Source organism: Trifolium pratense, linkage group LG7 (genome assembly GCF_020283565.1).
Source record: "Trifolium pratense cultivar HEN17-A07 linkage group LG7, ARS_RC_1.1, whole genome shotgun sequence".
In the NCBI taxonomy this organism is placed as follows: Eukaryota; Viridiplantae; Streptophyta; class Magnoliopsida; order Fabales; family Fabaceae; genus Trifolium; species Trifolium pratense.
Genome location: NC_060065.1, coordinates 57,829,677 through 57,958,585, shown reverse-complemented (window position 1 = coordinate 57,958,585; position 128,909 = coordinate 57,829,677). Strand labels below are relative to the sequence as shown.

The 128,909-nt window shown below is 33.9% G+C and overlaps 16 protein-coding genes and 1 pseudogene across 24 annotated transcripts; 7 read left to right on the top strand and 10 right to left on the bottom strand.

Annotated features, from left to right (window-relative positions):
* The first annotated feature begins 7,259 nt into the window (after positions 1–7,259).
* LOC123899808 (mediator of RNA polymerase II transcription subunit 15a-like) lies at positions 7,260–18,166 on the top strand. Its single transcript, XM_045951035.1, has 12 exons — positions 7,260–7,442; positions 8,368–8,491; positions 9,053–9,164; positions 9,445–9,568; positions 9,842–11,083; positions 13,334–13,404; positions 13,913–13,987; positions 14,213–15,565; positions 15,672–16,016; positions 16,585–16,785; positions 17,120–17,208; positions 17,765–18,166. Exons 2-12 carry the CDS (start codon positions 8,382–8,384, stop codon positions 17,967–17,969), a joined length of 3,927 nt encoding a protein of 1,308 aa, XP_045806991.1. The 5' UTR covers positions 7,260–7,442; positions 8,368–8,381; the 3' UTR covers positions 17,970–18,166.
* A 3,964-nt stretch (positions 18,167–22,130) lies between these two features.
* LOC123899807 (putative uncharacterized protein DDB_G0288537) lies at positions 22,131–23,048 on the top strand. The gene has a single exon (XM_045951034.1). The coding sequence runs from the start codon at positions 22,217–22,219 to the stop codon at positions 22,862–22,864; it is 648 nt and encodes a 215-aa protein (XP_045806990.1). The 5' UTR covers positions 22,131–22,216; the 3' UTR covers positions 22,865–23,048.
* Positions 23,049–24,529: 1,481 nt separating this feature from the next.
* On the bottom strand, positions 24,530–28,838 carry LOC123899805 (signal recognition particle 54 kDa protein 2-like). The gene is made up of 9 exons (XM_045951032.1): positions 28,310–28,838; positions 28,117–28,216; positions 27,806–27,959; positions 26,640–26,790; positions 26,408–26,556; positions 25,786–25,886; positions 25,501–25,655; positions 25,292–25,406; positions 24,530–25,181 (listed from the first exon to the last, which is right to left on the bottom strand). The coding sequence occupies exons 1-9, from the start codon at positions 28,538–28,540 to the stop codon at positions 24,856–24,858; spliced, it is 1,482 nt and encodes a 493-aa protein (XP_045806988.1). The 5' UTR covers positions 28,541–28,838; the 3' UTR covers positions 24,530–24,855.
* Positions 28,839–30,855: 2,017 nt separating this feature from the next.
* On the bottom strand, positions 30,856–31,690 carry LOC123899806 (ESCRT-related protein CHMP1B-like). The gene has a single exon (XM_045951033.1). The coding sequence runs from the start codon at positions 31,596–31,598 to the stop codon at positions 31,074–31,076; it is 525 nt and encodes a 174-aa protein (XP_045806989.1). The 5' UTR covers positions 31,599–31,690; the 3' UTR covers positions 30,856–31,073.
* A 6,631-nt stretch (positions 31,691–38,321) lies between these two features.
* Positions 38,322–40,044, bottom strand: LOC123899804. Its single transcript, XM_045951030.1, has one exon. The coding sequence runs from the start codon at positions 39,590–39,592 to the stop codon at positions 38,954–38,956; it is 639 nt and encodes a 212-aa protein (XP_045806986.1). The 5' UTR covers positions 39,593–40,044; the 3' UTR covers positions 38,322–38,953.
* Positions 40,045–45,070: 5,026 nt separating this feature from the next.
* LOC123899803 lies at positions 45,071–52,182 on the top strand (annotated as a pseudogene).
* A 1,874-nt stretch (positions 52,183–54,056) lies between these two features.
* On the bottom strand, positions 54,057–56,371 carry LOC123899801 (amino acid transporter AVT6E). The gene has a single exon (XM_045951029.1). The coding sequence runs from the start codon at positions 56,098–56,100 to the stop codon at positions 54,592–54,594; it is 1,509 nt and encodes a 502-aa protein (XP_045806985.1). The 5' UTR covers positions 56,101–56,371; the 3' UTR covers positions 54,057–54,591.
* A 6,426-nt stretch (positions 56,372–62,797) lies between these two features.
* Positions 62,798–70,824, top strand: LOC123899800 (topless-related protein 1-like). Of its 4 annotated transcripts, none has more exons than XM_045951025.1 (26): positions 62,798–63,036; positions 63,431–63,524; positions 63,839–64,018; positions 64,120–64,233; positions 64,316–64,474; positions 64,926–65,103; positions 65,202–65,334; positions 65,452–65,561; positions 65,672–65,843; positions 65,958–66,067; positions 66,184–66,253; positions 66,388–66,461; positions 66,558–66,653; positions 66,735–66,830; positions 67,017–67,144; positions 67,266–67,500; positions 67,583–67,744; positions 67,814–67,894; positions 68,132–68,278; positions 68,546–68,656; positions 68,764–68,943; positions 69,221–69,349; positions 69,427–69,522; positions 69,662–69,850; positions 69,932–70,098; positions 70,274–70,824. In XM_045951025.1, the coding sequence occupies exons 1-26, from the start codon at positions 63,006–63,008 to the stop codon at positions 70,479–70,481; spliced, it is 3,450 nt and encodes a 1,149-aa protein (XP_045806981.1). In that variant the 5' UTR covers positions 62,798–63,005; the 3' UTR covers positions 70,482–70,824. The 4 variants fall into 4 exon arrangements, with proteins under 4 accessions (XP_045806981.1, XP_045806982.1, XP_045806984.1 ...); XM_045951026.1 differs by having other exon boundaries at positions 62,806–63,036; positions 70,277–70,824; XM_045951028.1 differs by having other exon boundaries at positions 62,878–63,036; positions 63,386–63,524; positions 70,277–70,824.
* Positions 70,825–71,281: 457 nt separating this feature from the next.
* Positions 71,282–73,496, bottom strand: LOC123899799 (calcineurin subunit B). Of its 2 annotated transcripts, none has more exons than XM_045951023.1 (7): positions 73,350–73,496; positions 73,121–73,197; positions 72,761–72,885; positions 72,329–72,425; positions 72,081–72,190; positions 71,689–71,763; positions 71,282–71,533 (listed from the first exon to the last, which is right to left on the bottom strand). In XM_045951023.1, exons 1-7 carry the CDS (start codon positions 73,484–73,486, stop codon positions 71,483–71,485), a joined length of 672 nt encoding a protein of 223 aa, XP_045806979.1. In that variant the 5' UTR covers positions 73,487–73,496; the 3' UTR covers positions 71,282–71,482. The 2 variants fall into 2 exon arrangements, with proteins under 2 accessions (XP_045806979.1, XP_045806980.1); XM_045951024.1 differs by having other exon boundaries at positions 73,121–73,229; positions 73,350–73,427.
* Positions 73,497–75,198: 1,702 nt separating this feature from the next.
* On the bottom strand, positions 75,199–79,690 carry LOC123899798 (NADH dehydrogenase [ubiquinone] flavoprotein 2, mitochondrial). The gene is made up of 10 exons (XM_045951022.1): positions 79,556–79,690; positions 79,419–79,451; positions 79,264–79,329; positions 78,811–78,927; positions 77,228–77,305; positions 77,025–77,130; positions 76,857–76,903; positions 76,131–76,208; positions 75,961–76,026; positions 75,199–75,556 (listed from the first exon to the last, which is right to left on the bottom strand). The coding sequence occupies exons 1-10, from the start codon at positions 79,610–79,612 to the stop codon at positions 75,449–75,451; spliced, it is 756 nt and encodes a 251-aa protein (XP_045806978.1). The 5' UTR covers positions 79,613–79,690; the 3' UTR covers positions 75,199–75,448.
* A 1,033-nt stretch (positions 79,691–80,723) lies between these two features.
* LOC123899797 (formamidopyrimidine-DNA glycosylase) lies at positions 80,724–86,307 on the top strand. Of its 3 annotated transcripts, XM_045951020.1 has the most exons (11): positions 80,879–81,212; positions 81,320–81,371; positions 82,047–82,104; positions 82,611–82,679; positions 82,761–82,886; positions 83,204–83,254; positions 84,324–84,401; positions 84,485–84,584; positions 84,652–84,738; positions 85,478–85,512; positions 85,596–86,307. In XM_045951020.1, the coding sequence occupies exons 1-11, from the start codon at positions 80,984–80,986 to the stop codon at positions 85,998–86,000; spliced, it is 1,290 nt and encodes a 429-aa protein (XP_045806976.1). In that variant the 5' UTR covers positions 80,879–80,983; the 3' UTR covers positions 86,001–86,307. The 3 variants fall into 3 exon arrangements, with proteins under 3 accessions (XP_045806974.1, XP_045806976.1, XP_045806975.1); XM_045951018.1 differs by lacking the exon at positions 84,485–84,584 and having other exon boundaries at positions 80,724–81,212; positions 84,636–84,738; XM_045951019.1 differs by lacking the exon at positions 84,652–84,738 and having other exon boundaries at positions 80,881–81,212.
* A 1,908-nt stretch (positions 86,308–88,215) lies between these two features.
* LOC123899796 (zinc finger BED domain-containing protein DAYSLEEPER-like) lies at positions 88,216–91,641 on the bottom strand. The gene is made up of 2 exons (XM_045951017.1): positions 91,526–91,641; positions 88,216–90,341 (listed from the first exon to the last, which is right to left on the bottom strand). Exon 2 carries the CDS (start codon positions 90,318–90,320, stop codon positions 88,368–88,370), a length of 1,953 nt encoding a protein of 650 aa, XP_045806973.1. The 5' UTR covers positions 90,321–90,341; positions 91,526–91,641; the 3' UTR covers positions 88,216–88,367.
* An 8,809-nt stretch (positions 91,642–100,450) lies between these two features.
* LOC123899793 (PX domain-containing protein EREX) lies at positions 100,451–105,845 on the top strand. Of its 2 annotated transcripts, none has more exons than XM_045951014.1 (9): positions 100,451–100,900; positions 100,974–101,072; positions 101,804–101,890; positions 102,019–102,127; positions 102,242–102,882; positions 103,772–103,936; positions 104,024–104,266; positions 104,549–104,764; positions 105,334–105,845. In XM_045951014.1, the coding sequence occupies exons 1-9, from the start codon at positions 100,610–100,612 to the stop codon at positions 105,583–105,585; spliced, it is 2,103 nt and encodes a 700-aa protein (XP_045806970.1). In that variant the 5' UTR covers positions 100,451–100,609; the 3' UTR covers positions 105,586–105,845. The 2 variants fall into 2 exon arrangements, with proteins under 2 accessions (XP_045806970.1, XP_045806971.1); XM_045951015.1 differs by having other exon boundaries at positions 100,472–100,900; positions 100,982–101,072.
* A 493-nt stretch (positions 105,846–106,338) lies between these two features.
* On the bottom strand, positions 106,339–111,196 carry LOC123899794 (signal recognition particle 54 kDa protein 2-like). The gene is made up of 10 exons (XM_045951016.1): positions 111,005–111,196; positions 109,969–110,290; positions 109,778–109,877; positions 109,438–109,591; positions 108,268–108,418; positions 108,036–108,184; positions 107,701–107,801; positions 107,417–107,580; positions 107,141–107,255; positions 106,339–107,017 (listed from the first exon to the last, which is right to left on the bottom strand). Exons 2-10 carry the CDS (start codon positions 110,197–110,199, stop codon positions 106,749–106,751), a joined length of 1,434 nt encoding a protein of 477 aa, XP_045806972.1. The 5' UTR covers positions 110,200–110,290; positions 111,005–111,196; the 3' UTR covers positions 106,339–106,748.
* A 1,432-nt stretch (positions 111,197–112,628) lies between these two features.
* LOC123899792 lies at positions 112,629–113,361 on the top strand. Its single transcript, XM_045951013.1, has 2 exons — positions 112,629–112,861; positions 113,006–113,361. The coding sequence occupies exons 1-2, from the start codon at positions 112,670–112,672 to the stop codon at positions 113,195–113,197; spliced, it is 384 nt and encodes a 127-aa protein (XP_045806969.1). The 5' UTR covers positions 112,629–112,669; the 3' UTR covers positions 113,198–113,361.
* Positions 113,362–113,892: 531 nt separating this feature from the next.
* Positions 113,893–121,865, bottom strand: LOC123899791 (chaperone protein DnaJ). 2 transcript variants are annotated; one of them, XM_045951011.1, is made up of 12 exons: positions 121,258–121,865; positions 121,031–121,099; positions 119,951–120,043; positions 119,581–119,702; positions 118,760–118,955; positions 118,253–118,428; positions 117,017–117,146; positions 115,574–115,734; positions 115,385–115,473; positions 115,002–115,122; positions 114,223–114,536; positions 113,893–114,048 (listed from the first exon to the last, which is right to left on the bottom strand). In XM_045951011.1, the coding sequence occupies exons 1-11, from the start codon at positions 121,534–121,536 to the stop codon at positions 114,491–114,493; spliced, it is 1,482 nt and encodes a 493-aa protein (XP_045806967.1). In that variant the 5' UTR covers positions 121,537–121,865; the 3' UTR covers positions 113,893–114,048; positions 114,223–114,490. The 2 variants fall into 2 exon arrangements, with proteins under 2 accessions (XP_045806967.1, XP_045806968.1); XM_045951012.1 differs by having other exon boundaries at positions 115,002–115,119; positions 121,258–121,825.
* A 2,779-nt stretch (positions 121,866–124,644) lies between these two features.
* On the bottom strand, positions 124,645–127,597 carry LOC123899790. Its single transcript, XM_045951010.1, has 5 exons — positions 127,154–127,597; positions 126,933–127,065; positions 125,983–126,203; positions 125,631–125,804; positions 124,645–124,975 (listed from the first exon to the last, which is right to left on the bottom strand). The coding sequence occupies exons 1-5, from the start codon at positions 127,316–127,318 to the stop codon at positions 124,889–124,891; spliced, it is 780 nt and encodes a 259-aa protein (XP_045806966.1). The 5' UTR covers positions 127,319–127,597; the 3' UTR covers positions 124,645–124,888.
* Positions 127,598–128,909: the final 1,312 nt, after the last annotated feature.

The following is a 128,909-nucleotide window of genomic DNA, read 5'->3' as shown; positions in this document are numbered from 1 at the left end:
TTTCCTCTGAAGTTCATTTTGTTCAACCTGTTCTATTGCCTAAACTTAGTGAATAAAGCGAACACATCCTCATCCATCTCATCCTCTTGACCATCAGCAGAAGATTCTTCTTCAATATCAAGAAGCTGAGTCTTAAGAGCCTTAGAAGTAGTCTTAGTTGACTGTAAAGCCACTGACTTAGACTTCTTCTTAGTTTCTGAGTCAGCATCCAGAACCATCTCATGGCTTCTGAGATTGCTTATCAGAGCTTCAAGACTCAGAGTCTTGAGATTTTGAGCTTCCTCTATTGCAGTGACCTTAGGTCTCCAAGCAATAGGAAGACTCCTCAGAATCTTCTGAACATGGTCATAAGTAGAGTAACTTCTCTTTAGAGCCTTAAGACCAGACACAAGGATTTGAAACCTTGTAAACATAGTCTCAATAGTCTCATCATGTTTCATAGTAAACAACTCATACTGTCTTATCAAGAGACTAGCCTTAGCCTTTTGAACCTTTTCATTACCATCATAGGTAGCACACATAGAATCAAAAATAGATTTTGCAGAGGACTTGTCCTCTATTCTGACATAGTCCTCATGTCTTATAGCACCAACAACAATGTCCTTAACTCTGTGATGTTTTGTGTAGGTCTTTAGGTTAGCTGGTGTGAGTAACTTTCTATTCTCCATGGACAACCTACCATGTTCATTCAAGTTTTCAAAAGTTACTCCCAACTCAACCAAATCTCACAACTCATGATCAATAGCAGTGATATTGCTATACAGTCTCTCTTTCCACCACTCAAATAATGAAGCATCACCATTGAATACAGGGGCTTTTCTATGGCCACCATGTTCATGTGATTCATTACTCAAGTAATCATGGCCAAAAGCATTTCTAGGACCACCACCACCACCAGCAGCAGTGTCCTCACCAGTTCTACTACTTCCTTCTCCAGACATGTTCTCACAAGATCTTTTACTGTCTCACTGTTAAGTGAAAGTAACAGACCAGGAGCTCTGATGCCAATTGAAGGTGTGAAAACACAAGAAGGGGGGTTGAATTGTGTTTTAGCTAAGTTAAAACTTTTTCCAGTTCTTAACTTAACTACGTTAGCAGCGGATAAATAATAACACAAATAATAACAAGAGATAGAGAGAGAGAGAGATCACACAAGCAATTTATACTGGTTCCTCTCACAAAACGAGAGTAGTCCAGTCCCCTTGCACTTCCAAGGGAGTTCACTATAATCACACAAGATTACACTTGCTCAAGCACACAAGCAAGAGACTTCTCAAAACTTCTTAAGCACACAAGCTTAAGACAACTTACTCAAGCACACAAGCTTAAGTATCTCAAGTAACAGAAAAGTATATGACAGTATACAAATGCTCTTAACAGAACCTAAAGAGAGCCAATACAAAGAGTACAGAGTATCAGACTAAAAGTGCAACAACACTTAGTAAAGGTTCAGAGCTTGTATAACACAGAGTTCAGAGCTTGTCAGCGCGAGTTCAAATCTTGATAATTCTATGTCAATTAAATTATTGTTGCAGCTGAATCTTCTAGTATATATACCACTAGAAAAGAGTCGTTGCAAAAGGAGCCGTTGGAGAAAGGAAACTTTTGTCTTCAAGCAGCCTGTCTTGATGCAGATTGTTTGTATCCAAAACAGAGAAAGAGTTTCAGCTACTTTGACTACTGCAGAGTGGACTTTCCTTATTCAGCTAACAAAACTGAAGACCCACGTTCTCAAGAGAGTACAGACAAAATGAGGGTATCTGAGCTGATCAGGCTTGAAAGGTCCTTTTCTTCATTGGTAGAAGAGTTGACTTCCAAAAGAGAATCTTCACAGATTTCAAGTATCTCTTCAGAATTGATGAAGTCTGTAGTTAGTCAAGAAGTTCTGAAGTCTTCATCCTCTGAAGGTTGCAACTTCTGAAGTTCAGCATCTTCTGAGCGCGTGATCTTCTGAACACATATCTTCTGAAGGTTCATTCAGAGCATTATTTCTGCACACTTAAAATAAATTTTTAGTCCATCCAATTGTTTATTAATACTTTGTTATCATCAAAACCTTAAGAGGTTTAGGGGCTAACTTTTTAAATCAATTTTGTTCCAAGATTTACCGTGTGTGATTCACTTGAAGCTTTTAAGCAAAAGTGAAGTAGTGTCTTGGCAAGTTGTCGCCACATCTTTCCCAACATTGTATAATCAACACAGGTTGTGTTGTGTGAGTGGAAGTGAGATGGGATCTCATGTCTAGGAGTTCCTAGGCAGAAGTTGCATGAGTAGTGTCGAGGTTATAAGGCGTAAACCAAGGGTTTGCTGGAGGTCTTAGTGTAAGGCGTAAATCCTAGGGTTTGCTGGAGGTCTTAGTAACTAGAGCTATTAGTGGATTTCCTTCCTGGATTGGTATCCCCCAGAGTAGGCAGTTGGATGAACTGGGTTAACAATTACTTGTGTCATTTATTTATTTTCTGTCAGTTTTTATATGTTATATAAGATGTGCCAACAATAGAAAACAACATTGTTCACAAAGTAGTTGTTGGGACATCTTAGGCAACATCATTCTAGTGATACCAGACTTTCAATTACTTTTGAGAGTTTACAAGAGGTGTATATATACACAAGTATAGTAACCTAATTGGAGTAAATTAAGGAACAAATATCTCCAACAATTGAGGTGATTGACTCTATAGACTTTATACAAATCCAAAATAGTAATGATAATAATTAAATACTAATTATGATTGATATCCTCCCGCAAGTTGGGCGACCTGGAAGAAAGATGCAACTTGGATAGTAGAAACTCGAACCGAGGGCGAAGAAGAGGCTTGGTGAGAATGTCAGCAAGCTGGTCGTTGGTAGAGACGAAGGAAACACGAAAACGGCCACGTTGAACGTTTTCACGGACAAAATGATAAGCTAAGGCTATGTGCTTCATTCTGGAGTGGAAGACAGGATTAGCACTCAGATGTGTAGCACCAAGATTGTCGCAGTAGATGACAGGACCAGCTGTAGGAGTGTGACCAAGTTCAGTGAACAAAGAGAGTACCCAAAGGAGTTCACTGGCCGTGTCGGCCAAGGCTTTATACTCAGCTTCAGTGGATGATCGAGCAACCGAGCGTTGCTTGCGGGAACTCCAAGAGATGGGGGTGTCGCCAAGATAGAGCAGGTAACCAGTGGTAGAGATATAATCATCTTTGTCACCCGCCCAGTCCACATCTGAGTACGCATGAAAGTTCAGGGGAGCAGTCGCGGAGATGAAAATGCCTTTGTCGCAAGAGCCGGCCAGATAGCGAAGTAGGCGCTTGAGAGCCAACCAGTGCATGGTGCTCGGGTTCTGCATGAACTGAGCAAGTTTGTTGGTCGCGAAGGAAATGTCTGGTCGAGTAAGACTCAAGTATTGGAGACTTCCAACTAGTGCTCGGTATTCAGTCGGGGAGGGCTCAAGTGTTGGTCGTGGACGTGGTCGGTTGGGCCACCAGTGAACGGAAAGGGAATTCAGTTTCGACGAACTTGACATGGCGAGAGGTGTAAATCCGTCCAGTTGAAGGATCGAGGCATAGATATGCATGTTGATCAGCTGAGTAACCTACAAAAACACACATAGTAGACTTTGGAGCAAGTTTATGGTTAGCATAAGGTTTAATCCAGGGAAAACACAAACATCCAAAACATTTTAATTTATGATAATCCGGACTAATGCGGAGGAGTTGAGAGTAAGGTGATTGGTGCCCGAGGATTGGGGTAGGGAGACGGTTAATGAGGTAGGCTGCAGTGGTCATGCCGTGAGGCTAGTAGGTGAGGGGCAGGCCAGCGTGGTGAAGGAGGGAGAGACCGGTTTCGGCAATGTGCCGATTCCGTCGTTCAGAGATGCCATTGTGTTCGGGTGTATGAGGGGGAGTGGTGTGGTGACTTATGCCATGAGTACTCAGAAAGGGACGAAGACCAATGTATTCGCCACCATTGTCAGTGTATAGGACTTTTATTTTGTGTTGGTAGAAGTTTTCAACTAGTGTTTTAAATTTGGGAAAAATAAATTGCACATCAGATTTTAGTTTCATGGGATATAGCCATATATAGCGAGTATAATGATCAACAAACAAACAATAGTAACGAAGACCATCAATAGATAAAACAGGGGAAGTCCATACATCAGAAAAAATTATTTCTAATGGATAAGTAGATGTAAGAGTAGATTCATGAAAAGGAAGTTTACGACTTTTATTAATTTGGCATGAATTACAATCTGATTGCGGAAATTTATTTGAACCTAAAGAAAAATGCTGCTGAATAAATTTAAAGATGGAAGTTGAAGGGTGTCCAAGCTTGTGATGCCAGGAAGCAGAGGATTTCACTTGGACGGTGTGGGCGGAAGGTGAGGTCGTGGGCAACAGATAAAGTCCATTCACACATGAGCCTTTATGGGTTGTTTGGCGTGTCTGCAAGTCCATGACATAAAAAGAGTTTGGTAAGAAAACAACGGCAGAGTTTGTTTGTTTGGTGAGTTGAGAGACAGAAATGATTTGTTGTTTCATGGAGGGAACATAAAGAGCATTAGACAAGGATAAATCATTAATTAAAAGTGTTCCAGAGTGAGAGATGTTTAAACCTGAACCATTCCCCATGAAGAGGGAGTCGGGGCCAGTGTATGGATGGTGAAGTGCCAGATTCGTAAGGTCGTTGGTCACATGATGTGTTGCTCCACTGTCGAGCAGAAAACCAGGCGAGGATGTGCCAGCAGTAGCGGTGTGGGCCTGGGCCTGGCCAGCGGTGTTCGGAGAAGAACGAGGAGGTGCGGGGACACTGGGGTGTTGGGTCCGAAAGAGTTGGCAGTCAGCGAGGACGTGTCCCTTGGTGTTGCATCATTGACATCGACCAAGGAATGGTTTGCGATCACCTGGGCGTTGGTTGGTCGGTGCAGGTGCTTGACTTGGTCGAGGCTTGTTGTTGGTCGACCTTGCCTGAGCGTGCAGCGCAGTAACAGGAGCAGGTGATTGGCGTTGAGCAGCAGCAAGAGAGAGTTCCTGGATGAGGAGCTTTTCGAGGAGATCATCAAAGGTGATTGGAGTGTCCCTTGCGTTGACCCCATCAATGACTGCTCGGTAACCGTCATCAAGGTCGCGCAAAACATGGTCGGTCATGTCCTCGACGGAGACAGCAGATCCGAGAGAGGCGAGGAGATCAGCAGTTTGCTTCAGAGAGTGCATGTAGGTCGTGATGGATTGAGTACCTTTCGAGGCCATCCGAAGACGTTCCTTGAGTTGTTTAAGGTGACTGCGGTAGGTTTTGGCATAGGTGTTCTTGAGAAGCTCCCAGAGGTCGTGCGAGGTCCTCATCTGGGACACCAAGGAGGCCACCTCGTCGGAAAGAGTGGTGAGGATGGCACCATAGATGAGGCGATCCTGGCGACGCCATGTTTGAAAAGCAGGGTTTGGTGATGTTACCGGAGGCGTTGCGGTGGTGGTGATCGTTGCTGTCGGCGCAGGGAACGATCCATCAGTGTATTTGAGTAGATCAAAACCATCAAGGAAGGCTTCTACCTGGAGTTACCAATTGAGGTAATTGGTAGGGAGAAGCTTGGTGACACCGCTGAGGGTGATACACGCAAAGGGTTTGGAGGGTTCATAGGGGTTAGCTATGGAGCGAGAGCCATCGGAAGCCATGGGAGGCAAAGGGTTACGGCAAAGGGAGAAAAAACGGTGTTTTCTGGTTTAACAAGGTAGGGCTGGAACGTTACCAACTGATACCATATAAGGGAATGAATAAAATTGTATATTGCATTACTTTTGAGAGTTTACAAGAGGTGTATATATACACAAGTATAGTAACCTAATTGGAGTAAATTAAGGAACAAATATCTCCAACAATTGAGGTGATTGACTCTATAGACTTTATACAAATCCAAAATAATAATGATAATAATTAAATACTAATTATGATTGATAATAGTATTCCGAGAGTATTCGACTTGTAGTTGTTTCGTGTCTTTCAAGCATTAGGTATCTAGACTATACTGTGATATGCTTTGAATATCGTTAAAACTTGTTTTTTCGATCCTACATAATGTAGTTTTGAACTATGGTAAAATTGCTGCTTCTGGAGGTCATATACAAGATGATCAAGGACATTTCGTTTTCGGTTATGCAACTTAGCTCGCTTTTGTTTAGCATGTTCTTGAAATAGCTTGGAATAGAGGCTACAAGATATTCAAGTTTACTATAACTTTAAAGCTTGATATCAAGACTCATTTGTGCTATGTTTTTGTTGATTCAATTTATGAGCTTTTCCAAGTAGAAAATAAAAGTGTAGCCACCATTAGATAATACTTTTAATTTGATATTTTCTACCATCCTTTTCACCTGCCATTTTTAGAGTAGCTTTACAAATTTTATAATTATATGAAGCTTATCAATGATCAAGATGTTTGAATTCAAGGGTTACTAAAAAAAGATGTTTCAGTACATGAGATTTTGTATGAAGACTAGATTACATTTTGTTCTCTCCTCTAAATAGTCAAACTATATATTAAATACCATTAAAATTTTCACAACTGTGATGTCATAAATTCGAATTTAAGTGAAAATATTTATTGTTCAATTTAATAATATTAATTTTTGCTTATGACTATTATAACTTAATTTTGACTTGATTGTAATTTCTCATTAAATTTAAGTTTTTCATTAAATTTTAACTATAATAACTTGAACTCGATTGATAAATATGAATATTCACCATTTTTTATTGATAAATTTTATTCATGTTTTTTTCTTCTTCATATTATCTATTTTAAGGAGCTTGAGTAGTACGTTATAGGTCCTGAGTTCGATCTCCAACTCATTATAAACAAAAATATATATATTTTATAAAAATATTTCAGCTAAAACATATACAATCTTCTTGCATTTGATTTGATTTTATTATATGCCTAATTATATTTTGATGAAAAAGATACAAAGTAAAAATTTATATAAAATCTAAGACGTTTATTTATTTATTGATTAAGAATCCGACGGTAAGGAATTTGAGTAGTACGTTATAGGTCCTGAGTTCGATCTCCAACTCATTATAAACAAAAAAAAAATATATTTTATAAAAATATTTCAGCTAAAACATATACAATCTTCTTGCATTTGATTTGATTTTATTATATGCCTAATTATATTTTGATGAAAAAGATACAAAGTAAAAATTTATATAAAATCTAAGACGTTTATTTATTTATTGATTAAGAATCCGACGGTAGATAGGTCATGTATTCATTATTATACATTATTAAAAGATTCATTCACCTTAGACAAAGTCTGATTATATTTTGAAAACCTTTATAAATATAAAGTCGGTCTTTATTTTGACATTCGAATTACACAGAACAAATCCTCAATTCATCTTCCGTTCAGACACGCAACCGTCAACTACTTTCACGCCACCGCCGGAATATTCATCTCCGCCGTCAGGTTCCATTACTCTCTCTCTCTCTCTCTCTCTCCGTTCAATTTTTTCCGATCAATAAATCTCGTCGTTCAAAATATAGCTTTGTATTTGTTTGATTCGCTTTGATTTGAATTCAAAGTCGTTGGGAGAAAGAGTTAAGATTAAGAGAGATCTTCCATGGAAAAAGTAATAGCTAACATCGTTTTTTTTGTATACAAATTTGGAGAATAATAATCGATTAACAAGAGAATCGTTAGATAGATAGAAAAAAAAAAAGCGAAAACAAAAGAAGGAATGCTTTTTATACGATATTCAATTTTTGTATTTCATGTTAAAATTTCATTACTAGTTTGTTCTTCGTTAGAGAATTGTTATTTTGGTATGCGTTTTAGGTATAAGGTTAGTTAATTAGTATTCTTAGTTAGATAAACCATTATGTGGTTTATTTAGTTTTTGCTTTGACTATTGTACAATCAATACAATCTTCTCAAGGTTTTTCTCAGGGAAATCCGAAATCAAAGCGTGTTGGTCGAACAAGTTATTACATTATTAATATACACGTTATAAACCGGAATAAACTTAATCTATAGAGATATTTACATTAAGGAAAATAGTTCAAATCATATACTGCATATGTTACAGTAATAAACTACGTCAAGCCTGTATAAAGTATGAGATGTATGCACGGTGAATAAAACGCTAGTTCTACATTACCTTCCTTTTGGGTTAATTTATCCTTGTTGCTATTTACAATTATTTATCATATCATATTACAATCTGAAGTTAGAAATCACGGTTTTATGGATAGCTGGATTTGGCTATCCGACAAGTCAGTAACTGCCATTGACTACCTTTTTAATTTGTTATTCGTAGATATTCGTCCTTTATACCTTTCTTTTAGAGTCTGATTCGACAAGAATATTCGTTTTTGGTTTTTCGTGGTTTCAGTTAATTCAAAGTCAATGGATAACAATAATTGGAGACCTAATCAAGGTGCTGAACCCAATATGGATACTAATGATTGGAGAGGTCAATTGCAGCCTGAATCACGCCAAAGAATTGTCAACAAAATGTAAGCTTTAGTTTTAATACCGTGTCACTGAGTATTTTACTATTAATGCATATCAAAAGATCAATTAAATATAAATTGTTGATTGATTGTAAGCATGTGGAGTAGTGTATGTGTACCCGTAATGTACCCAGTACGGGTACTTCACCATTTTAGGAGTACCCAAGCTTCAGAGATACTGCCATTAGTTTTGAATAAGAACTTGGGGTTTTCTGCATACTGTTTCAGTGTCGTGTATTAGACTGTCCTGTGATGTTCTTCTTATTTTCTTGGGTTTTATGCAAATGGACGCGTTTAGCACTACAGCAGTCTTAATAGGATTGAATGTTCCTCATGTTACTAAGAATTCTTTAGTAGGAGACTATCTAAGATGTTACCAAGAAAATTTCTAGTTCCTATAATCCATATCTGACACCCATTCTACTATTTTATTATGCGAACATGTCCAGATGATTTCAACGTGGTCTTCTTACATGCCAGTCATGTTCTGTTATTTGAGAAATGTCTAATGACAATAACATTAGTAACTCATTATTTAATAATTGAACCATTTTATGTTTGTAGAATGGACACATTAAAAAGGCATCTTCCTGTTTCTGGTCAAGAGGGATTGCATGAACTTCGGAAGATTGCCCAAAGGTTTGAAGAGAAGATATTTACTGCTGCGACAAGCCAGGTATATCTCTAATTAGAAGCCACATGATTATCAAATTATAGTTACCTGTGCAAACAATTACCATATATAAAAGATTGTTGAAATATTTAATCATTATTAACCTTGATACTATTTGATTTTATATTTATTGTGTTTCATTTTAATTCCTTAAACCACTTCTTTATAAGTGGAGTGTCTTTATGTACTCCATCTCTCGTATAAAAGAAGCACATTTTCATTTGAATTAACATACTCTGAAATTATAAGACTGACACTTTATTGTGGCATTTCCTAATTTCAGTCTGATTATCTACGGAAAATATCTTTGAAGATGCTTACAATGGAGACTAAATCCCAGGGCACCACCATGGCCAACAATATACCACCAAATCAAGTTGGGCCTAGCAATAAACCTCCGGATCCAGGTCAGCATTTAAGAGCATTGGCATGGTGATAGTATTCTGAGAGTATCTGTCGCTACTCTCTCCATTGTTTCATGGTCTGTCAGCATTAGCTATTGGGACTATAGTGACATCTTGCTGTGAAATACCATTAATTAAAACTTTTAAGTATTTTGCTTTCAAATTTTGTATCTGAATATTATTCTTGTGTTGTTAATGAATTGCGAATCAATTGGGTTCTGACATTACATCATTTTTTTGCATATCTGACTTAGCCAACATTGCTATTTTTAATAGGACTTGTTATGCAGTCTCAAGTTCACAATCAAGGGCAGCAAAATCCTATTGCTTTGCCCAATCAGCCCCAGTCACGCCAACAGCTTCTATCTCAAAACATTCAAAATAATTTTGCAGCTCAACCGAACCTGCCATCTGTATCTGGTCTAGCACAGACTCCCATCCCCAATGTTGGCCAGAATTCCAACATTCAAAATATGTTTAATGCTTCCCAGAGACAAATGCAAGGAAGGCAACAGGTTGTTCCCCAACAACAACAGCAGCAGCAGCAGCAGCAGCAGCAACAACAACAACAACAACAACAACAACAACAACAACCACAACAACAACAACAATCACAGAATCCACAACAATATCTCTACCAACAGCAGCTTTTCAGGCATAAGCTTCATATGCAATCTCAACAACAACAGCAGCAGCAGCAGCAACAACAGCAACAGCAGCCGCAACAGCAGCAGCAGCAGCAGAACCTTCTACAACCAAATCAGTTGCAATCTTCTCAGCAATCTGTCATGCAACAGCCTTCCATGATGCAAACATCTTCTCTATCTAGCATTCAGCACAATCAGCAATCTAATAATGGTCAACAGTCAACACAGTCCATGCTTCAGCAACATCCCCAAGTTATCAGGCAGCAGCAGCAACAACAGAATTCTATTATTCATCAGCAACAGACGCCAATGACTCAACAGTCAATTTTGCCTCAACAACAGCAGCCACAGCAACAGCTTCTGGGGCCACAGACAAATACAACCAACATGCAACATACCCAGATGCTTGGGCAACAGAATAATGTTGGTGATGTGCAGCAATCACAGAGGTTACTTGCACAACAGAATAATCTTTCAAATTTGCAAAAGCAGCAACTAATAAATCAGCAAAACAACCTATCAAATATACATCCACAGTTGGGAAATAATGTCCCTGGGTTACAGTCGCAGCAGGTCCTTGGACCTCAATCTGGTAATTCAGGCATGCAGACAAGCCAGCACTCTGCACATGTGCTACAACAATCGAAGGTTCCAATTCAGCAACAATCACAACAAGGTGCATCAAATTTGTTACCATCTCAAGCACAGCAGTCACAGCCACAAGCTCCACAGCAGCAATTGATGTCACAGATTCAATCTCAGCCTGCACAATTGCAACAGCAACTGGGTTTGCAACAACAACAACCAAATCCCTTGCAACGAGATATGCAGCTATATCAATCACAAAGACCCCTTCCAGAAACTTCATCAAGTACGTAAAGTTGGAACTTCACAATTTTGTTTCCTTTTATCATTCATCAATTTAAATTTTGGCTCAAGAGGTAGTCAAATTTTCAGGGTCCTACCTATTACATAGGATCGTTGAGGGTTAGATGCGTAGATTGTGAGATCCATCGTAGTTAAAATCCCAATTTGGTTATGCTTTCCCTCAGTGATTTAGAGTTTGATTATGCTTTCCCTCAGTGATTTAGATTATACGCGGAATCCCAATTTAGTGGAATCAGTTGATTCCACCCCTGTTAATGGTTGAATAGTAATCTACAATCTTTGAAATGTTTATGCGATTTTGCTTATGAATAAATTTAAATTTATAGAAGTATGAATAGATTTAAGTTATAGAATTTTTTTTTTGACAAAAAATTTATAGAAGTATTTAAAGTGTGATTGAAGGTTTTATTTGGCTTACTAATGCTATATATATATGGGACAACTCTGGTGAGAACACTTTGCTATAGTGAGAAATGAGAACAATTAATAATAACCGTTAGATACAAATCTACGGCCTAACTTAAAAAACATGATTATAGTCACTCTGCATATAAGCAATTTACTCTGTCTCCCTCATATCTTCTTCGCCTGTGTTCGCCGCCCACCTCTTTAACAGTCAACACATATTTGATTCCGGTTCTCAGTATTGATGTTTCGACTTCAATTACATATCCCTCTACCCCAATTTTCTCCTTTCTTTTTTTTTTCTTCTTACTTTCACATAACCAATTTTCTCTTATTTAATTTGATTGCTTTTGATTTGTAGATATTCATGATGTGATATAGAAAACCGATCAACTATGCACCGGTTATATTTTTGCAGCATAATGTGGTCTGTCAATCAATTGAACAAATCCTTCTTCTTTTTTTCCCTACCAAAAATAAATAAATTGAACAAATCCTTTTTATTGATCTCGGTGATCGAAACATCAGAACAAGTGATTGTTTAAAATCATAAATCAAGAATGAATTGAAATTGCAATAGATGAAGAAGAGACAAAGTTTAAGTGCAAATAGAGATTTGACACCAACAAATAACATAACAGATGCAAGGAGGAGACACTAAATTGCTTGTATGCGGTGTGACTAATCGTGTTTTTTAATCTAGGCCGTAGATTTATATCTAATGGTTATTATTAATTGTTGTTATTTCTCACAATAACAAAGTGTTCTCACCAGATTTATACCTAAATGGTCTAAGGCCTCTAATAAAACTAAGGTCCAAAGTTGATTTTACAAATCAGAATCATAAAACACTTAATGATTGACATTTTAGTTAATTGCAAGGGCTGGGCAGCAAATGTAATATACCTAAATGGGTCTAGGGTAGCGATATATAATAGAGAAAATCAACGCGTGGACCATTATCTCAAGGTTAAAGGTAGAACGGCACCCCCACCCAGTCTCAAGCTTTAGATCAATCAGGAAGTGTTCTAGCATATCATAGGGTTTTGCTAGATGTCGATGTCAATGTCATCAGGTTAGTTTCAATTTTGGAATATGAGATGCCCAATCCAATGATTTTATTGGGATTGGTTTGGTTGCATAATCCCAGTGATTCTATTTGCTTGGATGTAATCCATGGAAAACCTTAGCTAAATGAGTTTTCTTCTTGTATTGGGATGCCTCCTGCCTTTCTATTATGCAGAATCATAAGGTTCTCTATGTAGGATTTTGATTGTTTTGGATAACACTCTTATCCTTTCAACACAGTTCTTGACAAATGCTTGCAAAGAAAAGGAAAAGTGAAAAACAAAATTACAACATGATTTATTTTTTTATTTTTTTTTGTATTTAAATTTAGAACCTTGATTTTTGCGCCTCTCCTGTTTCTTTAAATCCTGATAATAATCTTATTTCATTTAATGAAAAATCGAGACTGGTGTCTTCATTTTCTGAATGTTTATCCTTCAATTTTTTTTGCCTTGTCTGAATTTCTGTGGTATCCCTGTTATACTGATTATGGCACTAAATCTGTGCCTCTCAGTCTATAAATCAGTGGTTTGTAGGATTACCCCCAACTTCCTAAAAGTATCTATGCTGAAACATAGGAAACCACTATATATTCACGAATGCATTTTTTCTAATTGATAGAATGAAGCTTATGCAAGTTAATTTGTGATTATCCCATCTGTTCTATATCTCTTAAAAAACAAAGGGAATAAAAAAAAACAGATTTCCACTTTTTTTAGCCGTGTATACTTATGTGTGTATCATAATATATCTTTTGTAGATTCTATGGATTCAACAGCACAGACTGGACAGCCAAGTGGGGGTGATTGGCAAGAAGAAATATATCAAAAAGTAATATGCTACTTTCTCATCTCTATTTATAGGGTAAATTGGGTTAAACCACAGAAAATTGTCAAACAAATGGCTTTTGTTCCTAGAATATCTTATATCTTAATAGTAGGAACATGGAATTCTTACTAGCTGAGGAATAAAATGGATACAAATCCATACTTTTGTTTTCTCTGTAGGGAATTTTGTACTATGTTATTTATTCTGTAGTAGTTGCTGGCATCAAGAAAGACTAGTTGTATCCATTAAATTGATTATTTGCTTTATTGCTTTGATGACTTTTAAAGTTTTCAATTCAATATTAAATGTCATGGTATCATGGATAGCCAATGCATCTTCCCAATTTCACCATGGAAATGGAACTTGCAATTTATGATGCTTCAAAAATGGAAAAAAAATTTCTACTTGCTTTGCCAATTAATACAACAGTAATTAATACAACAGTAACACATATTCCTGCATAAGAGATTCCATGGTTTCTAACGCATTGATTATGATGATTTAACAATAGATCAAAGTTATGAAAGAGAGCTACTTGCCAGAGCTTAGTGAGATGTATCAGAAAATCGCAACGAAACTTCAGCAGGTACATTTTGTTAGCCAACTTTTTAATAGCTGCTATGGACAAAGATGCCTTTTCTGTTAAAATTATCCCGCAAAACTCTGAAGGTTGCAGTGTGTGCTAGACACTATCAAGCCATCACCCTTCTTGAAAGGAAGCCCTCAATTGTTTTTTTTTTTTTGGTTACCATGATATTGCTTATAACTTATTTATATTGTGTTTAATGATGTTTCTTCTTTTTTCTATCAGCATGATTCTCTTCCCCACCAACCGAAGTCGGATCAGCTTGAAAAGCTTAAGGTATTTAAAATGATGCTAGAGCGTCTTATAACATTCCTCCAGGTTTCCAAGAGCAACATCTCACCTAGTTTAAAGGAGAAACTGGGTTCATATGAGAAGCAGATTATAAATTTCATAAATACAAATAGACCTAGGAAACTGTCTTCACTGCAACCGGGGCAGCTTCCCCCACCTCACATGCACTCAATGTCACAGACGCAGTCCCAAGTTACTCAAGTGCAATCGCATGAAAATCAAATGAATAATCAGTTGCAAACAACAAATATGCAAGGCCCTGGAGCAACAATGCTGCAGAATAATATAACGAGCATGCAGCATAGCTCTCTGTCAGGTGTATCCACAGCACAGCAGCATATGATGAATACCATTCAACCGAGTGCCAGTTTAGATTCAGGACAAGGAAATATGAGCTCTCTTCAACAGGTTCCAGTGAGCTCCCTTCAACAAAACTCTGTTACTGCTCCTCAACAATCTAATGCCAGCTCCTTATCTTCACAAGCTGGGGTAAATGTGATCCAACAAAATCTTAATCCCCTCCAGCCAGGTTCTGGTATGCTTCAACACCAGCAACTAAAACAACAGCAGGAACAACAACAACAACAGATGTTGCAGAGTCAACAATTCAAACAAGCACAATATCAACGGCAACTGATGCAGAGGCAGCAGATGCTACAGCAGCAGTTACACCAGCCAGCAAAGCAACAGCTGCCTGCCCAGTTGCAAACACATCAAATGCAACAACTTCACCAAATGAATGATGTAAATGACATGAAGATGAGGCAAGGAATTGGTGTTAAGCAAGGGGGTTTTCAACAGCATATTGCTTCCAATCAACGCTCAGGCTATCCCCATCAACAGTTGAAACAAGGTCCTTTTACTGTTTCATCGCCCCAACTCCTACAGGCCACATCTCCACAGATTCCACAACACTCATCTCCCCAGGTTGACCAACAAAATCACCTCCCATCTCTGACAAAAGTTGGCACCCCTTTGCAATCTGCTAACTCACCTTTTGTAGTCCCCACTCCTTCACCCCCCTTAGCTCCATCTCCTATGCCAGGAGATTTTGAAAAGCCCATTTCTGGTGTTTCATCGATATCAAATGCAGCAAATGTTGGACACCAACAAACAGGGGGTGCAGCCGCACCTGCTCAATCGCTTGCCATTGGAACTCCTGGAATATCTGCCTCTCCTTTACTGGCAGAGTTCACCGGTCCAGATGGTGCTCATGGGAATGCATTAGTGCCGTCTTCAGGAAAGTCAACTGTTACCGAGGAGCCTATGGACCGCCTAATTAAAGCGGTTAGTCTAGTTTATCTATATCTGGTCCAATTAGTGTCCTGACTTTTTTTTAAATTTTTTTTGTTGGAGTTGTAGATGACTAATTTATGTCTAATCACGATTCCAGGTGAGTTCATTGACCCCTGCAGCTTTAAGTGCAGCTGTCAGCGATATTAGTTCAGTTATCAGCATGAACGATAGGATAGCTGGGTCAGCTCCAGGCAATGGATCCAGAGCTGCTGTTGGTGAAGATTTGGTTGCCATGACTAATTGTCGCCTTCAGGCTAGAAATTTCATCACCCAAGATGGTGCAAATGGAACCAGGAGGATGAAACGCTGCACCAATGCTACACCCTTGAATGTTGTATCATCTGCTGGTAGTGTGAATGATAGTATCAAGCAGTTAACTGCTTTGGAGGCTTCTGATTTGGAGTCAACTGCAACATCCAATATCAAGAAGCCAAAGATCGAGGTGCTACATTATTTCTCTTAATTGTTTGTTTTATTTAATAAGTGTGATACCTTTGCTGTTATTGCCATTTTTTGGGTTTTAAGTGCAATTCTTTAATGAGCATCAATTCATGAATTACCAGTACATTCATTGTGCACATTGCTATTACACTCTCTCATTCAATCAGAAGATGTTGCTTCCCAGCTAAAAGTTTAGTGTAATTTAATTTTATGACTATAGAGATACAAACACAGAAAATTTATTAGTTCGATTTTGAAGTGTGTAGAAAAGGTTCAATTTCTTGTTCTTATTTAGAAAATGGGACATACTACCTCCATTCCAATTTATAAGAAACAAATGGCTAATTCACTAAGATCACTGAAAAACAAATAAAATCACCTAGGCCAGTAGAAGTTATAACTTATTCCATCAATACTCATAGTACAATATTAAAATGAATAAGCTTAATTCCTAAATACACCCATTCTGGGTTTCTTATAATTAAGACCAAAAAATACATTCAATTATTTGTGGATTTGCTCTGGACATATCTTGAATGCTGATAAGGAATATGTAACTTATATGGCAGGCTAATCATGCCCTTCTGGAAGAAATTAGGGAGGTTAATCAGAGACTTATTGACACAGTAGTGAGCATAAGTGATGAAGAAGTTAATCCAACTGCAGCTGCAGCTGCTGCTGAAGGAGCAGAAGGGACTATTGTCAAATGTTCTTACATTGCTGTAGCTCTCAGTCCAAGCTTGAAAGCCCTATATGCTTCAGCACAGATGGTGGGTTCTTCAAAACCTTAAACTATATAGAAATTGTTAATTTTTTTTACGGGTTAGGTGTAATTTTGGACCTTATATTTGGGAAAAAAAATTGAATTTGGTCTTTATGGAATTTTATCCGTTTTTAGTCCCCCTACAAAAAGTGTTTTCAGTTACGGTAAGAGAATGACGAGGGACGACAAACGAATAAATTTTTATAGGGATCAAGATTAATCTTTACCAATTTTATAGGAATAAAAAAACATTGGAATTTGTGTGTGTGTGTGTGTGTGTGTGTGTGTGTATATATATACCTGTTTATAACTGCCTTTATCTGTGTTTTACTGCTGTGCAGTCGCCAATTCAACCCCTGCGCCTCCTTGTTCCTACAAATTATCCCAACTGTTCCCCCATTTTCCTAGACAAGTTTCCAGTTGAATCCAGGTGAGAGAATCAGTATTTTGGTATCTAGTGTGCTATTATTTCTCTGTTGCGCATACTCAGAAATGTTATCTTGTTTTCACTTTATATCCTATTTTTTTAATTTTGTACCAAAATCAGAGCAACTTTCTTTATTGTTTTCATTGCTTCATGTGCAAAATCTTTAAAATAAAATCCAGAAATAACCTAAAAACAATTTGGCATTTTCATAATAAGAAGTGAAAAACAACTTTTCAAAACTGAATGTTTTTGTGAATCAAACAATGTTCACATCTTGCAAAACTTTCAGTGATTATGACTCTTTAATTGGCATGAAGCATTTGCTTGGTTTATCAAATTTGACCCAAAGTAAAGTAGTTAAGGCTGACCGGCGCCTCTTATTATTTCTTCTTCTGTTGTTGATTAAACAAAGGGACATAAGTGAATAACGAATTAATCTAATCACCTCCTAAATTACAATAATCACAACAATTTTTTTTTCTCCATCTGTAGTTGATCTTAAATTTCCTGAGAATTTCTGTTTCTAATAAAATGAAATGTTGTTGGATATTTCTTTCAGTATGGAGAATGAAGATCTTTCTGCCAAAGCAAAGTCAAAGTTTAGCATATCATTGCGAGGTTTATCACAACCTATGTCTCTTAAGGACATAGCAAAAACATGGGATGTCTGTGCTCGTACAGTTATTTCTGAGTATGCGCAACAGAGCGGTGGAGGGACTTTCAGCTCTAAGTATGGCTCTTGGGAGGATTGCTCCACATGGTGACCCTTGCGCGCCATGCAAAATGTTTGTTATTTACAAATTCCATTTTGTTAGACTTGTTCAATGTTTCATTGTGTATAAAGTATAACAATCTTTTTTCTTGTTTGCACACTATCACAAGCCTGCAATTGTGATGTGTGTTGTTGCCTAAGATATTTAGTAAATTTATTTATGATTTGAATCAGATTGTTCTTAATGAAGGCCTTGTTCATAACCAATATAGTTATGCCCAATACAAATATGATTTTTGTCGGAGGTATGAGTGCAGTTTTTGGCAACAGAAGGTTTGTTTGTCTATATAGAGAAGCTATTTGATTTGATACGACTATTGTAGTCAATAAATCAAAATTGTTGAATAAGAGTAGTAGTAATAAATAGTAATGATACACAATTTTTAACTAATATTAAAAATAAAAATAAAATTAAACGGCGATGGTGGTAAGATACACCATTTCTAACATAGTGCATATCCCTTAGTAAGATACACCATTTTTAACTTGGTGCGTGCATATACCTTAGTAAGGTAACCTTACCCCTGGCCATGAGTTGCTTCAGAACAGCAAAATTTTAGTACTCTACTTTTCACTTATGCCTACATACGTACACAGAATAGTACAAAAATAAATAATACACCTTTTAACAAATTAAAAATGGTCTGTGTTTTTGTATTAAAAACAATGAAATGGATCTATGTTTTATGCGCCTTTCTTTTTTTTTTGGTATAATTTACTAACAGATTGTTATAAAGTTTTCTTTACACCATTAATTTCAACGAGTCATATATAAATAATTATATACTCCGTAATTCCCATCTTCTTCTCATAACAACGACCCTTTCATGTTACTAAGAGACAGGATAAACTATGACCAATATTTGACCAATATTTTTTTATAAAAAAAGTAAATTCGGTTATTTGTCTCAGTTGATAAGGAAAGAACAAACTCGAAATTTATCACTCAAAGTTTATGCTCAAGATATTACAATTGCGTGTTTTATTTTATATGGTAATAATTTGTATCTTATTTTTTTTTATCATCGGAGTTTCATGACATGACATAGATGGTATCAAAATTTATGATACAATACCTTATTTAAGGTAATGTATCATCAATTTAATATCATTAATTTAAGTTAAAAAATAAATATAAAAGGAATTATTTGTTAATAATGTTTAATATCCAAACTGATATCACAATTTGAACAAAATATGTATGAGTTGCATAAATATTACATGACATTATAGGACCACTTATTAGTATGTATAATATTCAAAGTGGTATCATCAAATAAACAATGTTTAACATATTATTTAACCTTTCTTAAAAAAAAACATATTATTTAACCTTTAAATTTATTTTTGTTAAAAGAATCCTCTAAATTAACCAAACTTTTCACTAATACTAGTAGATTGGGGTACACGTTATTGAAAATAAGCTTTGTTTGTGCAACTTCAATGTAAGTGTATACGATACGTGTCAAGTAGTGTACAAATTGTTCCAACTCATCATAGATTTCATCAACTTTAAATCTTTAATTTACAATGGAATTTCCCATTAATTAATTAATTAATTATCATATGGAAAGAAACACGTAGTTAAAAAGTAGTAATGCGTGGCGCCGATTACCGCTCTCAAAGAATTGTGGGCCGGCACGTTAATTAAGTTAAGAATTAAGATAAATAAATGGTAACGATAATAACATACAATAAAATAACCTATAAATATTTTACAGTCTTGTTCAAAGCCAAAAAAATTATTTTATTTTTATTTTTAAATGCCAGGTTTGTTCAACAAAGCATCCCATAACATTCTCAAATCTTGACAGAACCAAACAATGGGCAATTCGATCGCCCAATGTTTGTAAAAAAAACTGCTTAGGTGGATCACACCACAAATCAAAATTATAGCTTCTTATTTCTTTATCTATCAAGTTAAATATTTTGTTATTTTACCTAAACAAACTTTTATTTAATATAATATATATATATATATATATATATATCCTTTCTCAAAAAGACAGCCTTAAATAACTACCCATTTTACTAAGCATATTCAACAATTGTAACCTTTGCTTAAAATATTGACTTTTCCTCAAAACAATTATAAATCAGTTTTATATTTATAAAAAAATAAGGAAATAATAAATGAAAATAATAAGGTAAAAGTTATAAGTGAATACTCTACTTTAAATAGCATCTCAAAAAAATCTATAAGTTAGTTTAATAAGATTGTTACCAAGCAAATTAATTTTTATCAAACAAGCTTATAAACTAGTTTAATAAGCTATAAGCTAGTTTATTGAACTTACCGGAGGGGTCTTTTGGGGGTGTGCGACATGTGCGACGGCATAAGGCCTCAGAAAAATAGGGGCCTCTAAATTTTTTGTACAGGGTAGTAGTATTAGTAAATGAGAGATATAAAACTATGAATTGCAGGCTTCCAAATGAGAGATTGTGAAGTACAAATACTTGATATTCTTTTTATTCCAAAATGATTGATTTATTAGTTACAAAATGTCCTAAAAGAGATTTTTCTATTGTGAATAAATTTTTTAGACGCTTTATAGCTAATTGTTATACTATAGTTTTATCAAATGAAGAGACGTGTAATAGAGATTGTCTTGTTTCTTAGACGCTTTATAGCTAATTTTGCATTGTTTCTTTTATTATGCCTATTTTTAATAAATCTTCAACTTTTTGGAGACGCCCCTATTGTTAGACTATAAATCTTTTTATGTTAATTACAAGAATGATTATATTTTATGTTATTTGCAATTTAAATCAATGATGATTTTTTTATAAAAATAATTACGTTTTTTATTAAAGGATTACTTTTATATTTTACACAGAGCCTCCAAAAACTCGGACACGCTCTGCTTACCGAACACACTCTTGGTAATGTGCTAACACCACATTAAACATGCTCAATTGTCCTTAATTATACGTTCATTGTGCAAGCTTCGTTTTGAGACAACAATTAATCGCACAATTTTCCTCTCTACTACTATTTTTTTCCTCTACTTTATTTTCATTGATCGTGTCAAATATACTATTGAACTATAGTTTGTTTCTGGCCGTGGCATAATTTACTTGTCTAATGTCGACTACGTTGCTACAAAATAAAAATATTGTTTAAAAGGTTTACAAAACTATGGTTTGTCTTGATAATAACATTTTTCGTTTTTTAAAGGATAATATGCACTTCAATTTCATGTCAGCTCAGCAGAGTCACCAAGAAACATAAACTAATAATTTTTCATTATTCTTTTCCCCAAACAAAAAATCACAATTATTATAGAATACAGTAATAATATTGAGACATTCATATTTTTTTTATTCTTCACATTGCTAAAAAAAACATTTAATTAATACTGTTAAATAGATGGTTAATTTAATTCACGGTTAAAATTATGATTGATATAATACAACATTGATGTTGGAAATGATGTGGAGTATTATTTGAAAACATTTTAACACTCAAATTAGTAAGAGAGAGAAATTTGAAATAGAATGGTTGATTTGTATACCTTATAGTGTGCTTAAAGTATGGTAATTATATGGCATCGGGATGAAACCGTTCATGTGTAAAGTAGGGGCCGTAACCGACAGAACCCCTACTCCAATTGACGGTTGAGTAGCCGTTGGACGGCATTAATCCCATTAAGACATTACGAATTTGGGAGAATTCAATATCACTATAATTGGTTATTTGAATCGAGTCCATAAAAAATTAATCCACGAAATGATGAAGGTCTCCGTCTCAACTTTGAGCTAGTCTAAAAGAGTGATTAATCATAATCACACATTAAGTGTAACGAAATAAAAAATTAGGCATTCAAACTCATGATCTAAACATATCAAATATCTATCTTACTATATCAAATGAGTTATACTTACGAGTGAATGTAATATAAATTAATCACGCACCGGATTAAATTTAAAAAAATGGATGAAGATTAAATATTTTAGTAGTCTCTTAAATAAAAATAAAAAACAAATATTTTAGTATTATTATATATTTTTTTGAAACAATTTTAGTATTATTATATGATGAATAAAATAAATATACGAGACAGGTAACACAATTGCTCTGTTTTCCACCTTCATTTCCTTCCTATATAAACCATAACCGATACTTGAATCTGTTACGTAACTGAATTTCGAAAACCGTCTCAACAAATTTCTAATTCTTCACTTTCTCACTCTAAAACCCTCACACCCTCTCTCTCTCTCTCTCTGCAACTTTCAACAATGGCTATGGCTTTTCCTTCTTCAAGAAACGAAACGTCGTCGTATACACATTCCTATTCATCCGCCTTCGCTTCTTCATCAGTAACCAATTTCACTCCAAGAGCCTCTCCTGTAATCATGCAATCCTCTTCCTCCACCGCTAACGTTAAACTCCACGGTCACCGCAATTCACCTCCGTCTCCACCGTCTTCCACCGTAAGATTCTCCGTTGAACAACGTTCAGAATCCATAACTGTGACGAAGGATTCAAGAAACAACAACGCTGTTTCATCGTCGTCAACAACCGAGAAACCGGCGAGGAAGTGCATGTGTTCTCCGACGACACACGCCGGATCTTTCCGTTGTGCTTATCATAAACGGATGGCGGAGCAAGAACAACAACGGCAACAGAAACAGAAACAGGAACAGAAAGAAGCGCAAGTAGAGAAGCAGCAACAACAACAACGGTTGCAAATTGCGTTGTCAAGGAATAGAACGGTGAATCTTCGTAGATCGGCGATGAAGAATTCGCTGATGAGAATCGGAGTTGAAGGTGAAATAATGAAAAGAACTTTAACGAATCTGATTAGACCTTTATCGCATTTGCTTCGCCGGCGGGAAGCTTTTGAGCCGAAGCCGAGCCGGCTCTCTACTATGTCCAAAGCTTAGTGAATCTTTTTCTTTTCTTTTTGGTTTTTCTTTCCCTCGTTCTTTATGTGTTGTTGTGTGAATGAACGTGAGGAACACGCGCTAGCTTCTTTTTTGTTTTGCTTTTGTTTTGATACTAGCGGAATATACAATATGGAAAATTAGTGGTTGTAAATTTTTGTGATTAGTTTTATTTTTAATTGTATATAGTTTCTTCTTAATTTCTTTGGAGCGAAATAACTATGGTTGTTTGCTTAAGAATTTTCAAAGTCTGAAATATTTTAGAGTAATTGGTTAGATATATTGTATTATTGTAGATCATATTGCATTTTGATAGGTTATTGAGACTCATCAAAATTAACGGTTTATGAACTTTTATTATATACCGTTAATTTTGATAGGTCTCAATAACACATCAAATGATTTTCAATTTTTTTAAAAGTTTATATGGATGATCTATATAATATAAACTTTCCATCAAATAATAAAGGTTATTGTCTTATTGATAAGTGGTGCATCATGAACCCCTTGATTAACTTTCCAGCCTCTTTGTCATGTATGAATAATAAGTGTTGTATAGTATTACACTATAGTTTATGCGAAGGGGTTCACACCTCTTCCCTTCACTAATATTTTTTATAACTCTATTATATAAGAAAAAAAATTATTTTTTAAATACATCGTAAAACTAATATATCTAAACTATATTAGAGATTAGATACATCACTTTTACAATGTATCTAAAAAAGAAAATTCATATACCTGTTTTTTTTAGAAGCTTTTCATATACATTTTAATATTAAAAAATTTCTACCGTATTTATTTTCTATTGTTGTACATATTACATCAATCAGATCCATACGTGCACGGGTCGAAAGTTCTAGTTTGGATAAAGCTTTCTCAAAGAAAGTGTTATATGGGTGAATTTTTAGATAATGTTCTCTCAAACAAGTGAGTTTTACTTTTTGCACCTCCGGTGTACTCATGATATTTCAAATTTACCCTCTTTGCAGAAACAGTAATACCTCAATCATAAGCCAATTATCACATTTAGCAAACAAACCAATCGTTGTTTGTTTCTTCGAGCTGATTGTGGTTAATGTGATTGCTACATATACTGTATGCCTTAGAGTTGGTTAGTTTGTAATGCCAAACTTTTTTCTCTTGTGGTTGCCTTAAGGGAAGATCTTAACGGGAGAATATCGGGCATAGGACAGTATTCTCTTGTGCACATTTTCCTTTTGTGATCAATAAAGATATTGGAACGAATAAACTCCCTTTTCTCTGTTGTTCTACCAAGAAGCCTAACAATTGGTCCAACCTGTCGGATCAAGATGGTGAGTGCTACGGATAATCGTACGAACACCTTGGAAAAGTGGGTCAACAATCAAGAAATCTCATGCTAGAATTGAAGACAAATGCCAGCGAAAATAGATCAAATTAGAGAATGATTAATTGATAGAATATGATAAAAGAGTTACTTTTTGAACTCAAGAAGAATAAGTCCTCAAATTGTAGTGGAATCTGTTAACAAGAATGACAATGATGGATGTAACGAGACTGATGGTGAAAAAGGAGAGCAACCAAAACAAGTGGAAGTGGAACTCTTCACTTTTGAATGTGAAGAGTTCATAGAAACTACTGATTTCATGTGTTTATAACTCCACCGCAATTAATATCAACTTGTGGTTAATTCAACAATTTCATTGCAGCCACCTATTCCTTCAATCAAATACAAAAAAGTAATGTAGCATTTGTTTTACATGTTACTCAATTATGAAAAATTATCATCATTTTTATAACAGGATGCCTTGGATTTTGCTATCCAAAACTAAATAAGTCAATATACATACAACCAAGAAAAAAAAATTGTACAATAAAGAAACTAGCATCCAGTTGAGGCTTTTGCAGTCAACAGATCAAGTACAATAAAGAAACATAGTGTAGTTCTGAAATGTCTGTTGCTGTTGTCAGGAAGAATGCTCCACTATTATGTCCTGCCCAACCAACAGTTATTCACCACCACCAAACATTCCCATCATGTCTCTAGAAGATCCCATCTGCTTCATTAAGTTTTGTAACCCACCCATGCCACCAATTTGCTTCAGCATCTGTGAAGGGAGGGCATTGGCCATGTTCTGTGCATTCATATTTCGAGATAGGGCACTCATGTCACCCTTCTTTGGTATTTTAAGCCCTTTCATTTTGCTCCATAACTTTGCAAGACGTTTGTACTCTTCCATCATGTCTAACACTTCCCTAACTAGACGACCAGAACCTCGGGCTATTCGCATCATACGTGATTCATTTATGAGCTTTGGGTTTGAACTATCCAACTCTGAAACATTAGCCATTAAAGCTTGGAATGTCAAGATATATTATACATTATTTAAATGATAGCATAAATACTGTATGCATAAAGTTAATATTTTCAACGATCACGCATACCTTCATTTGTCATTGAATCCATTATTGTCATGTAACGCTTAACTTTTGCCTGGCTTTCTTTCTCTTGGCCTTTTGGCATTAACTCAGAACTAAATCCTGGAAGCATAGAAAGTACCTACACATATCAACTCGAAACCAGTCAAATAAAATAGCAGCTCCTAATAGTTAATTAGTATATGGAAACAATCGAACATAATAAGGTTATTAACCTGGCTCATAGGACCCATACTAAGCATGTTCTGAAATTGCTCATACATAATCCTCAAGGTGAAGCCTTCTGACAACTTTTGAAGCAATTCAGGCTGTTTGTCCATAGGAACAATGTCGTGTATTTTGTCCACAAACCCAGACAAGTCCCCCATTCCTAGTTCAAAAGGCAAAAGGCATTTGATAATGATTAAAAATTATATAGTTTTAGGTACTTAGTAGGTATCACATGTCCTTGATATATAATAATGCATTGAGTGAGCAGAAGAAAATAAAATAGTACACACCTAATAGACGACTAACAAATGGCTTAACTTCAAAAACTTCAAACTCATCCATATGTTCACCAGTTCCTATGAATATGACAGGACTCTTTGTTGCTGCAACACTGCACATATAACATCAGTAAGACCAGTGTACCCATAGCGCATAATACATACATACATACAAAATTACAAATACAGGTTTGCCTCGTCTAAAATGAGCTCTCACTTTAGAAGGACATCTCAATTCTCGGATGACAAAAGCAACTACCGATATTTTAAAACATTCATAACTTCTTATGCATGTAATAATATCAATAATTGAATTTTTTTATTAACAGTTAAGATCTCTTGCTTTAATTTCTAAAGTGAATTGCGGACTTTAGATGAGCTGGATACTACAAACACGATAATTTTACAAGCATATAATACTAATTTTCCAAATTCTTCCAAATAATACAAATATATTTTCCATACAATATAGAATTGAAACCACGGGGATAGTTCAAATTTTAGATGAACAAATATCCAATACACTTGCATCTATGACTTTGATAACAGTGTATTATAAACTGCTGTTTAATTTAGCTGTGCATAGTTGCAAAAATCGAGAGTAAATATAGTTGCCCCTGGTATCAACACTTACGCGCTAAGAGAACCACCACCCTTGGCATGGCCATCCATTTTGGTAATAATTACAGCTCCAACGGCAACACTCTGTTTAAATGCTTGGGCCTGATCAAAAGCAGCCTGACCAATACTGCTATCCATGACAAATATAACAAGATCCGGGTTCTAAACAACGGAAAGAAAATATACTATCATTTATTGCGTTTTTGAAATAGATATCAAATGCATATAGCAAAAACAAGACCTACCGTTGCTTCCGACACTTGGCGCATTTCTTCAAAAAGAGCTGCTTCTTGTTTGTGCCTCCCACTGGTATCAACAATTATAAGATCACGGTTTTCTTCCTTGAATCTCTCCACACCTTCCACGGCAATTTTGACAGGATCTGACTCCATATAACTGTAGAAGAAGAATGGGGGCATAGCAGTGCAATAATTACTTGATAATTGAAATCACTGACAATGAAATGCAACTCATAGAGAAGATTCCAGTAGCAAATTGTATTAAGCACTGCATTATCATAACTAATCTGTAAGGACTTCTAACAACTTAACAGGAATACAAAGTGGTGGGCATGATGCACCCTTCCAAAGAATAAGGAAAAATGAAATGTGAAACCACAAAAAAAGACTATACGGATAACCTTCGGGAAAAAGGGACAAGTTCGCTTTATGTTTTCACCTAGCAATATATGATACCTTCCAAATTACCCACATGTTTTTAATGAGCCAACAAATTTCCTTTTTCCTTAACCTTTGAAGTTCACCCCCGTCTTTTTCCATAGTGTGCATTTGTTTACAGGTATAAGAACATATATTCCCAGGAATCATGTGTTCCTAAGAATAATATTACCATGAATAACATTTCCAGGTGCAAATTACATGTTAGTTAACAACATAATATTCCCACAAATATTTCAAATTTATTTAGTTAAAAAAAGTGGTAGAATGAAATGAAGGTGGGAAGTTACAGTTGGGCTATGTTTTAAAATAACCTTTTATTCCATGGGAGCATAAGATTTGTGCCCTTTTAGCACGCAGAATGAAAAAGAGGGAAGACACAAATAAAGTACTCCTATATTCCGAGTCCATGAAACCGAGAATACTTTAAGTGGCTAAGCCTAAGATTGTTCATCTCATAGTTTCATAATTAACATAAACACCGTAAGTGGCTAAGATGCAAGCCATGAATAAATAATAACTAAGGGTTATGATCCATTATAACATGAACAACCACGATTTAGTCATCGGATGGCATTTATACAAAACAATAAGTCATTACTCTACACTCTGACACTACAGTTCAGTTCAACCATCTACACCTCTACACTCTGGCATTTATACAAAACAATAAGGCAGCAATACTATATTGGGATCTTACAGACAAACAATATTAACCTACAACAAGCATGTACCTTCCATAAAAAGGGGTTTTAGCTTTAGTAGCATTTTGCTTCAATTGATCAAATGCACCAGCTCTAAATGTATCTGCACAAACTAAAGCCGGCTTCCATCCTTTCTTCTGATAATAATGCGCATATTTTGTACACGTTGTAGTCTTTCCGGAACCTAAATTCATTTTTAAAAAATACATAACATTAGTATCTCTCTACATACTGCCAAATTAACCTAATCTAAGTTACATACACATTACATAATAATTAAATTCAATATCATATCATAAAGATAAAGAATCAAAATTTGAAATTGAATTGAATTAGCAAACCTTGTAAACCAACAAACATGACAACACTTGTTTTTCCTTTTTTGGGAACAAAAGAGGATTTTCCAGGATCTAACATTTTGCAGAGTTCGTTAAACACAGCCTACAAAAAAAAACACTACCATTCATGAACAAAAAAAATTTCATTTAGTAACAAATTTTTATTTACAAACTGAAAATTTATAGAATCTGTTACTTGTTGAATGATTTTGCGTTTGTTGTGACCGGCGGCGAGATCTTGAAGATTAACAATCTTCTTGATATTGGTTCGCATGTCTCGAACGAGTTCGAATTGAACATCTGATTGAAGAAGAGCTCGATTGATTTCGTTGAGACAATCATTGAGGACTTTCTCGTCGATCACTGTTGCATTGCTCATCTGCTGAAGAGCACGAGTAATGCTCCCTCCTAACTGTGCAAGAACCATCTTGATTGATTCTACAGATCAATTGATTTCGCTGGATTAGGGTTCCGATGAAGAAGATGATGATTGATGAAGATTGGAATGAAGAAGGGTTTGGTCTTTTTCGTAAAATTTTGTAAAATTTATAAAATTTATATTTATTTTAATGCAACAATCAATTTATAATATAATCTTTTAATGCAACAATCAATTTTGTAAAATTTATATTTATTTTAATGTCACCACATGATCCACGTTAGAAAAAGCCTTATAAATCTCCTAGACCCAATTCAACTAAAATCTTCCAATTACTTAAAAATTATATATATATAAAAATATATACACAAAGGCAGAAGGAATATATTTGTGATTGAAAAGTTAGAGTTGGACTGTTTGGTAACACTGACAAGTAAACCAGAATTTGTCACATGATGATGATAATGACATGCAAGGTAGAAAAGAAGAACTATGGCGAAAATGGAAACAACAAAACACTTTACAACTGTTTCAAAAACAAAATACTTTACAATACTTCAAATTCTATTTTACACTAAATTTCTTGTGATCCATAATCTTCGCATTCATAGATTACCCCTTCAACAATCAACACCAATTCTATTCATGTGAAGGTACCACATCTCTATTTCTTTTCTGTTGCTCTTTTCACATTTCCAAATCCAAGTTATAGCTAGTTTTTTCAGCAACACTGACACATGTGATTACACCTTATTCATTTTCTCAAATTATTATTTATGGTCAGTGTTTGTGTACGTGTTTCATAGTGTAGTTGTTTTCTTCCTTTTCTCAACAAAACAACATAGTTCATTTGAGTTATTAGGCCGAAGCAAAATGGCGAAGCTGGTTATGAAAGCCGGTAGTAGACCTCCATGGGTGGGACTAGCTGCTGCAGTTTGGATCCAAATAGCTGCTGGACATGCCTACAACTTTCCTCTATACTCCTCTGCTCTCAAATCTGTGTTGGGTCTCAATCAACAACAAGTGACTATTCTTGGAGTGGCCAATGATGTTGGAGAGAATTTTGGTCTGCTACCTGGTATTTCCTGCAACAAGTTCCCTCCTTGGGCTTTGCTCCTTTTTGGTTCTGTCCTTTGTTTCTTTGGTTATGGTGTTATTTGGCTTGCTGTTAGCCAAACTGTTTCCAATTTGCCCTATGTTCTGGTAACTATGCTGCATCACCAACTCTTGTCTCTTCTTTTTCTTAGCACCCTCATTTTAAATATATTTTGTTTTCCAAAGGAACGAATGCTTAGTTTCCTAGAAATGTGACGAAGCTTCAATTATGATGTTTTATGTATTGATTATTAGTAGTTTTTGTTATTATATTCTCCGCAATCATGCATTCATGAAGTCATTGATCTTGCCCTTTGATAGAAGTTCTGAGCTCTCATTGATTTCGTTGAGTCATAATACGAGTCATCAAATTGCTCAGGTCCCTTGACAATAAGGAATTTGGTATATCCTATGAAGCACTAACATAGACACACCAGACACATCGAAACTTATAATAATTTGAAAAATGAATGAAATTGAATATAACTATGAGTTGGACATTAGACACTTTTTTAATATGAATTGTAGGTGCTACATAAGATATACCTATTTAAGGTTTTTTTTTCCCTGTTTATCACTTGTTCAAATCATCATTCTGTCAGACTCACACATGCTTTCTATTTTACTTGAATGACTTTCAAATCAAACTTTACCCTCATGACTTTGCACCTATGGCTCGCACTTTGTGTTGCCACAAACAGCAAGAGAAATTGGTGGTTAAATAGAATTATTTGGATGAACGAGAATGGTAGATTAAGAGAGATTGTATAGCCACATAACTGTAATGCTGTATGAATACCAAACATAGCTTGTGAAGATATCCTTATTGCTTGGCTAGCAACACATTGTCTGAGTATTTATGTGATTATGTTTACTTAAAGAAGAGAAAAAATCAACATGTTGAAGAAAGCACTGGTGTTTACTGTTGTATCCAAAATTCTTCTGATACCAAACTTTTGTTTCATTAACTCAATGCTGCATTTGTGGACTACCTAAAGAGGTCGCATATATTAATGTCAAAACTCATTAATTTGCTTCCAAAACTTCCAAACTATAGCAAAATACAACTAGAAGCATTCTATTCTTTTTTGTTTGTTTGGAGAAGCTAACTTAATTAACCCACCCAAATTGGCACAATGAGAGAATCGAACATGAGACCTTAAGGAGGAGCACTCTCCCAGGTCCGAATACCACCGGACCAACCCAGCATTCAATTACCACACACAAACACCAAGCAAGCATAAAAATTATAACAAGCAATCATATTATGCAATGCAAACAACATAACATAACATTATCTCTTAATGTTAAATCTTACCCGCCAAATTCAGTTAAAAATATACACAAACCACTCTTGAAAAGCATAAACATAAAAACATAATAATAATAATAATAATAATAATAATAGTATAATAACTAAGAGTGGATTCTTAATTCGAAAGATTAACATTACATTAACCTCTATCTCTCTCTAGCTTTAAGCTCCTCAAGATGCCTCAAGACCGACGGAAACCTCAAGTCCATACTCATCCGCCACCTCTTGCATCACACTGTTAACATCATATTCCGGTGTAGAAGGCGATGTAGATCGAGCCATAGGGAGATGCATAAACTCCGCTTGAACATCCATATTCACAAACTGCATCTCAAATACATACAGCGTCTCTGACAACTTCTGCAAATCTCCAGTCGCAAGAGAAGATTCAAGCGATTTCACGATGTTTCCCATCGCTTCACTGATCGTCCACGTCTTCGCCTGTGGACCGAGGCTACCACTGACGGCGCCCAATCGCATACGTAATTCGAGGCAATTCATCCGCTCCTTTCGTTTTCTGATCGCGTTTTCTGCGTAGATTCGTGCATAGTCCATGTTACCGTTTTCGACCGCTTTCTTTACTTTGAGTTTCTCCGCATTCTCTTCCTTTTGGCAATTTCTTGCTCGTCGTGAAAGCGAACTCGAGGTGAATCTCAATTGCATGATACGATTCACGAGGTTTTCTGTGTTCTCCATGGTTAGGGTTTGTTAATTTTTCAGAGATAGAAACCAGCGACGAAAAGAGAGAATGAAAATTTTGAATAGGATTGTTGTGATTTTTATCACTCTTTTGACGAATTGATTGAGCGGTTTTGTTGTAATTTCCTATTTTCCAACTTAATGGGCTTCTTCCGCAAACCATCCTCCTTCGAAAATTTCTCAATGTACCCACCATTTTCTCCCGCACTCCCCAAAAAATTCGGAAAACATTTTCCGAATTTTTTATAGTGTAAATTTTACACTAAAAAATAGTTCGGAACGTATTTTCCGAATTTTTTTAGGTGCGCTAGGGAGTGCGCGAGAAAATGGATGGGTGCGTTGAGAAATTTTCTCCTCCTTCCCTCTCCGCGGCCCAAACAAGTTAACAAAACTGAAAACTTTCTGATTTTTTTTTTTGTTGAGAATTACTTTTGTCACCCTAACGGTTACTCGCGCGTCCTACGATTTTTCAATTCGACTTAGGTAGCGGAGGTTACAAAAATCAGAAATTTTGAAAAATAACCTCCACGACTTAAGTAGCAGACGTTATAAAGGTAGGGTGTTTTGAGGGGTGTCCGCTACTTAGTATGTTGGTAATTTCATAGGGTGCGCCCATGAATCAGTAGGGTGGCAAAAGGAGATATTTTTTTGTTTGACATTACAAACTTATTTTATTCCATTCATGATAATAATAATAATAACTAGCGGGTCACACAGGGCGCATTCCGCTCATGTCTATGTTTAACTTATGTCCAAAAAAATAAAATAAACGACATGTCTTATGGTGAGTTTGTTAATAAAAGATTTTTGTTGCTACAAAAAAAAAAGTGTCTTTTGTTATGACGACTTGGTGAATTTGTTAATAATAGATTTTTGTTGCTAAAAAAAATCAAGGGTATTGTTGGTATCGACACCAAATTGTTTTTGTATCCTCTTATATATAGGGTCTGTTTGTTATAGATTTTTTTAAAATGTATTCTCATAGTGTTAAATAATTCTGTGTAAATTTTTTTTGCAAAGAAACTTTTTATAGAAGTTTCAAATGAAAATTTGGTTTGAATAGTTATTCTTAAACTGTTATTTTAAGTATTTGATTATTTTATTTAAATTTTTTTTGGATATCAAAATTTTGAAAAATCATTTAATAGATTTTCATAAAAATCATTTTTGAAATACAACTTTTTGAAAAAATTGTGATTTTGCATGTTTTTATCTTCAATTCGATTGTGCAGAGTATCTTTCAATTCGATTGTGCGCGCAGGTGTGTTCTATGTAGCAATGCAATTCGTATTGTATTTATATGCCAATGAGATTATAGACGTTGCATATGACCGTTGATGAAGATAAGATTGTCAGCTTGAACTTGACTTGACATGGATTTGAATATCGTCCAAAACTGAACAAGATCGAGTTTCAGCTACTTTGGCTTGATGCAGAGAAGACTTTCCATTCTAAGCTAAAAAGACAGACACACCACGTTGCTTCCTTAAGACTAGGGATAAAGTCAGAGAGCTATCCTGAACCATTGGTGTAGTCGCTTTCGTCTTTGATAAACGTGTTGATTCAATGATTCAAGCTTCATAACCAAGTCTTCAAAAGGATTAAAGATCTGTGCAGAGGCTATATCATCTTCTGAGCTTCCAACTTCTGAAGCTTACAACTTCTGAACGTTGGTATCCTCTGAGCCTTCAGAACTTCTGAATGGTCATCTTCTGACATATCATCAGAACTTATCTTCACAATACTTCTACATACTTAAAAACAAATTTTAGTACTTCCAGTTGTACATTTAATATTTTGTTATCATCAAAACCTTTAATACTGATTTGGGAAATTTATAAATCTAAATTTTGTTCCAACACACTAGTCACTTTTTCCATCACATCTTGATAACTGAACAACACTTTCATTTGTTTACTACAAGAATCATAGTTCTTGCCTTGCACGATTGGTAAATTTGCAGGAAATTGATCATTGTTGTATGTTGCCATGGTTGCAGTAATAACCAGGCTCTTGATGCCAGATGTTGGCGCAACAAAAACAAATCACACACAATCTAACACTGCACAATCACACACACTAGCTGCAAGATCACACACACACAAGCTCAACCCACGCCTATGAGCACAGAAACAGTTTTGCAGCAATGCAAGCAAGAAATGATCAATGGAGAAGAGAGAGTTTTGTAAGAGAAGAATGAAAGAGAGAATGATTGAGGAAGAAGAGAGAAAGTATTATTCATCCACTTATAGGTCACACACAATAGTTACAATAAGGAGGGTATATTATCACATACAAGTAACTAGCTAACTATGTAACTAACTTTCAACTTCCTAACCAACTTGATGAGTTGGCACTAACAAACTAACTAACTTTTATTAGCTAAAACATGAATTAACAAACTAAATTCTTAACACAAGAGACTCCGACGTTCAAATAAATATTTGCATGAAGTGAGAGGTTTAAGAGAATGGGAATATAATATTTGTTCTTCTGCGTGAGAAGGATATATACATCTCACGACCACGACGTTGATTGTTGTCGGAATAACGGCTGAAGAGTCAAATGTCGCATTCCAGAAGCGGAGGTTTATGTGGCCGTTGAACAGGATAACGTGACTTTGGACCAGTGTATAATTAGGTTAAATTTGACGCCCAACGCAGTCCAAAACACTACTTTTTTTGACATAGGGAAATTATGCTACTTAAGAACACAGTTAATCACATTCTCCATAATTCACTTGCATTTTCCTCAATTACACTTAATTATTTTTTAAAGTTTTGGTTCTAATTAACAAATTAAATGTATTTTTAACCGGCATATATAATAAAATAATGAAGGTTTGGATCTTACAACAACACTGCATGTTACTCATGTAGTAATGAAAGCGATAGGTTGTTTAGTTCTATCTGTTTGGTTCAAAGAACCGCCCAATTTTAATACTAGCTACTAAGTACTATAAAGGCAACAAAACGACAACGTTAAATACAAAGTTTTTCTTTTTCTTTTTCTTATAAAAAATAGTACAAATCATGAAAAGCCATGTATTTACTTTTTTGAATAAAATGAAAAGCCATGTGTAATAATGAGAAATCCTCATAACTGTGACTACGGTATAGCTCTATGTCAATTGTTTAACCAAATGAGAGTGACTAGTGAAGTGAGATTATTAGTATACAGTATGTAAGTATTTTTGTTGGGCTATCAAAAAAGAAAATGTAATATTTTTTTGGAATAAATGGAAAGACCATGCATTATAATAAAATAAAAGATAATTTAATTCTTATGCACTGTATTCTTCATATCAATATTATATCATATATGTTGTAGTAGTTCTATCCTCCTTGCTTAGAAAATGATAGCTAGAATAACAAATCCAACTCTAATTGATTACAAAGATTAGTCAATTGTGCTTATTATACAATTCTAATTGATGTAGTTTCCTATTATACAATTCTAATTGTGCAAGAACTTCCCATTATAGTTACTTGTGTCGCAGTGTCAATGGTCTTAGGCTCTGATACCATATTAGTCAACCGTGCTTATTACACAATTCTAATTGATGTAGTTTCTATTATACAATTCTAATTGTGCAAGAACTTCCCATTATAGATACTTGTGTCACGGTGTCGGTATATGTGTCGTGTCTGATGTCAGTTTTTGTGCTTCATATCTTCCCACACAGTACCGTAAGAACTTAATCATGAAAGTGTTGTGAATGATGTTAGCTTCGTACCGCAATTTGAATGGTCTTGTGGAAGTTCTTTAGTATCTTATTCTTATATACTTAGTGTGAGCATATATGATGAGGTTATTATTAGAATTTGAGAGAATTATAAAAGCTAGATTGAGAGTTGAGGTTTGCACTACACTTATAAAGGATATTTATGTCATATCTCTAGTCAATGTGGGACTTCTACACAAGTACACAAGTAATTAACTTATTATGATCATAGCATTTTTGCTTTATGCTTCAGCTCTAGATGGCACTCTTTATGCTGCAACAGCTTTGCTTGGAATGTGCTATGGAGTTCAGTATTCTATAATGGTTCCAACTGTTTCTGAGCTATTTGGTTTGAAGCACTTTGGCATAATCAGTAGCTTCATGATGCTAGGAAATCCAATTGGTGCACTTCTTTTTTCTGTTTTCCTAGCTGGTAATTTGTATGATACAGAAGCTGCAAAACAAGGAAACTCCACCTTGTATGGTGCAAATTGTTTCAGTTTCAGGGTCACTTTCTGGTTTTGGCTGGGGTCTGTGGAATTGGTGCCATTTTGAGTATAATTTTGACACATAGAATAAAGGCCAGTATATCAGATATAAGGCCAACCACATATGAATTTGGCAAGGATCTTAAGCCAAACTCATCATCAAAGCTACAAACTTTCAATCAAAAACAGCCAAACCCAGGTGCCAAAAATCATCAACACAACTACTATTTTGCATTAAATAAAGCAATTCTCTTCTTCAAAATATAGCAATTGTGTTAACTCAATGAAAAAAAAAACAAATAAATTTTTATCAGAGCCTGGTTTCGATCCAGGGACCTGTGGGTTATGGGCCCACCATGCTTCCGCTGCGCCACTCTGATTTGTTAATAATATATTCAAACAACTGCTACAAATACCTACAAGCTTACAACTATCTGCAACAATTTCCCACCTTGGCTTTTGTTTTTTGTTGGTTATGTCCTTTGTTTCTTTAGTTATGGTGTTATTTGGTGAGTGATCTTTATGATTCACCACTTATACTTTATTTTATTATGCCAAAGAAATGAATGTTGTTTTCTAGAATGTGACTTTCTTTTTTTTCATTAACATTGAACAGTTTGAACTTTTAAGCAGTTCTTTCTTAACTTTGTATTGAGCTTGTGTTGTATGAGTAGTAGTACTCAATGGACTTGCTCCGTTATGTGCAAGGACTTACCATCATATATATATATATATATATTTTTGTCACGTTATCCGTATATGTGTCATGTCCGATGTCAGTGTTCATGCATCATAGCTTCGCGTGCACAATACTTTCTTCAATATGAACTGAATCATGAAATTGTTGTGAATCTTATGGTGTCAGCTTCTTACCACAATTTGAATTGTTGTGCAAACTGAATCATAATATATTTTGTGTGAGCTTACATTGATGAGGTTATCTTATGTTTGCTTCATGAATCATGATCACTTTTCTGGTTTTGGCCGGTGTCTGTGAAATTGGTACCGTTTTGAGTATAACTTTGACAATTACAATAAGACCAGTATATAAATTTCTATATGTTGGTGGTCCGTTTCGTCTGTCGCGTACTTTAAATCAATGAGATTGAACAGAACTGTCTGCTAAGTACAACATTTACAGAATTTATGCCGCAATTGTTCAATGAGCATATAAAGACTACTCTAAGGCTTCTATGTGCTACTACTGAAAATTTCTGAGCCTTAGGTGGTCCCTGGTTTTAGCTGATATGGGACACAACAATATTTTGTTCTTGTTGTAACTCTGAGAATGTGATCAAGAAATTTTTTGGGTGTAGACTGTAGATCAAGGAATTTACCAATATATAAATAGTAGTTAATGATTGTATAGTTTGAAATAAATTACTGGTAATGCTTCATTGTAAGAATCTATCTATTTATAATATATAAAAATTGAAGTGTGAATGTGGAATTAACATGTGAATATATAAGTTAATCCTTTATTATTAAGCCAAATCAATAAGTTTTAAAAATCAATAAGTGATCATCGATAATAATCATTTAAGGGAGGAAGGTAATTGGACAAAACTATGGATGCTCAATATTCCAAATAAGGTGAAATATTTTTGTGGAGGGCTCTTAGAGGTTGTTTTCTGGTGAAAGAAAGGTTGATCCCGAGAGGTGTGCAATGTGACTCAAAATGTATATGCTGTGATGTGAACGGAGAAAATGAATGGCACTGCTTCTTTAGATGTAAGGCTGCTCAAGAAGTGTGGATAGAGACTGCTGCTGGGTTCAAACAGCTGGTTTTTTTCCTCATTGAATCGATGGACAGCAATACTAGCTAAGGCGCAAGTAGCTATGTTACTATGGACGATTTGGTGGCGTCGAAATCAAATGTGCTGGAATGACAAAATACCATCAGTATTTGAAGTGAGACGCTGAGCACGAGATGCATTGGAAGATTGGTTGAATGCGAACCAGTATTGTATTGGTGCGTGCATACGAGATGCACAGGGAGGCTTCCTGAAGGATTTCACAAAGACAATTGAAGGACAGACAGAGATAAGAGAAGCAGAAGCAATAGCTATGTTAGAGACACTCAAGTGGCTGCAACATTACAGTATGCAAAGGTTCCACATTGAAACAGATTGCATCCAAGTTGTTCAAGGAATTGAAGGAAAAAATAGGAATAATATGGAGTTTGGAGTCATTAGAGATAATTGTAAGAGGTTGTTGAATTCATTTAATAACTGCAAGGTCAGTTATGTTCGGAGACAAGCTAACCGAGTCACACACGAATTAGCTCAGGCAGCTCGTTTAGTCACCAAGTTCTTGATTATTGTCCACCTTGTATCGAGACTTTTATAATGAATGAAATGCACTAAGCTTGAAATGAAATAAAGCAGATTCTGCAGACACCAACTTAAGCAAATAAACATCATGTTTTCATATGTACCTATCACAAGGGTCTTTCTTGATAAATGCAGTAAACATAATACTTTGATTATTCGGAGAAAGGCGCAAATATTCAGTGACATAACACCAAGATAATAACAAATATACTAAGTGTAAATATGTACTGTCAGCAAGATAAGTACAATGCATAAACTCTAATCCAACTCAAAGTATATGTTTTTTTGGTACAAAACTAAGTATATACCTCAATACTTCACTGCCAAGAACACATGAATCTGAGATGTAATTTCCCCCCTTAAAAACATAAACTTGTAATTAAAGTAAAGGAAGGAAACAAGTACAACCAAATTAGATCCTCTGCAGCATCAGTTAAATTAATCAAATTCACGAGAGGATATTTGATTTAACGCGAAGTTTGGCCGAAGAGATTGATTTAATGTGTTCGAGTCTTCAATTAATCCAACGACCGAAGTTTTGCTCGAGAGGATGCAGGAGATTTTGGATGCATCAGAAATCTCTCTTGACGGAAGCGCCTAAAAAACAAAAAAAAAATAGTCCTTCCTCTTTTTCCTCTCAAGCACAGAAGTACATAAAGTGTTGGAGAGAGAGAGAGACATAGAGAATCATAGAAAGTAAAAAGTGTGAGATAAAGATACCGGGGAAGATGCATAGGAGATTGAATCCTCTACAGCTGCAACATGGTGTTAGTTGCAGCTATAGAGAATTCAAATCCGAGAAAACTTTTAGTTTGGCTTTAGATCCTTGAACATGGTATCCCACTTAATCTCTTCAACAGCAGCAGACCAATATCCATTATCATCATCATCATCGTCGTTATCTTTACGTCGACCACCATCATCTCCATCCATCTTTTGCTCCTTTTGGAAATGATAAACAACAGGACTAGAAAAACCATCAAGATCACCAGACAAAGCAGGAACAACTACTGATGGCATGGAAGAATTACCATTTGTCAGAAACATTTTCTCTTTCTTAGCCACCACAAATTTTTTGTTCCTTTTCATCATAGCACTCTTCCATCTTCTTCCAAATCCATCACCTTGCCTTGTTGGCATCACCACAAGTGCTGATTCTTCGGTATGAGTCAAAGTCCTAACATAACTAGCCAAGGACTTTTTTGTCCTCTTGATTGCAGAAACAAATTTTGCAACTGGGTGTAGACTCTTTCTCTTGTCTTTTTTAGCAAGCTTGAGAATTTCTAATCTGTGTTTAGCTATAGAGATTCCCATGCTTTGGAGAAACTCATGGTTGAAGTAATTCATGTCTTCTTCTTCAAGCTCATTTTGTGCAAAGATAAGACCATAGTCATATACAAGTGATGGCTCAAGATTGGTTTTTGAAAGCCATGAGAACCAATCCATGGCTGCTGAGTTAAAGGAATTAACTCAACTAAGTGTGAACTTTGATATTTTGTATTGCTAATATTATGTTTGACCTTCAATTTCAAGTCTTATATCTATGAATATATATATAAATATAATAGTAGAAGGGTTGGATGGTAAGAAGAAAGTGGTAAGTGTGAGGAGTAGTTTAGACTTCTTCAAAATTGACTATATACTATGAAGTACAGAAACTTCTTAGATTAGATGTGTCTCAGTGTCGGACATGCATAGGTGTCTAACACCAACACGATACCGACACTTAGTTTTTTTTAATAAGACTGAAAATGACACTTATGATTACATTGAATTATACAAATTGTAAGATTGCAGTGTCAATATATTAAGTTACACACTCTGGTCTATGCAGTATATATTGGGATCGAGAATGAAGGGCCATGTATGTATGTAATCCATGTTGAAGTAACATGTTTGTTCCAATATGAGGCCAAATGTGATGAGAATTTATTTGTGGACAAGGTAATGCCGTCAATTAAGGGTAGATAAATGAGCCATCTTGTGGGAACCTACCACTAGTTTGGTGTATATGTATAGTAGTAGCTGAGAGGAGAGGGGCATATGAGACTTTTCAAGTTTGGCATTTTGTATAATTTAATTAAGGGATTCTTATTGAACATTAAATATTGTGATTGGGACTTGGGTTGTTGAACTGAATTCAAGGCAACTTATTATAATTAGTACTAATAAAATTTAATACGGTTGTTCTTGACACATGAATTGTTAAAGGCTGCAATTAAGTGTTGTAGTTGTATATGGATCATTAGATTTAGAGTGTATGATTGGTATCACTTTTGAATATACCAGAATTACGACGAGATTCACTGATTTTATAGAAGTTGCGGATAAGAGAGGAATGCATTAGGCAGAAGAGAGGAATGTATCATACAAACTTGAACGATATTAGAAGCGTATGCAAAACAAGGTGCCTGTTCGAAGATTTTGTGGCCGAAGGGAGTACGTATAAGAATTTATCAATCAGATCACTTATTTTTTATATTTACACACCCACACAAAATTCAATAGTGTTATAAATTGTTGGGTATGAGAGTTTGTATTGAAGAAAACACTAATCCCATGTAGAAAAAAGATATAAAGTCTAATAATATATACTAATTTATAAAGATACAGATTTCTCACCTAATTATAATCTAGTTGTTTTTTAGGATAAGTTAAGAATATTAAATATGACAGACGGATCCTATATAAATTAAAGACTAGGTTTGATATATCACAAAAAATGCTTATTATTTCTCCAAAGTAAAGAACAAAAAATAATCCAAAACTTGTGTTGTTGGGTTGGCTCAATGACAAATGGGAAAAGCTTGTCTCAACGCTTCATAAACGTTTGAAACATTTTGCGTTGTTGTTTCTGAATAGTTGTGGTCATGCCTTAATTATGCCTACATATGAAAATAAAAGATCATCATCATAATTAAAATAAAATAGTGACAATTTGGATCCATGCTGGTTCACGGGCACAAGTAAATAAGATCATACCACTATTCCCATGTGAGTGTGTATGATGACATTGGTTGGATCCTCTCCTCACTATTGTAGTTTAATTTAAGGAAATATTATGCTAGCTACTTGATATAAAAGATATTCCGACGTTCAAGTAAATATTTGTATGGAGAGTAAGAATAAAATATTTGTCATTCGTGAGAAGGATATATATATATATATATTCTCCAACGCGGAGTCAATGTCATCAATATGAGGGCGGATCTCGCGACTTTGACATTCAACTGAAGAGTATGATTGACAATAAATGTCAATCATTTTGATGTCAATCGTTACAAAAGTGGAGGTTTCTATAGCCCATGGACAGGATATCGTAGCCCTAGACCAGCGTGTAATTAGGTCAAACTCGATGCTAAATAGGTCGAGTTCGACGCCACGTTAGGCTCAGGCTTAATCCATAATACTACTTTTTTTTTTTGACATTGGGAAATTATGCTACTCTTAAACACCGATAATCACATTCTCCATAAACTCACTAGCATTTTCCTCAATTACACTCTTAAATAATGAAGGTTTGGATCTCACAACAACACTCCATGTTACTCATATAGTTTTTTTTTTTTAAATTAAGACAACTTTCATTCAACTAGAAGGTGATGAAACACCATATAAATTACACACAGCTGCAGCAAGGGAATTTGGAACTACTCCCATCCACGTTTTAGTACCAACTACATTAGAGAATTTTGCTAAACCATGAGCAACAGGATTTAAGTGACGCCTAACATGTGTCACAACTACGCTATCTAATTGTTCAATGAGTAATTTACAATCTTGGATAACAATTTCTATCACAGCTATAGACTGGTTTGAGTTGATACAATTTACCACAGTGGCAGCGTCAGAGACAATCACAATATCTTTCATGTTAGCTTCAATAGCTTTTTGGAGGCACCATCTCACACCAAGTGCCTCAGCCAACACAGGTTCAACATCAATAAATTCCTTTCTACAAGCAGATAGAACAACATTACCCACTTGATTGTAAACAACCATTCCCCAGCCAGTTGCAGTACCTGAAAAACAGCCAGCATCAACATAGAATAAATTTGGAGCAGATGGAATTTGTTGTGAAAACTGGACATCATCATGCAGCAAAGAAAGATTGCTAGTGGGGGGAGAGGGATTCAGTTCTTGCACAAAACTCATAGCCTCTTGGGCAACATAAATTGGATTCACTGCTTTATGGTTAAAAATTAAATTATTTCTAGCACTCCACATTTTCCACAATAAGACACAAAAAAGTTGGGAACCCCTTGTATCCTCACAAGTCAGACCTTGCAGCAACCATGAGTTAAGGGGAAGATTTTGAGGTGCGTGAGCACCAATTTGGGATGCAAACCATGTGAGTTGAGCTAGTTGACAATGGAGGAAAAGATGGTCAATTGTTTCAGGAGCATTGTTACATTGAGGACAAAGATTTTCAACTTGTACGCCTTTCCTTGACAAGTTTGCCCGAGTGGGTAGAATATTTTTTCCAAGTCGCCACAAAAAATTCCGCACTCGATTAGGGACAGGTGCCCGCCAAATTTCTCTCCATAAAATGTCTGTTTGTTGACCAGAGGTACTAGCAGCATTCCTAGAGCTGTGTTGTTTCAGTAAGTGATGTGCCGATCTCACAGAGTACTCGCCATTTCTTTCAAAGTGCCAAATAATTTTGTCAGATGGGAGTCTTGGAGAAATTGGTAAACTCAGAATTTGTTTTGCTTCATGTGGGAAGAATATATGTGACACTAGATCTCGCTTCCATTGTTTGGTATCCGGATCAATAAGGGTGCTGACAAGTGCATCTTCTTCCAGCTCATCACATCTGCTCCATACTTTGAACCCCACTTGGTTAGGTAACCACTTGTCCTTGCAAATCTTAACTTTCTCTCCATTTCCAATTCTCCATCTGGATCCTAAAATTATGACCTCCTTTGCACTTTGAATACTCCTCCAAGCATAGCTCGGTTGATAGCCAATCTTTGCTTCCATAAACGATGCTCTAGGATAGTATCTACTCTTGAAAACTCTCCCCATAAGTGATTCTTCACCTGTTGTTAGTCTCCAACAATGCTTCCCTAGGAGGGCTGAATTGAAATTGCTGATTCCTCTAAATCCCATGCCTCCACCTTTCTTTGACTTTGATAATCTTTCCCAACTCATCCAATGAATCTTCCTTTTTCCTTCTTTTGATCCCCACCAAAATTTAGCTAACATAGATTCAATTTCTTGGCAACAACTTTCAGGTAATTTGTAGCAACTCATGATATAGTTTGGAATTGCTTGAGCAACCGCTTTGATGAGAATTTCCTTACCAGCTCTAGATAGGTAGTTTTCCTTCCAACCCTTCACCTTTTTCCAGACACGGTCAATGACAAGCGAGAAAATGAGCTTCTTAGATCTTCCAAAAACCACAGGGAGACCGAGGTACTTAGAATGATTATCCACCGTCTTTACACCCATCCTGTTACGGATCATTTCTTTCTCTTCATTACGCACATTTTGACTAAAGGATACTTCTGACTTGTCCAAATTAACCACCTGTCCTGATGCTTGTTGATACTCAGCAAGAACACTAAGAATCACATCGGCTTCAGTAGAGCTTGCTCTTGCAAACAACAGGCTGTCATCTGCAAAAAGTAAATGAGATATCTTCGGAGCTTGCCTTGCAATTTTAATTCCATGAATTCCTCCCGTTACAGCTTTTCTCTTCATTAAACCAGACAACACATCAGCACAAAGAATGAAAAGATAGGGAGAGAGGGGGTCACCTTGTCTGGTTAGTAATGAAAGCCATAGGTTGTTTAGCTCTATCTGTTTGGTTCAAAGAACCGCCCAATTTTAATAGCTCCTAAAGTACTATAAAGCCAACAAAACGACAACGTTAAATACAAAGTTTTTTTTTCTTTTTTGATAAAAATACTACAAATCATGAAAAACCATGTATTTACTTTTTTGAATAAAATGAAAAGCCATGTATTATAATGAGAAATCCTCATAACTGTGATTACGGTATATAGCTCTATGTGAAAGTGTGTGTTGTATGTATGTTAATTCATTTTAAATGAAGTAAGTTTCGCATTATTTGAAAAAGTGAGACTTTAGTATTTTATAAGTAAGAGGCTAATGAACCTAATGCCTTAAAATTTTGAATAAAAATATGGTGTCAAATTCACTTGTATAATTGCTCTGAACTCGATATGAATGATTCATTGGTTGTTGCCCCCTTATGACTCAACACTATATATATTGACCATCCATACAAGCCCGGCCCACATCCATGTACCTTAAATTTTTAAAGGAAACCCTATAATAATAATAATTATATATATTTTTAATGTTTTTATTTAACTTGAATTCTTTAGAAGATTTGTCTTTAAAAAAAAAAAGACTAATTAATCACTTTAACCATATAGAAGAACCAAAGTGTGATGAATATAAGAAACTACTATAGAGCATGTGACTCGTGGGATGTGAGATCAGAGAACTGATCATGTTTAAAGAAACTTGATCTTTTTGAAATTATAAAAATTGCTTGCTGGTGCAACATTAATGGAATAGAGATAAACCCATGTTCCTGCATTTAAAAGAGAAAACTAGATGTGTTCTCGATATTGCTCATCAGAAGTTATATATTACCTCCCTTTTTATGTGTCATGGGTTAATATCTCTCTATCTCACAAAGAAGAAAATTAGGATCTGTGGGACTATACACAATAGATAGTAAATGATAGGATAAAAATAAGAATTTGTGTCCGTCAAGTCTCAACTATAAAAAATAGAGCATTTTTTTTTATTTTCGAATATAAAAAATATTTTCTCTCTATTTTTCTTTCGTGTACTATCTTGTTTTGTCATATATTGTTCTGTCAGTACTTATTGTTTTACGAATCAAACACACCTCTAGAAAGTTTCATTTGAAGAGATATATAAATAATATAAATAAAAATATTGAAAAATTCTAATGATGAAAATTAAATATTTAGTCTCTTAATTTATTTTGTAAGGTCCTAAAATTTCTACAAATCTCTATTAACTTTTCCTAGGTGATATTAATTGTGTGTGATTAGGATTTTTGTGAATTTCAATTCTCCTTCTCCAAATTAGAGTACTACTCTAAAGCAAATCTTCTTCCTCTCAATGTACACTTTCACAATAGCAAGTAAATGAATTAGAATCTTCATAGATTGCACGGTAATAGATTGAATATAACGATTTTAGTTGTACTATGTTTGATTTGAAAACTGTTATTGAAATTTGACTAGCTAGGGTAGAAGGACTGGACAAAAAACATCTTTTTAAAATGTCACATCAACAATTATTAGTAAAAAAAGTCGATGGAGGACTAACAAATAAAAATGGGGTAAACTTTGGAGGTCAAAATCGATCAATTCAAACTTGAGATGTCAAAATTAGTAATTTTGAAATTTAGAGTGGTTAAAAACGAGCAATTAAAATTTAGGGGCCTAAGATAAAAAATCATGAAACTTACGGACCAAAATTACATTTAAATCTAACATCAATAGCAACATTGTCAGCAATTCTTAGGCTCGTTGCACGGTAAACTGTTGCAAAATTAACTTGTTCTCATAAATTGCTAAACTTATATATTTCTACATCAATAGAAATATAAATAAGGGGAAAATATTTCCTTTTTCAATGTTACCTGAAATGTAAATAAGGGGAAAATATTGATGTAGAAATATGAGTTTGACAAACTATCAAGTAAACTTTGCAATAGTTTACCATGTAAGGGACTTGAGAACCGGTGACAATGGTGTTATTAAGGTTATTGAAAGAAAAAAAAAATTCTAAAAGTTATGATTGAGGTTCAAATAAAGCAGGAAATTTTGATCATGAGGCAAATTAAGCACTCAAATGTTTTGTGCCTTTAGGAGGTTTTGACCACCAAATCATAAGAACACAAACTTGTGATGATTTTTCTAAAGATTGTCAAAAACAACATTTTCCCCTAAGAAATATTTGGGTTTGAAATCCAAAAACTCATAAACATGAATGAGTTTGAAGAACACTAATAGAGTTGGACGAAAATCTAATAAAAAGGTAACCATGTATACATTTTATGTACCCAAAAAATTTCAAGTACTTTTTTTGAATGGCAAAAAATTAAGTACTAATAATTAAATAACTTAAAACACCACGTCATGATCTATTTTGCCAAATTGTGGTTAACTTTGTCAACAACGATCAAAATTGAATAGCGAAAACCTCATTCATTTATTCATAACTTTTAAGATGTAATCTCTTATATGATAAGTGGCTATTAGTCTATAACATTATGATAATCATTGTTACACATCATATAGACTTAAGATACCCCTCTTATTAGAAAGAGTATATCCTTATATAAGAAACATTTCACTTTTTAAATTCATTATGTAAATTGATATATTTAGACTATATTATTATCCAGATACATTAATTACACCTTAAATCTAAAAAGTGATATGATTCTTAAATATAGGATTAGTACATGAGGAAGTATATTAAGAACTTATATGGTGGTATAATAAGGCATGTGCTTTCCCTATCCTATCCTATGGAGATTGACCAATGGTCTCATTGTGAATTGGAGAAGCACAACACTTGGTGCAACAATGACCTGGGGGTGGTTGAGTACAACACACACAATCAATACATATGGGTCCATTAAGTACTACTGCACATCAAAGTAGAATTCATGTTAATTATTATCACAGAAAACCATATAATATATATGATGTGAACATGATCAATTAATTGAAAGTTTATGTTATTTGTAATTAAAAGGTGACATAGTTTGTGCTTAATTAATTACCTGCTAATGGAAGCCGTGCAGCATGACATTGACATGGTAAATTGGGAGTAAGAGCCATCGCAAAGATGAAAATGGTCAACAAAGTAAACTTCATAGAATTCGTTGCCATTGCTACAATACTAGAAATGTTGATTTGATAGGTTTTTGTTATTGCAATGATTAGATATGATATGAATATATATATATATATATATATATATATATATATATATATATATATATATATATATATATATATATATAGGGTTTTGCTAACGTACACCCACTTGTTTTTTAGAAGGTGTGTATTAGCAAATCATAACTAAAAAGTGGTAACATACACCTTGAGGTGCATGTTGCTAAAACACTTCTTCTAAAAAAATAAGTGGGTGTACGTTAGCAACTCCTATAAGCATTTGCTAGAATACACTTACTAATTTTTTAGAAGGTGTGTTTTAGCAACTAATAACTAAAAAGTGATTAAATACACCCTAAGGTGTATGTTGCTAATACACACCTTCATAAAAATCAGTGGGTGTGTTATAACAAATCCCATATATATATATATATTAGTTTGTCAAGAATTAGGGACAGGTGGATATAAAAATATGAATATTATTAGGAACACATTTTTTAACACATATATGAATTTCATAAAAAAATTATGAACTCATATGAATTTTAATCAATAAAAAAAATACATTAAAGTGTGTGCTGCTTGCACTCCTCGTTTTCTTCAATAATATACAGCCATTGTATAGTATTTTAGATTTAGATGCATATGGTTTGAATTTGAAGTTGCCAATTAAGTTAATAAATAGTCCAATTCCAACGGTGGTTTCTTTGGAGTTGCCAATTGTCATGCAGTAGTAGCTGGTGTGAAAATGTTTTTAGACTTTATCAATTTTGACAAGCACATGGCAACAACAAGGTGAGAAATCAAAATTAAGAATTGAGACAATGATACGAATATTATATGAATGAGGAGAGTAAATTACTAAATTTCTCTTTTATCTCTTTACTTATTTTACTTATTGACATCTATTTTCTAATGCCGTTAAATTTGTGTGAAGTGTTAAGTGTCACGTTGATACTAAGTTGAAAATGTCAGAGACTATTTTGATTGATAGAAAATGAATGAGGACAAAGACTTATTTGATCAGAAATAATACAGTTGTTCACGGTGAAACTAAATTGAAAAATATTTGACAATATTTGATAGAGACCAATTTAAAATATCGAAAGAGTCAGGTTACTATTTAAAAATGAGTTACAGACAAAGAACAGTTTTATAGTTTTCTAGAATAATGACTATGAGTAGTTTTTTTTGTTCACTGCATTGAAATTTCCTCCAAAAAATTGTCATTGACAAATATCAAATCTAAGTCTACACATCATGTAATAAAAAAAGGCAAAGAAAGTACAAAGGTAACTCAGAAAATTCAATTGGAAGACTTCTAATAGTAATTAAAAAAAAAAAGGTGAAATAATTTAATAGCAACTTAGGTTCATTGAATAGTTAACCTGAGTCATATATTGAAAATGGCTTGTTATGTCTAATTCCTTAATCTCATGGAGATGCTTTTCTCAGCTTAAAAACTAAACCAACAAATTTTAACATATTGTATGAGATTGAGTGTGTAACAAGTTTTCAAGTTCACCTATGGCAGGACACTTGCTACTTATAATGTTTTTACTTTCTTTTTGCTTATCTTGTTAACTCTTTGGAGCTTTTGGGGAGGTTTGATGTTGGCTTACAGGGTAGTCAAAAAATCAGGTGAGCCAAAATTTGTTGTTTCATTTTGGTCTCAGTTTCTGAACGTTCCGTATTTTTGCTTATAGTCTCCAAAATTTGTTCGTTTCATTCTGGTCTCAGTTTCTGAAAATGCCATATTTTTGCTTGTCACTTTCAGAAACTGAAACCAAAATGAAACGAAATATTTTTGAGAGACCGAGTGAAAATTACAATATTTTAGGTAACATCATGATCTCTAATGTGTTACACTTTTTCCTTTGCCAAAGATATCCAGATGATATTTATGACAGAACATGGACACCTTATAACTCAATTGACTGGAAAATGATAGATAATACTTCACTCACCATAGACCAAGGAGCACCTTCATTCAACTTTTTACCACTACCACCTTCCACTGTCATGAGAATAACATCAATTCCAGCAAATGCCAGTGACAACATAGAATTTCACTTCATTCCCAAGTATAATGCCTCTAGATATTATGTGTATTTGTACTTTGCTGAAATCCAGAAACTCGAGGCAAATCAAATTAGAGAGTTTAACATTTTCGTAAATGGAAAGCTTTTAAACAATGAGCCACTCATTCTTGTGTATCTTCAGAGCCTGTATCATATATCAGTTATAGATGAAAATAAGTTGGAACTTTGGTTTAATAAGACTAGTAGATCAACTCTTCCACCACTTTTCAACGTGATCGAGATATATATGGCAAATGATTTCTTACAATCAGAAACATATCAAACGGACAGTATGTACTATCTAGTTAGATACACTGATTTTGTTCTCAAATATCACTATTTACATGCATTATTCTTATAGTCTTATTATTGTTCACTTTTATTTATGATAATATAATAGTTGATGCTATCCTAAATGTGAAGTCAATTTATGAGATCAAGAGAAACTGGCAAGGAGATCCTTGTACTCCAGTGTCTTACTTGTGGAAGGGTCTAAACTGCAGCTATGCTGGATCTAGTTCACCAAGGATCATATACTTGTACGTTATGTCGTATACTTGTACATATGCTGATGATAATCCTCTAGTCTTCAATCATATTAATGAACTTGATAATCATGTGTTTAGGAACTTAACTTCTAGTGGTTTAATTGGAAATATAGCTCCTGCAATATCCAATCTGAGGTCAATAGAATATTTGTAAGTCCTTGAATCTATTATATATACAAATAGAAAACTATATAGTTGATCACAAAAATGAAACTTGTTCCTAAAGTTGAGTAAAAATAGTTTGCTTTCAATTTTAGAGATTTGTCGAATAACAGTTTGACTGGAGCTGTGCCTGATTTCCTATCTCAGCTGCGCTTCTTGCGAGTTCTGTAAGTAAACTATCTTCATCTCAGTAAATTCTATAGAATGGTGAAGCTTTTATGATGCTAGTTGGACTTGATTTTCAATTAATGTTATTGTTTGAAGAAACCTTGAAGGAAATCAATTATCAGGAGCAATTCCAATACAGCTCCTCGTGCGTTCAGAGAATGGTGCGCTCAAATTCAAGTATGTTCCATTTCATGAGCTAGCTAATAGTGATTTATCTCATATTTATATTTAAGAAATGTGCGGTGTAGAAAATGTCACATGAATAACATTATTATTTGTTACTGTAAATGCAAGTTTTGGTGGAAATCCAAATCTTTGCTCCTCAGGTTCATGTAACAAGATGAATAAAGTTGTAGTTTCATTAGTAGCATCACTTGGTGGTGCTTTCATGATACTAGCAGTAGCAACGATTTCTTTACGCATACACTACAAGAGACACCAAGGTACATGTTTTTATTCTATTGATGTTGCGAAAGCCAAACAATGTCTATGTATAAATATTTCACACTATAAACGAACGATACTTTTTCTTCTATTTGGATACCGACAGTTTTTGGTTTTTTCCAGTTTCCCATAATGTGAGCAAGCTGGGTGCTTATTCAAGAATAAAGCAGGAACTAGAGTAAAAGAAACAAGAATTCACCTATGAAGAAGTATTAAGCATTACCAGAAACTTTGAAAAGGTTGTGGGGAAAGGAGCATCTGGAACAGTCTATCATGGCTGGATTGATCATGATACCGAGGTAGCTGTCAAAATGTTATCTTCCGAATCAGCTCAAGGACATATGCAATTTCAAGCAGAGGTAGTATCATTAATTAACTTGCAAATTTCATCATGCATGTGTGTGTGCGCGCGTGCGTGGTGTATAGTTAACGAAGGAATTATGGTTTTCTTTTCTGATTCACAGGCCAAACTTTTTGCTGTAGTTCATCATAAATACTTGACCGGTCTTATAGGGTACTGTGATGATGGAACCAACATGGCTCTCATCTATGAGTATATGGCTAATGGTGACTTAGCCAAGCACTTATCAGGTTTTATTCATGATCAAGTCAATATGTTATAATTCTAATGACAATTATCATATTATATTTATTCAAGCAATTTGTATCGAGTTTTTATGAATATCTGTCATCTGCATAAAACATCTAAATCGTCAAAGGATGCCCAAAAATTTAGTCAAAAACTTGTTCAGCTTGTATGAATCTTAAAACAATATTTCTTTTGATCATGAATACATATAAAAGTGAAAATATATTGAGTTGGAATCAACGACTTCAAATTGCTGTGGATGCTGCAGAAGGTGAGTAGTATATATGAATCCTTTTGGTCATTAGTTATGATTTTCATCGATCGGAATATAGCTCATAAGGAGTTACATTTTATGCAACAAAACTAATCTTAATTTGAACATTCAACTGTAGGATTGGAGTATCTGCATCATGGCTGCAATCCGCCAATTGTTCATAGAGATGTTAAATCTAAAAACATCTTACTAAATGAAAAATTCCAAGGTAAACTAGCTGATTTTGGGTTGTCAAAGATCTTTCCTAACGAAGGCGACACTCATATATTCACGGTTGTTGCTGGCACGATAGGATACCTCGACCCTGAGTGAGTTAATACTACTCCATCCTTAAATACAAGTTTCATTTGAAAAACATCAATACACAAAATGGAAAATTAATACAAAATCAAATTTTCTTAATACATATGAAATTGTTAAATGTAAATTTATATTTTGCAGGTACAACAGATTTGCACGAGTGACGTTTTCAGTTTTGGAGTAGTTTTGCTTGAGATAATTACAGGACAACCTGCCATAACCAAAACTGAAGAGAAAATCCATATTATTCAATGGATTAGTTCTATGATGCTGGAAAGAGAGGTAAAAGATATTGTGGATCCAAGATTAAAGGGAGAATTTGATATTAACTATGCAACTAAAGCTTTGGATATTGCAATGGCTTGTGTAGCAAAAACTTCAATCAATAGGCCAACCATGACGCATGTAGTTATGGAACTGAAACAATGTTTCGAGAACAAGATCACACATCTGTCTGACTCTGATTACATTCCTGAGAGTTTACCAGACACCTTAAATTTTTTATCCTTTGACAGAATTAGTGGGGAGAGCTCTCTAGCGAGGTAATAATTTAATGAAAACTCGAATGAGACTCACACGCTGCGCGAGTGAAAGAATTTTTGTATGTTATTATATTCAAAAGTAATATATTATGTACTGTAAATATAATTTGGGATTTACTCTTAGTTTTTCTTGCTTTGTCGATAACTTGATAATCATTGTTACACATATATGAAATTACATGAGAGACTTAAAAGAGTCCTGAATTATTTGAAAATAAGAATGATATATAATAGATATGATTAAGAACTTTATACAATATATATGGAGACTGATCAATGTTCTGAGTTTGAATTGGAGAAACTTGTTGCAGCAAGAGCCTGGAGGTGGTGGAGTACAACATACACATTGAATACATATGGGACTACTAATTGCATATCAAAAAAAAAACTTCATCAGTTTGTTAATTATCATCATATATACAAAACCATATATATATATGATGAGGCCATAGTTTATGTTATATGTAATTAAAACATGACATAGCGTGGGAGAATCCAAGTTCGATTCCTGGTAGAAACAATTCTTAACCAGACTTTATTTACTTTTCGGCCAAACTTTGAATTACCGGGGTCCCTTTCCCCCGAGAACTATAGAGGGTTGATACAAAAAAAAAAAAAAAGTGGCATAGTGTGCTTAATGATGAAAATTAAATATTTAGTCTCTTAATTTATTTTGTAATTTTAGTTTGGTCCTATAATTTCTACAAATCTCTATTAACTTTTCCTATGTGATATTAATTGTGTGTGATTAGGATTTTTGTAAATTTCGATTCCCCTTTCTTCTCCAAATTGTACTCTAAAGTTTTTTTAAAAAAATATTAGTGTGCATAAGCATCACATGATAAAATCTTTTATATTATAAGCTTGTATACACAAGCAAAAAATTGTACTCTAAAGTTAATCTCCTTCCTTTCAATGTACACTTTAAACAAGAGCAAGTAAATGAATTAGAATCTTCATGGCTTTCATGGTAATTTGATGTATAGGACGGTTTCACATTTTATCATTGCTACTTATTATTGGTACATTAAACTATGATTCACATTTGTTGAATCTCAAATCAATAATCTTGATTACTTAAAAGATGATTTGGTGAAGTTGTAACGTAACCCAGCCAATCTCAAATCTATATCAACTAGTGTGAATATATGTGAATTTTTGAATGCAACAAAACTTGATCAGTTAAACTATGATGTGGAGTGGTTGAGGTAGAAATACGAGTGTATCCGATACCCATAGTCAGCACCGATGTTCTAATGTGAGAACTAAGGATGATGGGTCGTGAGAGATCGAATGGTCAGGCCAACAATTTCCAAAATCCTCCTTAGACATAATAGTTGTTTCAAATTAGACCAAGGTCCAATTCGGACTATGCCACGCAGAAGCTCAATCATTCAGCCTACTCCAAGCTGAAGGGCTCCCGCCGGTCCAACCCTCATAAAAAGCTATGTGTGTTCATATCTACCTCTCTAACTTTCTCAAATTCTCACTAATATGGGCGCTGTAACTTGTGATGTAAGTAGGTACCCAGTGCCTCCCCGCGTCACTCTCCAATTAAGAAACATCGTCACTGTCATTTCATCTTCACTTTCTGACCATCTCTAATCTCTTGTTTGGATCAACGCATGTTTTTTTCTTTCTCGGTGCCACTCTAAATGGTATAAACACTAGAATACAGAAAAAATGACAAAATGATCTAAACTGATACAACGACAAGAGCAATGCTGAGGTAGGAATGCTTGTCTTATGATGATTGATTTAGAGCTTAAGGAAAGATGATTGTAAGAAAAAGTATTGTAGCTATATAACATAAGTCTAAACCAAAAAGCACAAAACAAACTTAATTGAATATACAACAAAAGGAAAAGAAACCGAATATTAGTGTTTCAAGTATATGAATATTGCGAATGTGAAATGTTCAAAAAAGTAATCATTGGTATATGTAAACCAGCTACATATTTTCTGGTTGAAAATGAAACAAATCTCATTTAAGCAGTTGTAAGAATCTGTTACTGAGAGTGGTAACATCATTCTACTATAAAATTAATGAAAAAAATCATAATAGAACTGTCATCATGAATTGACAGAACTTGTATAGGTAGCTATGTCCATGGCGAACAAATCCGCTACAAAATTCTTTTCACACTGACACATCTGATCATCAATTCTCAAATTCAAGGCATTTTGAAGCATCATGTACATCTCATACCTTAATCATCATAACTGCAGCAGAACAGAAAAAAAAATGTTTATCCCGCATTAAAGAATGGTCCTCCTCACATTGGCTATCTTTTGCTGCTCGACTCGAGTCTCATGCAGCAGAGCCAATGAACAAATCACCTTCCTATGCCTTGCACTTAGAATTACCACCTGATTCCTATGAAATGCAACAATTAACCAATACAAAGTGTTACTAAGACTTACTCTCGAGGCTATAGACATTGCCGATGACTCCTACAATGCTAACAGTCACAGCCAATACCAACATTAACCATGATAAAAACCATTCTACATAGCTCAACTCCCATTTATGACCTAATCTAATTGCAACAAGAGGCGGGAATATGAAACCTAATGAAACCGCCGTCGTTGCGCCAGTGAACTTAAAAGCTGTCCAAATGTTTGGAATCATGGTACAACCAATATATATGAGGACCAACAGAATCGCAGTCAGCCCTAATGATCTTTTCCTACTTTCTGTTAAAGGAGCCGATCCCTCAAACACCAAGGTATCCACCGTTTGGCGTAGCGAGAAATGAATAACGGGGAAGACAGTAATCAAATGGAGAACGTAGCCAACTCTAACGATATAGTTCAAGACCGAACTAAACCGAATTCCAAGATCCTTATCAAAATTAGTCAGGACATCAGACTCAGTATCTTCCCCAAATAATAGGTAACCAGACACCGCTGTTGCAGCATAAACCAGAATGCACAAAGTTGTGGTGAGCCTTCCTACTCGGTTCATCTTCTGCGGTGACCTACCTTCAAGCTCATTGTATATCGGCTGCACATTAAAATGACAAACATATGCATTTGTCATGATTGGAATCACCACAAGCAAATCCAAAATAGCCTTTTTCGAGCTAAAATCAGGAACCATCCTAGGAGTATCAATCTTTCCTTCAACAAGCTTAATAGAAGCAACAGTGAATGTAACGACGACAAACATGACAGCAAGAGCGACCGACGCAGCTGAAGTCAAACTCAACGAATCAATCTTATCAAGTGAACAAAGAGGTGCAAGAAAAATCACCATAACAACAAGAATCACAAGCTTCCTCTGATCCCAAACCCCATTCCCCATTAACTGATCAAAAACCCCTAAATGATGAACCGAACCGGACATAACATCACCCATTATAATCAAATAAACCACCAAAACACCGGCATTATTCAAAATAATACAAATTTCAGACAAAATCCTAGCAGGCCTTCCCATAGCTTCTTGAACAACCTCACCATAAGAGGTTGCTTTACACAAAACAGAAAAACGAACCAACAATTCGACACTAATTTCAGACAAAATTCCCATCAAAATAATCAACACAATCCCTACAACGACACCGAGAACTTTCATTGTGGCAGGAAGAGCCATAAGTCCTGCCCCAATAATAGTAGTAGTCAAATTGAACACAGCACCAGGTACACCAGAACCATGATTTGGATTAGGCCCAATAACAAGAGGATAATTATCAATATCAATTTCTAAATCATCATCATCATCATCATCATTATCATCATCATTATCATTATCATTATGATTAACAACAACCTTAGATCCTAAAAAACCACCAGACTCGTCAAAAGACAATCTTTGAAAAGAATTTGATTTATGATGTTGATGTTGAGGTTGTAATTCTAGATATGATGAGCTAACAGGTATTGAAGTATAATTAGAATCATTATTCCTATGAGACATTATGTGGTAGATCTATAGATCTTGAAGGAAGATGAAAAAACTTACAGAGATTGAAAGATTGATAATTTGGAGAGTAAAAAGTAAACCTAGATCTTTGGAATGAGTAATCTACAAAAAATTCTCTCCCTTGTAACACAACAAACACAATCTCTCACAAACATAACATGGAGAAACGTACGGTACGGCAATTTTTGGGGGAGAGAAAGGTTGTTTGTTTCGTTTGTTTATGTTCTTCTGTTCCTTGTAGTTTCGTTAATCCTATGATTCAACTCTTCTTATTTTACTTTGCCACTTGCCACTTTTTTATTTGACTTTTCTTTTTTATCATTGGTCATTTTAAATTTATCATTTTTTATTATATGCAATTTGCAAAGCTAAAATATTATTAGGTACTTGATAAAAACATATTACTCCCTCCTAATCAAATTATAAGTAGAGAAAAATTTCTAACAAATTATAAGTCACTTTTCATTTGTTATATTATGAAGTCTATTTACAAAATATTTTCTTTCCTACCAAAAATCTGTTCCAACTAAACATGATTTTTTTTTCTAAAAGAAATTAACTTTAGTAATTTAGAATTCCGTCAAAAAATAAATAAAACCTGATTAAATGTTGTCCTACTTAAAATTTAAACTCAAAAAACAATTTATGATTAGTTAAATCATTTATTCTACTTAACATAATTTGATTCCTCTATAGAGATCGGTTAACGTAATACATGTTACATAGAATATTTTATGTATGGCACATCAATTTAATTTGTTTTCTCCAAATTCACATATGGACCAAATGTCTGAAATTTTAAAAAATGGAATAACCAAAATCCTATATGGATCAAAAAGTGGGGACAATACACACATTCAAACCTATATTATAATAATAAATTTGTTGCATTTTATGTACAAAAATTGTATTAGGACAATGATATTCATTATGTATTAAGAAAGTATTCATCATGTCATTCGAGTATTTTGTTGTAGTAATTACTTAAAGGTAAATAGGTTGGCTTTAATCCAACTTTTACATGGAGAAGTATTCATATTGATAAGTTAGATAATTTGAATTATATATGGGTTTTTCTTTTATGGAATCTAACTATGGTGTTTTAGCTTACTAATCATGAGAATGCTATTGATATCTAGTATGTCTAGTTGATAAATGATATTTATATGTTTTTTTTTTATCAAATAGTACTATTCAAGATTCATCTTGCATTGTAAAATTATGATTGATTGATATGGGGATCGTCTTTCTTGTATATCGTTCATTTACCTCATTCACGATCAATGTGAAATTAATCACTTACTTTTAAACTTCAACACTACATAGTGTCGATATAAGTTGTCTAATACAAATGCATTGTCTAGTTTATGCTAAAGCATAGGACGCAGAGACAAGGAGTAAAAATGACTCGATCAAATAATATTAAAGATTCATATTGCCCTAAACTAATCCCTAAAATACAGGCTGGCCAGTAGACCCGCCGATGATCTCAAGAATGAAAAAATAGCCTTTTTCTATTATTAAAATTAGAATAAAAAAAATGTCTTTATCTCCTTCCACTTTCACCATTCTTATAGAACAATCCCATTTATATTCACTTTCATTTCTTTAATGCAATTTTCTTTCCTTTCTTTTCAAAAGTCACCCCCCCTAATTAAGAACTCAAAAAACAACAAAGGTAGATCTGCACACCAAAAGTGACTGGAGAAGTAAGATGTTTTCTCTTCGGGCTCCCCGTGTTTCTTTTATACCCCTGAATTTCCAATTTTGTCCTTTTAAAAAATTTCGGTTTTTTGCCTTAAAAACAAATTTCGATTTATAAAAATCAAATTTTACTCTGAATTTGTACTAAAAAAAATCCAATTTCTGTGAATCGAAGTTTTTATCAAGAACAAAATTGAAATATTTAGAGGTATAAAATAAACACGGGTCCCGAAGAGAAAACATCGAGAAGTAAAACTCTCATTCACTGCACTCCACCCACCAAAACAACTCAACCATAAGAGGTAGCTACAACACAAGATAAACATAGGCTGGACTATTTCTACATACCCCCCATTTTCATACCACCTACTTGTTTTAGAACAAATTTATGGGTCCCTCAACTCATATTCCACGAACCTCTTTAACTCTTTGCACCTTTTCAACGTCATTCCTCATTGCTTAATGGACACCATGTCATCATAATATATTTTTTATCAGACAAAAACTAGTACTATTTTGATCTTTGAAAGTGTATCTCCCTTTCACATTTGTTTATTAATGTATTGAAATTAGGCAAATGCTAAATAGTGCCCTCAGGCACTCTTTAAGCCCTTAAATAGTAAGTTTTTTATAGAATTTTTATCGGAATGCGTAAAGTCAACACATTGAAAATCGTAGTGTTTAACTTTTTGAATAAAAAGTTTCTTTAAATGGAATGCTTAAAGAGTGCCCCGGGGGCACTCGTTAGCAAGACCCTTGAAATTATAATTAGATCCATATATATATTTTCTGTTAGTCATTTTAATCCTCAAATTTGTTTTTATGTTGTTAATTTGATTCATGAATGCGTTTTTTATTAGTTAATTTAAAAAAGTGACTAAATATTTTTTTTTTTGTTATAAGTGATTAAATAGTTGTGACTATATAAATAGTATTTTCCTGAAAAGTATATGTTGGTTACTACCATGAAGAATTTAAGGAAAAGAGAAAAGATAAAGTTGTTTGCTTAGTTATTAATTAACTTGACTCTCTGTTTCCTTCAAAAAGCTACTAGTACTTTATTACTTATTTATTTTATTTTTCAATTAGTATAGTAGTGTACTGGTACATATTAAGATTAAGATTTTGTTTGCGAATTTTAAAAAGATGAGAGTGTGTGGAAAAAAAATAGCGGAAGAAATAGAATAATTTGTTAGTAAAGGAATTTGAAAAGTTTATCTTTCTTTGTAATTCAAAAACTTTATAATTTGATAGAACTCAAAAATATATATATTGTAAGTTTATAACGGTTTATATAAATTCTTCAAATTTAATTTATGTTGTTATAATATTCTCAAAATTAAAAATATATTCATCATAAGCATAATTTATGTTCTCCATAAAAAATACTAAAAGATGTTTCTAGTTTTTTTCTCTAGTTGTCCCCCTTTGAAGTCCTTTCAGGCACCTCTTCTCCAAACTCACAAATAAAACTTAAGTATTTAAATGTGTACAATGTGATAATTTCGAGTTTGAACTCAAACCGCTTACATATTTCCATTTTTTAATAGTGAGTGAATAACAAGAGGAGTAACATTTCTTTGTGAGTATAAATAGTTGATAATTGGAGATTAACATGTAAGGGGTCTATGCATTTCATATTGTTTCCTCTTGCTATTTATAACATTAGGAAAAAGCTAACATGTACTCTTAAGACACTTGTGTTAGTGTATAAAAATAATAATTTTGTATAAAAAATTGTGCATTTTACTACTTTAAAAATTTTAAATTATTTTATCCAAAATTTAACTACTATTTCAAGTATCTTTAACACATGTCATACCTTAAAACACATGTTAGCATGATCCATAACATTATTCATCGGAGATAATTGAATAATAAAATAAGTTAGACACCCATTATACATCTTACCACTTTCCACATTTTTCTTAAAAAAAATATATGTAATACTATAATCTCATTGCCATTTTTACTATCTTACGTTTCTTTCCATTGACAGAACCAAGGATACGTCCCATTTCTATGTACTGCCCAACTGTCTGACATATAGTAAAAATAGAGAGATCACAATAAATGTGTAACACAAGGGTACTAATATTGTTGCTTTGTTTGGTAGGAAGAAAATATATATAAGCAATACACATAATATGGTGGGGGAAGGGAAGGGAAGGCACTTCAATTTGTTTAGCATCAACGAGGTCCTCCCTTCTGTCATTATTATTTTTAGGCATTCTTTATGGGGAGGGGACTATTTTAGGGGGCCCATATTATAGATTTTTGTGACACTCAACATCAACTTACATTTTTAGGGTTAAAAAGTAGGAGAATGTTAACATGTGCATATGTGGCACATGTTAAGGTAGTAAAAATAGAAATTATGTCTTAGAATTTGTGTATTTTAACTTTTTAAGCATTAAATGTCTTGTATCATTAAATGTTAAATTTCTATATTAAGATACTTTATCATGTGCTCTATATGCACATGTTAACAAGACCCTAAAAAGTAAATTTAAGGCATTTATCCATTAACTAATCACAATATGACACATGCATAAATAATTTAGAAAATATCTACTACAATAGAACTGATCATGAGAATCGGACCGAAGACAATTAGTATACTATCAAAAAAAATTATCACTATATCAAACTTATAAGCTTTTTCTAAAAAAAATACTATAATATAATATTAAATTTGAACCTCCTAAATATAACTCAATAAATAATAAAATTATATTATATATAGAGAGAGATCAGTCATAAATCCATGATTCCTTATTTATTAAATGTAAAAGGTGAATTTTTATCGAGTGTACTACTTACTTGAAAAAAAAATTGAATTTTAATCAAAAGATCTTTTAAATGGTTATTTGCAATTAAAAAAAAATTTGCAATTAAAAACTAAAAAACTAAAATAAATAACATACACTTTAAAGATGAAAAATCAAACTACGGATAATGAATCGGCCCAGGTGGCATAGGCTCTTTAAGTAGTTGGTCAGGGGTTCCATATTTTGCCCCTGTATAATGAAAGAATTTAGTTGGGAAGGAATAACTCACTTTGTACTCCTACAAAGATTAACGACGGTGAAAACTTCATATTTATATTATAATAACTAAAAAACATAAATCAAATTACAAACTCGCTACTTAAACAAATATGTTGTTGCATACAAGTCGCAAAAAAAGCATAAACAATAATATAAAAAAAATCAAGTAATTTAGTGGCTAAAATGTACATAAGTGATAAATACTATATTCAAAATTAGTAAATTTTGTGTATTCTTTTGGGGGATTTTGTACTTCATATATACTTTATTCCCTCTTTTCAATATATTCAAAATATTTTAGCCTCATAAAACGTATGAATATTATGTGTTAATATTTTTTATGTCTTCAAAAGAAGCTAACATTTTTTTCCTTCAAATAATCAGTTTTTTTATTTGTAGAAAAAAAAAAGTCATCCATGGATATCTGTCAATATCCACGGATAGTTAAATATCCCATGGATATCATATTTAACCAACGGAGTGGATACGAATATCATACTATCCGCGTCCATGAATATTCATTGACATCCCTAGTCAAGAACGTCTCTTGTTATGTGACAAATATAATATATGAATTATAGTACATTCTTAGAAAATGGAAATTGATGTTTTTATTCAAAGTTTGAATAAAATATATCGACTTTTGTCGATGGAAATATTCATCATTAAAAAGAAAAGGAAATAAAATATCACCAACCATTAAATTAGAAAAAAGAGAGAGAGAGAACCGAAAAATCTTAACTAAACCGACAAAATATCAAAATTGTCGGGTCAAACACCATGACCGGATTCAAACTCCGATTCTTCGCCTTAAATGCATAAATTTTCAATAACTTATCATTTTATCCATCTATCAATTAAAATAAGAGGAGTGCTAGCAACACACTCTTTAACAAACACACTCTAACACACTCTATTCTATTGGTTAAATTTTATATGGATCCCATAAAAGTTATATGAGTCCACATTTTTTTATGGGACTCATGTGAATTTCAACAAATAGAAGAGAGTGTGTTGGAGTTTGTTTGTTAAAGAGTGTGTTGCTAGCATTATTCTTAAAATAAAGGAGAATGTTAACTTGTGCCCTTAAGGGCACATGTTAAGGAAGCAAATATAGAAATTATTTTTGGGAACTTGTGCATTTTTACTTTTATGCATTAAATTTCTTACATTATTAAATGTAATATTTCTATATTAAGATACCTTATCATGTGCCCTTAGGACACACGTTAACATAACCCTAAAATAAAAAAGAGAGAGCTGAACACAAATTACCGGCGCGAATCCAAATCCATAGTTTCTCACCAGCTAGCAGCACATCTGATGGCTCCATGGGAGAATAGGGAAATGTACCCACACAACACACACATCTTAATCTGACATTGACACCGACAAGGACAACAATCAATAACTCACACACGCTCTCTCTCTCTCTCTCTCACACACACAAACTTTAGTTACTTTCTCACTTCTTCTTCACTTTTTCCTTTCTCATCTTATCGCGATTAATTAATTAATTCACTTCATCTCATCTTATTCATAATCTCGTATATATCGCTATCAGGTACATTATCTCTTTCTCTCATCTCAATGGCAAACTCCGTAATATTCTACAAAACTCAAGGCCAAACAAACACTTTCAAGACCAGTCCGAGAAAACACTTTGTCGTTTTCCCAACAATCATCCCCTATTTCTCCCAATCATTCTCCCTCCTTTCTCACCCGTTCGATCTACCATCTCACAATCATCTTTAACATCCAACGGTCCATCTCTATTCACAATCCTAAACACAGCACCAGAAGAATCTCACCCATCTTCCATTTTTGCCCCCCAAGCCAAACTCAATTTCCGAGCCAGTTCATAAACATTACTCAGTGGACCCCACACTTAACTACACTTGTGAAACCTATAAGCAACTGTAGTTATCTAATAGCTTATCTTAATAAGCTTAATAAGCAAAGCTTCTTATCGATAAGTCAATTACTTATAATCTTTTCTCTCTCTGTCTCCTCCTAATCCTAATATAAAATCACACCCATGTATATATAGATAGATAAAGCTATAGAAAGAGAATTTGGAGAGAAAAAGAAAGTTGTTGGTGGTGTTGTTATTGTGGTGGTGAAGTAGTTGTTGTTGTTTTCTCCATGTTTGAAGCTTTGAGCTTTGGATTTCAAGGTGAGAAAAAGAAAAACCATTTCTCTTAGCCGAATCTGTTACTTTAAAGTTTCAAACTTTTAATTTCAACTTTAATAAAAATAAAAACTTTCTTTTTTTCCTATTTTTACATCTTGGATTCTTTTTAGGGGTTAAAGTTGCTTTTTTGTAACCCTTTAATTTCTGTGTTTGTTGTTTTCTGTTTTATGTTTTATTTTCCCCTTTTATTTTGGTTTTTTTTTTTTAACCTAATTTTTAGTGTTGTTCTTGCATGATGATGAATTGTTTTTGTTGTTTTTTTGTTGTTTTTATGGAAGATTTTCTTCCATAAATGCTTTTGCTAGTTAAATTATTTCATTATTTTTCGCAGATCTAGTTTAGCCTTTGCTCATTTTGATTTTCATCTGATCCAAAGACAAAGGGGTTGCCATGTCATCTCTCAGTAGGGAGTTGGTGTTCTTGATCTTGCAGTTTCTCGATGAGGAAAAGTTCAAAGAGACTGTTCATAAGTGAGCTTTCTTCCATTTTACTGTTTATTTTTTTAATAATTATTTGTTTTTTTTTACTAGTAGTAGTAATATTAGGTCATATATGTCCACAAATCCTAGCTCAACTGTCAAAAAAATGCCGAAATTGTTAGGTCGGGCGCCATGATCGGGGTCCAACCCCGGCCTCACTTGTGTGTGTGAGTTTATGATAGCTTAGCCATTTCGTCTATATTACTAGTAGTAGTAATATTAGGTCATATCTAGTAGTATGTGTTTATTTTTAGCACATTAATTGATTATTATGTGATTTTTAATTTATTTTTTTGAAATAATAGGCTTGAGCAGGAATCAGGGTTTTTCTTTAACATGAAGTATTTTGAAGATGAAGTGCACAATGGAAATTGGGATGAGGTTGAGAGGTATCTTTCTGGTTTCACCAAGGTAGATGATAATAGGTATTCTATGAAGATATTTTTCGAGATAAGGAAGCAGAAGTATCTCGAGGCATTAGACAAGTAAGCTTACTATGACTCCACTTTTATGTTTTTCTAGTTACTTACCAAGCATTCTAGTATAAGTATTGAACTTTGGTTGTTTTTGTTTGATTTTTCGGTAGGCATGATCGGTCCAAGGGTGTAGAAATACTAGTGAAGGATTTGAAAGTGTTTTCTACTTTCAATGAAGAATTGTTCAAGGAAATCACACAGCTTTTGACACTGGAGAATTTTAGGTACAAAGATGATATTTTTTTACTTACGTTTAAAAGTTGTGTATGATGCAGACAACTTATTATGATTCTGATTATATTATAGGGAAAATGAACAATTGTCCAAGTATGGTGATACGAAGTCTGCAAGGGCAATCATGTTGGTTGAGCTCAAAAAGTTGATTGAGGCAAATCCCTTGTTTCGCGACAAATTGCAATTTCCCAACCTTAAAAACTCAAGGTTGCGGACTCTCATCAATCAAAGGTAATTCTTCTGATGTAAGAGATACTGGCTTGTCAAATCAATTTAGAACACAAACTTGTTCTTTGTATGTAATAAGTTTCTTGTAAACTATGGCCATGAATTTGCTTTTAGTATTTTTACTGAAATAACTCATACTGTAAACAAGCATTGTGTTATTGTTCTCCGACTGCCAAACTTCTATTTTACTTTTAATTGGTGATAGGATTCATGATCCACAAATTTGCCTCCTGTTGTAACTTTGGTCATAGAATGTTTACAATGTCAATGTGTTGTAATATTTGGCTGTGCAATGTCTGCTTCAATGCATCTATTCAGCTAAATGATGGGCCATTATGTAGTGGAGCTTCTACATATACTTTTGCATTAAAGATACTATTTGAACAACTGGAAGTTATTATATATTATTATTGAATAACTGATTTTCTTTTTCATTTTTGAAATTGAATTGCAGCTTGAATTGGCAGCATCAACTTTGTAAGAATCCACGACCAAATCCAGATATAAAAACTCTTTTTGTGGATCACTCTTGTGGACAACCAAATGGTGCACGAGCTCCATCACCTGCTAATATGCCGCTACTAGGATCCTTACCAAAGGTTGGAGGATTTCCTCCTCTTGGTGCACATGGGGTAGGCCACTAAATTGATTTGATTTATAAAGAATTGCATAATATATCATCTTTTGATTCTTATTTTGGTATTGAACTGTTCTCTCTTTATGTGTATAGCCTTTTCAACCAACTCCAGCACCTGTGCCAATGCCCCTGGCTGGTTGGATGTCAAATCCTACTACTGTGTCCCATGCCTCAGTCTCTGGAGGAGGAGCTATAGGCCTTGGTGTTGGTGGACCATCAATGCCCGGTACCCCATCATTTTGCTTTCTGTTATCTCTACTTCATTCCTACTGGTGCTATGATTTCGTAGGTCATGTTTATTGTGTATAATATTTAATTTATGTCATTTCATTGCCTTCTTAAGCTGCTTTGAAGCATCCTAGGACACCTCCAACGAATCCTTCTGTCGACTATCCATCCGGGGATTCAGATCATGTTTCTAAGAGAACAAGACCTATAGGAATGTCAGATGAGGTAATATCGTATATCATTTATGGAAACATCATGCATGATCTTGTGATTCTTGCCCGTGCGAGTTGTTACTTATTGCATTTCTTCTTTTGATCTTGCATCATTTTGTGCAGGGAAATCTACCTGTTAATGTCTTGTCGGCGACGTTTCCGGGGCAGGGTCATGGCCATGGTCAGGCTTTTAATTCACCTGAAGACTTGCCAAAGACTGTTATGCGAACTCTAAATCAAGGCTCAGCTCCTATGAGCATGGACTTTCATCCAGTCCAACAGACTTTACTTCTTGGTCAGATTCTCTTCCTAGCCCTTTTAATTGTGTTGTTAGTTGACTTGTTTCAATTGCATTTATTTACCATTTATACATTTTATTGATTGATTTTTTCTTGATGGAATGTGTCAGTTGGTACAAATGTGGCAGAAATTGCTTTATGGGAATTGTGCTCTAGGGAGCGGTTGGTCTTAAGGAACTTCAAAGTTTGGGATCTGAGTGCTTGTTCTATGCCATTTCAGGTTGTCCTTTCTTGACTTTATCTGTTGATGTTCTTGATGAACAATTGTACCGAACCCTGAATCTTGTAATTCTGCACTGACTGAAAATAAAAATAATTGTGACATGACCATTTCAGGCCGCTCTTGTCAAAGATCCAGCTGTTTCTGTCAATCGTGTGACTTGGAGTCCTGACGGAGCTTTGTTCGGTAAGTTTAATGTTTTAACTTCTTTAAGTTTGATACATAGATCTAATGATATATACGTTTTTTTTACTAGAATAAATATACGTTAAGAAGTCAACTTAACTAATTTCTAATGTTCGAGTTTGTTTGATAAACAGGTGTAGCTTACTCAAGGCATATTGTTCAAATATACTCTTACCATGGTGGGGATGACGTAAGACAGCACTTGGAGGTATGTTGACATACATATAATGAAGATTTCTGTTTGCTTATTTTAGGTTTTATTTATACATTCTTGTAATTGCTTGCCTGCAAACTCCATTTCTAGATTGACGCGCATGTTGGCGGAGTAAATGATCTGGCATTTTCCCACCCAAATAAGCAGCTATGTGTGATCACCTGTGGCGATGATAAGACCATTAAGGTAGCTTTATCAAAGAACTAGCTTGTTTTTCTGAATTTGAGATACCATATGTTGCTAACTAAGTCATGTAATGTAACTAAGGTGTGGGATGCTGCTACGGGTATGAAACAGTACACTTTTGAAGGTCATGAGGCTCCTGTTTATTCTGTCTGCCCACATTATAAAGAAAACATTCAGGTATAAGTTGGCCATGACACTTTTGATTAAATAATGTTGGAATGATTCCTAGAGCTCTATTAGTGTAGTTTGGGAAAATGTTGGCATAACTCCTTTAGCTCTGTTAGTAGAGTGCCTCAAGTAAAATCCTTTGGATATGTTTATCGTTGGCTTTGTTGCTGATACTATCTGTTTTCAATGTTCTAGTTCATCTTTTCAACAGCATTAGATGGAAAGATAAAAGCATGGTTGTATGACAATTTGGGATCTCGCGTTGATTATGACGCTCCTGGTCGGTGGTGTACAACTATGGCTTATAGTGCTGATGGTACAAGGTCCATATTCTGAACCATGGTTACTAGTCTTATGAATCTAATTTTATTGTTAATGTTAAGTATAATTATAATATTTATTTTGATCACTTTTTGTTCAAACATTTTTGTGAATATATTATAGGCTCTTTTCATGTGGGACTAGCAAGGATGGGGAATCCTCTATTGTCGAGTGGAATGAAAGTGAAGGAGCTGTGAAAAGGACTTACCAAGGATTTCGGAAACGATCTTTGGGTGTTGTACAATTTGACACAACCAAAAATCGATATCTAGCTGCTGGTGATGATTTCTCCATTAAATTTTGGGATATGGATAATATTCAGCTTTTGACTACTGTTGATGCTGATGGAGGTCTCCCTGTAAGTTCATTATTTATTTGCAAATTAAAATCCAGTCTCTGGAAATAGTTGTTCGCTGATTAGTACCTTATCTGAATTATAGGCAAGCCCACGTATCCGTTTCAATAAGGAGGGATCTATTTTAGCTGTCTCTGCAAATGAGAATGGAATTAAAATCTTAGCTAATGGAGAAGGTATTCGTATATTGCGCTCATTAGAGAATCCCTTATATGATGCATCAAGAACATCAGAAGCCATGACAAAGGTAGACTTATAGATATTTTACTTTCCCCTTATGAATAAAACCTATTCTGACATATTTCTTTTGTTGTAGCCTACAATAAATCCGATTTCAGTTGCAACTAGTGCTGCACTTGCCGAGAGAGCCTCATCTGCGGCAGCAATTGCTGGAATGGTTTGTTTATCTTACATTTTCATCAGAAGTATCAATTATTTACTCGAATGCTACTTTAGTCATTTTCTTTATATTTTTATTTTGTTTCTCATTAGCAACTCTTAGTTGTTAGATGATGTATCTTGGAGAAGAGAATCGGATGAACTTCTACTGTGAATGTTATGATGTATTTATGATAACTGCTTTTGTTTTTGTTATTACTGTCAAATTAACTGTTTGTCATTGTCAACACATCAGAATGGGGATGCCCGGAATTTAGGTGATATTAAACCTAGAATAAGTGAAGAATCCAATGACAAGTCAAAGATATGGAAGCTCACTGAAATCAATGAACCATCTCATTGTAGATCCTTGAAGCTACCTGAGAATGCAAGAGTAACCAAGGTATGTTATTTCCTTGCTAATTTGATTCACTAACATAGAATCATAGATATGACTATCTATATCAAATGCAGTTTCCATTGCATATCACTATATTTATGTCACCTCAGTTACTGAATGTAAAAAGAAACAACAGATGGACAAGTGTGACCTGTATTCCTTTATACTTCGATTGAAACTGTATTAAGAACAGCCTTGAACTTCCTTCCTGCAATGCCTTACCCTTCCAAACTGAAATTATTCTGATTATTTCCATCCTTGTTATGACAGATATCAAGGTTGATATATACTAATTCAGGCAATGCTATTCTGGCATTAGCTTCAAATGCCATTCATCTTCTCTGGAAATGGCAACGAAATGACCGTAATTCATCCGGCAAGGTATGAGAATATGTGAAATTATTTTTGTCTCACTACTACTGTTTGCTAATCACATAAATGGAATAGAAACAGTATTGTTCTCTGATGTTTATACTATATTCCTGCAGGCCACTGCTAGTGTGCCACCTCAGTTGTGGCAGCCGTCTAGTGGCATCCTGATGACTAATGACATTAATGATAGCAGTACTGAGGATGCAGTCCCATGTTTTGCTCTTTCCAAAAATGATTCTTATGTAATGTCTGCATCGGGTGGAAAGATTTCTCTGTTCAATATGATGACTTTTAAGGTGAGCTATTAGCCCAAGTCACTATTCAATTGTGTATTTGGGCTGTTTAAATAAACAATTTAAGTGCTTATAGCATAAACGTGTATCATATAAGTGCTTATGTACAAGCTGTTTTTATATATAACAAAAGATAAAATACAAACAATATTTTATAAGCTATAAGCTGTTTTCATAAGCTATCTTGGAGAGCTTATGTAGTAGATAAACTCAAACAAGTCAATCCAAATAGGTTCTTGGCTTGTAACTAACCAACTTCAATCTTCTTGGTCAACTGCAGACAATGACAACATTCATGCCACCGCCACCTGCAGCAACCTTTCTGGCTTTCCATCCGCAAGATAACAATATTATTGCTATAGGCATGGATGATTCTTCCATTCAGATATATAATGTCCGCGTGGACGAGGTACCATTGTGGTCGATGGATATTTCATACTTGTGATTTCAGTAGTTAGGTGTTTATACAGAATTTTTCCTTTGCAGGTTAAAAGTAAACTCAAAGGTCATACTAAAAGAATAACTGGTCTTGCGTTTTCTCATGTACTGAATGTACTAGTTTCTTCTGGGTCAGATGCTCAGGTATTAAATTGCATCGAATGATCTGGTTTTCAATCTTTAACTAGTTTTCATCAATTACTGACCCGTTTTGATTACGCTGTTGGCAATGCAAATTGCTTTAGTAATCATATGGATATTTATCTCTCTGTCTATTGTGCAGATTTGTGTATGGAGTACCGATGGATGGGAGAAGCAGAAGAACAGATTCTTACAATTTCCTGCTGGGAGGACACCACCAGCGCAGGCAGATACACGTGTACAATTTCATCAGGATCAATTCCGCTTCTTGGTGGTACATGAAACTCAGCTTGCTATTTATGAAGCTTCAAAACTAGAATGTTTAAAGCAGGTTGGTTCATTAAGTTCAGTTTTATGTTGGCTGCAAACAATTTACCTATCTTTTGTCTGATGTATGAAACTTGGATTGTAGTGGTTCCCACGAGATTCTGCTGCACCAATATCACATGCAACTTTCTCATGTGATAGCCAGCTGATAATTGCCAGCTTTTTAGATGCAACAATCTGTGTATTTAGTGCTTCAAACCTTCGATTACGATGTCGTATCAATCCTTCTGCTTATCTTTCTGCAAATGTCAGGTAATGCCTTGCTTATCAGATGTTTTGTTGCACTTTGAAAAATTGCATGATACTTATTACAAGTTATTACTGATTTCTCAATTTTTATTTATTGAAAAGGTATGTTTATATTAAAAGCTTAAACTCTTTTATGGATACTTTTTGTTGAATATTAACCATGTTTTTGTTTATGTAGCAGTTCTAACGTTCAACCACTTGTAATTGCTGCGCATCCACACGAACCAAATCAGTTTGCTGTTGGACTGTCAGATGGTATAGTTCATGTGTTTGAGCCTCTTGAGTCTGAAGGCAAGTGGGGTGTGCCTCCACCCATTGAGAATGGATCAGCAAGTAATATGGTAGCTACTTCAGTTGGTGCTTCTTCTGATGAAGTCCAAAGATGATCCATTTCAGCCGAACACAAGTTTCTTTTACACATTTTGACTTGCTGGCCATCACAAGAACTAGGTATATACTTAAGAAAATGCAGGGCACTCGCTAAATCAGTTGATTCATCAACTCTCTAGATCTATTGTAAATTTCTTGAGTTTAATGATACAGATGTAGAAGTTCTTAACAGTACTTCCAAACTTTTCCTCGCTATTTATTTAGATTGGTTTATCTTAACTACTTCCGATGTAGTATTTAGATTTATTTAGTCTTATTTAGTCTGCATGTAATGTAACTATGGCAACTTGTCTCCCACTGGTTCACATTTATAAATATGTAAATTTTTTTAATGATGCAGTTGGTGATCCATGACTTGTAGTTTAGTACTTAGTAACCTGAATAGTGAGTTGCAAAGCTGTAGATAGTGCCGCGCTTTGAAAAGATTCAAGAAATATCTGTTTTAACTAAGATTTATAAAGTTGATACATGCTAAATCGTTGAAAAGTTGGTGAAATATCTATTTTCACTATTATTAGCTGAATCTCCACATTTGCTAAAGTATTGGGTCAAATGCTCAAAATACCAAACTCTCCAATTTCACTAGCAAGCTTTGTAAACTTGATAATTTTTCAAGTAATTCCATTTGAAAAATAAAATTGAGAAATGCATATTTGATTTGTATAACCAACATTGAAATCATATCAGCTTGTTCAACTAAATTGGAACATTCAAATAGAAAAAATCATTTCAAGTTTCAATTCAGGGAGGGATAAAAAAAGGTTCATAAAATATGTCAAGGAAGCAAATATCCCAATCAAGCTAAAAATAAACTACTCAAATTGGTTCCAATGGGGCTAGTGGCTGGAATACAACATTTTTACAAGAATCCCAAAAAGAAAAGGGACAAATGTATTTGTGCACTTCTCATTTTCACATGAACTATGTATTACAAGAATCCCATTAATATAGTTTACAATTTTTCCTTTCAAAATAACAGTGAAAACTGCAGGCAATTTTAATCAACAGGGACCTCAACATCCATTTTAACACCAGAATGGCCAAGAACCTGTGACAATTTAAAATAAAAGAAAAATCAAATCATATCCAAAAATACAATGAGAAAGAACAGCTAGAAAAATCAAATCATATCCATTTTATGTTTCTTTTTGTGATATCCATTTTAAGATTTTCCAGAAGAAATATACAAGAAAATGTAGCCACCTTAGTGAAGTCATCCAGTGTCAAGTAGCAGTCTTTTGAGTATCCTGCTTCTTTGAGAACTTGGCCTAGGACTTCCTACAAATCAAAGAACATATAACAAAATTTGATAAGTTTAAGTCTAAATATACCAATACCAGCATAAACAAAACAAAACTAAATAGGTACTACACAATAAAAACAGCATAAATAAATTTGATTATACAAAACAAAACTAGAGAAATCTATTAGATGATGAATATAGTAATCTTAAGGAAGCAAGATAATATTGAACAAAGATTTCAGCATACCAAAACTCAAAATAAGGATGTCAAAGCTGTTACAATTGAAGCATTTTCATGAAAACTATTTCATTATTAAACTCTATACAGAAGCATATAGTTATTTGATGATACCTCTCTCTGCTCATCAGACATGTATGAACCAGACAAATCTTTTAGAACTTCTAAGATGTCTTTGAAAGACACCTTTCCGTTACGATCCGAATCATATACTTTGAAAATAACTGCAATAGTAATGATAAACAAGTAACTATAAGTAATTACCTCTAATTAAAGTCAATTATTAAAACCCCCTAATCTAATTTCCAACAGTACATAAAACAACTTAGCTATATAATACTGATAAATAAACAAACACATACGTTCAATTTTTTGGTGTGCACTAGCTTTGGTACTAAATGCTGACAAGAATGCCACAAAGTCTTTAAAATTTAAACCATCAACCATCTTCAGTAGTCTCTGCAAGTAATTAACCACACAAACAATCAACTACTGGATAATTAAGCATATATAAAGTTAAAGTAACACTGAAAGAAATTGCACAAGTTAAGCTTCTGTTTCAGTGTTTATTACTTAATTAAGTGTTTATAGCATAATCACTTGTCATAACACACAAAGTGCTTATGTATAAACTATTTTTATAACAAAAGATAAAATAAAGTCAAACTGCTTACATATAATTAAGTGTTTATTTCATAAGTTCTCGAAAACAGTCTTATAAGTGCTTATGCGAATAAATATGTTGAAATAAGTCGATCCAAACAGACACTAAAAGTACTATGTATATATTGTACCTGAGAAAGTGGATTCATAACAAACTCAGGAATGGATAAGAACTCATCAGATGAAATAAAGCCCTTAGCATTTCGGTCAAGTTGACAAAAACGTTGATACAAACACACTATTTCCTGCTGAGAAACTAAGAACAAATAAAATAAGATCAGTTCTTAATCTTATCTATCGAGAACAGATAATTATAAACAAGATACATCAATTATTCAATGAATCTGAAAAGTGGATAAATTATAAACAAGATACATCAATTATTCAATGAATCTGAAAAGTGGATATTTACTTATAATTAAGACGAAAGCTAGTATAACCTACAAAAAATTAAGAAAAAAGATAAGGAGAGAGCACAGCACATAACATACATAAATGATTGCAGTGTTCTTGAACTTCTTCAATATCATATTGAGTTAGCATAGATGATGCACTCCCCATCAATTCACTGCTTTCGTAGTATATAATTACATCATCAAACTATATAATAATTATTATTAACTTGAGTGCATAGATAAATAATTAACTAAGATAAAAAAGAAGAGTTGAAATGAAAATTAGAGTAGGAAAGAGAGTTGTGGAATTTTCACGAGAAGAGACCTGAGATGAGAGTCCTCCTCGACCTCGACCTCGTATTGTGTTGTGTTGTGTTTTTGAGAGTAGAGACCACACACCAATGGAACTGACTTGTTTGTTTTTTGGTGTGAATATATATACACGTGGATTTGCCTTGTCATTATCGACTTCCTCGAAATGTATTTATTATTACTGCTATATCGGATCTTTATATGTTCTCTAGTCCTTATTAACACTGACGGAAACTTTCATGTCATGTTTAGGTCCAGTCCAGGGTTGATAGATAATAATCAACCAAATCAAAAATAGTACTTTCAGATAATTGATTTGATAATTAATTTGTTTAATTTAGTTATAAATCAGATGTATTGAACTTGTTTAGAATTTGACTTTTGGGTTTGATCAAACTCAATGTTACATTCATTTGTTGAATACAACATTTGTTGGTCTATATAAACATTCCATTACCAATTCAAGGTAATTTCATTTTAACCTCTCACGTCTCACCTACCTCACTTTTATACTGATGATTTAGGCGTCAGAGTATTTACAAGTACACCCTATCTATCGTTGTCATCTCCACCTTGTATTTTTGCCCCGCATCCATCCACAAAGAATTTATTCCACCATCTTGTCCATCCACCATCAATGTGAGTCATTCTCATACTCTATTTTGTTCAGAACAGTGGTGTTGTCCGTGAGAACAGACTTGTGAGCCCCTTAGCCTCGATGGGTCAACTATTTCAGTACACCTAAAAAGTATCACCTCACTTGAGAATCAAGACCAAATATAGTTTATATACAACACACACTTTTCAACCTAACGAGACACCTTTTACAAATGACAAAACCGTGATAGCTCACATAACGCCTAAAGAAGACAATACCTCATAAATATAATGTTGTAGACTTGAGATCGTAACATAGACCGAAAATAGAGCTAGTTAAACAAATGAGTCTCCACAACTTTATTATTGAAGCCCTGGTTGAATTTATTTTTCTTAATAAAATTTAAATGTTAGTAGGTTCAAGCAACTCGCTAAACGCTTACAGATACTTACATATTGACCTTCAATGAAGCCCTAACACATGTAGCTAAAATTGAACCTATGCTTTGTAGAAAATGGTTTTTTTGGTTTCCTATATTGCTCCTAGGCCCCCCAAATTACGAAATTTCCCGAGCATTTCGGAATCTAGAATTCAAACTAGAATATTTTTGGAACGTATGATCCAATTTTATTTTTTTTTGTTGTTGATTTTGTTTTGTAAGTTGTATGTCATTCTTTATTTAAGTTTTGTTTGGATTGTGTTTGTCAAATTAAAGTTTTATTTTGAGTTGATTAAGCTAAAATATCATTCAACTAAAATTGAGCAAATTCATGCTGAGCTGATTAAGGTATGAATCAACTTCTTACCAACTAGCATCGTAAAACCCAATAACTTGTTGGAAAATACAACTGAAGAAATTTGTTTTGCACATATATGAACATGCAAGGGAAGGGAGCAAATTACCATGTAATACACGAACAATTTTTAAACATCATTTTCCTAAGTTTATGTTCGGTCTTGCCGAGGACTTTACCCTTATTATCAAATACTTATACTCCTTAAACAACTTGCATTTTATTCTGTAATAATAACCTGCCCGGATTAATTATTTTTGAAGTAATGTAAGGATATGTTACATTGTACACTATTGCACAACCATTGTTGAATGGTTATGATAACTCCATCCCATCCACTCAAACAGACGAAGAATATCAACATAATTCACCAGTTTAACTATATTATTATATGTCGTAATCTCAAATTTCATTTCATTTATGATGATTAATACCAACATAATTCACCAGTTTAACTATACTATTATATGTCGTTGTAATCTCAAATTTCATTTCATTTATGATGATTAATTAATGTACAAAGTACAGAAAGACATTAGATAGCACTCAAGTAATAAACAAGCCAAGAGATTTGTGGCGTTTTATGGAACGGAGCCATCCAGAGGCCAGTTAATACAAAAATTGGTTGAACATCTAATAATTTGACAATGTTCCAATTAAGGCAAGCTCAAAGATGAGCAAGCCTCACATTATTGAAGCAAAAGGTATCACAGACGCACTTCAGCAGGCATCCAGGTCACGGCATGGAGGAGGTTTGGGATCACTTAACAATGTAGTATTCCCCCCTGCAGGTCCACTCCTAATCCGCTGTGGATTTTGTGTGCCGTGCTAAATACAAAAAATAAAAATAAAAAAAATCAGAGAATGTCAGAGTCGGTTTGATTTTAGAAATTTTTGGGATCTTTGAAAACAAAAAATAAGGTGAAAGGAGGAACAGTTTTGCAGCTAAAAAAAGACAGCATTTTCTCAACAATGAGAAGCTTAGTATCAAAAACATTGACAAATAATAAAATAGATTATGGCAAGGAGTGCTAGCAACACACTCTTTAACAAACACACTCCAACACACTCTCTTTTTATTGGTTGAAATTCACATGGGTCCCATAAAAATTATATGGGTCCACATTTTTTTATAGAACCCATGTGAATTTCAACCAATAAAAAAGAGTGTGTTGGAGTGTGTTTGTTAAAGAGTGTGTTGCTAGCATTATTCTTATGGCAAATATCCTTACCGGTGGCTTCTCGCCCTTTCTCAGCTTTTCCACTATCTCAACTACTTTCTCTGGGGTTACATCTTCCTGGAATCGAACATCAATAAGACATATTAAGAGTGTTTCAGAAGTACAAGCACACTAATAAATCCTTCCCCCAAAAAAATATAGTGAAAAGAGGAAAGGCGTACATAGTAATTATATGTATATCCTTCTGATCCGTTAGAGTAATCAGCCACTGTAATCATGGGAGCATTCACACAGCATCCCTGCATAAGACCAACAACTTCAATCATGCATCAGCTGCTATTACAACTACAGTCAAGAACATCTAATTGGCAGTCCTTGGACATCATATAGAACTGTAATCATGTCACAAACACAGAAAACAAGTATACATCTCCTCTTGGATTTTAATTTCTCTAAATGACATAAACAACCTGCCAACCACCATGATAGGCCATTCTCATCTCTCAGTTATATACTAATATACTAATGTCACATAAGGGCTGTTTTCTTCTGCTAAATAACTAAGGGATTATTTGGATAACTTCATATAACTTTCTTTTAAAAAATGTACGGCACAATCTATCTTGCACCAAGAAAACTTATGCAGTCAAGAGCTGGTACTGTGCCCTGTTATTATTTTAGCAACAGTTTAAACTTCCTGGCTGGCAAATACTAAAGCCAACCAGCTCGGCCCGCTGCATTATAACTTCATAAAACTACAACAGGAAAAATACTAAAAATTACCCACTCCATATCAATTATCAAAGATATCCAAAGCTATTGAAACAATGACAATCAGAAAGTCCAATTTTGTCCATGTAACTTTATCCATATACAATGATTGCATCAGTGCAAATCATACAAGAAACATGCCGAAATTAAAACAAGTTGTTCGTAGAAAAACTCACCATGCATTCCATTTCTCCAACAGAAAAGAAACCATCTTGTGTTACTTCTGTAAATCAAAGGTAAAAAGAAACTAATTCTTAGGGGAACAAACATACGGTTCAAATTTATCAAGAACAAAAGCAGGTTCAGTGGTATGTAATGGGAGAAATTAATAAAGGTGAACTAACCATTTCGTTTCACTCCCAAGTGTTTCAATAAAGCTTCTTCAATTTCTCGTGAACCTCGTATCATACAAGGTGTTGTTCCACAGACCAATAGATGATATTTGCCAACCTGAAAATTCAAAGGAGGTGGTTGATCCAACAAGTTTTGGCATGTACTAGTGTGAATTAGCAGGAATGAAAGTAATGCAGCAAGATATGACTTTCACCTTAGATCGATTGAACATTGAGTAAAATGTGGCAACCTCGTATACCCGAATAGGAGCAACCTCTATAACCTTAGCCACCTGAATGATTCACAAAACTCTTTGTTAATAAAGGATTTAAATAGCTAATGCCATGATTAAGAACTTTATATTTCAATTTGCAAACAAATGTAAATTTAGGACTTTCAGTGTTGTGCCATAGCAAAAGGAAGCTACAAGTAAAGCTCAACTAAATGATTTTGACTATTTATTTATTTTGAAACAATAACCAAACTTTGCTGCATGCATAGACTTAAAAACATAGCATGGTTAGTCTTCTAGACATCACCAACTTAAATAACCATCAAAGCCTTTTTCAATTGAGAAAGGTCTGCCTAAATAATCAAAAGATGTAATAAATGGTGGTTCATGACAACATGTAAAAGTCTACTGTAACAGTTTATTGGATAGCATCAAAGCCTATAACAGAAATATGGTGGCTGTAATAATAAAAATATTACACACGCAAAGTATACCAAAAGTTCCATAATATGACTAAAATAGAAAATTAACAAGCCAACAATAATAATAAACTAAAAACACATTGCAATAAATAAAATACAGTAAAAGTAACATCACTCGAACATAGAAGACAATACCATGAGTCTCATAACATAGGGTTGACTTGGTGGTTGGGGCGGTGGAGTCAAAGAGTGTGGTTGAAGTGGTGGAGTCAAAGAGTGGGGGGAAAAGAGAATAGAAAGGACAGAATAGAATAAATGAAAAGGACAGTAAATTGAATAGAAAACAGGCAAGAAATAACAGAGATGAGAGAACAGTAAATTGAAAGGACAGAATAGAATAAATGAAAAGGGATAGACAGAGAGGGGGGAAAAGAACAATAGAGAACAGAGAGCAATAGACAGATAAAAAGAAAGACCAAGGGTCATTCACCAGATAATGGAGGTGCTAAAGAAGGTAGAGGTTGCCAAAGATGGAAGAGGGTAGGTGAAATTGGAGTTTAAATGAAGAGAGTTGCAAGTATCAGGTCAGGTGCTGTTTAGGGATTGATTCAGGAGAGATGTGTGTCATGTGTTATAGGGTGAAACAGAACAGGCCAAAGTATATAGTCCAATCCCCATACTTTTGTTTTTGTTTCAATTTCACCATTTCCACTGGAACTGCCATGGGCACCATGTGAAAAGAGGCTGCCATAATCTACCGTTCAAATCTAAACTCGGGATACGAGGTTGGTGGCTGAGGTGGAACTGTGGGAAAGTTCAGCCGTACAGGGATAAGGTGTGGTTGAGGGTTCTATATACCCACCCACAACATAACACTAGTCTATACTAACATTGGTCATTTAAAAAAAAATCTAAACCCCTTTTAATAAAGTGACCTATAGTTATTAGTAATTATTATGATCTTTATTTACTTCTACCTGTTATGCTACATCTAATCTACCCTCCATCTCTCTTTAAGCCACTTCTCCACACATGCCCCAATCACCACAGGCAATACTCTAAATCTTTTCTACAATGGATGCTACCCCCAATTCCCTCTACAATAATAATAAAAAGAATATTACAAGGATGAGGTCCACATACCGCATTCATTGCTGAAACAGGAAGCCAGCCTCCATGTTGCTGCTGAGCAAGATCCAGCAAAGGAATCACTGCAGATTGCTTATAGTTGGTTGGATAGTGAGATAAAATCTCCTTAACCTATAATTAACAAAGACTAAACTCATTAGAATTTTAAAAACACGTGCTAGGAACTAAATAACATCATATACACAATATCAATAACAAACTAAGAATCCAAAACTAGTAGAAACATTATTATTATTATGCTTAAACCAATCAGTAAGACATATATTCATAAATTATATACTCTCTTAGGCAATATTTTCAGCTCTAATTAGCTCTTAACTCTATATATTAAACTCGATTAATGAGCTAAATTACAATTTACAGCTACATATTGATAAATTATTTATGACATACCCACCCACATACGAAGTTTGAATATTTAGAATCGAAGAAGAATATTCACATTACCTTAGCTTTGTTGGCATCATTGAATTCCCAAGGAAGATTGGGATTATTGTCAGGAGAGTCAAGGTGCTGCAACCGAATTCAAAAATCGATAAAATCAACAATCATCACAGGCATAAGAGAAGAAAAGTGAAAAGGATAAGACGAAGGATACTTACATAGTTGAGAGCGGTTGAGAAAGCCCTCGCTGGCTGTGAAAAGGGGAAAACAAAAAATTGAAAAATTGGAAGAAAAAAATAATAAGAAATGGAAATGAGAGAGTGAAGGAAATGGAAGGAGTGATCGGAAAGAAAACCTGACGGAATGTCTGACGGATCTGGTTGAGACGATTCGCGGCTAGACGTGCCAGCATTTTGGAAGAAACTCACTATGGATCGGAGAGAGATACGAGAGAAAAGAGTGTGCGCGTGTGTAGTGAAGGAGAACATATAGATAGATGTGGCAACGTCATCACCGTTCGATGTAGTCAACTTTTTGTTGGCACGTGGACGGAACGAGATTGCAGATTTTTTTTATTTTGTTTGGGGTTCCGAATAGTGGGTAATGGGTAATAGAACTGGGCCTATATGCATTTTTTTTTCTTTCAAAAACTACACCCCTTTCGGATTTGTCAACCAAAAAGAGGAAAGAATATTGTCTTTTTATTTTCATTTAAATGAATTGATTTTGTTTTTCGCTACTGATTTTCTCGCGCGCTCCCTGATTTTTTTTATAAATAACTCTTGAGTTCTACAACTTAAAGCGTGTTTTTGGTTGCTCGGTTTTAAAACTCGAATTGGGTCGGTGACTGATGGTCAAATAGTCTTGACCTTTAAACGATAGCTTTTTTTAATTGGTTTTGTAGAGACGATGCCTCTTATCCAAAGAATCGGTTTGTTTTGTTCTCGTCGATAAATATTGCCCTTTATTTTTTTCATCATTCATTCTCCTCTCTTCTCTCAACTATCCCATCTCTTGTCACAACTATCTTCTTGTCTTTTTTTTTATTTCAAAAGTTCATGGGTAAATGGCTACACAACTCATCATTGATTAGTCATGATATACTTATTGTTGTTCTTTAATGGTGTTTGAGAATGTTATGTTGATCAACAAGGAACTGTTGGGGCAAAATGATTGAAAACGTTACGATTAATCAAACAAAAGCTCTTGAGTTGCCTTTCAACTATAATACAAAATGAGTTATCTCTATCAGCCAAAACTCTTTACCTTGATACCCGGTTTGACCTTAGTGAGCCGCAAGAGCCAGCTCAAGTGTACCTGGATGCTCTCCCCGTCCCCCAGATTTCACACTAGAAAAAATACTACTTAAAAATATCTCTCAATAAGATTTACACTATGAAAAAATATCTTTTGATAAAATTTACATTACTGAAAGTCTATCTTCTAGAGAATGAGGGGCATGAGAAGATTCTATTCATTTTAGAGGTGCAAATAGCAGGCATCTCAACTTATTATCTCAAGTGAATTCATTTGGCCCAACCAATGGAAAAGGGGAATATTTGACCATATAGTCCAAGTTGAAATGCGATGAATCAATCAGAGCCGTTGTTTGGAACGCAGCGACAACATCATCAACGGATACGATTTAAAGCCGTGCTTTGATGTAACGGTACAAGAATCAAAAACGCAAAGAATATCGTGCTTCGTGCCTGTAACAAAAGAAGAGAAAATCACAACGCGGGAAAACTCCATAGACAACAATCAGAGTAACTGACTAAGCACAATGCCGGAGCTACCGGAGGTAGAGGCGGCGAGAAAGGCGGTGGAAGACAACTGCATCGGAAAGAAGATAACCAAATGCATCGTTGCCGATGATTCCAAAGTCATCGACGGTGTCTCTCACTCCGACTTCGAAGCTTCCGTCGTCGGCAAAACCATCGTCGCTGCTCGCCGGAAAGGAAAGAATATGTGGCTTCAGCTCGATTCTCCTCCTTTTCCTTCTTTCCAATTTGGTACTGTAGTCTCTCTATCTCTCATTTATTTACTTTTGTAAACCCTAGCTTTTATTCCTTATTTTTGCTGTGTCTAATTTATGAGTTTCTACTTGTAAATGTGTTAGGTATGGCTGGTGCTATATACATAAAGGGCGTTGCAGTGACGAAGTATAAAAGGTGAGATCAATGGAGTATCATACACTTTATGCTAAAGTTTTCAAAAATTAATGACATAGACTCTGATTAGTGTGATTATAATGCATTTTTCAGTTTTACAATATAATAATATAATGTTTCCCTTGTACCCTTATTTTTTATTTAAATTTGGTACATTGATAGGAGTTTATGTTAAAAGGCTGTAAGTAATTTATGTGAATTGGTGTGGAATGATTTTGTACTTGTAGATTATAAAGTTTGTTTTTTATTCTTCGATTGAGCTTTAGAGTTTAAAGTGGGTTTTTTTCATTTCTATGTCACTATAAGAAATATGTTCAGGAAACTAGTGGCATGGGCATTTGTAGGATACTCATTTTCGTGTGTTGAGCTGAATCCCACAAGTATATGCAACTAATGTTCTTTTAAGTTTTACATTTGATTGCCCTTTTGACTTACACTTGATGACATATTCCTAGTCATGGAATTAACTTCAGAAAACAAATTAAGTGCTCTCAATAGGTTAATTTCTTATGTTACTTTTCTGTGTACAGTTTTTAATTTGATATTGAGCTAATTTTCAATGTCTCGTTGTGTAGAACTTCTTGTGCTTTGTGTTATTTTGTTGCTGTGATTTGATACATATTAGTTCCCTCAATAGTTAATGTAATGAATCTAATGATATAAACTTCAATCCAGGTCTGCTGTAAATGATGAGGATGAATGGCCTTCCAAATATTCAAAGTTTTTTATTCAGGTAACAGTTGTCACTCCATTGATGATCGAAGATGTTTTGTAATGTGATGTAATGACTTATCTTTGCTTTCATGTTCCATATCGTCATGGTTTTAAAATATTATTAAATTATAGTTTGTAGACGTGGTGAAGCATTTTGTTGAGATCCCACATCGATTAGAGTTATTGACATAGTATTCCTTACAGGACTTGGACTATCCTCATTCCTTGAGCCAACCTTTGGGGTTGTGTTAGCTCTCTTCCAAATTCTAACACATTGGATTTTCTCAATACCCGTAGTTTGAACGTTCTACATGTTTCCTCTCATTTGAATTTTTTTCCTTTCCATTTCATACATAAGAGCATAGTCAGTATGAAGTTGTGCCTCTGTGTGAAGGTGATTTGTCTTTTCAATTTTTTCCGCATGCATAGTTAGCCTTGATATTTGGTGATATGTTTCTCTGATGAGTATTCTCATTTATGTGAACTTTAAAAGAGTATTAACCAGATTAAATCACATTGGTGCAGCTAGATGATGGTTTGGAGCTGTCCTTCACTGACAAAAGGCGGTTTGCTAGAGTTCGCCTGCTCAAAGATGTATTGTTTGTGACCCTACTTTCAAATTGTCATCCATATTAATAAGTTTTTGATATTAACTGTATTTTTTTCTTGATATAGCCGACATTGGTTCCTCCCATATCTGAGCTTGGTCCTGATGCACTTTTTGAACCCATGACACTTGACGTGTTTACTGAGCGTTTGCACAAGAAGAAAACTGAAATCAAGGCTTTATTACTAGACCAAGTATTATCTGCTTACCTTTATCGCTTCCCAAATATTATATTTTGGGTCTTTTAAATTTGTTTATTTATGATCAGGATATAATTATTATTTTACTATAGATATGCATTCTTTTTCTCTGCTTTTATATTGGTATTCTAACCTTTTATGCAATAAATGTAGTTTTTCTTAATGCAAAGCCCTTTACATTGCGGATTTCTTTGTGTCTTTTACATTTTTCTCTTGTTGTGGTTTCACCATGCATAAGAATTTGATACCTAACTGTATGTTACTGTTAACTTTATCATTTATCTAAGATATAAATTTTTCATTCCCTGCAGAGCTATATTTCAGGTATTGGAAATTGGGTTGCAGATGAAGTGCTGTATCAAGTAAGTGCATCCTTCATTTCCTCGATGATTTTGATTCTTTGATATTTGGCAATTATTTTTTAACTATACAAGAATTTATAGTCTATAGTTATATATAACATATTAAGCTTTAAGTTTTAATTGTCATCTAAAGTTGGTCTTTTTAGCAGTTTAAATGTACGGTCATATAATGGTTAATAGGAAATGTTCACATATGAATTCAACAAAATTCAATGTACTTCATCTCATCAAGATTACGGTTTTATCCAGTCCTCCGTATAGGTTTCTTATAGATCCTCAATCTTATGTAGATTGAACAGATAGATACTTGTTCATGTCATCAAGATCGTGAATGGTCTGAAATCTAGTTAGAATGGGAAATAAATAAAGCATAATTTTTGTTTACAAGAAATATATTGGAGTGTAGGATGCTTATTAGTTTCTTTTAGTCTTAGATATGAAGATTCCTTTGTGTCTTCGTGTGTGGGCATACACATATAATAAAAGGGGAAACTGCTGTCTAAATAGTTCATGTTTCTTAATGAAGAGATTTGATCGTGAGGCTGTCACCTTCTTGAGGAACAATGGTGCTATATAAGAATATAAATGAATATTGAATTCAGACGTGTGTTCTTAACTTATTATTTGTGTAGTGAAGTCATCTACCTTCTTTGATATAGAATTGAAATCGATCTAAAAATCTACACTGTTAGCAACTATTATTGCACTAGATTTTTATAATTCAATTGGTCAAACAATTAAAACAATTTGGAATCAAATGGTCTGTCACTGGACAAAATTCATGATAGAACATTATGACATTATTTGATTCATGAGGCCAATGCTACTTAATGGGAAAAAAATTAGTGGCGGTGGTTGTTTTTGCATCTGTATTTATTAATTATTATTATTAGGAATATAAGAGGCATGAGCTTCAATTTTTTTGAAATAGCATTGCACTGGATTTAGTATCTGCTCTGGCATTCTTTTTGTAGCCAGTGTTAATGAACTATCATTCTAGCCTCAGATAAGATCAGATTAAATAATTCACTCCACGCCATATTACTTATTATATTTCCCTTATTTCCAGGCAAGGATTCATCCTCGGCAGATAGCTTCTAGCCTGTCAGCAGAGAACTGCTCAACTTTGCACAAGTCCATTAAAGAGGTGGGAATGTTAATTTCCTTTGAATTTCTTAAAGTTATGAAACATGTAGACTCCATAAAAAATATAGAGGATAAAACCTGTAGGTTATTCAATTTGCGGTTGAAGTTGATGCTGACTGTAGCCGTTTTCCCCTTGAATGGTTATTTCATTCTCGATGGGGGAAAAAGCCTGGAAAAATAAGTGGTGAGAAATACTTTTCTACTATTTATTAGTTGACATAGATTTATTTTACAGGTTATTGAAAAAGCAGTTGAGGTTGGAGCAGATAGTAGTCAATATCCCACTAATTGGATATTTCATTCTCGTGAAAAGAAGCCCGGCAAAGCTTTTGTTGATGGTTTGCTTCCCTACTTTGTGTTAGAAATAAAAACTAATATATTTTTTGTGCAACATGAATGATACCCTGTTTATGTATTATGGTCTCGAGCTGCTTATATTTTAATTTCCTGTGCAATTTCCCTAAAAATTGTAGTCAGTTGAATAACTTGTATTCTTGATTGGTGTGATTTATTATTGTCGGATCAGTGTGAAAATTGAAGCTTCCAGAGTGTATCAATCCTGGTTTTGTTTTGCCATTTCTGATACAAGATTGCAGATAAAAGTTACAAATTTTTACGTGTCTTCATATTATTGGGGAATGATAACGTTACTAGTGAAGTTTTATAACTTGTGTATAAAACGAAAGAATCATGAATAATCGTTGAGGATTAAATTTTGAACACGGGCTTCTCCTGTTAAGTCAAGATTTGTTACTATTTGTTATGCATATTTCTTAGAAGAAAGTATGCTAATCTTTAAGTTTTTAGATTTTTGTTAACTCATCAATGCTTTGAAGAGGGTTTCTGAAAGTGGCTGATTTTCTCTTATCTGTCCTGACTCACCAGATGTACTGTAGGATAGATATAGAACAGGATATATTTATCTATAATCAATTTTGGCTTTTTTACTTATTCTGTTTCTTTTGCTATGCCTACATATAATATGCAACACACTCTGCTTTCCTGTCCAATAATAACAGGTGAAAATATGTTTTTGGTGCCAAATCCAAACATTTATACATTTTCATGTTATTGCAGGGAAAAAAATTGACTTCATCACAGCAGGTGGCAGGGTATGCCATTCTGAACATTGCTCTTATTGTTTTTTGCCATCACCTTTTATTTATTTCTAATCCACAATTGTTGTTGCTCTTAGACAACTGCTTACGTGCCAGAGTTGCAAAAGCTAAGTGGAACACAAGTGTTAAAAGAAACCGGTAAACCTAGAGGGAAAACCTCAAAGAAAACAAGTGTAGATGATGATAACAATGATGACATTGAGAATCCTACAAAGAACGAAGACGAGAATTTGGGAAGTCTCAAATCAAAGAAGGAAACGGGAAAGGCTGGAGCTAAAGGTAAGAAACCTTCCAAAAGAAAGAAGACTGAGGAAAGTGACAATGACAATGACAATGATGATGGGGATGCTGGTGCTGATAATGATGACAGTGATCAAGTTGAAAAGAAGAAACCAGGCAAACAAACTAAGGGAGAGAAGCAACCAAAGAAAAGTGTTCAAGGCAGTCAAAATAGTAGGAGTACTAGGAGTAAAGCCAAGTAGCAACTTTTGGGCTTGAATATGTTTACCATGGCTGTGTTTCTACTCTGCTCTAGAACAACAGAAGGATGGTTTCCATGTTCCCGCAACATAGGTTCGCTTGATAACATTTTGTCTCTATGATCTGTTAGTACTTGATCGGCTTTACTTCAACAAGTTATGGACTTGTGGTTTTGTATGATAATTTAGTTTCTGCATGTTAACCAGACAATGTTGGATGCCTTCAGTTTTTTGCAACTAAATGCTAACGTTAACGTCTTGTGAAGTGTGCACAAGAATATTTTCAGGTTTAAGATATATTTTTTGTCTATGTAATATTCTCATTGATTTAGCTTATTATTTTGATTAACTCTAGACGTGATTCTGATCTGATTTTGACAGATTGGCTAAAGATTCGATTTCGAAAAGAAAGAAAAAAGGCTAAATAATTGGATGGTTTTAAAAAGCGAATTTAGAATAATTAGTTTTGTTCTGATTATAAATGAAATTTCCAGTGAAGTGTACATGTTTTTCACGCTTAAAGTATAAGTGTTTATTAATCAAAAGATAGATTGTGAGGTAGAATGGTTAAGATAGATTTCTTCTCTTTAGATATTTACCAAACATAAAGTTAATTTGATTTTGTAAACAGGGTTCAAATTCACATTTATATCTATCTATCTATCATCATTATAAAATCTTCTTTAAGTTTTGATATAAGATTTTCCAAACCCTAATCCAATTTCATACATAATTTCTGCTCATTGAAGGAAACATACGTGTATAACAGTAAATGACGTATGATTATGTTATTTATGTACTGATGTTATGGTGACTTCATTCTAAACACTCATTTCACAATACATTGAACGTTTATTAGGAATGTTTGTAGATAATTTTGGATCACAAATCATCGACAAGATACAATACATATGTTTCACCATATTTCATTCAAAATATTTTAAGATACAACACACTCATATAGTTAACTATATTAATGTTATAAGCTGGAAGCCATAAAATGTGATGATTCAAATATAATCTTGATGTGTGGTGTTGAAAGATATACAGGAAATTCCAAGTAGCAAATCAATTGGAAAGAGATAAGTTGAAAGTGTCAAAGATGGCGTGTGCTAAGATTGAGCCAGCTTAATAAAATCGAAATTTATTGTTGGATTTGCAGTTAGTTTTCATGTTGAAATGATTTTATAACATCTCTTGTTATAATAAGCTTTTTCTATTGATTGTAGTTATTGTGCTCTATCTATATGACTATTAGTATGCTTCCCACAATTAGTATTGATTATTTGTCTCATCTTTTATGATAAAGCCAAGAGAAATGCTTATTATTACGACTAGTAACCAAACGAAATCCGAAGAATGAACCACATCTACTCATTCAATCACCAACCCTTCCATGTATTCGACGGTATGAATAAATAGCAACACTCTAAAGCCAATTGTGGTTAATGTGTTGGGATAAACATGCATCTACAATGAACTAGTACATGTATTTTCAAGTTTAGAAAACATGATATTGAAGTTGAGATACATTTTGAATGAAAAAACTTACGTATTGTTTTATAGGTAATATTAATGTTGTTCAACAATCATAACACGTTAAATTGTGATTAAAAACTGAAGGGGAAAAAACAATACGGGAGGAAATAAGTTAGATTGAGGCAAACTTTGCAATGCTCAAGTCTAACCCAACAAAAAATTAATATTAAAAACATGAAAAAACAATACGAGGGGAAATAGGCTAGATCGAGACAAACTAGAGCATTAACAACACTGATTCTAAATTTTTAACATACTCTCGTGTTGGATAAAATTCATGTAGATACGTTATTGGTAAGAATCACCTTAACACTCCTCTTTTATCAAGTAACATTCATGTGGATCTTACCATTTAGGAATGAGTCCCACGGTGATATCTACATGAATTTTGACCGTACGAGAGTGCGTTAGAACAAGTGTTGGAAGTGTTTCCACCAAAGGACGAAACATTTGGAATAGACATTACTGACCGGAAAGAAATAGATACTCCATGTTGCTGTAAAATATTTATACTTCTAAGTTATAGTTGTGAAATTTGAACTAAAGAAAATATACTGACCAATACCAAAAGTAAGAATAGATGAGATATTTTAACCCAAGCCTAAATAAAAAATTTAATAAACAATGTAAACACTAAAAGATATAGATCAAAGGAGTAATATTTTGTATACACTCAATGTTGGGTACAAAAGGGTTAAAGTCAAAATTATTAAAATAGAATCACAGTATATTATCAACAATAAAAAATATGAGTTGGTCACAAAAGTTTGTTGACCTAAATTGTATCAAAATTTCAACACCTACCCCAAAATGAGAAAAACTATATATCATCTAATACTCAATTTTCACAAGTTCATGTGAAACAACATCAATGGGTTTTGATTCACAATGGAACCAATCCTTAGTACATATTAGTGCCTCAAGAGTCAGAGAGTCTAATGAACTCCTGTTGTTGTCCATTTTTCTAATTTGTGTGTCAAAAATAGAATCTGCAGAGAGAGTGGATACTGGCATAGACAAAATATCAGATGCCATTCTGCACAATGTTGGATACTTGGATCCATTAATTCTCCACCAGCCTAGAATATCAAATTCTTGTACACTAGGCTCTAGAGGCTCTTCAAGATACTCACTCAATTCTGACTTAGTGAAGTCGGAAATATAGAACTCAATATCGGAAAGTCCATCTTCGGCAGGAAAAAGAGATCCATCAAATGATACATCTTGAAATTCATCAGTTTTCATCATAATGTCGTTCCCGACATCAAAATTTGTTTCGGTAAAAGGAAGCACTTGTATGATACTATATTCGAGGAACATTTCATGAAGACTATCCTCAACCGTTCTTAATGGATCAGCATTCTCGCCAAATATCTGAGCAAAAGTGGATTCCACAAGTTTCATTTTGTACCTCGGATCCATGGCTACAGCAATTGCTAAGATGAAGCAGCTTTCGCTCCAATACCGATCAAAATTCTGTTGCAGAGATGTAATCATACTACAACAGAAAGGATCCTGGATCGCCTCAGTCAACTTCACCTTAAGCTTGGATACTTCGAGGAAAAATAAGTTTGCAGTTGGGTACGGTTGGATGGTTAAAAATATAGCAGCATCATACAAAAACTTCAAACACACACATAGATTTTCAACCTGCTTCCAATCATCCATTGTAAGGGAAATTCTGTAATCGGGATCAAAAGCCTCAAAACAAGTAAAAACTTCCTTTAATTCACCGGCAGCGACAAGCATATGGTAGACTGTGTCCCATTTATTTTTGTCATCAATTAAGAGATCCATCTTACTAGGAACTCCAAGTTGTTGCTTAAGTTGCCAAAATCTCTCTTCAATCGATTTTGAAGATTTCACATATTGCACACTCTTGCGAACTTTAGTAATAGTTTCTTGCATTGACCAGAGAGCATCTAATGCAAGGCCACTAAGCACGCGAGCATAACAATTTTGTCTTAATAATTCACCGTTGAGGATCACAGGGTTCTTAAAAGAGAGAAGATCCCTCATATTTTCCATCAAAGTCTCACTGAAAAAGAGTTTATGAAATAGAACGGCAAACAGGCGATCCTTTAAATGCCAATTCTTTAGGCACGTCACTATAGTTTGATTTAAAGAACCATCCAAATCAGGAAATGGCACCGCAAAAACATTAAGAATGGGATGATGTAAGTTCCAATCACCATCGATGAAGTGCCCACGAAGAAAAACATAGCCCGATGTCTGATTTGTAGTCCATAAGTCCAAGGTGAGGTTGACTCGTCCAGGAATCCCGTCAATAAGATTCAGAAGGTTTTGCTTCTCTCTGAGGTAAATGGAAACACAATCCCCTTGGATAGTATTTAAGCTCAGTGGGTTGAACTGTGGTTGAAGTGCCCGCGCAAAATCAATGAAACCTTTGTGTTCCACCATATGAAGTGGATAATCATGTAAAATAATCATTTTGGCAATCTTATCGTTGCAATGCCCCTGATCAAATGACATAGAAGTAAAGTAAGGTTTTTCTCTAGCTGGCTTCTTATGTGGTTCGGCACTAGTTTTGGAACACTTGGTTTGCTGATTTCTCATACATATTCCCAGAGTAATGTGCCTATTGAGATGGCTGGTGCCAGATTGTTTAGAACCTTTCAAATAGGCAAACGATTTTTTGCACCTATTACAGCAAGCCCTAATACATCCTGGTTCATCAGTTTTTTCCAAAGTGAAGTGTTCCCATACAGAAGATTTCTTTCTCCTACGCTTATTGGGTTGTATTTCTGAATTCGGCAACTCCATGACAGTAAAGCAGGTGTAGTCCTATAAACAAATAAAAAGACAAAGCGTGAAACAATAGACTAACATAACTAAAAAAATGGCTGAACTTGAATCATATGTTACTTAGAGTTGTTTAAATAAACTTATTGGCAAACACTAACCGAAAAACAAATATCAAAAAAATCGTCACACATTGTGAGTCTTTTAAAAAATCACTTCTCACATATAATATGCATTTCTCAATTTCCATCAGGAAAACAACTCTACAAATAGTCTCAGAATTACCAACTAAAGTCACATTAGTCTTAACAAAAAAAAGTTTTGACACTTAAACAGTCCCTCCTTAACGGAAGGAATAGTATGTTTTGATTCTGATTCTGAAAGACAAGAATGAAGATTCACTCAAACATTTATATCATCAAAGACAGACTAGAAACTATAGTTGTCTGTTATATTATACAGTAACATTAAAAATAAAAACGGCAACTTTGTGTTTCAGTGCAATGTTAAACGAAAAAACCAATAACATCGCCATCGATAACAACATACGCTTCAACAAATACATTTAATAATTAAAGAAAAAAAAGTGTATCAATCCAAATTTGCTATAATCCACAGTAATTACACATTTGGGCTCTCTAGTGGACACCTCGAGAGTGCCCGCAAACCTAATCTTCGAGTTGCCATCAAAAGATGTGATTTTTTTATATGGGTTTCTTTTGTAGCACCAACACTACTGATCAAAAGTGTGTCTTGTCTCCAACACATGTCATATAATTACATTCAAGCCAATTAGTTTGTTTTCTTAAACCGATGTCAGTGTCGTGTCTTGTGTCTGTGTTGGGTGAGGGTATTACACTATTACTCCCAAATGGGAGGCTCAAAAAATCAAATTTAAATTCTTTTTCAATGTCAGTAACTTCCCAATATCATATTATGGTATTTTAAGTTTTATTTCCTATATGAATTTGAATGCATATGAAATTATGAATGTAATGGTGATAGTATATGGATAGAGTCCAATGAAAGAAAAACTGGGAAAATTCATAAACAAGTTATTATTCAGAAACCTAAAAAAAAATTCAATCTTTCATTCATTCATGAAGCGTATGAATCAATCAGTGAAAACAGCATTGTATTGCATTCATGAAACAGGAACAGAAACAGAGAGAAACATAGTGATATGTGTGTGAATGTGTGAGCGATGAAGAGAGAAAAGAACGAACCTTTAAGTGCGGCGGAGAGAGACTGAGACGGCGGTGAGGGAAATCAACGGCCGGCGAACGGTGAACGTTGCAATAAGAAGCGTTTGTTTGTTTGTTAATAGTGATGAGTTCTTTGTCCTTGCGGCTGAAGCAAAAAACCCATATATACAAAGTTAAGGGTTCCAAATTTTATTTATATATCTTTTTTCTACTAAGATTTTTTTTTTTTTTTATTTAACCTAATTATATTTAAGTACAAAATCCTTCAAATATTTGTCTACCTTTCCAAATCTTTTTTTGAACAAGAACTTTTCCAAATCTTTGTATCGAATCAATTACAGTACAAAATCTAACATGATTCTTGTGGCCAAATAAGCATGTAAATTAGTTTTTATATTTTATTTGATACGTTTTGTGTGTTAACACTCTTCTATTCTTAAAAAAGTATTTTAATAATTTTGCCGAGTTTAGTTGAAAGTTTAAGCAAAGTCTCATCCATAAATCAAATTAGTTTTTTTAAAACAAAACTGATCTTAAATGGAACTTAATCACTTGATTTTGTTTTTTGTTTTTAACTTAGTACTGATCGATAATATGAGTGTGTTTGATTTGATCTATAAAAAATAACTAAATAACTAATAAGAGACTAAACAAACAATTTTTATTGTATTGTATTTAATTTTAAAATTGTTCATGAAATATGACAAATTGAGAGCAAGAGACCAGACAAAAGTACAAAACAAAATTTTTTGTCCAAACTAAAATTTATTAAAGAAATAAAAAAAATTTAGAAGAACCTAGAATTATTGCCTTTATGACTGACCAAATTTATTATCATTAATGTTGGTCTCTTTGATTAATTTGACATTATCAATCCTATATTTGACCAAATTTTTTATATTAATTTATTTTAAATGAATGTAGTCAACCACGTAATAATGTAGCTTATTTAAAATATTAAAAAAATAACTATTACATGAGGTTTTGTCCAAAAATATTAATAATTACAAAAGCAACAAAACGAATTTCAAACTAGAAAACATAAATGAAAAAAAGTGTTATATAACTATGTATAAACAATGAGAATAATAGGGAAGAATAAAGAGAAAAGGAGAAGAGAGTAGAATAACATAGTTTGTATTATTCTTAAGTGTATACTTTACATGATACATGAGTTCTATTTATAAGTAAATGTAATGGGCCAATAACATGGGCCTAGAACTTATATGGACATCCACTAAATATTCATAACACTCCCCCTTGGATGTTCATCGAGGATATGCCTCATTAAAACCTTACTAAACAAAACCCAGTGGGAAAAAAATTTTAGTGAAGGAAAAAGAGTACAACATCCTTTGTGTTTGAACTGAACTGCCTCGTTAAAAACCTTACTAGGAAAACCCAGTGGGACAAAACCATTGTGAAGGGAAAAAGAGTGCAGAATATATTTATGTCTCCCCCTCATAAAGACAATTATATATGAGATGAAAAAAATCAAATAATCTTCTGTAGTAGTTGCTCAAAAGTTTACTTGGCGATGACTTGTAGAAAATTTGCTCTATCTTCCTTTTATGTTACTCCGCGAATTAGCAGTCTTGCGATGTTATCTTCATATTGAATTGTTGCAAGAACCCTTCAGAAGAAAAATTACAAATCTCTTGTATGTGATAAATCATGAACTTCAATCAAAACACATTCTTGACTCATCTCTCGTAGCGCTAAAGTTTCTTCATCATTTCATCGGGTTGTTGTTGTGATTTGTTTCACATATCTCTATGAGTGATTTTATTTCTTCATGTAAACATATAGTTTGTTTGTGATATATACCATTATGAGGATAAGAGAAATAACCTGCAAATATCTAAAATAACGAAACGTATACTTTATGATATATTGTCAACAAATATTAGGTCCATAATGTATTTGGCCCCAACTGAACTAAAATGTGGTACTTCGGGACCAATTAGTTCTTCATCATTATTCGAGCTCTAAAATATTCTTCAAATACTTATTTTGTAAAAAATGACAATATTTCAAGCTCTTAAGGAGTTTCTTGAATATATTTTTATCATCAACATAAATATAAAAATTTCATTGCCAAATATTTTCTTAAAATAAACAAATTGTCATTTTCATATTTCTCACTTGGAAATATTCAACAAGAATATTATACAAACATGCACATATATTGCTCGAGTATATAAGGAGATTTATTCATGTTTATTAAGTCATCTCTCCAATAGTTTGATATACGTGTCTCACGAAAAAATTAAATCCTTCTGGGATTTTCATTTAATCATCATTATCAAGTGAGTCATTCAAACACATTGTACCACATATGTGCTACTAAACTTAATCAATTATAAAGAAGTTGTGAATTCACTTCAAGTGAATACGCCTCTTGAAAATTAATGGTAGACGTTTATCATTATTATCTTTTCGCGCGAAAAACTAATTTGTACTAATTATTTTCATCTTCAAGTGTATGGACTGCTGGTCCAACAACCTTTTGCTTTGCAAAGCTAGTTTAATAATATCAATCGTGTCTACCTATCTAGTAAATAATTTCATTGTCTATAATCTTTAATAGACTTTGATCTATGATCCTCATTGTCATTTATCACATATATAGCGCTTTATTATGTGCAAAAATATTGTCAACGTTGACTTCATCTCGGTTCCATCATATTTTATCAATGACATAATTTATTGAGATCTCTTTATTTTCATATCTTTCAGGTACCTGATAAGTTCTTCTGGAACTCGAAAAATCTATTATTCATATCCTCACTTGGGTCATCTTTCTTTTTAGCTCCTTTTTTTTATATTTGAGGATTTTCATCTTTGGAACCGATTAGCCTACCACGCTTCAGGGTGGTTAAAATTCATTTGCAATATAAGATTGTCCAACAGGGACATCCATTTTGATTGGAGCATTAGCAGCTGATAGTTGATTTCATAGACTTTGCAAATGATATATCTTTTGAACATCTGGTTCAATCTATTTTATATGAGGATCAAGATGAGATAATAATAATTATTTATTTCAAGTGATTCATTTGAACTTCTGGTTCATATTTTTCAGCTGCTTATTCCCTCCCCCTAATATTGGGAAAACTAATTCATCATCACTTGAAAATTTATCCTTCTGGGCTATAAACAAGTCCCTAATTATTAGCTCAATATAATTTATAAAGGATGAAGAGTCATATCAAATATAGTTTCCCAATATTCTTTAATAATTCATCGTATTGCATTATATTGGAGCAATTGCATATACACAACACATCCAAAAATGCTTATATGGAAATCATGTTTATAAACCAAAGTTCAAATTGTAAATTAGGGGAGAACTCGTAATAACTTGTTGGCTTGATGCGAATCATTATCTCACACACCATGTTTGAATGTTCCCAAAATATAAAATTAGAAGTCATGATCTCATAAGTATCGGTCATGTAATTAAACTTTAGACGTCTAAAGAATGGATCTTCAAGTCCATTTTTTTCTTGTATGATCATATTCTATTCGATATCAATTTCAACTGACATACGATACTTATCAAATATTTTCTAAGAATTTAGAAAATTAGATCTTAGCAACACTATTTGAGAAAACATTTTCACAAACTTCTGGTTGTGAGTTAACAACATGCATCTGACCAATTTAGTTGATGCATCAATTCAAGTCACAAAATGTCTAGATGGTCTAATTTCTCAAATTATCAATTGCTTTTAGGAACTGGTAACACAAAAATTATTAAATTGAAGGAACTTCAAGTCCTTCAATACATAACTATAGTTTTTTTTTTTTCGCATCATAATAAATCCGGGATGACCCAACCGGTCTTGCCAATGGTAAATTTAATATGATTTGTGCTATGAATCTTCTGGATTCTTAGTTAAAGTACATCATATTATGGCTCTTCCGAGCTCATAATTTAAAACTCAATAAATTTCTATTAGCTTTTGAGGAATATCATGCATTCTTGAGTTCCTCTAAATAACAATATTTTAGCTCTTCTGGAGCTTTCAATAATTCTTGCATCACTATTCGGCATCTCTCCATTTCTTGTTTCAATATGATATTCACTTAGACGAATATATCTTTGAAACTTAATAAATTTCTATAGGACTTACTGCATTAGCATTGTGCTTGTTCTTTAATGTAACAATACATTATCTCTTCTGAAGCTTTCGATCATTTTTATAGTACGAGATATGGTGCTCACATTTGATTCTTTCATTGCCAAGGACGCGAATTATAATTTAATGTGCGTTGTTGCACAATCAGCGAGATAAACATTTTCTATATGAAAATCAATAGTCATAGCTTAACAAATATGATATTTTAAGCATCAAATTTTCTAGTGCATTTCAATGCTTACACTCTTTCTTTTTTTGGAACTATTAATGAATCTTCTTGATTCATAGCTCTATTATATCATACTATGGTTCTTCATGACTCATAGTTTACTTGTATTGTATATAATAAATTTTCCGGATTCGTAATTTATGTTTATTTTACTACAATTATTTTGAACTTGTAGAGAATGAATTTGTAAAAAAAATATTGCTTCATTTCATAAATAATGATAAATATATACTTCTAATTTTAAAAGTCTTGCACACAACACTATAAATTGATGTGGCATCAGAAAAAAAATAAAAACGGTTTTGCATTTATCACCTTGCCTGTAGTTACGTTTCAAGTGATAAAAAATAAATTGATTGTCTTTCAATGCAATAAACGCATGGGATCATGGGATTCTCTTTCAATGCAAAAAATAAAATAAATTGATGACAATAATCAACCGAAATGCTCTATTTAATAGCATTAGTTACAAATATGAATAAAGAAAATAACCAATCAATTTTCCCCTTTTTTCTCTTTAAACGCAGATTGAATTAAAAAAATATTATAATCGTAAAATGTGATGTATTAGAATCAAAGAAATATTCTAAAACAATATTATAAAAAATTAAAAGGAGATAAGATCAAAACTATGTACACCCGTAATTATATATTTTTTGAATCAACATAAAAATAGGAAACATGGCTTAATGTACCAAAATAAATAGGAAACGTGGCATATAAAATTTACTGGTTTAGAAGATATGGATATATATATATACACATAAGCAACAAAACAGTACCTTAATATTACGTGATTTTGTTTTAGGATACCACAATATTAGGAAATTTAGATTGATATTAACCCGGTCTAATTAACCCGAGTTAATTATTCCAAGTGTCTCAGGAGACTTCCCTACAACAATTGTAGGCAATTTAATTTAACAGAAGTGTCTAGACTTCCCTACAACCCTGGCACTGCCAACTTAAGTGTTCAGCCAATTGCCGATAATTCTCACTTACACGACAATTGAACCGTATAAAAATTTATCAGGGTATATATGACAATTGAATTCTTATGGAATTCATAATAAAATTGAGATTCGTAAGTTCTCCTGCAACTAAGATCATAATAAACTGTGAGACTTTTTAATAGTGAATTCTTCCGGAATTCATGATGGAAAAAATTGAGTTTTCTATATTCTTCAGGAACTAGATAATATATTTTAACAATAAAATTAATTCTCTAATCAATCCTTCAAGGATTAACCATTTTGAATTCTTCTGGAATTCACATAGCATAATGTTGAGTTCTTCCGCAACTACCCTTTTGAATTCTTCAGGAATTCATAGAGAATAATAAGTTGCTTTTGAATTCTTCAGGAATTGTATAATAATAACAATAATATCTTGTGCAATCCTTAAGGGATGCATGAATATATTCTTCTGGAATATATAAGGAATAAATAAATTATAAAAACAAAAACATAATTACATGTTTACGACATATAAAAAAAATTGCATCGTTCTATGTTCACTGCATATATGTTTAGGTATATTGAATTAACAACTATAACAGCATAAACAAATATATTCTTCTATATATAGTTTTGTTTAAGTGTGTATTAGTTTAACACATTGAATTATTATCAATTACAATAGAAACAGTGGACGCAACAAAAATGAAATGAAAAAGGAGACATACCTTTCAGTTCCAAGTCATGTGTGAGTGGCCAACATTCAATTGATTTAAGCTATACCAACAAACTATCAAGAAGAATTTGAATTCTTCCAAAATCATCTGTGAATCTTTCGTGATTCTTTATTATATATGAATTCACAAAATACTAGTAGTGATTAAATGTATCTATAAGGCGCTCATTCCAATTGATGGAATTATAACAGTATAGCCTATAATCATCGATACAAAAATTAAAATTTATATACATATTAAAAATAGATTAACAAGAATTACATGTCTCAGTTGGTGAGATCATTCGTGCTGATAACGTGTTATATAACTATGTACACCCGTAATTATATATATTTTTTTTTTTTTTTTTTTTTTTTTTTTTTAGAATAACATAGTTTGTATTATTCTTAAGTGTATACTTTACATGATACATGAGTTCTATTTATAAGTAAATGTAATGGGCCAATAAAAAGTGAAGGAATAGGGAAGAATAAAGAGAAAAGGAGAAGAGAGTATATAACTATGTATAAACAATGAGAATAATAGGGAAGAATAAAGAGAAAAGGAGAAGAGAGTAGAATAACATAGTTTGTATTATTCTTAAGTGTATACTTTACATGATACATGAGTTCTATTTATAAGTAAATGTAATGGGCCAATAACATGGGCCTAGAACTTATATGGACATCCACTAAATATTCATAACAGTTTTAGTGAAGCGTGAATTATATACTCCCTCATGTTTTTTTATAATGAATACTTTGGAAAAAAAAATTAGTCATTTTTATAAGAAATTTTGACCAATTTTAAATATTTTAAATGTTCAATTTCACTTATGCCCTTATTTATTATGAGAGAATTTAAAAATAAGAGTAAGTTAGATGAATAAAGAGTATTTAAATAAGGGTATACATAAAATATATTTAAATTTATAAGAGTATTAAATAAAAATAACTATGTTAAATGTGTTTCATTGGTTTGTGTGATTTTTTCGAAATATTCCTTATAAAAATGACCGAGGGAGTAATAATTATGTAACAGGAGTAGTTAAGTTATTTTTTATTTTTTACAATAAATAAAAAAGTTAATTTTTTATTTATTATATTATATGTACGAGTTATCAAACCACCATTAGGTTTTTCCCTTTCGAGACTAAAGACTCTCTCGCCATCTTACTTGCTCAATTATCTAACGTTTGTATAATAAACTTAATTTTTATTTTTTAAATGATTGCAAAGTTTCCATCACTATTTAACGGTGGTTAAATATCTTCATCGCATAAACAAGATATTAAATTTAAGTGATTAAAGATTTCCCCGTAAGATAAATCGTTTGAAAGTATCTGATATTGATTCATTGTATGAACAATCATTGGTTAGGCTTTATTTATTTCAGGGTCGAACTCCCCTTCCCTGTAAATCGGATTTTTAATTAAAAAAAATATATATTCATCTCATAACTAATAGGGTGAGTTTATGGTGTGGTGAGCCCTTGATTCCATTCTCTTTATACATACTCATTTGCATCACTTGCTTCGGCAATTGATAACTTCATTGCCAACATTAAATGGACTATTCCAGATTATATTTTGAATGTTTATCTTCAACTTTCATGATCTAACTGCTAAAGTGATCATCCCTCTTAATGGTAAAAAGGACAATTTGTACTCGAAACATTCTCATGATTGAGACATGCCTCTCAAACAAGCTTACTTTTTCCGTTATACTCTGCTCAAAATGTCTCTTGTCTCTTGGGCTAAAGCATAAAACCATAAGGTTATTCCACCTTCAAAATCAAATGTTAGTTTGGAGATGCTTGTATGGTAAGCTTCCTATAAATGATAAGTTGGTCCTTAGAGTTTGTAATCATCCATCAATGTGTAGTTTATGTGGTAAGGTTTTGGAAACCACAAAGCACTTCTTCTTAGAATGCAGTTTTGTCTTGAGTATTTAGAACTGAATTAGCTTAATAATTAACTTTCTTCACTCCAATTTTATGAAGCTCTTAGTTATATCGACTTGTAAAGACCCTAAAATTGTGTCTATCTTATTACCTCCTTTATGCATTTCTTTGTGTCGCATATTTTTAGATAAGGTAATAGCTGCACTAATACTATGACTGATATTGGTCTCTCCTTGACTCTATTATCTACTTTTATGTCCCAAAAGATTGATATTGATTCTGCTAGAAATAGATTTGGCTTACCTTGTTATAGATAGGGATGGCAACGGGCGCCCATGGGTGCGGGTTTGACACTTACCAAACCCACACCCGAAATCATTACCCAAACCCAAAGGTTGTTCGGGTGGCAAAACAACACCCACGCCCACACCCATTGGGTTCGGGTTTTTTCCACCCAAACCCGCGACACATTTGAAAATAATTTGCAAATTTAAGAAATTAAATTCCAACATAGACTTTGAATTAAATTACAACTAAAATTAAGGTCTTCCAAGGAAATTCAAATATAGACTTTCAAGAAATTACAACATAGACATTCAAGAAATTAAATTACAACTAAAATTTAAGGTCTTCCAAGGAAATTGAGGGAGATTATGGGGGTAATTAGGTAATTATAAAATATTTTGGGTGGGTGTATGGGTTTCGGTCAAACCCACACCCATATTATCGGGTGTCACCCGAACCCAAACCCAGTCAAATCGGATTTTGCCAGTTGACTTGGGTTTGGGTTCGGGTGGGTCTCTCGGGTTTGGGTTTTTTTGTCATCCCTAGTTATAGAATGATTTATTTAAAGGTGAAATTTCTGTCCCAAAATTAAATCGAGTATTACCAGTAAATTAAAGGGAAAATTATATAATTTTATATTAACTTAGTTTTTTTTATACTTTTTTTATATTAATATATTATAAAATAAATTGTAATTTTAAATGAATTTAGTCAACCGCACAAGAATTTAACTTATAAAAAATGAAAATTAGACTAGTCCTTCGTCCAACAAAAAAAAAAAAACAATTTACAGGAGCAAGCAACAAAACGAGCTTAACCAAAAAAGCAGCTAAGTGAAGAAGAAGAAGAAGAAGAAGAAGAAGAAGAAGGAAATGCATCCATACGTACACAACCTATCACCTCTAATTGACATCAATTACACTTATCCATATCTATACTCCGAAGAATATGATGATTATGATATCAACAATATCAACCAAGACGACACCGTTTCAGAAACAATCTCTCCTCTCCCTTTGTCCATGGATTGGTCTCCTCCACCTCCCAATTGGAACGGTCCAAACACTCTCTGGCCTCACACTTTATCATCTTGGACTTTTTCTTCTACTATTCCTTCTTGGCTCCTTGTTCCTCAATCTACATCTTCTTCTGATCCTGTTGTGGTAACTAACTAACTAACTGTTTTTCTTCAATTTTTTTGATTAATTAATTTGTTAACTATATGTTAGGTTATAGTTTTACAGGGTTCAAGTTGGAGTAAGATCTCCTCAAGCTATCACTACTACCAGGATTATTTTGCGGAGATTTAGTGATTTTCTTGATTTGTTTTCTCAAGTGAGTTACTTACTCTATGCATATGAAAGTTTCATTTTTTAGATAAGTTAATTGGGAAAATTGAAATGTACACTAAGGGCCCGTTTGGATTGACTTATTTTTGACCTTATGCAAAACAATTTATAAGTTTGTTAAGCTATTTTATGAAATAATAGCTTATGAAGATACAATTTTTACCAACGAGAACTTATGAATTAACATAAATCCTTATTTTTTATTTGCATAAGCTATTTTTCATAAGCTCGAAAATAAGGTAATACAAACAGGCCCTAAATGATTAAATATTAAACAGAAAAACCACTGTTTTGGTCCTGAAGTGTAACTTGTCATTTTGTTGTCAGGAGGCATCCAAATTGCAAATACATCCATTCACAAGTGTCTTTTTTATTACTCATTTTGGTTAACAAATATGTTTTTATGTAGTTAATTTAGTCCTTGAATGTGTTTTTCGTTGATCAGTTTAATCCACAAAATTATTAACAAAAGATGACCTAAGGATCTATTTGCAATTTGGATATATTTAAGGACTATAGTGTCAGTGAGTCCTCAAATGTGTCTTTCTTATATTCTAGAGCTACTTATTATATTTATGTAGTTTAGAAACTGAAAATACAAAATGTTTTCCCAAAGTAAGTGAGACTTTAGAAAGTCATTTTCTTTTAATATTTCTTGTTTATATAAGTGTTTTTTGAGAAATTTATGCACCTTGTTTTGGTTTTTTTTTTTCCCAGCTGAAAAAAGAATTTCCCATGAAAAACCTGCCTTCGCCACCACCAAAAAAGATATTGAGAATTAAAAGTGAAGCTCTTTTGGAAGAGGTACATCTCCATCTTTTGCTGCTTCCAATAATTCTTTTGTGGTTGTTAAGTATTTGTTTTTTTTTTTGTATTTTAATTTTTCAAATGACTTCTATGAAGTTTGAAACTGACAAATTGGTTTCTTTCAGCGACGGCGTTTATTAGAGAATTGGATGAAAAAATTGTTATCAGATATTGCTGTATCAAGAAGTGCGCCAGCAGCAATTTTTCTTGAGTTAGAAGCTGCTGCTAGAGCCTGTATGTTTTCCTTATAAATATAGTATTTCCTCTGTGTTTGAAAGAGTTTAAACCACCGTCCTTTTGTGACTTTCTGCATACATTTAACGTCTTTCCATGGCTGTTATTTTTCAGCATTCCATGACGCGGATCATCATATTTCAGATGAACAAACTGCTAGTAGCACTGGAGCATCACATATGATCCAAGATAATTCGCATGGTTTTGTTAAAGCTGCATCTGTTTCTGGTGATGATACCCTTTCTGAGGTTTCTGAGCTGGGTACACCAAGACACGGAAAAGATATATTAACATCGGAACATGACTTGATTAATCCAACCGAAACAAGTGTTGGTCCTGCTGCATCCAGCAAAGACTTTATTTATGAGGATAATAATACAGGCAAGGTCACTGAGAAATCTGGTGATGCTATAGCTATTCGTCTAGACGGAGCTGACTATACCCCAGCTAATGCTCATGTCAAGAGATTGTCAACGGAAAGCATTGGAAATGACTTAAGTTCTGTACAGAATACTGAAACATCGAGTTCAGCAGTGTCCACTTTACTTCAGGATGTTTCGCATGACCTTCCTGGGAGTCGCGTACCCTCCGGAAACTCAGATTTGTTATTGACTTTTCCATTAGATGAGCGACACAAGTTAAACAGAATTCTTAATACCCAGAAGCAGAGAGTGGCCACGGCAAAAACTGATGTTGAAGATCTTGTAGCAAGATTGAATCAAGAAATGGCTGCAAGACAATATCTTGTGACGAAGGTATCAAATACGTGTTTAGGATAAATTTTTTTGGTATTCCGTGTTTAGGATTTTTGTTATTATTACTAATTTTGAAATACATATTTTCATTTGCCTGTTACTTTTATTTGTTTCAATAGATGTAGTTGAGATAAATTTGCATAAGCTGTATGGTGTTTTTCCTTGGCAAAATATATATTTCAGTTCTTTAGACCTGAAATTATTGCCATAGATTTATTTAGGCTTAATTAGTAAAATGGTCCCTTAAAGACATTTTTGGTTTCACATTGGTCCCTTAAAGAAAAAAAGGACCAAATAGGTCCCTTAAAGAAAAAAAGGTTCAAATAGGTCCCTTAAAGACATATCCGTTAATCAGTTTGGTCCCTTAAAGACATCTCCGTTAATCAGTTTGGTCCTCGAAAAAATGGACGGAAAGGACCAAACTGATTAACGGAGATGTCTTTAAGGGACCTATTCGAACTTTTTTTTTTAAGGGACCTATTCGGACCTTTTTTTCTTTAAGGGACCAATATGAAACCAAAAATGTCTTTAAGGGACTATTTTATTAATTAAGCCATTTATTTATCTGCCTGATGTTAACATTCAACAAATTGCCATCAGGAAGTCAAATTTAATAATTGTTAATACCCTATCTGTATGAAATCATCAAACTGCCATTTAGTGGCCAAAATATCTTTCATGATGTTTGTTCATTTTGGATCGAAGTTCTGAGTCAGTACTCAACTAGTGACAAATGAATAACGTGAGCTTGTGAAGTTCTCAGGTTGCTCTGCTGTTCTTATGTAAAAACAAATTCAATCTCAATGATGGAAAAGTTAAAAGAAGTAATGATATGTTATTGGACTTCATATGTTCACATGTTCAAATGTTGTTATACTTTTACTTGTAGGTTAAAGATTTGGAAGTTGAGCTTGAAACAACTCGAGTGAACTGCAGAGAAAGCATGCAGCAGGCTGTTTTAACCGAAAAGGAAAGATTTACACAAATGCAGTGGGATATGGAGGAACTTCGGAGGAAGTGCCTGGAGACAGAAATGAAATTGAAGTTTGAAGAGGTGTGTCTGCTTGTGCTTATTAAATTTAATCAACATCTCTTATCATTCGATTTTGGTGGCTTATAGTGAAAAATTATAATGATTTAGGATGAAAGGTTGCTAGCAGAATCAACAAAAGCATCCATTATTCAGGAGAAGCAAGTGTTGCAACAAGAGTTAGATGTGGCTAGAGAACAACTTAAGCACATGCAGAAACATCATGATGAGTTTGAGATGAAATCAAAGACAGATATGAAGTTGCTAATAAAGGAAGTGAAATCCCTTAGAAGCTCTCAGTTAGAACTAAAGCAACAGCTCAGCAAATTGATGGAGGAAAAAGTAGATGTGGAGGTACGGTCCTTTCTGGTTCTTATATTTTACCGTGAACTAATACTGAACAATTTTAGACATTTCTCTAAACCAGATCAGGAAAGTAATTTGACTGATTCCATCTGACTAATTATTTCTAGAATCTTATTTACTTGTATTTATTTTCACACAAATTGATATTTCCTCTTATTCATGATCTTTATAATAAAAAGGAAAAATGGTTTAGATTTTCATTTTTATGTTATCCTAAAAGTTTGAAAATCCAATTAACTTCATGTTCTTGTTTTACTGTAACTTATTCAGAGAACTCTTCAGAAGGAAAAGGAAAGAATGCAACTTTCACATAATTCTAATGCAAAGTTGTTGCATGAGTGTACAATCCTTCAGAAGAGGCTTCAGGAGTGCAGTGTAAATTTTCTTGTTGAAGAGGAAGATAAATTAAATGTTGACACTTCACCATCTGACGCTTTGGATTTGTTAGCAACATCTGATAATCGGATTGGCCTCTTGCTCGCAGAGGTATGAAATTTTTGTTTAAAAATTATTTTTTGGGTCACTTGCCGTCAGAATTAGTAAGTTTAACTTGAGCTTTCCTTTTTCCATCTGCATTTCATTTATGCATTATGCTTCTTTAATTTTTTTTTTTGAACGGCAAAATATATTATGCTTCTTTAATGGCCCGTGTTTTTGCAAGCTGTGTTTACGATCTATATTGGAGCTCCTATTTTGGACATTACTCTTTAATCGTTAACAATTTATTATTTTCATTGGCATCTGTTTTCACAAGAACCATGCAAAAGGACGGATCTTCAAGAGTAATACAATTGATGTAGGGTTTAGATTCAATTTTGTTTTGTCAGCATGAATCTATGATAATTTGTGTTTCATTAGTCCTGTCAAATTTGAGTTTTTTCATTAAACAGTCAGACACTCTTCAATTTTCCTATGACAAGATTCTGAAATTTCACCTAGCAATTATCATCTATGTTTGTACCATATTAACTGCTTTGCTTCCCCTTAGCCTTCTATATGGTGTCTCCTCTACTCACCGTGTTGTTTGCATGGTGTCTGCAAATTTATGGGATCAGGCACAGCTCTTGGCACAAGATGTAGAAAATGTTGTGGATGCTTTGGAAGGAAATACAACTACAAATGATACTGAGACAACTAATGAATTAAGGAAAATGCTGGCAGATATATTTGTAGACAACGCCAGTTTAAGGAAACAAGTCAATTCTGTTATCCGTCGTGCTTTAATTGCAAATATCAAATCTGAGGAGAATGAGGAAGACGAAATCCATTTGCAAAAAACTTTTCTAAGCAAGTTCTTAGAGACATGACATGTTCAATACTATGTAATGTTAATGTTACTAATATAATGTATGTACCCTATCCATGTTACCAGGTTACTTTTGTATGCATTGCTCAAAGTTAATTATCATATTCTGTGAATGATAGACCTGTGGGTAATTAATAATGAAGGTCTATCATAGGAAAGAGGGGGAAAACCCAAATAAAGGGTTGTCTTGTAGTTAGAGTTGGTTAGTTTGTAATGCCAATATTTTTTCTCTCATGTATAAAGAGAATGAGGTTGCCTTTAGAGAAGATCTTTTGACTTTTTATGTTTAGTTTGAACGGGAGAATATCGGGCATAGGACAATAGTCTCTCCTGTGCACTTTTTCCTTTTGTGATCAATATAGATATTGGAACGAATAAACTGCATTTTCTCTATTGTTCTACCAAGAAGCCTAACAATTGGTCCAACCTGTCGGATCAAGACCGTGAGTGCTATGGATAATCATACCTTGGAAAAGTGGGTCAACAATCAAGAAAATCTCATGCTAGAATTGAAGACAAATGCCAATGAATATGGATCAAATTAGAGAACGATTACTTGATAAGATTATGATGAAAGAGTTGCTTTTTGAACTCAAGAAGAATAAAATGCCCTAAAATTGTAGTGGAATCTATTAACTAGAATGACAATGATGGATATCACGAGACTGATGGTGAAAAAGGAGAACCACCGTGTTCTTGGATGAAAGCAAGTAGAACTCTTCACTTTTGAATGTGAAGAGTTCATAGAAACTACTGATTTCAAGTATTTATAATTCCACCGCAATTAATATCAACTTGTGGTTAATTCAACAATTTCATTGCAGCCACCTATTCCTTCAATCAAATACAAAAAAGTAATGTAGGATTTGTTCTACATGTTACTCAATTATGAAAAATTATCATTTATAACAGGATTACATGGTTTTGCTATCCAAAACTAAATAAGTCAATCTATACAACCAAGAAAAAAAAATTGTACAATAAAGAAGCTAGCATCCAGTTGAGGCTTTTGCAGTCAACGGATCAAGTACAATAAAGAAACATAGTGTAGTTCTGAAATGTCTGTAGCTGTCGTCAGGAAGAATGCTCCACTATTAAGTCCTGCCCAACCAACAGTTATTCACCACCACTAAACATTCCCATCATGTCTTTAGAAGATCCCATCTACCTCATTAAGTTTTGTAACCCACCCATGCCACCAATTTGCCTCAGCATCTGTGCAGGGAGGGCTTTGGCCATGCTCTGTGCATTCATATTTCGAGATAGGGCACTCATGTCACCCTTCTTTGGTATTTTAAGTCGTTTCATTACCTTTGCAAGACGTTTGTACTCTTCCATCATGTCTAACACTTCCCTAACTAGACGACCAGAACCTCGGGCTATTCGCATCATACGTGGTTCATTTATAAGCTTTGGGTTTGAACTATCCAACTCTGAAACATTAGCCATTAAAGCTTGAAATGTCAAGATATATATATATATATGTATTATACATTATTTAAATGAGAGCATAAATACTGTATGCATAAAGTTGATATTTCAACTATCACACATACCTTCATTTGTCATTGAATCCATTATTGTCATGTACCGCTTAACTTTTTCCTGGCTTTCTTTCTCTTGGCCTTTTGGCATTAACTCCGAACTAAATCCTGGAAGCATAGAAAAGACCTACACATATCAACTCGAAATCAGTCAAATAAAATAGCAGCCCCTAATAGTTAATTAGTATATGGAAACAATCAAACAAGCGCTTATTAGTATCTTATGGCAAATCAAATGTAAGTATATCACGAAATAAATAGTCAATGAAACACAATAAGGTTATTAACCTGGCTCAAAGGACCCATACTAAGCATGTTCTGAAATTGCTCATACATAATCCTCAAGGTCCTCAAGGTGAAGCCTTCTGATAACTTTTGAAGCAATTCAGGCTGTTTGTCCATAGGAACAATGTCATGTATTTTGTCTACAAACCCAGACCAGTCCCCCATGCCTAGTTCAGAAGACATTTGAAAATGATTAAAAATTATATAGTTATAGGAACTTGGTAGGTATCACATGTCCTTGATATATAATAATGTATTGAGTGAGCAGAAAATAAAATAGTACACACCTAATAGACGACTAACAAATGGCTTAACTTCAAAAACTTCAAACTCATCCATATGTTCACCAGTTCCTATGAATATGACAGGACTCTTTGTTGCTGCAACACTGCACATATAACATCAGTAAGACCAGTGTCCTTCTTCCAAATAATACAAATATACTTTCCTTACAATAGAGAATTGAAACCACAGGGATAGTTCAAATTTTAGATGAACAAATATGCAATACACTTGCATCTATGACTTTGATAACAGTGTATTATAAACTGCTGTTAAATTCAGCTGTGCATAGTTGCAAAAATTAAGAGTAAATATAGTTGCCCCTGATATCAACACTTACGCGCTAAGAGAACCACCACCCTTGGCATGGCCATCCATTTTGGTAATAATTACAGCTCCAACTGCAACACTCTGTTTAAATGCTTGGGCCTGATCAAAAGCAGCCTGACCAATACTGCTATCCATGACAAATATAACAAGATCCGGTTTCTGAACAACGGAAAGAAAATATACCATCATTTATTGCGTTTTTGAAATAGATATCAAATGCATATAGCAAAAACAAGACCTACCGTTGCTTCTGACACTTGGCGCATTTCTTCAAAAAGAGCTGCTTCTTGTTTGTGCCTCCCACTGGTATCAACAATTATAAGATCACGGTTTTCTTCCTTGAATCTCTCCACACCTTCCACAGCAACTTTGACAGGATCTGACTCCATATAACTGTAGAGGAATGGGGGCACGGCAATGCAATAATTATTTGATAATTGAAATCATTGACAATGAAATGCAACTCAGAAAAGTTTTCAGAAGCAAATGGTATTAAGCACTGCATTATCATAACTAATCTGTAAGGACTTGTAATAATTTAACAGGAATATAAATTGGTTGGCATGGATACACCCTACCAAAGAATAAAGAAAAATGAAATGTGAAACCACAAAAAAGACTAAACAGATAACCTTTGAGAAAAATGGGCCATGTTTGCTTTATGTTATCTCCTAACAATATATGATATCTTCCAAATTACCCACATATTTTTAATGAGCCAATAATTTCCTTTTTCCTTAACCTTTTAAGTTGACCCTCGTCATTTTCCACAGTGTGCATTTGTTTACAGGTATAAGAACATATATTCCCAGGAATCATGTGTTCCTAAGAATAATATTACCATGAATAACATTTCCAGGTGCAATTACATGTTAGTTAACAACATAATATTCCCACAAATATTTCAAATTTATTTAGTTAAAAAAAGTGGTAGAATGAGATGAAGGTGAGAAGTTACAGTTGGGCTATGTTTTAAAATAACCTTTTATTCCATGGGAGCATAAGATTCTTGCCCTTTTAGCACGCAAAATGAAAAAGAGGGAAGACACAAATAAAGTACTCCTATATTCCGACTCCATGAAACCGAGAATACTTTAAGTGGCTAAGCCTAAGATTGTTCATCTCATAGTTTCATAATTAACATAAACACGGTAAGTGGCTAAGATGCAAGCCGTGAATAAATAATAACTAAGGGTTATGATCCATTATAACATGAACAACCACGATTTAGTCATCGGATGGCATTTATACAAAACAATAAGTCATTACTCTACACTCTGACACTACAGTTCAGTTCAACCATCTCCACCTCTATACTCTGGCATTTATACAAAACAATAAGGCAGCAATACTATATTGGGATCTTACAGACAAACAATATTAACCTACAACAAACAAATACAAACATGTACCTTCCATAAAAAGGGATTTTAGCTTTAGTAGCATTTTGCTTCAATTGATCAAATGCACCAGCTCTAAATGTATCTGCACAAACTAAAGCCGGCTTCCATCCTTTCTTCTGATAATAATGAGCATATTTTGTACACGTCGTAGTTTTTCCAGAACCTAAATTCATTTTTAAAAATACATAACATAAGTATCTCTCTACATACTGCCAAATTAGCATGCGCACATGTGTGATGTGTGTATACTGTATAACCTAATCTATGTCACCTACACATTACATAATGATTAAATTCAATATCATATCATAAACATAAAGAATCAAAATTTGAAATTGAATTAACAAACCTTGTAAACCAACAAACATGACAACACTTGTTTTTCCTTTTTTGGGAACAAAAGAGGATTTTCCAGGATCCAACATTTTGCAGAGTTCGTTAAACACAGCCTACAAAAAAACACTACCATTCATGAACAAAAAAAAAATCATTTAGTAACAAATTTTTATTTACAAACTGAAAATTTATAGAATATGTTACTTGTTGAATGATTTTGCGTTTGTTGTGACCGGCGGCGAGATCTTGAAGATTAACAATCTTCTTGATATTGGTCCGCATGTCTCGAACGAGTTCGAATCGAACATCTGATTGAAGAAGAGCTCGATTGATTTCGTTGAGACAATCATTGAGGACTTTCTCGTCGATCACTGTTGCATTGCTCATCTGCTGAAGAGCACGAGTAATGCTCCCTCCTAACTGTGCCAGAACCATCTTGCTCAATTGATTTCGCTGGATTAGGGTTCCGATGAAGAAGATGATGATTGATGAAGATTGGAATGAAGAAGGGTTTGGTCTTTTTCGTCTGTCGCCGGCAAAAGAAGCGGGTTAACAACATACGCTTCAACAAATAAATTTAATAATTAAAGAAAAAAAAAGTGTATCAATCCAAATTTGCTATAATCCACAGTAATTACACATTTGGGCTCTCTAGTGGACACCTCGAGAGTGCCCACAAACCTAATCTTCGAGTTGGCATCAAAAGATATGATTTTTTTTATATGGGTTTCTTTTGTAGCACCAACACTACTGATCAAAAGTGTGTCTTGTCTCCAACACATGTCATATAATTACATTCAAGTCAATTAGTTTGTTTTCTTAAACCGATGTCAGTGTCGTGTCTTGTGTCTGTGTTGGGTGGGGGTATTACACTATTACTCCCAAATGGGAGGCTCAAAAAATCAAATTTAAATTCTTTTTCAATGTCAGTAACTTCCCAATATCATATTATGGTATTTTAAGTTTTATTTCCTATATGAATTTGAATGCATATGAAATTATGAATGTAATGGTGATACTGATAGTATATGGATAGAGTCCAATGAAAGAAAAACTGGGAAAATTCATAAACAAGTTATTATTCAGAAACCTAAAAAAAAATTCAATCTTTCATTCATTCATGAAGCGTATGAATCAATCAGTGAAAACAGCATTGTATTGCATTCATGAAACAGGAACAGAGAGAAACATAGTGATATGTGTGTGAATGTGTGAGCGATGAAGAGAGAAAAGAACGAACCTTTAAGTGCGGCGGAGAGAGACTGAGACGGCGGTGAGGGAAATCAACGGCCGGCGAACGGTGAACGTTGCAATAAGAAGCGTTTGTTTGTTTGTTAATAGTGATGAGTTCTTTGTCCTTGCGGCTGAAGCAAAAACCCCATATATACAAAGTTAAGGGTTCCAAATTTTATTTATATATCTTTTCTCTACTAAGATATTTTTTTTTTTATTATTTAACCTAATTATACTTAAGTACAAAATCCTTCAAATATTTGTGTACTTTTCCAAATCTTTTTTTGAACAAGAACTTTTCAAAATCTTTGTATAGAATCAATTACAGTACAAAATCTAACATGATTCTTGTGGCCAAATAAGCATGTAAATTAGTTTTTATATTTGATTTGATACGTTTTTGTGTGCGTTAACTCTTCGATTCTTAAAAAAGTATTTTAATAATTTTGCCGAGTTTAGTCTAAAGTTTAGTCTAAAGTTTAAGCAAATTCTCATCCATAAATCAAATTAGTTTTTTTAAAAAAACTGATCTTAAATGGAGCTTAATCACTTGATTTTGGTTTTTTTTTTTATGATTTTGGATTTTTTTTTAACTTAGTACTGATCAATATGAGTGTGTTTGATCTATAAAAAATAACTAAATAAGGGACTGAATTGAACATCTGATTGAAGAAGAGCTCGATTGATTTCGTTGAGACAATCATTGAGGACTTTCTCGTCGATCACTATTGCATTGTTCATCTGCCGAAGAGCACGAGTAATGCTCCCTCCTAACTGTGCCAGAACCATCTTGCTTGATTCTACAGATCAATTGATTTCGCTGGATTAGGGTTCCGATGATGATGATGAAAGATTGGAATGAAGAATGGTTTGGTCTTTTTCTTCCGTCGCCCGCAAGGAAGCGGGTTAATGTAACCGCCAACCGGTAATGGGCTGGTATTGGGCCAATGATTTAGTAACCGCCAACAAGGTAATTTTGAATATGTCGTCAGCTACTTTAAAAAAAATGGTAGGGTGTCTTCCGGGGTATATGTTACCTAAGTATTGAACAAATGTATTTTGATAAATTTGTGGGGGTATTTTGGTAAATATTTTTGAGCTTATACATTTTTCGCTGTTATAAACTTTAGAAACTTTGTTAAGCGGCAAGCTGGTCACATCATTACTAAGGCATCATATTCTCCATCTAGTCGGTATCTCTTTAATTTGATTCTTCTTTATATTGAGAATATTTTAATTGAGTTTAATTGTTGTGCACTGTCGGTGTAAAGATTCTTTACACATACATTCAATGATATGTTGCCACATCATTTAATGAATTTGACACATCATGTGTTTTTAAATACCATATATGATGTGTCAGTATATTATTGGATGCATGTGTAAAATAACTTTACACTGACGGTGCATATAAATTAAATTCATTTTAATTAATGAAATGAATTAAGTTTTCTATTATAAAAAACAACTTTAAAAAATTTATCCTCCTTCCAGCTACACTCTAAAAATTCCAAATTTTCCAATTTTACCCCTCTCCTTATCGGGCCTTGATTTAGTTTTTTTATTACTAAAACCTATTTGTCTATTTTCGTAATTATAATAAACTTTATCTTTTATTTATTGTTACCGTTGATGTTGTGGTTGGTGTGTGGTTGTGAATAGATAGATAGATATGGCAGTCTCGGTTTCAGAGATTGTTGGACTAGGAAGAACTTCCAAGAATTGCTTGTTATCGCGTTTCAGCTGGAAAGTTAATGTTAATCCACCAAACAAGGCCTTAGTATACACTCTCTTCCCTACAACTACTATAAGGAAATGGTCTAGTGTTGTACGAGCTCAGAACTCTACAACTTCTTCATCTCAAGTAAAATAACTCAACCCCTTTTTTTCTTTTTTATGTTATTATTTCTTTCTTCTTGAGCCATCTATCATAAATTCATAAATCATAATCACACTACTTGTTGCTAATACACATGTTTACCTTTTTTTAATGATGTTTGTAAAACAGAAGGAGGATTCAGTGTATGTGTCAAAGCTAGTGGTGGGTTCTTTTGCTGGTGCAGCTGCAATTAAATATGGAAGTGCTATTTTCCCTGAGATAACCACTCCAAACCTTGTGCTGGCTCTTGTTATCATCTCAACACCTGTTCTTGTTGCTGTTCTTCTTTTGATAAATCAAAGTCGTCGCCCCGAGCCATAGACATAGTATTACTTATCTATCAATCAAAACAGTGTAATTATCTTTTGTTTATTTATTGTTTTGTAGCATTTGCATGATTTCTGTCAAAAGTACATCAATAATACCAGAGATGTTTGATACATTTCCAAATGAATAATCAAGTACTCATCATACCTTATTTCTCAGAGAGATGTTATTTTGACACACACAAGTCCGGCATTCGGGAATAACAAACAAGTGATAAAAATAAGCTTATGTTTGAGTAAAAATAAGTTCAGCGCTTCCCATCGAGTCAAAATTGTGTTTTCAAAATCAAATTCCATATCAAACGAGTGACACCCCTAAATTTTTGGTTCAACTGTTTAAAATTGGTCGAACTAATGAAACTGAAATTCGAATAGCTCAAATAACTGGACCATAGACAGTGTTGTTGGTTGATGCATGAAACTATTCAACTTGGCTTGATTTTTAAAACATCAAAGTAAATAATTCTCCGTCTTAATCTAAGGCATCAGAGTAAACCATAAGAAATGAAAGCAAACATTGTAGTATAATATAATTTGATTGACAAACGAAACTCTACGAGACAATGAAAGTAAACGTGACACTGCATGACAAGCAAGTTGAAGGAAACGATGGGAAGATTCATTTCAAACCTAAATGTTATGGGATCACCTCATGCTCAAAAGAAAGAAAACAGCTATGCAAAGAACAAATGAGCTGAATTTGTAGCTTTAACGTTTTGAAGGATCTATGAAATTAAAATTCACTTATGCATAAGGATTTAAGTAATAACTTCTAATGTTTAGGTGATTCACTGAAATGGAGCTTAGACTTCCTTTGAGATATACACTAGCTTTCTCAAGTGCAACCTGCTCAAGGGGTAGGGGTGGGTGGGGTAGCTCAGTTGGCACTTGCTGACTGAGCGGGTGTAGGCTGATGGTCAGGGGTTCGATCCTTGACAGTAGCAAATGTAGTATTTTCTTTGTAAACAAGTTGGTGGTACTTATAAACCATCAACTTTTTAAAAAAAAAAAAAAAAAAACCTGCTCAAGGGGTACAAAAGATTCTCCAGCAAGTTATTCTGTATAAACTGCCTCGTGCCAAAATTTACAAGTACAACAAATTAAAGAATATGCATAATTTGTCCCACTTTGCTGCGTTGCTCTAACAATTTTCAGTTATAGCATTTGAGAAAATGTCTACATAGTCCCTCCTCTTTTGGCCGGCAGCTGTATGAATCATTACAACTCTAGCCCTAATCAAATAAACTAATATTCTGGAGACTCTTGATCACCTAATAATTTCACTGAACTAAAGATTATCTTTAAACCACTTTAGAGCTCCATTTGCCACAGACCTGCAAGTTTCAGTGGTTGTTAGGTTTAATCAACACATCAAATGTACAAAATAGTTGCCAATAGTAGTAGGACTAAAAAAACAAAGAAAGTGGCACCTTATCCTACAAAATGACAATAAACAAATGGCATATAACAATTATTTTCCAGCCAAACCATTTGTGAGGATTCAACAATGAAAAAAATCACCAATGGAAAATCTCAGTTATGATGTATCAACTCAATGACAATAATATTCTTGTATACAGCGATTGAGTACATAAGTGAAATGACATGGATTGACGAATAAAATCTATTGTCATGAGTCCCTTATTTAGGTTCAAAACTGATACTTGTTACTTTAAAAGAGGCATGATGTGCAAAATTGGTGATTAAAGTCGGAGATAAAGTTTCCAATTAATGAAAACTGAAGGCCCTGCACAATGACAAAAAAAGAAATAAAAAGGAAACAAAACACAAGAACATACCCAGCCACATTCTTTAGTTTATTCCACAAGTCATCTTGGTCTTCTGATTTCTCTGGTGTTTCTGTGACTGTTGCTGTTGGACTTTCGGACATTTGAGCTGCAGGACTTTCTTTACTTCCTGCTGCAGAAGATAAATATTATGGTTCGTAACACAGCTATCTAGTCTACTGTTGCATAGTGACAATTCTCTATTGCAACAGTCACATATGTTGAGAAGACCTAACTAAATATCATATGTTATAATAGCCTTAAAGGAAAGATTCAAGACATAAAATCAACTGTTTATTCTTCAGAAAGAAAAACAAAATAAAATTAACTGTTCCTATGATTGTAGGATGGGGAGAAAAGGCAAGAAATATAAAAATGATAAAGAATCCACATACCGGAAGATTGGGTCCTAGGACGGGATCTTGAATGACTGCTTGGGTCACCTAGAGAAGCAAGTTCTTCAAGCACCTCACGCTCCTTTGGACTGAAGATGCAAAGTAGCGGCAATTCATATTGAGACAAAAAAACAAGACACAGGAGGGAGTAACAGAGAAACAAAATCAAAATTATAAAATAACTTTTACCTAATACGTTTTGGTATTGTAACTTTAACAGTAAATAAGTGGTCACCACGTATTGATGGTCTGTTTAGTTTTGGTACACCCTTCCTTGCAAGGACGAGGACATCTCCAGGTTGAGTACCAGCGGGGATTTGTAGTTCAGAAGTGCCTTCAACCGTCTTTACCTGTTTAAGTGACACAAAATTTTAGCTGTTGATTGTAATGCCTCAAGGTAAACAAGTCACATCAGCATCGACACCCAAAAAGTTAAAAGAAAAGGTATACATATTCAACAAAAATCAAATTGTATCATCCAACAAAACACTATCTCAGTATAAAAAAGGCCAAACATGTTTATAAAAGAAAAATGGCTAGACTCTTTTCAGTTTTAGTCATAAAATTTCATCAGCCAAACACGTTTTTGAAGAGAGAGAAAAAAACAGACTGACTTTTTTCATGCGTTGCTTACAACAAAATGCTAGCTGAACAAACTACAAAGTGTTGAGATAGTGTTGGATTCCGTAGTAGAATCCCAAATATCAAGGGATTAGTTTAATATCTAAATAACGGGGTTATCATTAGGAGAATCTTTGTTTCCTTTTTTATTTCTGAGTGGTGATTTGATTATTAGTCATAGTTTATGAATTTAATCCTTTTGGTTACCATTTCCAGGTTGACAGCACGCCCTTCTGTGTGTATATATAATAGTTTATGATGAATAAAAATAGATCAGAGTTATTCCTAAAAACCTTCGTTTTCATGGTCTCCTAACTTTGGTTACTCAGACAGTGAGTCAACACCGTGCATCTTTGTTGGTTACTATTACTAGGTCTTGGGTACAAGTGCTATTGTTCTCAACAAATAGTTTTCATATCTCCTATGATGCTACCTTCCTTAAACATCAACCTTTTTGCCCAATGTTTCACTTTATGAGAGAGAAATCAAGTGAAAATAAACATTGGAAACTCATCTAAGTCCTTACTTTCTTACTTTCCAATTCTTCTTCAGAGGATCCCATCATTCAAAACCCTAAACACGTACAATTTATAACACAAGAAGAAGAACATGAGAAACCTCCAGCTTGTAGCTTCTAGCTAGCCTTTCTGTTGTGAGCATATATTATAATAGTTTGTGATGAATATAAATATATCAGAATTATTCCTGTAAACCTTCAGTATCAGATAGTTACATAAACCCCCCCACATTATTTCATGTAATAGCTTCCATCCAAAGAAGATAGAACTATAATTATCATTCCACTACCATTATATGGGAAAAGCTGAATAGAACATTAGAGCACATCATGCCAAAGAAAACAACAAGGATGATGTTAATGCAATTGAAAACAGACCAAAATAAAACCTTAATGAATATAAAACGACTAAAAGCACAATTCCAGCCTATAAAAAGATACAAAAAACACTCAATCTTTAAGCATGAATACCATTACCAACTAAGTTAATCTACCTGCACTACAGAACCCAGTATAGCCTCTAGATAACTGATTGAAATTGTTGAGCGGAGATTAATGTCGTCTCTTTGAATTCCTGGTATCTCAAGCACGTCAAGATATACATAAAGATCTCCTGAAGGACCCCTGCTATGACAAGAAGATCAATAGCTACTTCTGAATCACGTAATTGATCAATGATATAGTTTGAATTCATGTATAACTAAACCATTTTGATAATGACAAACAACTATTATGCCTTCTGTTGGGGAGGAACATGAGAAGATATGATACAATTTTCTAGCATAGATAAAATAATTAACAAAGACCCTATGAAAACTTTTATTATCTCAATGTCTTTGACCTTTTTAAAATTCTCAAGGTAGGTACATATTTGAGTGCTATTCGTTTTTCCCCGAGTCCAAGGATTTATTCAAACTTGAAGAGCAGAACAATAAGGTCAACAACTATTTCATAACAAATCAAATCAACTTACATTTATCTTAATTGGATATACTAGAAGCATAATTTGAGTCTGGTGTGCTAATCTTTGTACATTCGTTTTCCATTGGCTATTTATATTTGGATTAGGCTTTCAATTAAGTATTCATTGTATGCTACCCTCCTGTTGTCTTTTGTTGGAGTATTAAGCTCGTGTTTTGATGAGACATTTGGTCCAGGAAAGCTGGATTTGCCTTACAGGATTTTGCACGGCTTCTGATGAAGTCTCCTTTCTAAAGCTGGTGAGGGATTGGATTATTGGAACGCTCTTCTGTAAGAATGTCTTGGCTTTACTCAGATTTGTTTGTTTATGATGAGATCCCTAGTATCCACCCGTATTACTATACGCTTTAGATGTCTGGTCATAAAATGTGAAAAAGGAAATGCTGAGAGTTCCACATCGACAAGAGATGTGGCCTAGGTTGTGCTTATAAAGCTTGGACAGCCCTCACCTCACCTTAGAACTTAGAAGTCGATTTTGTTTATACTCGCATTCTAAGAGTTTACATTAAGGATACTTGATACTAATCCTCCTTTTACTTTGTAATATTTTTCCTTCCTTTTAGAAGTATTTCTTTTTTCACCAAAGTGAGAGAAAAACTTACTAACTGATAAAAACGTATATGTCATGTGATAAATACAGTAAAAGCAATACACACACATGCAACTTATAATAATAACTTCTTCAATCCAATAATTGGCTGAAGACTTTCACAGTGAGAAAACCAGGTATAAATATAAATATAGCATACCCTCTTCGTCCAGCATCACCTTCTCCAGTGACTCTTAAAATACTGCCTGAGCTAACCCCAGGAGGAACTTTAACTTTCATAGTCTTCTTAACGCGTATACGTCCTTCACCGCTGCATTTACGACAATTTTCAGATATGACTTCACCATCACCCCCACAATTTGGACATACTGAAACCTAACATTGAAAAAGAGATTAGCATAGTGCTCTCAACCAGAGAAAAAGTAATATAAGCAATTGATGAACTGGTATGTGGTTTACTAATCTCTCTCTCAGTCATTTCATTCAGCACATGGGATTCTTTTGCATGATTAACCACATTGAAAATCAATTACAACATAGAAATACAGCAAAGAGTTAGTTCGTCACATCATCGGGATAATCTCAAAGTTCCAGTTCGAGTAGCAATTATCAATAGTTCTCGGTTCTTGTTCTCCACAATAGCAGAGCATACAAAATCAAGAAAAAATATGATATCCAGACACATTCAGAAAATAACTCAAATTACCTGTGAAAACAACCCAAAAGGTGTTTGTTCGGTCCTCATCACTTGACCCCTGCCACCACAAGTTGAACATACTCTCATCCTGGAGCCTAACTTTGCACCAGTACCAGTACAGACTTCACATGTCTCTAAATGGAAAAGATCGAATTCTTTCTCTGTTCCGAAAATTGCATCAGTAAACTCCAAGGAGAAATCATATCTGTTGATATTTAAATAAAAAATCTTCTCAAATCACAGTTAACTCATTAAAAATACAGAAGCTGTAATTTTTCATATGTAAAAATAGAACTTCAATATTAAATATAAAAAATGTCAGACCAACTTAATTTTTTCACATTGAATCATTTCCCTTGATCCTTCCACCACCCTCAACCAAAGCATTAGATTTTGGTGTTATATTCTCTTCGTGGGTCCGTTTCTTGTATCTTATGGAAAAGTTCTGTGGAGTAAGGCTTGTGCTATTTGTTCTGCCCTAGTATTTCACCTAGATCAGTAATATAAATATAGGGGTCTAAATTGGTGATATGTATAAAAAGTTCAAAACCATTCTAGCTGATTAATTATTTTTTTTCTCGGTTTTCACTTTCTCCTTGAAATCCTCTATAGGCATCAATGACCAAACTTTATTCAACTAGGTGAGATTAGATACACTGATCAAACAACGCCCATTGGGATCTATCAAAATTCAAAATCTAAATTTTCAACAAATCAATTTAAAATAAGGTATTTTTTGGACATTTACACTAAGTAGCTAAATATGATAATCATTCACTTGGCATCCATAGCTGGAAGAAAAAGACACAATTATCCACAGCATGACTCACCGGATGTCTTCACCCTTAGTAACAGTACTACGACGCCGTGTGCCAAATCCAGTTGGATCCATGCCACCAAAGCCGCCCATACTTGGGCCAAAAAAGGTCTCAAATAAATCAAATGGATTGGTCTGAACGAAAAGATTATTAAATATAAGTCTTACTTATAGAAGCATCAAAATATGGGCAGATAGAGTAAAAGACAACTTAATTGGCATGAATTTCAAAAAAAAATTCCCATAAAGAAGGCAGCATGTGACATTGGAGCATCGGTAAAATAACAAGTAATTCTCCTGACAAGCAAGTTTTTATCATTCTTTCAATTGTGTGGCTCCCTAATCTTACATACTAAACAAGCAAAAAAAATCATATTGAATACCGCATAGGCACTTGATCCTCCTCCCACTGAACTCTTAACTCCTGCCTCGCCGTATTGATCATACAAAGACCTCTTTTTGTCATCTGATAGCACCTGACAGTGTTGTAATCCAGAATTCAGAAGCTAATGTCATAAATATAATCCAAAACAGTTATATATCTGCTGATACAACTACAAGATGGAACTACGACCTTGTTCCAAAATGAAACAGGAGCTTAAGACATCACCAACCCAATTAAGAATAAAAAGTAATAAGTACCATACTACTTTCGTATGATGTTAAGTCCTTTATAGCAAGGCATTAGGGAAAAAAAAACAAAGAAACCGTTCGAGCTATTTTTACTTATCTACCCTTTAAAACATGACTTTTCTGTTTTGATCTGTCACTTTCTTTGTTTAAATTGAGGCATCTACTAGCCTTTTACTTAGCCCAATTGTTTATGGAGCAGAAATATTTACATACTGGCTCTCATATTCTGCAACAAAATGCAGAAGACTGGCTGAAAAAGTTTTAAAAGCAAGCTTTTTTACAAATACGAAAACCTTGAAATTGAACAGAAAAAATTCATGGGATCACACCACATGCAACTAAAGGACAACTGATCCCATTATAACTTCAACTGAGTGACCAAAGCCTATGTGTCTCTAATGTAATTTTTGTAAGTTTCAAATGAGTGACCAAAGCCTATGTGTCTCTAATCAAATCATTGGGAGTTAGGACCCTAAAGGCCCTGCTTGGATTAGCTTATTTTTGAGTTTATGCAAACAGCTTATGCAATATAAATTAGATTTTATGCTATTTTATAAGTTCACACTAGTGAAAATTGTATTTTTATAAGCTATTTTATCATAAACTGCCTTAACAAACTTATAATAATACATAAAAATTGCAAAAGCTCAAAAATAAGCTAATCCAAAGAGGGCCTAAATCAAACACCTAATCATTCACAAAATCAAAAGTTCAGCTGATTACTTTTGCAATTGATGTTGAACTTGAACATGCATACTACAAAAAAACTTAACACAATAACATGCTTACTAATCTCTTTGAACAGTGAGTAGTGTAATTTCTATACATACCTCATAGGCATTACTAATCTCTTTAAACTTATCAGTTGCTCCAGGTTCCTTATTCACATCAGGATGATACTGCATACAAATACAAATCAAATAAACACAAAATCATAACCATATGCATTGATTTATCCAATTAATCTTCACTAATTTGTTACAATAGAGCAATACAATTAATTGATTTCAGCAACAGAATTAATTTGAAATTAAAAAAAAAAATGAAAATTGGATACCTGACGAGCTAACCTTCGATAAGCGGCTTTGATTTCTTTAACGGTGGCGGATTTGGGAACTCCGAGAGTAGAATAGTAATCAGAAGAAGCAGCGAAAACAGTGTGAAAGCGTTTTCTTCTAGAAGAGAATTTAGAATTAGAGTTAGAGAAAGTAGAAGGAAAAGGAGAAGGAGAATGAATGGAAAGGAAATTGTTTTGTGAACGGAGATTGATTCCGGAACAGAAACAAGAATGAGTTGAAGGTGGTGGTGGAAGAAGAGATAGAGATATAACTGCCATTGAAATTGAAAATTTGAAACTGGATTATGAAGAATGAGATTATTGGAAAAGTTAAGTAGAAAAATGATTATGATTTGTTCATGATTTTAACGCGCACGCTTATATTGTGGGAAGAAAAAAAGCATGGTGAAGGTGTTGTTTGCTGGTGGTGGTGGTGGACTGGTGGAGTACTAGAGAGAGAGAGAGGAAGAGACTTCGTGGGACCCACAACCCACCAGATAAGTTGTGGCCTATTGCTAGCCTCGCCTTCTCCAAGTTTTCTTCTTGTTTATTCTTCCCTAATCTTTTTTTTTTCTTAATAACTTCTCTAATTTCTACATACCAGATGTAATTAAAAAATTGATTCACCGATTTATTAACAGAGGATGATAAAGCATGGACATTATTGCGAGCTATGAATGAAGCTAAGAGTAGAGGATTTGAAAGCGTCCAGTTTGAAAGTGACTCTTAAGTGTTGGTTGATGCTATTCGTACCAAACGGCGAGGCAACTCAGAGTTTCTTTCAATCGTTAATGAAATTATCCTTGTTATGCTATCATATGTGAACTTTGAAGTTAAGTTTATTAGGAGATAAGTGATTGCTCACACTTTAGCTAGGGCGGCCAATTCTTGGACTAGTTTGCATAGATTTGAGATTATTTCTTCATGTATTGAACTTTTGATAATTAATGAAATGCAATAAGTTTGTTTGGTTCAAAAAAAAAAAATTGATTCACCAAAAAAATTATTTATTTATGTATAGAATTTTTTTACGCACACGATAGGTAGAGAAGTGAAGAATTACATGTTCAAACTTGCGCCCCAACATATCAAATGTCTCTTCAATTTTTTACTGTCTGAATTGTGGAACATTTACGGAATAATTTTTCTATAAACGAGAATATATCAATTTTTTTTTGACACACACAAACTTAACTCAATTCATTAATCAATTGGTTCTCAATACAAAGAGGAATCGAATAAAAATCACAACGACTAACCCAAGAATTGACCGCCCTAAATAGCTTATGAGCAACTAAATTCGCTTGACAATTTACAAACTGTAACTCAGAGTTGGAATTTAAAAGCAACAAGTTATTAATACTTGAAATAAGAATACTAAATATTGAGGCCCCATCATTATTAGCGTTTACAGCTCCAACAACAAGTTGAGCATCACTCCCAAATATGACATGCACCAGGTTCATAGTGCAAGCTTCCTGCATGGCTTTTAACCAGTGTTTTAAAGTACTGTTAAAAGTTTTAACAGTACTAGCGCTTCTGCTTCAGGGATTGAGTAAGCTCCATTTATCCAATATGTCCCTGCAAGCACAAACTGACCATTGCCGTCTCAGAAGAACCATACGCCGCTTGTAATTTTCCATCGTTGTGAAAGCCGTCATCGACGTTACATTTTAACCACCCTCGTCGTGGTGGTATCCATTGATTCAGCTGTTGTGCCTGTTCAGCAAACTGTGTATTGTTGTTGAATCTTTGAACTCCATGCCACATTTGAAAAGCCTGTACACCTAACTGTGTTGCAGTTCTCTTCTCTTGGTTCCATGGCCATTGATTTCTATTATTCCATATTAACCAAATCATCAATGCTACTCTGCCTGCTACTTCCTTTGACTCTTTACTGCATATATCAAATATTACATCTTTTGCATCGTGAAATAGGTTCAGCCGAGTTGTTATTACGGTATGTAAACCCACTACATTCCAGCAATTCTTACTTTCCTCGCAGTCGAATAACATGTGCCACACATCCTCAAACGCTCCTCTGCACAATTCGCAATTTGCTGGGCACTGCACATGATGTTGCCGCAGCTGAGTTCTTGTTGGAAGACATTCCCGGCAAATATATCTAGCTTTTTGCAACAAATTTTGGCATTGTGTAATATTCATAATATTATTTGATGTGTTATAAATGGCTTGAGACACTTTTATTTTCTACCTCTCTGAATAATTTTGGTGATCGTTCGTCCAGTCCCTTAAAATGTGACATTTACCATAAGCAAACTTGCAGACTTTGAAGTCTAGTTTGACATAAGTGAGCATATAAGAAGAGGAGATGGGGTTATAAGGTTGGTTTGCTAGTTGAGGTAAAAGAGTTAAGGCGTGAAGTGATAAGAATAGTTTCGAGTTTGATTCTCACTTTTCGTGAAAATTAATATACCCATTGTTCATTTCAAAAAAGAAGAGGAGCTGAGTGATCACTGTTTTTATTTGTAATCAACAAGGTCTAGGCCCGGAAAGAAATGCCCCTAAAATCGTCGGCAAAAACCTCCACCGCATCATGAGTGAGTTGAATAGAATCATGAGTTGCCCTGGTAGGAATACATCTCACATTGGCGAAAATATCCGCACATTTATTTTCTACCTCTCCTAATAATAATACCAATTTCGTGCACGTTTGGAAGTGCCACAACTCAGCACAGCATAAAGATTTCAGACTCATTTTATGGGAATGTCTTCTGCAAAACTTGGTTCCCAGGTGTTGAAAAATACGTTTAAGCTACAATTGTATGTCACAAGAGCAACCTACATTTGTATGTGAGATCTATTCTAGACAGTTTTCTAGTTGCTTTGAAATCAATCATCACATGACGTGTAACACAAGGGGTAATGGGGTGAAGCAGCTATGAAATTCAGACATAACATGGTTTTTATAGTGTAGAATGTAACAATTTGAAGGAAATCATGGCTAAGATGGGTTTTGCTCACAAATGGATCCCATAGATCTTAAAGTGCACCATATCTGTTTTGAGGCATGAATTGTCTTAGTATGTTTTTGACACTGAGATGCAGATACTATGGTAATTGTTCTTCTCCCAAATTATACGTTCGCCGTTGGGCCACCAACATCTCGGAAACAGCCCTGATAATAGTAGGTTGTAAAGACACCCTTATTAAATGAAGATATGAATTATGCAGTAGATACAAGTATATCTTATGCTCATGATCAAAAGGATGTGAAGCATGCATTCAACTACCACTGCCATATTGATAACCGAATAATCAAAGACTCTATAAGAGCAAAAATAACATAATTTGTAGTATTGTGATGGTAACAAATTGATCTTGAACATTCTCAGTAATTATAATACATGTAATTCCAGAAATTGATTCGGTGAGGAATAAATAATTGAATTAACTTAAGAATAATTATTTTCCGTTCTATTCCATGTTGATAAGATAGATTCACCCCTGAACTAGGAATAGCTACTTTTCCTTGGCCTACAGGAGCTACACAAACTGTAACAATAAATAACAATACATACTTCTTTTGGAAAAATAAAACACCGGATATAAATTAACCGGATACAGCTATTTAACTGCCTTGATTGTTATACTCTACCCGCTGATTGCATTAGAAGGCATCAGGTGGGAAACCCCCAGGAAAAGGGTTGTATTTTTGTGCCTGATTCAGATGCATTCGCAAAGCATAGTTGTTAACCTGTAAACAAAGCCATATATATAGCATTCATCAGCATATGCAAACAGGTTTTTGAAATACAAAAAAAAAAAAAAAAAAACATGGGGAAGGAGGGTGCCCATGCCCATCTTAGCATTTTCATCCACCATTTTTCCCCAGTAACTCTTTTGTCCAAAACAATGGAAATGTTTAAGAACAATGTACTTTCTTATGTTAAGATGTAATAAATCAACCTTAACCCCACACACTCTTTCAACAGAACAAAACTACAGCCAGGCAGAACAGAATGGAGGAGATTTGAAGATGACCGGTAAATAGAAAATTCCCACCCTCAGATGAAAGACTAGTGACTGATCATAATAGTGGATTTACTACCAAAGACTAGTGGAAGAATACATAACAGCTAATGCAAGGCCTTATCTTAGCAAAATTATGTTCATGCATCGACCATCGATATCCATAATCATCGTAATTAAGTCATTTCTATTTGTAAATTTCAACATCATTTCCGCCTTTTCTCTACCGTTTTACAAAGTAAATGAATTCGACGTTTATGTAGAAAACTAGATAGCAGTTGAATTTCCGAAATTTTCAAACTAGAATATGGGAAGGATTGAAATGTTTTGATCAAATGGGGAACTGTGTGAACAGAACACAGATAAAGATGATCTCTAACCTCAAGAGTTCTGATCTGTTCCTGGTATTGAGACACCAACTGCTTCAACTGCTGCAACTCTCGGTCTTTATCCTCATAATCAGAAAGGCGTTCAAGCTGGATTCTAAAAGCACTTTTGAAACAATTTCTTTCCTTGGTCAAGACTTCAACTTGATATTTCAACATCAAATTTTCCTGAACAAAAAAGCAACTTATGAGGACAACCACTATACAAGCTTAACACTTACAGTCCATGATTATTCTCCACAACAAACAATTCCACTCCATAATTGTATTCCAAATTTCCAATACCAAACTCTAACAGGGCAACTAAGGAACCATTAAAAAAATCAATTACAGTCCAAACACATACCCTTTGAAGATCAGTCATTGCCCCAGAACTCACATTCGAGCTGATCGATTTCTCCAAAACCTCAAGCAATTTAGCAGCACGGGCTCTTGCATCATCAACACTAGTAGCACACGACATTTCCCTAACAAACAAGTCAATCCATTCAGGTCCATCGGCTGGAAGATTGTTTTCAGCTGCCTGATTCCCAGATGCAGAAGCATCCCCATTACCTTCAAATACACCTACAAATTTTCCCAAAACTAACCCATCAAAAATTTATTCACAATTTTTATCAAAACTTAAAATGCCATTAGATAAATCGCATTGCTTATCAGATATGTACACAGGTAAAACATCATATGCTATTCGAGAATACGCACCTGTTTGTTACAAAAAGCTAAAAAATGGTTCAAATGAGAAGAACCTGTTTTAAGTAGCTTCTCCAGAAAATTTAAAAATATATATTTCCATTCTGATAAACCAGCACAAAAAAGCTTTTGTTTTTTTTAATCTCTAAATGATTGAATATCAAGATCATTTTTTTATAGAATGCTATTAGAGAATATGCACCCGTTTGTTACAAAAATCCAAAAAATGTTTCATAGAAAAAGCCATTTTGAGTACCTTCTCCATAAAATCAAAAAAATGATTTTCATTCCGGTAAACCAACACAAAAAAATCTTTTTTTTTTTAATCTCTAAATTATTGACTATCAAAATCACTTTTTTATAGAATGCTAGTATTAGAGAATAAGTTTGTTCCAAAAATCTAAAAATTGTTTCAAACAAAAAGCCATTTTGAGTAGCTTCTCCAGAAAATAAAAAAAAATGGTTTGCATTCTATAAACCAACATAAAACAGCTTCTGCTTTTTCAAATTATGGAATATCAAAATCACTTTTTTATAATCAGCAACAATCGGACATATGATGTTTCAGCTTAAAAATTAAAAATCAACAATCCCTAATCAAACCTGTTTCGACAGCAGCATCCGAATTAGGAGCAACTACAGAATTTTCATCAGCAGATCCTAAACAAAGCCCGTGCAAGCTCTTAATAGCAGCATCTAAATCATTACCACATTCCTGCAACGCTCTTTCAATAATCTAAAAACAAAAAAAGCAACATGAAAAACTAACTATACATGAAATGAATAATCAATTTGATTAAAGAAATGAAAAAGCTACTACATACCTGATCTTCCATATGTGGAAAAAGAGATTGAAGATGATCAATAAGAGATGGAAGAGAAAGACGAATTGGTGAAGAAGAACAACGAAGCCTCTTAGAAGAAACAGGTGGTGATGGAGGAAGGTCTTCGAAGAAAGATCTCTTGCTTCCGCACACCGCAGCAGACATCGTTCAAAACTGCGTCGTTGCGTTTTTTTTTTATTATTATTTTCCAATTTTCTTCTTCTTGTTGTTGTAGTTTTATTTTCTGTATTTGGTTGTTCTTCCCCAAAAATGAGAAATTGAATCGGAAAATTTAAGAGATAGGGTTGTTGTTGTGTTGATGGCGTGTGAGAAAGTATATATATGATGAATATGAATAATAATATAATATTATATTATATTATATTATATTGTTTTTCTTCGGAAGAAAAGAAAACAAGTTTTGGGGGATGAATGAATAGAAAGAAAATCATGAATCCAGGGTTATCTCTCATCTATCTACCCTATGTCCAAAGTTTCCTTCTTTTCTTGTTTATTTCGTCACATCACGTCATCCTCATCCTAATAATAATATTTTTAATTCAAAAATATACTATAAATTAACAATTATTCATCGTTAAAATTAAAATTCTAACTAATAATCTAACTCAACTGGTATAAATGTCGAAATTGTTAGTGTCGGATGTCATGATTGGAGTTCGAACCTCAATCACTTCACTTTGTGTGCGTGAATTTTCAATGAATTTGCAATTTCGTCTATCAACCCAAAAAAAAAAGAAGCTCAAAACTTTTTTTTTTCCGGCATGGTTGTACGCAAAACAAAATGAGAGGTGACTTCTTTACAATCTCTTTTGCTTTACAAATTTAATTACTCATTTTGATTCACCATATTCCATTTCCATGTGTTTAACGTATTGTTCAAAGTCTTGCTTTATTTTTAAAATGTGCGTGTCACCCATCTTTAGTGAGTTAATATCATGAAAGTAAAAAACCATTTTATTTCACTTCTTCTATGTATGACGACCACCTTTGCTTTTGACAAAATAATACACTTGTCGTCATAGAATCTTCGGAAGAAGCACAACACGATAAAAAGAGATTTTAAAGATGAACATTGTTGAAGAATATGTTGTAACTTGTACAAGCGATGTAGAGTGGAGAGAACAATACGGTGATGTTATGACACAAATGATATTGTCGTGGAGGCGATGCCATTTGAATTGAATTTCTAGACAAAATATATGAAATTATGAATTTCGGGATTAGAAACTATTGTGTTGCAAGAGTGCCGGAGAAAATAATTTGACTAATTAAATTAAAACACAAAGAGATATCAATGTTTTTAGTTTGACTTTTTTTTACACATGTATTTAGTTTTACTTATATAATAATTAATATTCGATTATATTAAATTAAACCATTTAAATTTACAAAAACAATATAAATTCTATACATATAAATCTATATAGTAACTTAACTACCACATTAGATTAAAATTTGCCTTATTGACATCACTTTAGATGTTAGATTCAATTTAGAATATGATAAAATTAGAAATTGAAATTGCATATTTAAAAATGTAGAGATTAAAATACCAAAATCGATAAAAGTATAGTCTAAAATTGCAATTGAGTCCAAATTTTAAGTATTTTTAACAAAACCCTACAAAAGTTGTATCATCAACAACATGAAAGAATTTTTGTTCACACCTCCACACTTTTGTTCTCCTCTACATCTCTATTTTTATCCTCCTCGGGTCATCGCAACTTAAGTAGCG

Coding starts and splice junctions, on each gene's coding strand:
- LOC123899808 (XM_045951035.1), top strand. CDS start 8,382: ATGGATAACAATAATTGGAGACCTAATCAAGGTGCTGAACCCAATATG. Junction 9,165..9,444: donor TTACTGCTGCGACAAGCCAG/GTATATCTCTAA, acceptor TCCTAATTTCAG/TCTGATTATCTACGGAAAAT. Junction 11,084..13,333: donor CCTTCCAGAAACTTCATCAA/GTACGTAAAGTT, acceptor TATCTTTTGTAG/ATTCTATGGATTCAACAGCA.
- LOC123899807 (XM_045951034.1), top strand. CDS start 22,217: ATGGCTATGGCTTTTCCTTCTTCAAGAAACGAAACGTCGTCGTATACA.
- LOC123899805 (XM_045951032.1), bottom strand. CDS start 28,540: ATGGTTCTTGCACAGTTAGGAGGGAGCATTACTCGTGCTCTTCAGCAG. Junction 27,960..28,116: donor CATGTTTGTTGGTTTACAAG/GTTTGCTAATTC, acceptor AAATGAATTTAG/GTTCCGGAAAGACTACAACG. Junction 26,557..26,639: donor GCCAAGTGTCGGAAGCAACG/GTAGGTCTTGTT, acceptor TCCGTTGTTTAG/AACCCGGATCTTGTTATATT.
- LOC123899806 (XM_045951033.1), bottom strand. CDS start 31,598: ATGGAGAACACAGAAAACCTCGTGAATCGTATCATGCAATTGAGATTC.
- LOC123899804 (XM_045951030.1), bottom strand. CDS start 39,592: ATGGATTGGTTCTCATGGCTTTCAAAAACCAATCTTGAGCCATCACTT.
- LOC123899801 (XM_045951029.1), bottom strand. CDS start 56,100: ATGTCTCATAGGAATAATGATTCTAATTATACTTCAATACCTGTTAGC.
- LOC123899800 (XM_045951025.1), top strand. CDS start 63,006: ATGTTTGAAGCTTTGAGCTTTGGATTTCAAG. Junction 67,895..68,131: donor CGGCAGCAATTGCTGGAATG/GTTTGTTTATCT, acceptor TCAACACATCAG/AATGGGGATGCCCGGAATTT. Junction 68,279..68,545: donor AGAATGCAAGAGTAACCAAG/GTATGTTATTTC, acceptor TTGTTATGACAG/ATATCAAGGTTGATATATAC.
- LOC123899799 (XM_045951023.1), bottom strand. CDS start 73,486: ATGACAAGGCAAATCCACGTGTATATATATTCACACCAAAAAACAAAC. Junction 73,198..73,349: donor GAGGAGGACTCTCATCTCAG/GTCTCTTCTCGT, acceptor CTACGAAAGCAG/TGAATTGATGGGGAGTGCAT. Junction 72,426..72,760: donor TTATGAATCCACTTTCTCAG/GTACAATATATA, acceptor AATTACTTGCAG/AGACTACTGAAGATGGTTGA.
- LOC123899798 (XM_045951022.1), bottom strand. CDS start 79,612: ATGCTGGCACGTCTAGCCGCGAATCGTCTCAACCAGATCCGTCAGACA. Junction 77,131..77,227: donor CAATGTTCAATCGATCTAAG/GTGAAAGTCATA, acceptor TTGAATTTTCAG/GTTGGCAAATATCATCTATT. Junction 76,027..76,130: donor GATATACATATAATTACTAT/GTACGCCTTTCC, acceptor GTTCGATTCCAG/GAAGATGTAACCCCAGAGAA.
- LOC123899797 (XM_045951020.1), top strand. CDS start 80,984: ATGCCGGAGCTACCGGAGGTAGAGGCGGCGAGAAAGGCGGTGGAAGAC. Junction 82,105..82,610: donor ATTCAAAGTTTTTTATTCAG/GTAACAGTTGTC, acceptor ACATTGGTGCAG/CTAGATGATGGTTTGGAGCT. Junction 82,887..83,203: donor AGGCTTTATTACTAGACCAA/GTATTATCTGCT, acceptor CATTCCCTGCAG/AGCTATATTTCAGGTATTGG.
- LOC123899796 (XM_045951017.1), bottom strand. CDS start 90,320: ATGGAGTTGCCGAATTCAGAAATACAACCCAATAAGCGTAGGAGAAAG.
- LOC123899793 (XM_045951014.1), top strand. CDS start 100,610: ATGCATCCATACGTACACAACCTATCACCTCTAATTGACATCAATTAC. Junction 102,128..102,241: donor AGAAGCTGCTGCTAGAGCCT/GTATGTTTTCCT, acceptor GTTATTTTTCAG/CATTCCATGACGCGGATCAT. Junction 103,937..104,023: donor TGAAATTGAAGTTTGAAGAG/GTGTGTCTGCTT, acceptor ATAATGATTTAG/GATGAAAGGTTGCTAGCAGA.
- LOC123899794 (XM_045951016.1), bottom strand. CDS start 110,199: ATGGTTCTGGCACAGTTAGGAGGGAGCATTACTCGTGCTCTTCAGCAG. Junction 107,802..108,035: donor GGTGGTGGTTCTCTTAGCGC/GTAAGTGTTGAT, acceptor TTATATGTGCAG/TGTTGCAGCAACAAAGAGTC. Junction 107,256..107,416: donor GTATGGGTCCTTTGAGCCAG/GTTAATAACCTT, acceptor TGATATGTGTAG/GTCTTTTCTATGCTTCCAGG.
- LOC123899792 (XM_045951013.1), top strand. CDS start 112,670: ATGGCAGTCTCGGTTTCAGAGATTGTTGGACTAGGAAGAACTTCCAAG. Junction 112,862..113,005: donor CTACAACTTCTTCATCTCAA/GTAAAATAACTC, acceptor TTTGTAAAACAG/AAGGAGGATTCAGTGTATGT.
- LOC123899791 (XM_045951011.1), bottom strand. CDS start 121,536: ATGGCAGTTATATCTCTATCTCTTCTTCCACCACCACCTTCAACTCAT. Junction 121,100..121,257: donor ATCGAAGGTTAGCTCGTCAG/GTATCCAATTTT, acceptor ATTTGTATGCAG/TATCATCCTGATGTGAATAA. Junction 118,429..118,759: donor CTTTTGGGTTGTTTTCACAG/GTAATTTGAGTT, acceptor TTTCAATGTTAG/GTTTCAGTATGTCCAAATTG.
- LOC123899790 (XM_045951010.1), bottom strand. CDS start 127,318: ATGTCTGCTGCGGTGTGCGGAAGCAAGAGATCTTTCTTCGAAGACCTT. Junction 127,066..127,153: donor TTCCACATATGGAAGATCAG/GTATGTAGTAGC, acceptor TTTTGTTTTTAG/ATTATTGAAAGAGCGTTGCA. Junction 125,805..125,982: donor CAATGACTGATCTTCAAAGG/GTATGTGTTTGG, acceptor TTTTTTGTTCAG/GAAAATTTGATGTTGAAATA.